We start from the raw sequence: 144179 nt of genomic DNA, 5'->3' as shown, positions 1-144179 counted from the left end.
CCCAGCCTAGTAGATACGTTTAATCTGACACACCTAGTCTTGCTTTCAAAGCTCTTGCAAAGAGGAGGCCCTTTCCCAGTAGTTCCTATAATCAGATTTTTATATGACTTTTTCATCCTGCTTAGTCTAATTCAGGCTCCAAGAATATTTATTCACATAGATAACTGCATATTTAATTTTTAACAATTTGAATAGAGCTCTTTTAGGAATTTTCACTTGTTAATTTGATATTATCATCCTGATGTATGAAGACATACACTGAGCAAATGGGCAGACACAAATAGAGTTAGACACAGAAACACAACTCATTGATGTTACTTATAATTTGCATTATTTTATATACTGTTTAGCATAATTTGGGGTCCCGAAATATATATTACTTATATAACTGCATATTTAACCTCAACAATTTGAGCAAATAGGCAGACATGAATAGGTTGACACAAACTTTAGTTACTTAAAACTTCCATTTTTTTACAAAATAAGTGTGACTGCAAAACATTTCAAAGACTCCTGAAACTTTTTCTTAATTTGCACTAGGACTGTGCAGTTTTACACTATGACCACGCAGTTTTACACAAGAATTTTGTTTCTTAACTAACGGATTGTAACCAAAATGTTCCCAATGTTTTAACACAATTCTTTTTGTTTCAGAACTTTATATTTTACCTTGAATTTAACAGAATTTTGGATAAGCAACAAGATCAATTCTATGAATATTTACTGGGGCTATTTGAAGCCTCAGGGAGACAGACTGGTTTTTATCTCATGAATTGCCACTCTTAGGAACACTGATAGTTAAAGCAGGAGACTTCCTTTATTACCCCCAGTCTTTGGAGATAATAAAACTCCAGTGGTCATATAACCCTAAGGGCTAAGAATTCCACCAGGCAGCAATTTAGTTTACACTTGGATTCATGAGAGAAAGCAGGGTTACTAATACAAGGACAGGAGACAGGCATGTCCCAGCTCTTTTCTGGACTGTAGGGGCAGAAGCTATTATGAAATAACCATAGGCAAAGGCAAGGGGTGAGGTTAGGCTTGAAGTAACCATAAATGAAGGAAAGGTTAGTTTAGAATTTACATTTACAATAATAGTTTCAGGCTAAATTCACCCAGTTATAATTTTAGTTATTATCTTTCTGCTGTTTTGTAATATAAATGCATATATAAATGATCTTAACTCTTAGTTACAGTTTTTATTAATGTTTTAACCTTAAGGTGAATTGGATACCTTTATTAATTAAGCTACAAGAATTTTATTAGTAACAATTCTGTGAAGTCCTGCCTTTTCTTAGTAATGGAACATATTCTCATCTGCAAGTTATGAATTTAATTCACCAGCAAGAGAGTATTGGCATTTAAAGATTCATTTTAAACTAAGTTTTTACCTTTTTACTGTGAATTCTTAGGCACCAGCAACTGACAAAAGTCAAACATAGATTTCAAAGTGGCATTTCATTCCTTTTTTTTCTTTTTCCTTGGTAGTCTCACAATCCTGAAGTTCCCAGCCAGACCACTGAAAAGGCTATCAAGTGATTAGAGGTTTATTGTTTCAAGCAATAGCCTCCTTTCTTCAGATGAGTTTACAGTTCTAAAACATTCCAAAGTATTTCTACAGTCTTATAGAGAGAGAGATTCGGAAAAGTAAAGAACCTGGACAGAACGCAAACATATTTTGGCCTTGACATCCTAGGGAGGGAACTCTACTGCATTTATTTTGATCCTGCTTTTCATCCCCTTCACCTTCCCCCTTCCAGGCAGTTGGGTGCACAACAATCAAATAGGAATACAGCTTATGAATAGAAGGTGTGGACTCACTGGAAGGGGGCAAGCTGTTCCACCCTTTCCAGCTCTCTGCCAAAATGAGCAGACAGAACTTATTCAAATTCGGTACCTCTGCTGAGGACCCAGCCACCCTGACTGGGGCGGCCCCATCAGACCTGGGTGCTTGGCACAAACACAAACGGCCTCCAAGCTCTGGCAAAGGTGCAGACTCAGACGAGACAGCAGAGCATGCATAAACATCCAGACTCTGCAAACATCCAGACTCCGCAGTTTTGCCCCATAATAAATTCATCCCCTTGCCAATGGCAAGGGAGGGTTCCAGCTCAACTAAATTCCACAACTTTACATAACCACACAACTCCAACACTAGCATTGAGCTGACACAGACAGAAGCACAAAAGTCACTAATCTGACCCACAAGTTCTTTATATATATCTATTTTTAGCATGGCTGCCCCCACAGCCATCACAAACCTTAGAGAGAACACTTAACATTAACATTTTGTATAAAGACAATTCATTTGCAATTCCGCACCATAACAAAAGATTCCAGCTAGACCTTTTTCACTGTTTAACTTTATACCCAGACCAAGCTTCTCTAGAAAAGCTGATCCATTGTCCTATAACCAAGTTTTTAAAAATCCAGACCAATTTCCAGGATGTTAGGACTCGAACCTATAAACAGCCCTTCCTATTATAATTAAGCCTCTACTCCTTCAGTGGATATAAGACCAGTACCAGATTCTAACATGCAGTTAGATGAACCCAAAACACCAGGCTTTTTCCTGGTTTTCTTCTTTTTCCAGACCTAGAGAGAACGGCTTCCCCCCAATTTTCTGGAGCTACTAGGGTTCTCTCGGGAGGTGATCAGCCTCCCTCCCTAGCAATTAAAGCTAGGGTTTTCCAGACTGTGCTCACCCAGGGAGTCTTACCTTCTTCCATGTTCGGAGTTCTTTTTCGTTCCCAGAATCTTTCTGTTCAGACCTCCTATTGCCCTCGATTTTCATCGGGAAGATTCCGGTGGAGCCCACATCTTTTCTGGATTAAATTTATCCAGGGGTGCCCCGGCTTCCTCGGGGATTTGCAAGGGGCAGCAAAATGCTACTGTCTCTGGCCTTCGGTTGCAATCCGGACGAGCCCCCAAAAATGTTGTAGAGTTTGCGAGAGGTTCAATTATTTGCGTATAGAAAGGCCAGGACTCAGGAATGATTTTGAGAAGGAAAAATGGTTTATTGATGACCGGCCAGACTCCGGAGCTTTCTGTTTCAAACCAGCGTCCCAAACATGATTTTTGAGTTTCTTTTATACAGAGAAGAAAGGCCAAATGGTTCTTTTGTTTCAGTTCTCAATAGGCTTGAATTAGCATATATCTTCCACATCCTAGGTAAGTTTTTAGTAGGGACTTCATACATTCTAGATAAGCTTTTAGTACATTTGGTTTGCATTTTCCCTGAATATTTAAAGTTTATAGACTTTGCATTGATAAACTGTTTCCTGGGACTGGATTCATTGCCATGGTTACCAAGGACAGGGCTGCAGCCTCTCACCATCCCACACCCACAAGTCAGGACAGACAGCTTAGGTTAAGGTTATCTCCGAAGAGACAAAAAGCCTCCCACCCATAGCCCACTAATAACTACCTTCAAGTTTTTGTAAAAAAAAAAAAAAAAAAAAAATTTCTGGTTATAATTCTGGAATCTCCAAGATATCAGGGATCCACTATTGTCCTCATTGTATTTTCTGTACCTGAAACACTAACTGACATGTCTGTTGAATGAATGATTACTGTACACCACTGAGTGTCATTTCTCCAAATAGTTTCTTTTGTCTATTCTTTGCACTGTCCCCAGCTCCTGACTGTTCACTCCACAGACTGAAAAGAATCTTACATTATACAAAGAGTATAAAAGATAAAGTGGCCATTTTAATGAGTGAAAATTATTGATACAACTCTCAAAAATCATTGATATGATTTTTCTATACTATATTATCTAATTCATCTTCCCCTTCTTTCAATTTCTTTTACTGTGAAATCATTTTAGACTTACAGAAAAATTGAAAAAATAGCACAGAGTTCCTAATGGTAATATCTTACATATCATAGTACAATTATCAAAACCAGGTAATTAACAGATACAATGCTATTAACTAATCTATGGATCTCATTCAATTTTGCCGATTTCCCTACTTTCCATGTTCTTTGGGTATAAGAAGAAAATAGTTGCTAGTTACAGTTTATGGAGTAATTATATGTGGAAAGATGCCAAAGGGCACACATACTCTCAGCCAGAGTACATCTGTTTGGGGAGAGGAGTTATTTGACCACGAAAAGATTAACAATAGAAGTAATAGGATGGTGATGATTAATGTGAACCAGGTTGAGCCAGACAGATTAAACAGAGACCATGGGAATCAGCTGAGTCTTGATAAGTGAAGAGGATTTGTATAGATAGAATAGAGGAAAAATGATATTCTAATTGGAAATGGAGCATCAGAAACTAACAACAAATGGATCAAGATGAGTATTATATTCAGGAAAAAGGAGTATATTCATCAGCTTGGACTAGAGGTTTGTGCTTACAAAAAGAGATTGTGGTCCAACTGTGGGAAGCCTTTGAATGCTGGGATAATGGTTCATTAAGTCATTCAACAAACATTTAATGGTGTTACCTACTATGTGCTGAGAACTCTTCTAGGTATTGAATTACGTTAGTAAACAAAAGATACAAAATTTTTTTCCTTTTATGGAGTTTACATTCCACTCTTTTTAAAGCAATAGGCAAACTAGTTAAGGCAATAGGGAAAGGCAACAGGAAACTAATTAAAGACTTTCAATTGATAAATAAGTAAAATAATTATATTCCAGGTTCCCATTTTAAGAAAATTAAGCAGCACCAGAGGCTAAGACTGACTTATGCATGAAAAGAGAGAAGGTTAGAAAATAAGTTAAATGTAGATGTTGAGATATGTTAGTATTTTGAATTATGGTGGGGATGACAGAAAAGCTAAATGAAAGAATCATTATTAAAATAAATTAAGATGATCTGATACTGGTTAGACTGTGAAGCCTGCATGGTTAAAAAATTATGCTTTTGACCAATGCTAATGAAAAAAGAGCTACTTCAGATGGAGATATATTACATCTGAGACTATGGTAGGACATTCTATTGATAGATATTCAAAGATACATTGGAATTGGAAGTTAGAGTTTAGGAACGAGACCAGAACTGCAGTTGCAGATTTTTTCCCTCATCCTCATAAAATGGTGTTTGAAGCCTTGACAGCAGAATTTGTTTTCAAGGAGACCAACATGATGGAAAACTGAGAGCTAAGGAACTAAACTTAAGTCACAGAAGGTAGAAGAAAACAGAGCAGAACTAAGAGAGATGAAACAAGAAATATACAGCATTATTAAATTAAAATAATAGCAAATACTTCATAATGCTTACATTGTATCAACCACTGGTATAAGTGTTTTATAAATATCAATTCATTTTATCCTTTCAGTCAATCCTATTAGTGTATTAGTCAGCCAAAGGGGTGCTGATGCAGAATACCAGAAATGGGATGGTTTTTATAAAGGGTATTAATTTGGAATAGGAGCTTACAGATATCAGGCCATAAAGCATAAGTTACTTCCCTCACCAAAGTCTATTTTTACATATTGGAGCATGATGGCTGGCAACATTTGCCAGGGTTCATCTCCTCTCAGGTCTTGCTTCTCTCTGGGCTCAGATCCTCTGTTTTCTCCACCAGGTCAGTTCTGTCTCTGTCCCTGGGGTGAATGGCTCTGTCTCTGTCCCTGGGGTTTCTGCTGTGTCTAAGGAGTTGTCTCTAATCCTCTGTGTTCTTTTCCTGGCTCAAGTCCTCTCTTTCCAGGTCTTGCTTCTCTTTTCTCTGTGTGCTTACTTCCCAAGGCTCCAGCTCAAGACTCCAGCATCAATTTCAAATCAAAACTCCAACATCAAAATGGCCTCAACTCTGTCCTTTGCAATGCCTTTTATTTGTGAATCCCCACCCACAAAGGGGTGGGGACTCAACACTAATGTCTAATCAAAGCCTTAATAATAACTTGATCATGCCAGGTACAGGCCAGATTACAAACATAATCTAATATCTATTTTTGGAATTCATAATCATATCAAACTGCTACATTTAGGTACTATTTTTATCCTCATTATAGAAATACAGAAATAAACTCAGGAAAAAAATGTTAATTAAATTGCCCAAGATCATAAAACTGGTAATCAAGATTGGAATCCATGCAGACTGGCCTTGGATGAAATTCATGCTCTCAACTAACACTTCCTCTCTCTCTCTCTTTCTCTTCCTCCCTTATTCACAAAAGAAAAGAGAGTTTAAGATAACAGGTAACTGTCCAATTCAGCATCAAATAAAAGTGGGGTAGGGGAAGGGATGGAGAGGAAGTCACTGGATTTAGTAATTTATGATTTATTGATCATTTTTAAAGAGGATATTTACAATGGAGTCAGTAATTAATGAAAAAGTAGAAGAAACAGGTACAAAAGCAATAGACAATAGAGGAAATGAAATAGGACACTAACTAATATAAAGTAAGAATTTATTTATGGAAGAAATCAGTAAATTTAAAAAAAAAAAATGTCCCTGTGGGTGTGGGGGCAGAAGTGCAGACAATAGGAATGTTGAGAGAACAAAGATGCTCTAAAGAAACAAAATGAGTATGGAAGCTAGGGATGGACATTTGCCACTCCTGGTTACCTTACAGCCTATTCTTCACATACTTTCTGTCATTGGGGAATGTCCTGCACTCATGAGCTCTGCCTTTCCAGAGCAGAAGGCAGAAGTTGCTTTCTCAGCCTCCTTTGCAGCTATAGTTATAAGCAGGTGCCTAAGGTTCTTCGAATGTGAAACATCTGTAATGATATTTAATTCAGAAGAGAAGATAGTAATGAAGCTGGTGCCATGAGGACTCTTTCTTTAGGAAAAGGGAAGTAAAGGTAGAGGTTCTGATATACCAGGCATCATGAATGGCAGCACATGTCAGTGCCCAGCAGCAGAGACAGCAAGTGGTCCTGATGGGTATTCCTGGCATGTGGACGTCTTCTAGCCTGACTCACTGGCCCTCTCAATGATTCTGTGAGCTACTTGATATATTCAATAAATTTCCTTTCCACTTAAACTAGGAGAACAATGACTAGATCAAAACAATTGCTTGGAGACATCAGGAATGAATGAAATCCTAGGCAAAAGGAATGTGTGAGGGTAGAAGGCAATGAAGAGATTCTGGATGTAGAGGCAAAGATGTTTTACAGTGGCAAAGGGGGTAGATGAGGGAACTCATGTTGAAAGAAATAGGATTCAGCACATCTAAAACTGAGTTCTTTGGAACACTAGCCCCACAAAATGCTACAATTTAATTCAGTAAAACCTGCTTATTACATTTCCTCCTTGGTGAGTCAAAATGCATATTAGCATTAAAGGTACCTATAAAGTTCTGCAATAAAGAAACTAGTTCCACTTTATTTAAGACAGATTTCCCAAACTTTTAAGCCACAGAATCAGTTTTTTACATAACCATTGTTAACATGCCCCAGATAATGTTCCAAAGAGCAGGGGACTAGAGACCCCCTAACCAGGTTCATTATCCCCAAGTCCCTGTCAAATGGCATCTCCTCTAAGATACCTTCATGAACACCTTCCCTCTCTCCCACAAAGAATAGCTTTCCATACTTTAAACTCTGGCATTTTATCCCTAACTTTCTTAAGGCTTATTTAATTATCTGACAAAGTATAGGGGTTTTATGAGTTACATATATATGTGTGTATCTTAAGCCCTCTACTAGACTGTAATTTCTTTAAAGACAGAGAAAGTCATATCCATTTTATCTTTTTTTTTTTTAAAGATAATAACTTAAACTCAGTAAGGGTCTCAATAAACATTTGTTAATGGAAAGAATGAAAGAATGAATTTCAGTAAAATCTAATGTGAAATCATCTACCTTGAGAAAGAAAATCTTCAATAATCAGTTAGAAACTGTGGCAGTTTGAGATTATTTTATGGATACCAAGAAGAGAAAGATCATGTTTGTAAACTAATCTAGTCCTCTGAGTGTGATTCCCTTTGATTGCATTAAATTGAGCTGAGGGGTCTTTGATTAGATTACTTGTTAAGTTTGCTGTAAGGGATTTTTATTGGACTAGTCAGTGAGGCAAGACTCAGGTTGAGTCTCCACCCCTTGCCAGATCTGATATAAACAGACACTCATTCAAACACGGGGAGAGAGAGTTCTGCCATTTTTGATCCTGTCATGTGATAAGGTTCAAACAGCTGAAGCCCCAGGGAGAGATAAGCAAGTTGCCTGATAGTTTACAACTGAAATTGGGAAGAGAACAGAACAGTGGAGACTGATAGAGGAGGCCTGGAAAGATATGAGCCCTATGCCAGGAGGAAGAGGACTTACAGAATCACTTAAGCATGAAGCCTCAAGAGGCTGGGCCAACAGTGCTTAAGAGGAAAGAGTAAGTCGGGAGGGGAGAGCTAAAACCTGTGCAGAGATTGGCAGCTATCTTGCTTTACCATGTGGCAACAGACCAGGATCTGCAGTAGCTGGCTTGGGTGAGAAAGCATGTCTGGTGGTGCCTCAGTTTGGATTTTCCATGGCCTTGGAACTGTAAGCCTCTACCCCAAATAAACCCCTTTATAAAAGCCAACAGTTTTCTTGTAATTTGCATTGGCAGCCCTTTGGCAAACTATGACAGAAGCCAAAATGTAGGAAAGATCCAACTGACTATAGCAACAAAAAATATAAACTACAAGAACTAAGGCTTCTATGAAAAAAAAGCTATAACGAGCGATTTGAATAAATGAACGCATATGTTCCTGGATGAGAATGATGTAAAGAAATGCAGTCTTTCAGAAAGACAAAAAAGGAAGAGTTAAATTTTCTAAGTGACAAAATAAAGAAACAAAATAAAGAAACAACAATAGACAATATAAACCAAATGAGGAAATAAATGACAACCTTTTAGAAGAGGTTTTAGTTTGAAATAATTTTGGAGAAAAGTTGCAAATATAGTGTGAAGAGTTCTCCCATACTCTTGTCCATATAGTAGCCAAAAGTTAACATTTTATAATGTTGTCTTTATCATTCTCTTTCCCTACTCCCCTTCAGTTGTTTGAGAGTAAATTGCACATTATGCACCTATAGCCCTAAATACTTCAATGTGTTTCCTAAAAAATAAGGCCATTCTCTTCCACAGCATAGTACAATTACCAAAATCAGAAAATTAATATTGATACAGTACCATTATTTAATATTTCACCAATTTATCTTCCTACATTATAGTAAAACTTTTTGTTGTTGTTGTTTTCCTGCTTGATCACATATTGCATTTAGTTTCTTGTAGTCTCCTATAATCTGGAACAGTTGCTCAGTTGGGGTGGCCAGCTCCTCCCAATTTGCCTGATTTCCCTGCTCTTAGCCTTAAAGTTCTACTTCCTGGGATGCATCTCAGTCCTGGGAAAACTAGGAATGTTGGTCACTTCATGACCTTGACATTTTCAAAGAGTTTTGCTCCTTTTTTTAAAGAATGTCAATATGATTAGTACCTGAAGATATCTTATAAATCAATAAGAAAAGAGAGGAATTTAGAAATGTAGAATAATGGGGGAAGGGAATATACCATTTCCATAGGAAGAAATAAAATTGGCCTGCAATATATTAAAAATATTAAACCAAATCAATAAATTAAGAAATGCAAATTAAAATAATAAGCTCCCATTTAAAAAAATAAACAAAAATAACAAAAGCTTAAAAAAATTTTAACATCCGTTATTGGTGAGAGTTGTAGAGTGATAAAGTTACCTTGCACCAGCTGTAGTAGTGTAAATAGTTGCAACTACAGGGAAATTGATCAATTTGAATCAGGAGTCTTAAAATGCTGTATTTTTGACACATGATTTTGATTCTAGAAATGTATCCTAAGAGGATAATTAGCAGATTTGACCATAAAAACATATGTACAGGTATGGTCATTGAAGTATTACTGAATTTCTAAATAAACAAATTATGGTATAATCATAGAATGGAATATTAGACAACTCTGAAAAATCATATTTAGAAGAATAATGCAAAAAATTCTTAAAATATTTTATGTGGAAAAAAGGAAAGAGAAATTATATACAATGTTATATATGTGTGTATAATATATTACATATTCTTGAATAGAGATTATAGGTGAAAGTACCAAAATATTGATAGTAACATAAAAATAATTTCTGGGTAGTAAAAGTAGTGATGATGATTTAAATTGTATCCTTTATTCTGTTTTATTTTTTCATTTTTATTTTTTTTACAATAAACACTATTTACATAAATTAGAAAAAGAACTAATAACAGTTTCAAGATTGAGGGAAATAGTTGAATTGGACTCCTGATGAGTATATGGATTGTTTGGAACATAGAGAATATGCCAGGAAAGAAGCAAAAAGACATGAATATGTGGAATAATATTTGTTTGTCTAGAGAAAGGCAGTTCCATAAATTGAGCTGGACTCCAGGACAACCAGGTAGGTAGTTAGATACATATCTACTCATGACAGAGAAAACACTCTACATATTAAATGTAATGTTGCAAGCTTAACTCTAAAAACCTTCCTATGATTTTTCTTCCATAACAAATTCAAGCAAGTTGGAGCCCTCTACTGGAATGGTCTTCTAGGAAGGGAAGAAACTGTATTTGAAATGATCAAATGACACTTTTACATGCCTCCATCCAGAGATGAATCTAAACCAGTGTTTTTCATACTTATTGTTCCCAAGACCAATTTTCTACTAACCTGTTAATAATTTCCTCAATTTCAAGTAGTCTATGTTAAAGATTATTATTTTACTATTGAATAAGGTAGGCAGAATGGAAATGGACTAAAGATAACTCAATATTAGGTGGAATATTTACATAGTAACTGGCAAATGTTTGTTTGAATGTCTGTGGGATATTATTTAAAAGATAACTGATGAGTGAGGGGACTGGGGTAAGAATGTAGTGGAAGAAAATCATGATTTTGAATTTCAAAGGAAGGGAGGATTAGATAAAGACATTTCCTTTAGGAAGCATATGAATAATGGTTACCACTTGGAAGTACTAGAGGGCCAAGTAAAATATATCGCTTTTCCCATGACTCCTTATATCTTTGGCTCTTTTATAATAAGTTTTATTTTCCCCAGCTGTGATATGCATTACAATTTTCTTACAGTTCATATCAGGTGTTTTAGTATATTTTACATGAATAATCATAAACTATGCTACAAATGTTAATAGAGTACCCAATTTATAGAAAGCAGTCAGATAAAGTCAGATAAAAACTGATTGTTGATAGTTATCTGCCTGTGGTGTCACACAAGAACTCCTACCAACTCACTATTCTTCAGTTAAAATTTCTCTCACCTTACTAAGTATATTAGAAAATTCAGTATGGAACATTTCTCTTTTGTCTTTTTCAGCAATTTCAAAGTGAATACAGTTAATGCAATTTAAAAAAAAATAAAAACAGACAAATGGCAAGTATTTTTTAAGGTATAGAAACAGAAGAAACTTTTCCAAATTTTGGAATAAAATTCTTGCAACAATAGTAGCAATATTATTTTAAAAATTATTTAAAAGTATTTATATTTCCATGGAAGAGGAGGAGAAGTTAATTTGCACCAGGTCAGTCCCAGAAAATTGTATGAATACAACGAAGTGCCTATAGATAATTTCATACAACTGCTAGTCTTGGCATACGTGAGAAAGGGGTTATCCATTTCTGCCAAAGTTAAATTTTTTTAAAGTGTATTTTTATTTATTTATTTATTTTTAATCCGCCCCCCCCAAGGTTTTTTGCATGCTGTCTGCTGTCTGTGTCCATTCACTGTGTGTTCTACTGTGTTTGTATTTTATTTATTTCCCCTCCCACTCTTGCTTCTTGCTTGCTGTCTGCTCTGTGTCTGTTTGTTGTGCTCTTCTGTGTTTTTTTTGCTTGACTCCCTTTTTGTTGTGTCACCTTGTTAAGTCGGCTCTTGGCGGCACTTTCAGGCCGGGCAGCTCTTGGCAGCATGTGGGCAAGCCTGCCTTCACAAGGAGGCCTCGGGTCGCAAACCCAGGGCCTCCCATATGGTAGGCAGGAGCCCAAGTGATTGAGCCACAGCTGCTTCCCTGCCAAAGTTAAATTTTAAGATAATTGATATCAAAATTTGATATTAGTCCCCATGAGTAGATAAAAATGCAATATGAGGGGACAACCAGCAGAATAAGGTGCTCCTAGAGTCAGTTCCTGCTACAGAACAGTTAGTAACCACCCAGAGCTTTATCAAGTACCTGTTTGGGGGCTCCAGGAGACCAGAAGAGCATCCTGCAACATCCTTGAAGGAATGGAAGACTTTCAGGAGACTGCCCATCTGTAGAGAAGATTCATGAGTAGAGCACTCCATGCCCCAGAGCCTGGTGCCCAACCTTTACTGGTGGCACAAGCTGCCTCGGGAGCTATTCCACAGCTGGAATTGGAAGCTCCACTTTCCAAAAACGGGGGAGGGAGAGACAGTTGGCACCAACTTCAGCTACTGATTATTAAATTAGGCAGGCTAAAGTATAGTCCTAAGAACAGGTAAAGTTTGAGCCTGTCCAAGTCAGAAAGAGGCCAGTAGCTGCCATTTTAACTCCACCCCTGGCACGAGAGGAAGCCCGCCTGACTGAAAATCATAGTGCTGGCAGGGACTGACTTCTTCCCATCTAGAACATATTGCAGCTCTAGCCTAAGCCCCAGCTCCACCTCCGACGGGGAGGAAATGGGGGGGATCTGCACCACCCTCTCAGGGAACATACGGGTCACACCATGGAGGTGGGTGATCATCTTACTTTGGCAGTACAAACTGCCCCAGGAGCTATTCTGTGGCTGGAATTGGAAACTCCATTTCCCAAAAACAGGGGAGGAAGAGACGATTGGCCACTGATTTCAGTTACTTATTAGTGAACTTGATTGGCTAAAGTATAAGCCGAAGAAAAACTAAAGTTTGAACCTGTCCAAGTTGGCAAGAGGCCAGTAGCCACCATTTTTGACACAGGCAGGCTGACTGAAAATCACAGTGATGGTAGAGATAGATTTCTTTCCTGCAGATTGGCCTGTAACCCTAGCCTAGGCTTCAGCCCCACCTCTAGCAGGGAGGAAGCTGGCAGGCTCTTGCACCAGCCACTCCAGGTAACTGCAGGTACATTCAACTACCACAAACTGAATAGCCAGAAGTCTACCAGGGCAACTGTGGTCATTTTGGACCCACATGACATAGACTGCTGCCAACACCTGCAGTTCCATTCCCACCACAGGCAGGGGAGGAAGGGGAATGAGGCTTCATCAGTCTCTCTGGGCAACTACAGTCTAGGTCAGCACTACTTGGATTATTATGCAAGGCTGTGGCTCTGTCCCTACCCCTGGCAAAGGTGAGAGTTGGAGAAGTTTTATCAGAACCTAGGGCAAGGAGGCAAGCTTGAGCCTCCACAGTTTACAGCATCAACTACATCCTTGGCTCCTACTAAACAAACAGCAAGGGAGAAAGGGCACGAAAGCACTAAACTGAAGAGAAAAACTGCACTCAGAATAAATACTCTGGTAAGGCAGATGCCAATACACCAACAAAAAATTACAATCTGCAACAAGAAACAGAAAGATATGACCCAGTTAAAGGAACAAGATAAGCCTCCAGATGACATAAAGGAGTTGAGACAACTAATCAAAGATGTTCAAACAAATCTCCTTAATAAATTCAATGAGTTGGCTAAAGAGATTAAGGACATTGGGAAGCAGTTGTGGCTCAAGTGATTTGGCTTCCATCTACCATATGGGAAGACCCAGGTTTAATCCCTGGGGCCTGCTGGTAAAGGTGTGCCCACACAGCAAGCCAGTCCCTGCATGGCAAGCCAGTACCCATGCGGTAAGCCACACAGCAAGATGATGATGCAACAAAAAGGGAGACAAAGGGAAAAGTCAAGGAACTGAAGTGGTGCAAGTGACAGGGAATGTCTGTCCACATCAGAGATCAAATCCTGGTGAATCCTAGAGGAGAAAATGAAAAGAGAAGGCAAAAAGAGAAATAGACACAGAACATCACACAGTGAATGGACCCAGACAGCAAAAACAGCAGAGTAGGGGGAAGCGGGGAGAAAAAAGTATATTAAGGAGACACTGGGTGAGCACAAAGAAAAATTTGAAAGGATTCATAGAAAAATAGCAGATCTTGTGGGAATGTAAGTCACTATAAAAGAAATTAAAAATACACTGGAATCATATAATAGCAGTTTTGAGGAGGCAGAAGAAAGGATTGGTGAGCTTGAAGAAATGGCCTCTGAAAGCAAACATACAAATGAACAGATGAAGAAAAGAATGGAAAAAATTGAAAGAGATCTCAGGGAACTAAATGACAGCAAGAGATGTGCAAACACATATGTCATGAATGTCTCAGAAGGAGAAGAGAAGGGAAAAGGGGCAGAAGAAATATTTGAAGAAATAATGGTAGAAAAATTCTCAACCCTATTAAGGACATAGATATCCATGTCCAAGAAGCACAATGTACTCCCATTTGAATAAATCAGAATAAATCAACTCCAAGAATACAAACTAATCAGAATGTCAAAGGCCACAGACAAAGAGAGAATTCTGAGAACAGCAAGAGAAGCGCAATGCTTAACATATAAGGGAGACCCAATAAGATTAAGTACTGATTTCTCACCAGAAACCATGGAGTCTGGAAACATGATATATTTAAGATTCTGCAAGATAAAAGCTTTCAGCCTAGAATCTTACATGCAGCAAGATTGTCTTTCAAAAATGAGGGTGAGAGAAGTGGATGTGGCTCAGGTGACTGGGCTCCTGCCTACCACATGAGAGGTCACTGGTTCGGATCCCACTTCCTCCTAAAGAAGACAGTGAGCTGACATGATGGGCAGGTGCAGCAAGCTGACACAACAAGAGACATAAGAATGAAAGAACATAATGGGATACACAACAAAGCAGGGAGCAGAGGTTTCTGGTGCCTCCTAAAGAAGACAGCAAGCTGACATGATGGAGAGGCGTGGCAAGCTGATGCAACAAGATGATGCTACAAGAGATGTGAGGAGGAAAAAACAGAATGAGAGACACAACAAAGCAGGAGCAGAGGTGGCTCAAGAGATTAGATACCTCTCTTCCACATCAGAGGTCTTAAGTTAGGCTCCTGGTGCCTCCTAAAGAAACATGGAAGATGAACAGATTCAGCAAGTGAAAAACAACACGGGGATGGGAATAAATAAATCTTTAAAAAAAGCTAGGGTGAGTTTACAATATTCTCAGATAAACAGAAACTGAGAGAGTTTGTAACCAAGAGACCAGCTTTGCAGAAACTACTAAAGGGTGTGCTACAGCCTGAAAAGAAAAGAGAGAGAGGCCCAGAAGAGAGTCTAGAAATGAAGATTATATCATTAAAAGTAAATAAAAGTGTCAAAAGAATGATGAAAATAAAATATGACAGCTAAAACTCAAATATTCAGGAATAAACTTAGCCAATGTTGTAAAGCATTTGTATTCAGAAAACTACAACTCAGTGTTAAAAGCAATTTTAAAACGACCTAAGTAATTGGAAGAACATTCCATGCTCACAACTGGAAGACTAAATATCATTAAGATGTCGATTCTACTCAAATTGACATACAATTCAATGCAATCCTGATAAAAATTCCACCAGCATTTAAAAAATAAGTGGAAAACATGATCATCAAGTTTACTTGGAAGGGTAAGTAATCCTGCATAGCCAGAAACATCTTAACAAGGAAATGTGAAGTTGGAGGACTATCATTTCTGGACTTTAAATCATATTACCTAGCTACAGTTGTAAAAATAGCATGGTACTGGCATAAAGACAGACACATAGACCAATGGAACCGAATTGATGGTTCAGAAACAGACCCTCATATCTATAGTCAAGGGATTTTTGACTAGCTTGTCAAACCCAACCAGCTCAGGCAGAACAGTCCATTCAACAAATATGGATATCCAGAAAACTGTATATCCATAGCCAAAAGAAGGAAAGAGGATCCCTATTTCACACCTATTACAAAAATTTCCTAAAATGGATCAAAAGCCTAAATATAAAAGCTAGAACCATACAACTTCTAGAAGAAAATATAGGAAAATATCTTCAAAACCTGGTGGTAGGTGGTGGACCCTTAAAGGATATAAGAAGAGGACTGAGATGGACTACTGATGTTCAATATAATTGGAAATTTTAATTAGCTTTACTGTGAAAGTGTGGAAATGTACAGAGTTGATGGTAACACATTAGAGTGAGTAACAGCTGGTTTATAAATGGGAATGTAGCTGAAAATGATAGTTTAGGGGTGTAAATGCCAACAGACAGAAAACTAGAGAATAATCTAGGGACTGAACAGTGCAGTAAACCCAGAAGTGGATGAGAATTGTGGTTGATGGTACAAATGCAAGAGTGTCCTTTGTGAGCTAGAACATGTGTATATCATTTTTGCTGGGTGGAAGGAATGTGGAGAAGCGTGGGAAAAATACAACTGGAGTGACCTATGGGCTATGCTTAACAGCAATTCTGTCATATTCGTGCATCTATATCAAAGTTATACTGTGTGGATAATGGGGCAGTATGGAAAATGTGTGCCAAATGTATGCTGTGGACCTGGTAATAATCTGATGATATTATCTCATAATCTGTAACAAATGTTCCACCATGGTGTGATGTGTTGATAGAGGGGCGTTGTTTGGGAATTCTGCACATGTGCATGATTGTTTTGTAAGTTTACAACTTCTTTCATAAAAATATATTTAAAAAATAATAGGGTGGGTTGGAGGAAAAATACACCAAGTGTAAGATAAGGACTGTAGTTAGTCATCAGATTTTGACAATATTCTTTTTGTTATAATTTGTAACAAATGTCTCACAATAATGCAAGGTATTGGTGGTGGGTTGGTGTGTAGGACCCCTGTATGATATTTTGCCTGTTTGCTTTGTAAGTTCATAACTTTTACTATACACTTAATGTTTATGTATGTTCATGTATAAATGATATAAAAATAATAATAATAGGGTGGGTTGGGGGAAATACTTTGGTTAGTAGTAATATTTTGAGGATGCTCTTTAATCACTAAAATTTTTTTACAACATTGAAGGTATTGGTGATAGGGTGATGTATGAGAGCCCTGTATGGTGTTATGTATGATTGTTTTGTAAGTTCACAACTATTACTACACACTTATTGTGTATGTATGTTTATGTATGAGTGATATACTTCAATAAACTTTTTTAAAAAGCAATATGAATATTTTAGGATATGTTCAAGTAGTCATTTTCAAAATTATTATGATGATGTCAAGATTGCTTACGTTCTGCACAGAGGAGATATAAGGAGGCAAGTTTTCAGTTAATCTGATTCCTGAAGTCAATTTGGGGAACAAGGTGAAGCTGGAGTCAGAAAACAGGAAAGGATGTTGTATTAGTCAGCCAAACGGGTGCTGATGCAAAATACCAGAAATTGGTTGGTGTTCATAAAGGGTATTTATTTGGGGTTGGAGCTTACAGATACCAGGCCATAAAGTCTATTTGGAGCAAGATGGCTGTCGACGTCTGCTAGGGTTCAGGCTTCCTGGGTTCCTGCGTGACTTGCTTTTCTCTGAGTTCAAGGTTCCTTTCTTCCAGGGGCTTGCTTCTTCTGTGTGCAGACTTCCCAGGGCTCCAGCTTAAGTCTTTAGCATCAAACTTCAAAATCGAAACTCCAACATTAAAAGCCCCAACTCTGTTCTTTCCCATACCTTTTATCTGTGAGTCCCCACCCACCAAGGGGTGGGGACTGGGTGGGAACTCAACGCCCTAATCATAATTCAATCATGCCCAGGTACAGATCAGATTACTAACATAATCCAATATTTCTTTTTGGAATTCATCAGTTATATCAAACTGCTACAGATGTGATATTATTGAGAACTTTCATGTAATAGGCAGAGTCTGGGTGCTTTATCTTATCTTATATAATCTTCTCACCCCTTCCCCATGAGAAAACATTTTTATATCCATTTTGTAAATAAGAAAACTGAGTCTGAGAGAGGTTAATGATTTTTCCAAGATCATAGAGCCAGGAAATCACAAAGCTGGAACCTTCAGAATCTGAAGCCCATGTTCTTTGGAATCCAATCATTCCCAAGCTTTCATGGAATATGAATCACATGAATTGCTTTTTACAAGTGCAAATTCCTGAGTCTTTTTTCTAGAGATTCTGATTGGGTCAGTGTGAAGTGGGGCTCAGGAATATGCATTTTTTTGAAAGTACCATAAGTAATTGTGATTCAGATAGAATAATGATCATCTTTTAGAAATAAAATGTGAAGCCATTCCTGCTTGGTTACTGAATATAATATTTATTGATTGCCTGTGAGGTCTCTTAATGTTTAAATACTCTTGTTCATATGTACCAGGGCAGAATAACTAGAGCTTAATTATAATTTCATGCCTACATATTTATGGAATAAGTGATTGAATAAATAAGTAAATAAAGATTTGCACACTTACTTCATGCTAGGCAACGGGCTAAGTCTTGTTCTCATGAAGATAGGTGACATGATTACTACTTTTAAGATGCTTATAGCCCAGTAAGGCTAGAATGTAGTAAGAAAAACTGGTATAGAAGACAGAAAAAAAACCCAAGGTGATATAAGACAGTTTGAACACAAAGGAGAGAGTTGACAATTCTATTGAGAGTGAGGGGGAGCACATAAAGCTCAAGTCTTTAAGAAGAAGTAGGAATTTGCTAAGTAAAGAAAAAAGGTCAAGCCAGTCTGGACAGAGGTGGCAGCATGGACAATATCGTGGAGATATAAAATGCCCTGGCACTATGATCAGGGATCTGCAGTTGGAATGGTTATAGTATAGAGATGAGTCTGGAAAGATGACAGAGGGTATTTCAGGTATGTGGGCTTTTCCTAATTTTCTTCTCTATTCATTAGACTAGAGCAACTTGAAAGATTCTTTTCTATACAGGCATACCTTGTATTATCATACTTCTCTTTATTGTGCTTCACAGTTATTGCGTTTTTAACCAATTGAAAGCTTGTGGCAACCTTGCATCAAGCAAGTCTATCAGTGCTATTTTTCCAATAGCAAGTGCCCAGTTCATGTCTCTGTGTCATAGCTTGGTAATTCTCACAATACTCCAAACATTTTCAATATTATTATATCTGTTATGATGTTCTGTGATCAGTGATCTTTGATTTTACTATTGTAATTGTTTTAGAATGCCACAAACCATGTCCATATAAGAGAGCAGACATAAGCAACAAATATATGTGTTCTGACTGCTCCACTGACCAGTCATTCCCCAGTCTCAGCACTTCTTCTTAAGCCTCCCTACTCCCCGAAACACAACAATATTGAGATAAGGCCAATTAGTAACCCTACAACAGCTTCTAAGTGTCCCAGTGAAAGGAAGAGTCACGTGTTTCCCACTTGAAATCAAAAGCTAGAAATGAGTAAGCTTACTGGGGAAGGCATGTGGAAAGCCATGACAGACCAAAAGCTAATGCTCTTGCATCAAACAGTTAGCCAAGTTGTGAATGCAAAAGAAAAGTTCTTGAAGGAAATGAAAAGTGCTACTCCAGTGAATAATACTAATGATAAGAAAACGGAACTGCCTGATTGTTCATATGGAGAAAATTTTAGTGGTCTTGATAAAACTTTCAAGTTTTACCTGGTTTGAACCAGCCACAACATTCCTTTAAGCAAAAGCCTAGTTCAGAGTAAGACTGTATATCTCTTTAATTCTGTGAAGACAGAGAGGTGAGGAAGCTGCAGAAGAAATGTTTGAAGCTAGCAGAGGTTGGTTCATAAGGCTTAAGGAAAGAAGGCATCTCCCTAACATAAAAGGGAAAGATGAAGCAGCAAAGGCTGATGTAGAAGCTGCAGCAAGTTATCCAGAAGATCTAGCTAAGATGATTGATGAAGGTGCCAACACTAAAGAACACGTTTTCAATGTAGATGCAATAGCCTTCTATTGGAAGAAGATACCACCTAGGACTTTCATAGCTCGATAGGAGAAGTCAAGGCCTGGCTTAAAAGCTTCAAAAAAGAGGCTAGCTCTCTTGTTAGGGGCTAAAGCAGCTAGTGAGTTTAAGTTGAAGTCAATACTCATTTCTCATTCCCAAAATCCCAGGGCCCTTATGAATTATACTAAATCTATTCTGTCTGTGCTCTTATAATGGAACAATAAAGCCTGGTTGACAACACATCTGTTTACATCATAGTTTACTAATTACATTAAGCCCACTATTGAGACCTACTGCTCAAAATAAAGATTCCTTTCAAAATATTACTGATCAGGGAAGCAGCTGTGGCTAAATCAGTTGGGCTCCCATCTACCATATGGGAGGCCCTGGGTTCCTGTCCCAGGGCCTCCTTGTGAAGGCAGACTCTCCCACATGCTGTGGAGTGCCACCTGGCCTGCAAGTGCTGTGGAGATCCAACTCAGCAAGGTGATGCAACAAAAAAGGGAGAAAAGTAAAAAAAACAAAAATAAAAACAGAATAGCGCACAGCAGGGACATAGAGAGCAGATAACAAGCAAGCCGCAAAGGGAAGGGGGGCATAAATGAAAAATAAATACAGACACACAGAAGAATGCACAGCAGATGGACACAGGGAGCAGACAGCAAGCAAGCCACAAAGCGGGGGCGGGGGGGGGGTGAATAATAAAAAAATTTACTGATCATTGACAATGCACTTGGTCACTCAAGATCTCTGATGGAAATGTACAAGATTACTGTTATTTTCATGTCTGCTAACAAAACTTTCATTCTCCATGGATCAAGGAGTCATTTCGTCTTTCAAATCTTATTGTTAAAGAAATACATTTTGTAAGGCTGCCATAGATAGTGATTCCTCTGATGGATCTGGGCAAAGTCAATTGAAAAACTTCTGGAAATGATTTACCATCCTAGATGCCCTTAAAAACAATTGTGATTTATAGGAGAAGGTCAAAATATCAACACTAATAGGAGTCTGGAAGAAGTTTCAACCCCTCTTGGGTGACTTTGAGATGTTAAAGACTTCAGTGGAGGAAGTGTTTGCAGATATGGTAGAAAAGCAAGAGAGCTAGAATTAGAAGTGGAGCCTGAAGATATGGTTTGATTGCTCCAATCTCGTGATAGAACTTGAATGGATGAGGAGATAATTCCTATGGGTGTGCAAAGAAAACTGTTGAGATGGACTCTACTCCTGGTGAAAATGCTGTTAACATTGTTGAAATGGCAACAAAGAATTTAGAATATTACATAATCTTAGTTGATAAAGGTAGGGTGTGAGAAGATTGACTCCAATTTTGAAAGAAGTTCTATTGTGGGTAAAATGCTATCAAACAGCAAGCATGCTACAGAGAAATCTTCTGTGAAAAGAAGAGTCAATAGATGCAATTTTTAAAGAAATTGCCACAACCAATCTAACCTTCAGCCACCATCACCCTGGTGGGTCAGCAGCCCTCAATATCAAGGTAAGACCCTCCCTCAGCAAAAAGATTCCAACTTGTTGAAGGCTCAGATGATGGTTAGCATTTTTCTAGCATAAAGTATTTTTTAATTAAGGTATATACATTGTTTTTTAGATATAGTGCTACTTTGTCTTAACAGACTACAGTATTGTATAAACATAATTTTTATATATTCTGGGAAACAAAAAATTCATGTGACTCATTTTATTGTAATATTAGCTTTATTGTAGTAGTCTGGAACTGAATATGCAATATCACTGCTTAATAGCAAATGGCCATGATTGTCCTGGAATATTATGAATCACTTGTGAGATATGTGCTTATATTTCACTCATTTCAAAATAGGGACCCTGGAAGTTAAGCTGTGCTTAGAAAGAAAGGAACCTCCATTAAAGACACAGACTTTATTAAAGCAGTAAGGTGTGCATACTCTGGCTGCTATAACAGGTAGGAGCCCATGCTAATAGCTGGAAGGATTCTTTAACTGGACAGTTTAAAAGGTGACAAAAAGATTCTTAAAAGTGACTTAATATTCACTTTGTGAAAAGAATTATATATATATATACATATATATATATATATTTTACATATTTCACTAAGGCACATTTATATACAGTGGATCGCAAATAATAAAATCTCTCAATTCTTCCACTAGGGAAACGTGAAATTTTTTTCAGTTCTGATCAATTTGGATTTCTTTTCTTTTATTACTCAAACCTTGTTGATCTTTAATTCCAACATTTCCTTCCTAAGCAATGGTGACTAATTCATGTGCCTGATAAAGACATGTTCAAATCTTAATCTGTGTTTCTGTTGAGAGTAAACCCATTTGTAAATAAATAGGTGCTTTGAAGATGTTATTACTAGTTAAGGTGGAGACTTATTTGTGAATAGCATCTTCAAAGATCCAATTTAGATGAGGCCAAATTAAATCAGGATGGGCCTTAATCCATATGGCATAGAGGAAATCTAGACAGAGACACATGACTGGGCAGGAGAAGTAGAAGCCAGAGGGGGAAGCCCTGTGACAGAGGCAGTGTTGCAAGCTAAAGAATCTCAAGGTTTGCAGTAAGCCAGTACTGGGAAGCTACAGACTCCAGGAAAAAACATGGCCTCTTGAGTTCTTGATTTTGGATTTATAGCCTCCAAATCTGCAACACAATAAATTCCTGTTGTTTAAGTCAATCCATTATGTGATATTTGCCATTTTAGCCCTGGCAAACCAAGACATCTAGCCTGTTTATGTGGGGATATTTCTTCCTTTGTTCTGTGCCTTTATTCTTAGCCTCAGTTTATGAATTTACTCAAATGTGCACCTAAAACAGTTGATAGACTGCTCTTCCTCTCTTGGTTTGTCTGGTCCTATAGTTAGTGAGCCCTGTTTAATGTAGTTTTCCATGTGGATGCCCCATGTCTTTGGACAACACAGGCCATGCAGTGCTGCAAGGGATATTTATTCAGTAACTTTTGGTGGGAACTCTAACACATTGGTTGGGACTAGAGCTGAAAACCAGTGCCTTCTTAGATGGAAACATGGATGCACTTGCCACACTTTGCATCATATTAAGATTCCACCATTCCAATCCATCCCAAACACATTCCCTCTGAGCAGAATGTCAAAGTTCTCTTGTTGATCATTTCACACATACTGAAGCTAAGAGATCCTGTTCAATCAAAACCTGAGATTGCCAAGATGAGCCCACCATCTATTAGTTACTTATTTTTGCCATCTGACTTACCTGCTTCTCATTCCTCATGTATAATATCACAGACCTAATCATTTAGCTCAGATTCCATCTTGTTTGGCAACTGAACTTAAATGGAAGTATTGATTGATTTGAGAGCAATTATCTTTCCTCTGGAAAGAGACCTCAATCAGCTTTATTTTTTGAACTATTTCATTTTTTTTATTACATTATATCTGGTAAAAATAAGTTTCAAAATTTGCAAGACTAAAGAAATGCAGTGTTGGTCCTCAAAGAACAATTTAGTTGGAGTTAAGACTGACAGATATGAGACTATTAGAAAAATACAAGACAGCACATAATAAATCCCAACTTGGGTGATTCTGATTATAAGTAGAATAGTGAGAGAGGTCAGTTTAGTTGAAGGAGCTGGGTCTTAGATGATGAAGGGAAACTTTTAGCCCAGGGAAACTTGAGCAAATAAAAATGGGTAGAGTCAGAAACATGTAGTGAAATAGAGAACAGTGGACTCAGGAGTCAAAAAGGCCTGGTTCCAGTCTCAACTCACTCACTAATGTAATGAGTGTTCTATAACTGCTTTCAAGCTCAGATTCTTCTAAAATGGAAATAAGAGTTCCCACCTTGTAAAATGGAAATAAGAGTACCCACCTTGATTTTTGTGAAAATTAAATAATGAATGTAATGTAAACACAGTATCTGAGACATACTAGGTGCTCAGCTAAATAGTGGCTAGTATAAACGCAGGTGAATGGGGGACCAAACTTACTAAAGTACATGGTATCTGTTCAGGAGAAGGGTCAAGATATTATTTGTTGTTAGGGTAAAAGCAAATTATGGAGGGTCATCTCATTCAGTCCTTGGGGGTCCTATATCATAAGTTTTATAAACAAATATCACCAGTGTACATTCTCTTATGTTCAAGAAAGACAGAGGTCTCACAGTTACAGGGTTTCTCTCTAGAATGGCGCCTCTGGTGCTTTGTCAAGACAGAATTCTGACTGAAGGCCTTCCCACAGTCATTACATTTATAGGGTCTTTCCCCAGCATGGATTCTCTGATGTCCGATAAGGCATGCCTTGCAAATGAAGCTTTTCCCATGGTTGGAACACTCATGAGGCTTCTCCCCAGTGTGGACCCTCTGGTGCTGAGCGAGGTCAGAATTCCACACGAAGCCTCTCCCACAGTCGTTACATTCATAACACTTCTCCCCCGTGTGGATTCTTTGGTGTTGAAGAAGGGCTGGGTTCCGAGTAAAGCTTTTTCCACATTTCTTACAAGTGTAAGTTTTCTCCCCAGTGTGGCTTCGCTGATGTTGTATAAGGCTTGTGTTCTGACTAAAGCCCTTCTCACATTCCTTACATTCAAAGGGTTTCTCTCCAGTATGTATTCTCTGATGCTGGATCAGGTTTGATTTCCAAACAAAGGCTTTAGCACGTTCTCTTTTTTTAAAAAAATATTTATTTATTTATTTATTTATCTCCCCTTCTCCCCGCCCCCCATCCCCCACCCTGGTTCTTTGTTCTCTGTGTCTATTTGCTGCGTCTTCTTTGTCCACTTTTCAGCACATTCTTGACATTCATAGGGTTTCACTCTAGTGTGAATTCTTTGATGTGCAATGCAATGTGATCTAAAACTGAAAGCCTTCCTACATTCTTTACATCTACACCTTCTCTCCATTATTAATTCTGTGATGTTGATCAAAGTCTTCATTTTGATCAGGACACTTGCTGGAGTCTTCATAAATACAAACTACTATCTTGCTTAGAATTTGTTGACACATAGCAAGGTGGGTATTGACAGTATTCTCTGAATTCTCATCTACTGAGATCATCTCATCCTTGACAATCACTTCTATAATATCATTTGTAGTGTTTTCTACATTTTCTCCATTGGAGTAGCCAAGCCATTTCCCTATCCTTAATTCCTCCTCTTCAAAGCTTTTTCCAAACCAGAATTCCTGGGAGTCATACTGCTGGGGTCCACTTAGTAGCACTATTTGGTCCTGTGCCTCTTCAAAAATGTCGAGTACAAAATAGGCTTGGACCCACTCCTTCCAGTTTCAGTTCAATGGCTCTTCAACCTGCTCAAGCTGGGAGATCCCAGCAGGCTTTAGAAATGGATATCCCAGGGAAGCCACAGCCCCATAGTTCTCCAGCATCACGAACCTGTACAGAGCCCTCTGGGCAGGAGCCAGGCCGGTCCGCTCGTTCTTAGAGAAGTAGACCGCCACATCCTCGAAAGTCACCGGCTGCGTCGGGGCGGCCACGCGCGCTGCCTCGAGGTGGGCCCAGCCCCCCAGGGCCGACACACCGGGCCTCCCTCCGGGCCGCGGGGCGCGCCGCGCGCCAGGGGCTGCGGGGCTGAGCTTCGGCCTGCGCCCCGCGCAGGGGCAGGGGCCAGGCTGCCTCAATCAGCTTTGGAGTTGTAGACAGGAGCCTAGAATAATCTGAGTCTAAACACCAAAAATAACAAACAAACAGGAACCATATCTATAGTAGATAGTCCTGGCTACTCTGATACAAGTGCAAGTATGTGTGAAGTTTATAAAAATAAAATTCGACCACGGGGATATTTGATGCAGTGAATATCATGCCTGTGTGGTTAAGTGTTACAGTGGAAATACTCATACCACTCAAGGTCACAATCGGTCAGTATTTCTATTTTAAATCCCTTCTGAATGAAGTCCAAAACCTACAGCATTACCGGAAAGACCATTAATTTCCAAATGAATATATACAGTTAAATTGAAACTGGTACTTTGGAGTTTGCTTTTGGAAATTTAGGGATTCCCCTCTACCCCCCAGCTCCTCCTTCCCATTAAAAAATAATTGCTACAAACAATGTGCAACTGATACCAGATGTTGTAGCAAATTAGAGACTCATTGTGGGAGAACGGCACTCTACAGATTTTTTTTTTCTAAATCTGTTAGTGTATCCCCACCCAAATTCCATTACAGAACTATTATTATAGAGCCGTTTTATGGGAATAATAGGCAAGGAATGAAGGGAAAATTTATACCTAGATTTACTTTTCCTGAATATCCTCTGGCAATTTCCTCATTTTTTATAGGACAAAATTCTATTCTAAAAGTTGTATAAGACAAGTTTAATGTTACATTTTATAATTAGAGTATGATACTGTACCAGATGTACATAAATAACATCATTTTTGAATGGTAGTTTGAAGATATGTTCAAATAGATGCATATGTTCAAACAGATAATTGAGGTCCTTAGAATCATATTAGCACACTAGATGTCTTCTTCTAAAAAATCAAGAAATGTATCATTGAAAGAGGGTACATTAGGTATGTATGTAAAGTTTAAAGAAGAATAAAATATCAGCGCCCTGTAAGGCCATGACTTCATCAATACCCTTGAAGCCTCTGTGTGTCCTTCCCTGGCCACATCTTCCAACATTTTTTGAAAAATTTAAAACAGGGTTTAGGCCACAACAATTTTGTACTTTATTGCATAAAAGATTGCTATTTAGTCAAAGATCATGACAGAGTGACAGAGTGTGGAAGGGGTTATATTTCTTTCCCCAAAGAAGATAAGGCCTTTGGTTTTTAGTTTCAGACATGTCTACATTTGTCTGGTCTGGTTGTCCATGACTCCTTCTCTAAGGCTCATCTGGGGCTTTGCTTGGAAAGTGCTCTCCCATTTCTGATCGCTCTGTGCCTGCCCAATCTATCTGCCACAGTTTCCCAGGGGACCTGAAAATAAGAAGGGTGTGCTTAATTGCAGGACTCGGTATAACCACACTTGCCTCCACTGGCTTTCATCCAATAAGGAAAATGCATCCAAATTATTATATTTGACCCTCTTGTGCCCTAAGATAAGATTTTCTTTATATGCATGCTTTTATTTATCCAAATACCTCAAATATTTACCACTGTCAAGAATTCCAAGATAAAATTTTCTAAAGTCATCCTTTGACTTGCACCTTTAAAAATTATTTTTCTCGATCTTCAATTCTTAGGCTTTAACATTTACCAGGACATAGCATATCTCCCATTGTTGTTCAAACACTGAAATGCATACTAACCATATGAACTAATCATATAGTCATTTCTCTGTTATTTTGTTTTGTTTTAGGGTTTGTATACAGATTATTAAATCAAGGTTCTTTTCCTGTGGACCCAATCATTAGTGTGTGTGTGTGCATGGTGTGTGTGTGTGTGTGTGTGTGTGTGGAGAGAGAGAGAGAGAGAGAGAGAGAGAGAGAGAAGACTCAAGAAATAATTCCTTTCACTTTCATTGCTGCTATTTATTTTAGGTGTGTCTAGTCAACTCATATTTTCACATTTTAATTTACAAAGTAAATGGTCTGAAAAGTTGGTTAACATACAAATCATATCTCTCCACAGAGGAAATTTTAGTTATGTTTAAAGTCTCTGTAACAATTCCTTATTAGCAGAATAGCCCATGTTAATATTGAATTAAATACACTAATAGAAATGCAAAAATACCTTGATGTTTAAACCATCCTGAACTTAGGATAATATCTGCCCACTGTAATCACTGGTCATTTTCTTCTCAAAGGGGGTTTTGTTTTTTAATTTTCCCATCATCACCATATCCAACACATAAAGCAATACATCTGTAGCTTAGGACCAGAAAAAAACATTTCGGGATGTATATTCAAGTGGAAAGTATTGATAATCCTATTCATGGCAGCCCCAAAAGTGTGGAGCATTACTTTGGTTAAAGAAATATTAAATATGAACAAAAATATTTAGGAAATGTAAGAAATGGAAATGAAGCAGGCTAGTAAGATACAGAATCAATAGATGGATCTGGAACCTGGGAGAGAGTCCATGTGGACATTAATACCCCCCAAGATGACTGCTGGAAGACCCTCCCCAAGATTCTGCCACTCAGAACAAAGACTTCTTCTGGAAGCCAGAAGAAGCCCTGGATATTCCCCAAGGACTTTATCACTGGACCCTCGTGGGGGATTGATGGGTGGGGTGATCAATCAAAACAGCAAACAGCTGGAACTCCTCCTTTGCCATTAGCAAAGGGGTGGAATAATTAATGGTTCAAAAAACCAGGAGCGAGTCCTGAATGCTCTCTTGTGCACTCTCTTGTCTGTGGATCCCTGTTCTGCCCTCTGTACCCTGCTCTCGCTGTTTTTTCTTTGCCATGTGGCCATGCAAGTAAAACCTAGGCATTTATGACCTATAATAGGGAATTGTAGTTTGTAAATCAGCCCTCTTTTTCACTTTTCAGCCCCTTCCTCTCCACCTGGTCCCCCTGATCTGTTATTGTCTCCCATTTCTCGTCCCTCCCTGCCTGAATAAATTCCTGGCCTAACTCACCCGACTTGCTCTAAAAATTCATTTCTGCAGCATAGTTAAGAACCTACACAACATCTGGTAACAGAAAGAATTAGAGTATATCTTCAAGGGTAACCAGATTCATTCTAGGAGAGATGGATGTCCTTTCTAAAGATCTTCAGTTAATACCAGGTTATTCTTAAAACCCAGTCTCTTCCCAAAGAGAATGTAAAATTCACTTATAGTCATTTAATTACCTCATCTTGCTTCCCTTTACTAGGGTTACTTATGTTTTTCATTCTATTACTTGCTAATAAAGGCTACATTTATTTTTGTAACAGTTTTAAAAAAAACTTTGGTTTGAATAAAATGCAAGAGAAACAATGTTAGACTACAGTAGCTAAGATGAATTTTTTCCTGATCAGTATGCTATCAAAGAAGGAAGGAAAAAGGAAAAAAATTTCAAACCTATTTATGAGATTGCAAAAAGGATTGTTTCTATTATACAAAAGTTAAGTAACCCCTGAATACCATGGATAGCTGTTTTGTATGGACTGCTTCTTTTAAATGCATGGTGATATTACACACATTTATGTAAATAATGGGTGATGATATTAGTATTACATGCATATCATCTCTGTTATGTGACATTTCTCCTGAAAAACTCTCCTAAACCCATTAATTTTGGCTCAAGAAATCAGTGAAATCATATAGGCATTTTAGGAAATCAATTAGAATGTAAATAATTCCTCTCCCAGTCTGAAGAAGAGAATCAATGCTCTGTTCAGACACCTACATTTCTGCAGGTAAGTAGATAGCATACAGTTGAAAAAGTTCATTCATGATGTACATGATGTGGTAGGGTGAACTTAGGCTGATATGGGATCAAATCCTAGCTTTGCTACTTAGAAGCCACGGGACTTCAGGTACATTATTTGATTTCTCTCAGTCTCAGTTTCCCTGTTTGCAAAATAAGAAAAATACTTCTGTGTTCATAGGGAAACACAAATGTTCATTAGGAATACAGGTCTTTCTAATAATAATAATAGTAATAATATCTTACAATTTCTGATACTTCTAAATAATGACTTGTGCTAGCTGATGGATATTTTACTCTATAACTTAAAGAACATACCTTTCTTTAAAATGTGTCAGTGATGAAGAAATCGATTCCATTCATTTTGTCATAATAAAGGAACAAAACAGACATTTATGGAATTGAAAATAATGAACAGCTAAACATTTCAGTTCCAAAGATTTTTCTTGCACATTAAATAATAAATCTTTTCTTCCATCTCCCCTGTCTCTAAAGATTTTGAAATGTGCTTATTTATGACTCTCATGAAGCTACATTGTAGGCAGTGAGCATACTCTCCTGTCACAGGAGGAAAAAGGCTCTCTTCCCTAGCTTTCATGGTCCAAGCCAGCCAGAAACAGCCCTATTTTAACTTGGATACAAGACGAAACAAATGATGTAATTACTTTAGCTATCCTACCGGTGTGAGATGCATCTGCCTTCAATCCTCTCCAAATAGTAACAATTACTGGCTTAATGTTGATGACTTTTCACTAATCAAGATCTTTATTTATAGCCTTATAAACGAATGTGTACTCACGTAGCAGTTTACATATGAAACAAACATTTCTAGGAACCCTGGAGTTTATGTTTGCTTCGGACTCAGACAGTTCACCAGGTATTATAAGTAGACAGAGTTCATGTCCATGCTATAAGAGACACATTTCAGTAACATAGACAATTGCTTAATAAGAGTAGTGTCTGAATCTAATATGGTCAGGAGGAAAAAATCTTTCATTTCTACCCTCCCCCTTTTTTTGGCTCAGTATTTTTGAAAACCTATGAAATATGTAACAATGTGGGTATAATATACCTTTACTGGAGGTGGACTTGGCCCAGTGGTTAGGGCGTCCATCTACCACATGGGAGGTCCCTGGTTCAAACCCTGGGCTTCCTTGACCTGTGTGGAGCTGACCCATGTGCAGTGCTGATGAGCGCAAGGAGTGCTCCTGCGAAGGGGAGCCCCATGAGCAAGGAGTGCTCCCCATAAGGAGAGCCGCCCAGCGTGAAAGAAGTGCAGCCTGCCCAGGAATGGTGCTGCACACATGGAGAGCTGACACAACAAGGTGACACAACCAAAAGAAACACAGATTCCCGTGCCGCTGACAACAACAGAAGAGGACAAAGAAGACGCAGCAAATAGACACCAAGAACAGACAACTGGGGGGGGGGGGCGGGGAGGGGAGATAAATAAATAAATCTTTGAAAAATAATATATATACCTTTACTTTCACAAATGAATCAATATTGACCCAAGAGGAGACTCTGGAAGGGCTAATGACAGAACTCTTTTTTCACACACATTCACATGCACAGACACAAGCTGTGGACACATGAAACCAGTATTAGTTCACAAAGAACAAGTCCTGACAAGTTTTTGTGGGGTGGGGTGGGGGGGCTGGTTGGCAAAGGAATGGATTTCAATACAGTGTATCTGGATCTTGGCAAGGCATTTGACTATATTTTTTATGATACTCTTTTGGAGAGAAGAAAATATGTTTTAGGTGATAACACAAGCCAATGAATATAAAATTACTCAAGCCATGTTTATTAATGAATGAATAGGAACCTGTCCAAATATTCTTCAGTACAACATAGAGTTCTTAATGTTGGCCCCTGATAAGTCAAAGAAGTTTTCAAGTACTTGGATGAGGAGTTAAAAGTTGTTCAAGGTTTCTGGAGCATGTATATGTAGACAAGGGCAGGTAGTTTAAGCATCAGGTCATTTAGGATTTCAGATGTCTTCAAATGCATTTATGGTTATCTTTTCATAACATGGAATTATTCAAGAATTTTAAACTGATAGTGTCAGGAGATTTAAATTTTAGGTGATTGACCTAAGAGAAAAATTGAAGGAGGAAAGTCTGAAGGAGGGTGACAATAAAGAGGCATTGATAATTATCAGTCAAGAAACAATATAGACCTTTGGTAGTGGAGCTGGGGAGGAAGAGAAATACATGATATGTATTTTTTAAATCAAAAAAGCTTTTATTGTTATAACTTATATACCACTCAAAATTTCCCATTTTAACCACTTTCAAGTATACAATTCAGTGGTAATAATAAATTCATAATGTACTATCATCACCAACATCCATTAGCCAAATTTTTCATCACTTCAAACAGAAACCCATCAAGCAATAACCCCTCATTCCCTTTCCTGAGCCCTAGTAACCTATAATCTACTTTCTGCCTCTATGAATTTGCTTAATTGAGATATAAGTGAGGTCATACAATATTTTTCTTTTTCTATCTAGCTTATGTCACTCAACATGAGGTCTTCAAGGGTTACTCATATTATAGTATATATCAGAACTTAATTCCTTTTATTGGCTGAATAATATCATTGCATGTAATACTATTAATACATTTCATTTATTCATCTGTTGGTGCATACTTAGGTTGCTTCCATCTTTTGGCTCTTGTGAATAATGCTGCTATGAACATTGGTGTATGAATATCTGTTTGAATCCCTGCTTTCACTTCTTTGGGATATATATATATCTAGAAGTGGGATTGCTAGGTCATATGTAATTCTATGTCCAGCTATCTGAGAAACCACCAAACTGATTTCCACAGTGGCTGCACTGTTTTACACCCCCACCAGCAATGTACAAGGATTCCAATTTCCCCACATTCCTTCCAACCCTTGTTATTTTTTGCTTTGTTTTTTTTTTTTTAAATAATAGCTATCCTAGAAGGTATGAAATAGTATCTCATTGTGGTTTTTATTTGTATTTCCCTGATGACTAATGATGGTGACCATTTTTTCATGTGTTCATTGGCCATTTGTACATCTTCTTTGGAGAAATGTCTATTCAAGTCCTTTGCCCAATTTTTAAAAATTGGGTTACTTGTCTTTTTGTTCTTCAGTTGTAGGAGTTCATATATAGTCTTATCATATACATGGTTAGCAATTATTTTCTCCCATTTCGTAGGTTGTCTTTTCACTTTCCTGGTAATATCTTTAGGCATACAAAGTTTTAAAATTTCGTTGAAGTTCGTTTATCATATTTTTTCTTTTGCTTGTGCTTTTGCTGTCTTATCCAAGAAATCCCTGTCAAACCCAAGGTTGTGAAAAATTTCCCCTATGTTTTATTCTAAGAGTTCTATTCTTTAGTGCTTACGTTTACATCCTGCATCAATTTAGAGTTTCTTACTGTAAATGGTGTAAGGTAGGGGCCCAACTAAATTCTTTTGCATGTAGATGGCCAATTTTTTTCAGCACCATTTGTTGAAGAGACTATTCTCTTCCCATTTAAGGTATTTGGTACCCTTGTTGAAAATCAGCCCTATGTGTAAGGGTCTATACATGAGATTTAAAAGGGTAATATCAAAAGGGCTGGATGACTGATAGGCTGTTTATGGGAGAAATCCAAGAAGGCCTCAGGGTCTCTGATGAAGGAGACTGGGTAGATGGTGGCAGCATACACCAAATTCAGGAGTTGAAGGAAAGGTTAAATCAATTAATCTGTTAGGCAGCCGGTAGGCATTTGAATGCATGGCCCTGAAGCTCAGCATTGAGGTCTGGGCTGGAAATATATTTATTATTCTGTAGGTAGACTCTGAAACTGTAGATTGTCCAGGGACATGAGTGAAATAAGTAGATTAATTTCTGAGGAACACAGTTTATGAGCTTGACAGAGGAAGAGGAGCCCAGAAAGAAGAGCAAGGAAGAATACCCAGGGGGTGAACTCCACAAGGACACAATTTCAGATCAATATAAGAACATTCTAAAAATTAGAGTTGTTCAAAAAATGGGGTAGGGGGAGATTGATTGTTGCAAGTTATGCTGACTGGTGATGTTAAATCAGAAGCAGAACAACCCTTTGTCTGGATGTCACAGAAGGGATTCACCCCCTTGTGAAGAGGTTTCCCTGCTAACGATATACTTTTTCTTTTCTCCCTCCTCTCCCCCACCCTGCTGTTTTTGCTGTCTGTGTCCATTTGGTGTGTGATCTTCTGTATCTATTTCTCTTTTTGTCTTCTCTTCTTGTCTTTCTCCTCTAGGATTCACCATGATTCAATCTTGGAGACCTCTTATGTGGAGAGAGGTTCCCTGTCAATTGTGCCACCTCGGTTCCTGGTTTCTGTTGCATCTTGCCTTGACTCTCCCCTTTGTCTCTCTTTTGTTGCATCATCATCTTACTGTGCGGCTCGCCGCTGTGGGCCCTGGCTCACCGTGCAGGCACACCTTCACCAGGAGGCCCTGGAGATTGAAGCTGGGCCCTCCCATATGGTAGACGGAAGCCCAATCACTTGAGCCACATCCGCTTGCCAACGATATACTTTCTAATCACTAGAAATACCTACCATTTCATCAGAAAATAATGTGAACTAACAAAACCCTGAGAGATCTTTACTTGTTCAATACTTGAGGTTTTCAGGACTGATTGCATTAAGGAGAAATATCTGAGCCTTTTTGGTCTTCCATGTTGAGGGGTAGGCAAATCCTACTCAGAAATTGCTGCAAATATGTCGGGAATATAAAGCCAAAATAATAGCCGGGATTCTCTTATAAATAATTCTCGTTGAAAGATTCAAACTTAATGACCAAAACACTTTGTTTCCAATAAGATGAGTAAAAGAACTGCCAGCACCTCAGAAGACAACTCCCCTGGTGTCAAAAGAAGGCTCTGTGTGTGTTACAGTTTTATTTATAGTTATTGCTAATATTCCGAAGATACGATAAGAACATAGACGAGAATCATTCCTGTTCTCTGTCCTAACTCACAGGGTTGACAGAATCATGGGGAAATGGAAAGCAACAAAGTAACCTCTCCAAAGAGCCACTTGATAGATATTCCATCTTCTGTCTGGGAGGAGAGAGCAACCTTTGCCTTTGGGTCCTTTATTTGGTTCTGTAACTAATAATGAGGCCCATCTGCCACTACATGCTGACTAAAGCACAGCTGCATTCCCTCAGACAAGGTCTGCTTCTCCCTAGGCTCAGCCAGACCTGGATGAAGTTCAGATCATCAGTTAATGTAATCCCATTGCAGGTCCCCAGAGAATGATAATCAGCTTTCCAAGCAAATGCTGATTGGCTGGGAATCATTTCTATTGTCTGCACATAGGCAAAGTTATTTGGCAACTAAGGCAATAAATCCTTGTCCCAAAGCCTAAATTATTCATTATTTGACATTTGCTACCTCCCACCCCTGCCTCTGAGAGGGTGAGGTTTCTATTAAAAATGTACCATTCTTTAGACATTATGTCTTCCATCACTGTGTAAGATCTGTTGCCTTGTATGTACAGTGACATTTTCAAATTTTTTTTTATTATTTAAAAATTTAAAAATATTTTTAAATTTTGTTTGTTATTTTTAAAACTATCATTATTATTTCATTTTCTTATTAGTTTTATTTCATTATTTTCTTGGTTTCATCTTTGGAGAAGTTTTGGATCACAGAAGGGTCACAGTTGTGGCAGGGGAGGATCATAGGTGCAGGGTGTTGGTGATGGGGGATGCATGGGAAAGGGTTCATCTGGGGCATGTCTCTAAGGCATATGAATGTGCTCAAGTGTTCATGGCATTGTCGCGGTGGGTGGAGATTCACACAATAACTGAAAGAATATTGAATTCCCATTCTGGAAAATTCTGCTACATTCTCTAATGGTACTGCAAGAATCCCCCAAGTGCCTAGTGCAGGAGGATGAACCATTGTACCAGGCCCTTAATATTGATGATTGTACTTAGGAAGCTTTTCTTTTGAAATTGCAACTCAGTCTAGCATTATAGGTTGCCTACAAGTTACCTCCTGAGGGCCTCCTTGTTGCTCAAATGTGTCCGCTTTCCAAGCCAAGCTCAGAATATAAATGCACTACTTCCCAACCCAACCCACCCTGGCATGGGACTTGACTCCCAGGGATGAGCCTCCCTGGTACTGAGGGATTATTACCAAGCACCAACTAGCAATGCAACCAGAAAAAGACCTTGACCATGACGGGGGAGTGGTAAATACAAATGAGTTTTAATGGCTAAGAAATTTCAAAGTGAGTCTGGAGGTCATTCCAGAGATTACACTTATGCATACCTCAGCAGAATCTTATTGACTGCCATAGTAAATAGTGCCTCAAATAGTGAGGCTCCTGAGAGCTCTAGAGACATCCAGACACTGTAGGCAGGGCAAACAGCTCAGGAGTTCTGCACCATGCCAATGGACCTTACCTTGGAATTTATGCTCCCCAGTGTCAGAATTGGACTCAGTTGTGGCTTCCCTGCACATAGCTCTTCTGCCCTTCTATTTGAACCTATAGTTTGTACTATAGTTGATAGATGTATGTCCAAGAGACTTAAATCATTGGTCTGCCCACATTTGTCTTATACTATGTACCCACACTGTTCTAAATTCTTTACATATTATCTGCCCATGGGCCAATTGGACCCTGAATCTCAGCAGAGTCACAACACTGATTTTCCAGTTCATTGGACTCACCCAGGACAACTAACAAGGTGATGATGATGGACAATGCCCATCCCAAGGAAAAGAGAGAGTCTGCAATTGCAAGAAGATAGTTCCATCCATCTGCCCCATGGGATCTAAGCCCCATGGGATCTAAGCCCCCTCTCAATTAGAGGCAGAGTGGGCATCACCATCCCTGAATCCTCAGGATTGGGGAATGAACAATGGACTAAAGTAGATTTACTACTATTCTACTATAGGCTATTGTTATTCTACCAATGGAAGAACTTTTAACATTGAAGTGGAGGTAGTAGCCACTGAAGGGAAAAATAGGTGTAATATAGGGGCATTTTTGGGACATTGGAATTGTCTTGCATGACATTGCAATGATGTATACAGGGCATAATATATTTTGTCATAATTTACAAAATTACACAGGACAGAGTGTAAACTATAATCCATGGTTAATGTCAATGCTTCAATATGTATTCATCAATTGTAACAAATGTACCATACTAATGAAGGATATTGTTAATGTGGGAAAGTGTAAGAAGGGAAGAAAGTAGGGTATATGGGAATCTCCTATATTTTTTACGTAACATTTATGTAATCAAAAGTTTCTTTTAAAAAAAAAACTGTACTATTCTTATATCCTTCTTTCAGAGTCAGTCAGTGAGGTTTTGAAACCTGCCTCTTTCATTTCTCAACTTTGTAACTTTGGATATACTAGCCTCTGATTCCTCATCCATCACAGGGGGTGGTTGTGAGACTTAAAATTTATAATATGTAAAAAATTTAGAGCAGTGTGGGCACATAGTATAAGACATATGTGGGTAGAATATGCAAGGTTTCTGATTTAGAAAACTCATCCTGAGCAAGCAAGGGGTGAAAACACAGGATGCCCAATAAATTAATATGTGGTTCAAAATTGAAGCAGGTGGCCTCACTTGTTGATGACTACTGGTCTGATTCACCTTTTCATACCTATTCTCCACAGACTGAGGTTTCTATTCTTTCTGATGAGGAGCTATTTATGATATGCTGATATCCCAAGAATCTTCAGGAAGCTGACCAGTGTGGGATGCTTGGAATTCTAGGTGTTGAGAAGCATTTGGAAGTAGGAAACTGCCAGTTGTTAAAAGCTGGTATCCTCCAACTCATTGACTCAACTTTTGAATTAAAGCACCTTTCTATTTAAGCTATTAAATCACAAAATTGTAGATATGGAAGAAACCTTTGATTATTATCAAATGCAACTCCTTCTTTTCACCTATAAATTAAGACATGGAGATATTAAATCATTTGTTCAAAATTTATGAGCAAATTAGTGGCAGAAGACAAATCTACCCTTCCTGTTCCAGTTCCCTCCCTCATATTTGTGAGGCAGGTTAGTACAGGGAACAAGGGATGGCAGCTTTTCAGAATAAAGCCATAACAGCAGGGACCCCCTGGTCAGAACCTAGCCAGAAGACCTCTCCTGGAAACCTTCTGAGGGGAGGCAGCTACCTGAGAACAAAGCCATAACCGTTACAGCCAAAACACCTGCCAAGACCCTGGTCACAAGGTCCTGTTTGAAACTTTCGGGCTCAATAGAAGCCCCAATAACTCCACACAGAAAGGCCTCCCTATAGTTCCCTGAAAGCTGACATGGAAAGTAGAAAGGCAACCAATCAGGACAGCAAATAGCTGAGGTCCCTCCTTAATACGGAAAAATGGGAGGAGGAAAGACCTTAAAATACTCCCCCAGGCTCCCACACTAGTGTCTCACCCTGCAGCATGCCCGCACCCATGTCTTAGGTATGTACTTTTTCTTTTCTCTCATTTCTTAATAAATTCTCATTGCCAGCCTTACTAAACTGGCACATCTCTGAATTCTGTCTTTTGATAAAGTCAAGAACCTAGAAACCCAGAACCCAGAGCATTCCACTAACATTTTCATCCAACAAATATTTCTTAGACTCTGATGATGTATAACACTTTGAGAGTAAGGAAATGAATAAAACATAGTCTCAACCCTCAAGAATCTTACAGCTTAGAGAATTCTACCAATGAACTGATCATTCTAAGACAATGTGGTAAGTGCTAAGTGTTACAATGTTGGGTGGAAAGATGTCAGAGAAGGTTATACTCTACTGATAATATCTGATCATCATGGATCCAATCATAAAATGTTAACACCATCCTAGGCTCTAGGGATACAGATATGTAGTGGTATAGACCCTGCCCTCCAAAGGTTGCAGAGACACAATAAAAGTAGCACACTCCATGTTACGTGGGTGTTGCAGTAGACCTCACCAAGGGATGTGACAATCAGAAAAGGAAATGGCAATCGTATTGTATTTTGAAGGAAATAAAAATCATAAGAGGCTATTTTGGGCTCAGAATTTATTCCCCAATGGCAGAAATGTGATTCTTCTGTCTCTTTGAAATCAACACAGTGGTTACAAGGAAGAATTAAAATGTGACCTAGAGCCTCCCTTCCTCTGCCAAATGTCTTGTTTCCACTATGCTTCCTCGTTTATCCTCTCAAGGATTTCTTTTTTATTTAAATGCATTTTCAAGATTATCCCCCACCCTCTTCTCAGCATCCAATTCTAGTTGTCTCTCAAGTCCTTTCCCAAATCCAGCCTCTTTCTTAAGAAAGATTCCAAAATAGGTTTCATTTTTCATATTAATTTTCTGACATTTTCCAATCATAACTCAATATGTGACTTCTAAGTAAAAAGTTTTCCAAACAACAAATTGTCACAATATGTCATCATTTAAATATTTTCCAACCATACTTATATGTGAATGTATGTATGTGGATTTTAAAAAGCATATTATAGTCTACTCAATGAATAAAACAGATTAATATTTAATATCTAGACATTATTATAAAAATTTGATGAATTGGTCCTTTTTTTCCCAAATCAGTGTGAAGTCATCAACTCAAGATTAGGAGAAAAATGAGATAACAAAATAAACTTTAAAGTAGCTATAGCATGTTTCATATTCTGGGAATCCTCAAATGTTTGCTTAAGGATGGCCAACACAATTGAAATAAGAGACAAAGTATCCAAACAAGTCTTTCAGTTTCTAAATATAGATAAATTTCCCCCATTCTCTACCTTACTTAGGAAAAACATAACTTCCCAGGAAGGAAACTTCACCTTACAAAACCACTCCAGTATTTCCCATGCTGGGAAATAAGCCAGATTCTTCCAACACGGAGAATTTTACTTGGGAAAAATTCAGAAATACAGGGAAATTTTAACTCTTTTTGTATTAACTACCATTGTGTAGTCCCCAAAAGTTTCCTTCTTCATGAAAGGTAATGAGAGAATAGTTAATGTCTTTTGAAAAAACTGGACAAACAAACAGAAAAAAAAACTGAAAACCTGGAGCAAGAGGTTGGGTGAGACCAGCACAATGCTCTGGAAAGACTCTAGACTGGGATCAAGATGCTTGGAACTGTCACTTACAAAGGAGAAGAGAGTAGATTCCATAGATAGGTAATTTTTTTATTTTTAAAGAAGCTTTAGGTTACATAAAGGTTACATAAAAAACATAGGGGATGCCCATATAGCACCTTTTCTCTCCCTCCTACGCTTTCCTCCATTAACAAACAACATCTTTCATTAGTGTGGTACATTTGTTATATTGATGAACACTTATTGAAGCATCGCTACTAACCATGGACTATAGTTTACATTATAGTTTACACTTGGCACCACACAATTTTATAGGTTTTGGAAAGATGTGTAATAGCCTGTATGCATCATTGCAATGTCATGCAAGACAATTCCAAAGTCCCCAAAAATGCCATGTTACACTTATTTTTCCTTCTCCCTCCTCTCAGAATCTCTGGTGGCCACTGTTTCTACATCAATGATACAAGTTCTTCCATTGCTAGAATAATCGTAAGTCTAATTAAGTCCTTAGTTGCATTCTCCCCTTACGTTTGTTCATTCCCCAATCTTGAGGATTTGGGGATGGTGATGCCCGCTCTGTTTCTGGTTGAGAGGGGGTTTAGATCCCTGGGCAGATGGATGAAACTGTCTTGCTTTCAGTTGTAGATACTCTGTTTTTTTGGGATGGGCACTGCCCATCTTTATCCTTTAGTTAGTTGCCCTGGATGAGTCCAGTGAATTGGAGAGTAGGTGTTGCAACTCCTGCTGAAATTCAGGGATCAACTGGCATATGAACAGACAGATTTAAGTCTCTGGGACATATATTTAATGAGTATAGTGCTAATTGTAGGTTCAAATAAAAGGGGCAGAAGAATCATGTGTAGGGAAATTGTAAATGAGTCTAACTCATTGAGGAGCTTATATTCCAAAGTAAGGTCCACTGGCAATCCTGAGATTATCTGCCCTGCCTATGGTGTCTAGATGTCTCTAGAATATAGACGGGTGTTTTTTTTAAAAAAAATTTCTTTCCCCTTCCCTCACCCCTAGTTGTCTGCTCTCTGTGTCCATTTGCTGCGTGTTCTTCTGTGTCTGCTTCTATTCTTGTCAGCGGCACGGGAATCTATGTCTCTTTTTGTTGTGTCATCTTGCCGCATCAGCTCTCTGTGTGTACGGAGCCACTCCTGGATAGATTTTTACATATTACATTTTATTTTATTTTATTTTTTTTTAAATATTTATTTATTATTATTATTTTTAAATTACATTAAAAAAAATATATGAGGTCCCATTCAACCCCACCGCCCCCGCCCCCCACTCCCCCCACAGCAACACTCTCTCCCATCATCGTGATACATCCATTGCACCTGGTAAGTTCATCTCTGAGCATCACTGCACCCCATAGTCAATGGTCCACATCATAGCCCAGACTCTCTCACGTTCCATCCAGTGGGCCCTGGGGGGATCTACAGTGTCCCGTAATTGTCCGTGAAGCAGTATCCAGGACAACTCCACGTCCCGAAAACGCCTCCACATCTCATCTCTTCCTCCCGTTCCCCACACCCAGCAGCCCCCATGGCTACCGTTCCCACACCCATTTCACATTTCCTCTGTGGACATTGGATTGGTTGTGTCCATTGCACACCTATGTCAAGTGAGGGCTTAGATTCCACATGGGTACTGGATGCACTCTTCCCGCTTCTAGTTGTAGACACTCTAGGCTCCATGTTGTGGTGGTTGACCTTCTTCAACTCCATGTTAGCTGAGTGGAGTAAGTCCAATAAGTCAAAGTGTAGGAGCTGAAGTCTGTTGAGGCTCTGGGCCTGGGTGTCATATTATCAGTCCAGAGATTCAAATCCCCTACATATATCTTAAACTCAGCTCCAACTACAATTCCAATAAAGTAGCATGCAAGTCTTGTGAAAAGAGATCCCCTCTGAGTCCATTTCCATCACGCAGAAACACCAGCTCCAAAGAAGGGCCATCTGTCATGGCAGTGAACCCCTTCTGCCATGACCATAGAACCCGTGGGTCTCTTTATCCCTCAAAAGAACCAATACCTGGGGTTGTATCTACCTTATCTGTCTCTTAGACTCTGTTCAGTTGTACATAGGGGTATTCCTTCTGACAACCTCCAGACTCTTTTTTAGAGACTCACAGCCTTATAATCTCATTTCTCCTTTCCATTTCCCCCTTACATTAGGTCAAACCGCTTCCTGAAGTCATGTTATTATATGTAGACAGGTATATTCTGCTGTTCCGCATTGAATCTTTAATTCAAGGTCATTTTCTAGTTGCTTCTTCAGCTGGTATGTGGTAGTGATCCCTCGGTACCAGGGAGGCTCATCCCCGGGTGTCATGTCCCACGCTGGGGGGAATGCATCGCATCTACACGCTGAGTTTGGCTGTGAGAGTGGCCACATTTGAGTAACATGAAGGCTGTCAGGAGGAAACCCCCAGGCACAATGCTACTCTAGGCCTTGTTCTTATTGCAGGTGCATAGGCTCAAAAGTGTAGCCATTAGTATCAAGAGCCCACTGTTGGGCCCTCCTTCCTTCCTGGTTCTTGCCGTTGCACCTGGAGGATTGCCGCTGCTCTCCCAGGGCCCACAACAGTGACCCCCCGGCCAGGAGCCCAGTACCCCCCCAGCTGTTGTTTTTAATTATTTCCACTATGAGTATATATAGACATTACCATATACCCTGGGCATATGCCCTGTATAACTCCCTGTCAACCATATATATCCTGTCAATAACATCCCATATCAGTATTCCTCCGTTGCCATTGTTGAACCACTCTGTGATCCAAAACTTCCCGTAAAGTGAATCCCAACATAATGTCAGCTTCAGAAGAGTCTTAGATCACCAAAATTCATATATACAATATACAGTATTTCCCCAGATCCACCATAAAACCTTTTCCCTTCCACAGCAATAATCTTTTAACTTATTCATATCATATTTCCTGAAACTGATGTACAGATTCCGAAACTATAGTTTTCAAACAAGGTAACATTTGTGCTTACTATGTGGTCCATACTTTAGGTTGTACAGTTTTCTAAATTTTTTAGTTATCCTATGTTTTGTCTTATGGTTTTCATTATTAGTCTGTCGTCCCCTATATGTTTTTGGTGTAATATTAGCTGTTTTATATTCATCCTCGTGTACTCTCACATAACTCCTCTTTTGCCCCCTTATTTACCTTTGTTCTATCCATTGCACGTCCATTTTCCCCTCCCCTTAGGGCCCACAACGCCTGCCAATCTAATGCCCTGGGAGCCGTCCTACATATTACATTTTAAAAGAGCCATTATTGATTTTGATATGTATATAATATATATATATATATAAACATCACCCCAAACAAGATGTGAAACATTTCTATCACTCTGAGTTTCCTCATGTCACTTTGCAACCAACCTCCTCCCTATCTCTTCCCCCACTTTTATTTCTAAGAGTGTAGATGAGTTTTTCCTCTTCTAGAATTTCATATAAATGGCGTCAGTATATGTATTCCCTTCTAACTTCTTTTAGATCAGTTGTTTTTGAGACTGATTCATGTTGGGTGCATTAATAGTTTTGTTTTTTTCTTTTTGCTGTGGAGTATATTTCATTGTATGAGTATACCACTATTTATTTATCCTTTGGCATTCACCTGTAGATGAACATTCAGATTGTTTTCGGTTTGGGTCTATGATAATTTAAGCTGCTATAGATGATCTATCATCTTGTTATTTGTTTTCCATTTGTCCCTTTAGAGTTCTTGTTTCTCTGTTTTGCATTTCCTGCCTTTATTTGGGTTAATCAAATGTGCTATTATTCCTTTTATTCCTCTATTGGCTTCTTAGTTATACCTCTGTAATACTCTTTTTTTAAATTTTTTTAAAATTTTTAATTCCCCCCACTCCCCCGGTTGTCTGTTCTCTGTGTCTATTTGCTGCGTCTTGTTTCTATGTCCACTTCTGTTGTAGTCAGCAGCATGGGAAGCGTGGGCAGCGCCATTCCTGGGCAGGCTGCACTTTCTTTCGTGCTGGGCGGCTCTCCTTATGGGTGCACTCCTTGCGCGTGGGGCTCCCCTAGGCGGGGGACACCCCTGCGTGGCACGGCACTCCTTGCGCGCATCAGCACTGCGCGTGGGCCAGCTCCACACGGGTCAAGGAGGCCCGGGGTTTGAGCCGCGGACCTCCCATGTGGTAGACGGACGCCCTAACCACTGGGCCAAGTCCGTTTCCCTGTAATACTCTTTTTAATTTGCTGCTCTAGGGCTGACAATATGCATGTTTAATTTATCAAAGACTATTTACAGTCCAATAATGTACCACTTTAGTCTTTATACTTGATACTTCAGTGTTTCCAATAAATACTTCCCATGTCACAAATGTAATAATCTTACAACACTGTAACTCCATTTACCTGTCCTCCCTTTGTGCTATTGCTTCCTGTTGTGTTTCTGTGTACTGACTCCTACGTAGCAATCATTCTCACATTAAAATGTTGTTATTTTGTTTTAAATAGTAAATGAGTTTTATATTTACCTATTTATTTCCCTTTTAGAGTGCTCTATAAGTTGGAGTTGCATCTGGTGTCTTTTCTCTTCAGCCTAAAGAATATCCTTTTAACATTTCTTAAAATGTGGTCTTCACTATAGGAGTTTTAGAAGGATATTTCCAAATACTGAAAAACTGGAATGACTTTTTTTTTTTTTACTTTCAACACTTTAAAGATATTCCATTGCTTTCTGGCTTCCATTGATTTTGATGAGAAGCCAGTCATATATGTATCATTGTTCTCCTGTATTTAATGTGCCTCTTTTTCTCTACTTCCCAGATTTTCTCTATTTTTGCTTTTCAACCATTTAATTATGACATGCTTATGTGGAATTTTTATTTATGTTAATACTGCCTGTTTCTTTGTTGTAAGTCAATGTTTTAAGTAAAATTAGGGAAAATTTCAGTCATTATGTCTTCAAATATATTTTCTTCTCCATTCTCACTCTTTTGACTTTCTTTCTCTCAAGAGTGCACTTTTAAGCTGCCTGTTTTCCAGTGCTTTGCTAACAGTTGCCTCGTATATATATTTTTTAATTTATTGAAATATATCACTCATACAGAAACATAAACAATAAGTGTATAATAGTTGTGAACTTACAAAACATATATAACATCAAACAAACATATATAACATCTCACCCTACCACCAATAACTTGCATTGTTTTTAAATCTTTTAAACTAATAATTAGAGCATTGTCAAAATATCACAACTGAACAACATATTTTTCCCCTAACCAATTCTGTTATTATCTTTATATCATTTATGTATGAACATACATAAACAATTAAGTGTATAATAGAAGTTGTGAACTTACAAAGCAAACATGCATAACATCATACAGGGGTCCCATATAGCAACCCTCCACCAACACCTTGCATTGTCATGAGATGTTTGTTACAAATTATGAAAGAATATTATCAAAATCTTACTACTAATCATAGTCTTTATCTTACATTTGGTGTGTTTTGCCCCAAACCCACTCTAGTATTATTATTTTTTAAATACATATTTTTTATGACAGAGGTTGTAAACTTATAAAACAATCATGCATATGTGTAGAATTCCCAAACCACATACCTCCATTAACCCACCACAGTGTGGTGTGTCATTTGCTACAGATAAAATAATATCATCTGATTGTTACCATGTCCATAGTGTTTTTTTGGCTCACATTTTCCATACTGCCTCAGTATCAACATAGTACATCTTTTGCATAGACACGAATACTATATTATTACTACTAACCACAGTCCATAGGTCACTTCAGCTATATTTTTCCCATGCTTCTCCACATTCCCAACATCCTGCAGTAGTGATATACATTTGTTCTAGCTCACAAAGGACACTCTTGCATCTGTACCATCAACCACAATTCTCATCCACCTCTTGATTTACTGTGCTATCCACTTCCTAGATTGATTATTTTCTAGCATTCTGTCAATTGGCATTTACATAACTAGATTACTATTTTCAGTCATATCCCCATTTATAAACTAGCTGTTACTCACTGTGTGTTATCATCCACTCTATACATTTCCATACCATTACAGTAAAGCTAATTAAAACTTCTACAAACATTAAACATCAGTAGTCCAGTCAGTCTTTCTTTTATCTCCTTTAAGAATCTACCACCTACCACCAAGTCTTGAAGATATTTTCCTACAATTTCTTCTAGAAGTTTTATGGTTCTTGCTTTTACTTTTAGTTTTTTGATCCATTTTGAGTTAATTTTTGGATAAGGTGTGAGATAGGGGTCCTCTTTCCTTCTTTCAGCTATGGATGTCCAATTCTTTCAGCACCTTTTGTTGAATGGATTTTTCTGCCCAAGCTGTGTGACTTCGACAGGCAAGTCAAATATCGCTTGACCGTATCTGTGAGGGTCTGTTTCTGAACCATAAACTTGGTTCCATTGGTCTATTGTGTCTGTCTTTAGGCTAGTACCATGTGTTTTTACCACTATAGGTAGGTATTATGATTTAAAGTCTGGAGATGAGGGTTCACTTTTCCTTTTTATGATGTTTCTGGCTATTCAGGACTTCTTACCATTCCAAATAAATTTAATAATCATGTTTTCAATATTTTTCTTTAATTCTGGTGGAATTTTTATTGGGATTGCATTGAATCTATGTATCAGTTTGAGTAGAATTGACATCTTGAATATATTTAGTCTTTCAATTGATGAGTATGGAAGGTTCTTCCAGTTATTTAGGCATTTTTTAATTTGTTTTAACATTGAATTGCAGTTTTCTGAACACAAGTGCTTTATATCATTGGTTAAGTTTATTCCTATTTGAGTTTTATGTCATATTTTATTTTCACCACTCTTTTGACACTTTTGGTTACTTTTATTGATATAATCTTCATTTCTAGACTCTCTTACAGGCCCCTCTCTCCTGTCCTTTCTTTTCAGGCTCTAGCACACCCTTTAGCATTTCCTGAAAATCTGACTGCTTGCTTAGAAATTCTCTGTTTCTGTTTGTCTGTGAATATTCTAATTTTACCCTCATTTTTGAAAGACAGTCTTGCTGGATATAAGATTCTTGGCTGGAAGTTTTTCTCTTGTAGTATCTTAAATATATCAGATCACTGTCTTCTTGCCTCCATGGTTTCTGGTGAGAAATCAGCATTTAATCTTATTGGATATTCCTTATAGTTATGCATTGCTTTTCTCTTGCTGCTGTCAGAATTCTCTCTTTGTATTTGGTCTTTGACATTCTGATGAGTATGTGTCTTAGAGTTGGTCTATTTGGATTTTTTTGGATGGGAGTATATTGTGCTTCTTGGACATGGATATCTATGTCCTTAATAGAGTTGGGAAATTTTCTACCACTATTTCTTCAAATATTCCTTCTGCCCCTTTTCCCTTCTCTTCTCCTCTGGGACACCCAGAGGTGTCATTTAGTTCCTTGGAACCTTGTTCAATTTTTTCCATTCTTTTCTTCATCTGTTCTTTTGTATGTTCTCTTTCAGAAGCCATTTCTTCAAGTTCAGCAACCCTTTCTTCTGTCTCCTCAAATCTGCTATTATATGATTCCAATGTTTTTTAAATTTCATTTATTACACCTTTCATTCCCATAAGATCTGCTATTTTTCTATGTATGCTTTCAAATTCTTCTTTGTGCTCATCCAATGTCTTTTTTTTTTTTAAAGATTTATTTATTTATTTAATCCCCCCCCTCCCCTTCCCCGGTTGTCTGTTCTCTGTGTCTATTTGCTGCGTCTTGTTTCTTTGTCCGCTTCTGTTGTAGTCAGCAGCATGGGAAGTGTGGGCGGCGCCATTCCTGGGCAGGCTGTACTTTCTTTCATGCTGGGCGGCTCTCCTTATGGGTGCACTCCTTGCGCGTGGGGCTCCCCTAGGCGGGGGACACCCCTGCGTGGCACGGCACTCCTTGCGCGCATCAGCACTGCGCATGGGCTAGCTCCACACAGGTCAAGGAGGCCCGGGGTTTGAACTGCAGACCTCCCATGTGGTAGACGGACGCCCTAACCACTGGGCCAAGTCCGTTTCCCGCCAATGTCTTCTTAATATCCTTAATCTCTTTAGCCATCTCATTGAATTTATTAAGGAGATTTGTTTGAACATCTGTAATTAATTGTCTCAACTCCTTTATGTCACCTGCAGGCTTATCTTGTTCCTTTAACTGGGCCATAGCTTCCTGTTTCTTGTTGTAGATTATTATTTTTTGTTGGTGTCTTGGCATCTGGCTTACTAGAGTATTTTTTCTGGATGCAGTTTTTCTCTTTAGTTTAGGGCTTCCTGCCCTTTCTCTCTCGCTGGTTGTGCAGTAGAGTAGAAGCCAAGCATGTAGTTGGTGCTGTAAGGTGTGGAGGCTCAAGCTGCCCTCATTGTGCCAGGGACCAATGAAGCTTCTTCCAACTTTCTTCTTTGTTAGGGGTAGGAACAGAGTCACAGCTATGTGGGATAATCCAAGGGCAGGCTTATACTGTAGTTGCCCAGAGAGACTGATGAAGCTTCACATTCCTTTCTCCCCTGCCTGTGGCCGTGATGGAACTGCAGGTGTGGGCAGCAATCCATGCAGTGCAGGTCCGAGATGACCGCAGTTGCCCTGGTTTTAGACTGATTTTCAGTCTATTCCAGCCAAAGTTACCTACAGTTATCTGTATAGGCTGGTGCAGGGCTCCTCAGCCTCCTCCCCGCCAGAGTCAGGGCTGAAGCCTAGACTATGGTTGCAGGTTGATCTGCGTGAAAGAAACTGTCAGCCTGGCTTCCCCTCAGGCTGGGGGCAGAGTCAAAATGGTGGCTACTGGCCTCTTTCTGACTTGGGCTGGTTCACACTCCAGCTGTTCCCAGGGTCATATCTTAGGCAGCTAAGTTTACCAATCAGCAGCCATAATTGGCAGCCAGCTGTCTCCTCCTCCCCCGTTTCTGGGAAATGGAGCTTCCAATTCCAGCCACAGAATAGCTTCTGGGGCGGTTCGTACTGCCAGAGTAGGATAATCACCAGCCTCCATAGTTTGGCTGGCAATTTCCTGGATAGGCTGGCACAGGTCCCCACAGCTTCCTCCCTGCTGGAGGAGGCACTGGGACCTAGGCTAGAGCTGCAATCTGATCTGGATGGAAAGAAGCCAGTCCCCACCAGCACTGGGATCCTCAGTCCACCCCACTTCCCCTCATGCCAGGTGTGGAATTAAGATGGTGTCTCCCAGCCTCTTTCTGACTTGGACAGGCTCTAACTTTAGCTATTCTCAGGATTATACTGTAGCCCACTGAATTTACTCATCAGTAGCTGAAATTGGTGCCCAACTGTCTCTTCCTTCCCCATTTTGGGGAAGTGGAGCTTTCAATTCCAGCCATGGAACAGCTCCTGAGGTGGCTTGTGCCTCCAGTGGAGGATGGGCACAGGCCTCCGTGGTGTGGTGCGCTCTACTTATAAGTCTTCTCTGCAGATGGACAGTCTCCTCCTTCCATTCCTTCAAGACTGTGGCAGGATGCTCTTCTGGTCTCCTGGGGCCACCAAACAGGTGCTTCAGCGAGCTCCAGAGAGCTCTGAGTGTTTGCTAACTGCCCTGTAGAAGGAGCTGACTCTAGGAGCGCCTTACTCCGCCGCCATGTTGCTGGTTCTTCCTCATATATTTTTTTACAGTTTTATGGTTATTTTTTGGGGAGGCTAGTCCTGTATCAGTTACTCAGTGTTACTTAGAAGCAGAAGTCTTTTCAAGGTGGAAAATGACCTTGATTTCCGGCTTGGATGACTAGATGGATAATGGTTTCACTAACTGTAATAGGAGATCTAAGATCAGGAGTAAGTTTGGGAGGAATGATAATGAGTTGGTGGTGTTGATGTTACATTTTAGGCAGAGAGAGACTGGCAGAGATAGTGATAGTTTTATTCATTTATTACATCTCCCACTTAACATTAAAAACCATTTATATAGGCACATGCCTTTCCTGCCTATCATGGTACCATGAAATACCCTCTGTAAATTAAAAAAAGTAAACATGAGTAGCATTGATTTTTTTACCTTTTCTTGAGGTATTTTGGAATTAGAACTTGTTTTAGTTTGCTAAGGGCTGCCAATGCAATATACCAGAAATAGGTTGGCTTTTATAATAGGAATTTATTAGGTTAAAAGTTTACAGTTCTGAAATTGTGAAAATGTCCAAATCAAGGCCTCACCAGAGATGCTGTCTCACTGAAGGTCAGCTGCTGGCAATCCCGGATACCTGCCACACGAAAGACTCAACGGCATCTCTCTGGTCTGGGTCTCTGCCGTCTGCTCCAGACCCACTTTCTCCCCAAGGTTAGTTGTGGGAAATCAAACACATGGTAGGGTCCACTTGTCTCTCCCCACTCCTCCAGGCCTTGTCGCTAGTTCTGCTTCAGGCGGTTCCATCTGTGACCTTTTTCTCTTCTGGGTTCCCAGCTGAGCTCCTTGGTTCCTTCTCTCCATCTCAGCTCCTCCATTTATAAAGGACTCCACTAAGAGAATTAGGACTTAACCCAGGTCCTGCAGTCTAATCAAAGGCCCTTAACTGAATCTAAACAAAACATCCTGTTACAGCAAAGCCAGGAGTTCTGAACTGTAGAAACTCACAACCGGCACTCCAGAACAGTTTTATTATGCACGGGCCCAGGGGAGAGTCAATCTCCAAATTCTGAGCCCTGTTTTTCAGTTTTCATAGGTTTATATAGGATTTCAGGTGGGATCAGCATAACTTGTTCATTGGCTAACGCGTTGCTAGGCGAAATTTTGCAAGCAGGGGGGTTAGAGAGGCAGAATGCAGCTGCAAGGTTGCAAGCTGATTTACAGAAGGGGGGTGAAGTCACTCATTTGATATCTTTCTACTAGGCCATGTTTTCACAGGCTGATTTACAGAAACAGGGGCAGGAGTTATTTATTTGATATTCTCCTGCAAGGCCATGCCCTCACAGGCTGATCCACAGAAGCGGGGGCAGGAGTGACTTGTTAGATATTTTGTAAGTTTATGCTTTTTATTCCACAACAGTCCCACATACAATAGATTTACATGCACGGGAATGGGTTAGCTTAAGAACATGATTTTTGGGGGCCCACAAAATGCTCAAACCAGCAAAGAACCAAAGCTATGAAAGTGGCTTATCAAAACCTGGTAGGATTTTGTTTCATGAGGGTAGGATAGGGTGTTTGAGCATCTAATTAATCTTGTGGTAAGACTGTTTGTAAACTGTAAGACAGATTGTAAACTGTTTTTAAAATCTATTTTACTCTTTTTTTTAAAATTCCTGCTGCCTAACTCAGCACCTAACTCATAGAAAGTATGCTTGACAAATCTTTGCTCTAGAATGAACACCTGAAAAAGACATCTGTTCCAGTTATTTTGGCACAGAGTACTCTAAAGAAAGGTAACGTTTTGATTCTCTAGCATCTTCAGTACAAAATGCCATATATACATGTTTCCTACCTTAGCATGGTAGGTATGACTATTTGACCTTCTCTTATCCAAAGAAATAGTTATTAAGCAACCTTGGATCTCGAATCCTGGCCTTTTACTTATTAATTACTTAGTGGTGTGGCCATGAAAAGTTACTTGTAGTATATGGGCTTTAATTTTCTCATTTGTAAATTGGGGGTGATAATGTTACTGACTTTGTAGGATTATTATAAGAATTAAAAGATTAATAGCATTTTGGACACAGTAAGTTCTCACTATATAATTATTATAATTATTATTGTTGTTTGTGAATACTTTTTCAGAAGATAAATTAAGAATGATCATATGTTTACAAATGCTAATTGGTAGCTTCATAAAAGCCAGCTAGAAACAATGAATACATGTTCTTGGATTATTAACCAAAAATCTGATAATAATCTGTTTTTATTCTAGAAAACAATCAATTAGACCTTAAATAAGTAAAAATTTTGAAGTATTACTACTCATAACCTATTTTCATGCTTGAAATATAGGAATATTTATATTCTTATAACTTATAGAAAAAGGGGAACATTTTTCCTCTATCTTTTAAGTTCATTGTGAAACAAATCTTTTAAAATATATTTAGTTGAGCTTGTTTAAAATACATGGTTTGTAGGCAGGAACTTCACACTTTATTTTCCTTTTAAACTTTTTTGGAGAGGAATGTTATTTATAAACTATGTAAAGACAACTACAGGAAGAGGTGTTTTAAACATGAGGATATGTTTAAGTAATGTTACTGATCTTTACAGAGTGTGAATTACATTCTAATACTATGAAAGTTCTTTATAATATTTTCCAGGAGACCAGGTTTTTGAACTCTATGTGTAGGAAACCATTACATGGAGGAAAATATTGCTTTATGGGTGTCTGGCTTGGGCTTATATAGAAGTGTTATGTATGAGAAAACATCAGAATTGGGGGAAGGGAGAGACATTACAGTAAAATGATTTTGTATTATGTTTCCAAACATCACATTCTGAGGAGCATTAATGAGCATCCTTCAAATTCATTCTTATTCAATTGCTTTCGTTTCAATTGCTTTCGTTTGCATTTCTGGAGGTGATTTGCATTTTAAATACATATTTCATTCGGAAGTAAAAATAAAATGTAAACACAAGGCCTTTTAACCAAAAGCAAACAGTGTTTTTGAGATACCACAGGTCTAGCTAGGGTAGAGGGCTCGAAATTAAGAACAAACTGAGGTCATGAGGTAGTAGGGCACATCCAGGGTTTGAGGTAGCCGGTAGCATGGGGAGAGGAAAGATTGAAGTTAGATCCAGATAGTTGTAGGACATTGGCCTATTCAGTTACATTTATTTTTCGTTTTAGTTTTTTCACCTATAAAATGAGAAAATAATTCTTACCTCATTGGTTTTTGAAAGAATTGTACTAATATATACAAAATTTATAGAATAATTTGTAGAATTAATGGGAGCATGACAAATCCTCTTCATTCTTTTTCCTCATTGAATCGTCTTTTTGAGTTTTTTTTCACCTTTAAAAATTGCATTATTTTAAAGATACATAGATCACAAAAAATGTTACATTAAAAAATATAAGAGGTAACCACATACCCTACACCCCTACACCCCCACTCCTCCCACATCAACAACTTCTTTCATCATTGTGGCACATTCATTGCATTTGGTGAATACATTTTGGAGCACTGCTGCACTGCATGGATTATAGTTTACATTGTAGTTTACACTCTCCCCCAGTACATTCAGTGGGTTATGGCAGGATATATAATATCCAGCATCTGTCCCTGCAATTACATTTCTGCCTTTACGTCCTAGAACTAGGGGGAGGCTGGATGAAATTCCAACATTATGTTCATGGAACGAAGTCATGGCACAATGACTGGGAAATTCCAGCATTCGCCTTAGCAGTGTGGAACTTGTTAGATTTCTCTTGGAAGAAGTGGAAGCTTTTTATCATCCAGGCAGTTCCCAGAATTGCCTGTTCAGGTGTAATTACATTCTATCCTAGCACTTGAGGGAGATTTCTGCTCCCTTTGCAATTCCAGACACAAATGGAAGCAATGAGTACTAGGACTGGATAAATCTCTCTAATATGTCTGTTCCTTGATTCCTTCAACTGTAAATCATCAGGTGGGAATAGATTTATCTCCAAAATCATTTGTGGAGATATGTCCACTATGATATAGACTTGGCAATCAGACAGCAATTGGCTTGAATCCTAGCTTTACTACTTAATTGCTGTTTGATCTTGAACAAGTAATTTAACCTCTCTGAGCCTTAGCTCAGAATAATACCTAATGGAAAGGGTTGGTGTGAGGATTCAATGAGAAAATATATTGGGAGCAGCTGGCACTAAACAGATGCTCAATAAACATTAGTTTCTATTCATTGCAACAGTGGTTCTCAAAGAGGCCAACTAACCCATTTTTTGCAAATAAAGTTGTATTGAAACACAGCTATGCCCATTTGTTTGCAGATTGTTTATGGCTGCTTTCAAATGACAATAGCAGAGTTGAGTAGTTGTGACAGAGATTGTACAGCCCACAGTGCCTAAAATATTTACTATCTGGCCCTTTACAGGTAAGTTAGCTGACCTGCTCTAGAGTATACTGCATCGTTTTTCCCAAGGATTTTAGGGGCTCTGTTATGGATTGAATTGTGTCTCCTGCAAAGACATGTTCAAGTCCTAAATCTTATTCCTGTGGCTGTGAACCCATTTATAAATAGGATCTTTGAAGATGCTATTAGCTAAGGAGAGGCCAAACTGAATCAAGGTGAGCCTTCATCCCAATGTGAATGGAGTCCTTAGAAGCAGAGGAAATTTGGACTTAGTCTTAGTTGGTAGGAGAGAGCTGGAGAGACACAGCATGGGGTAGAGCAGAGACTGAGTTATGGATTGGCAGCAAGCCACCACCAGAAAGCTACACACTTCAAAGAAAGAATCGCTTCACTGATACCTTGACTTTGGACTTCTAACCTCCCAAACCACAAGGCAATAAATTCCTGTTGCTTAAGCCAGCCTGTCTGTGGTATTTTTTATAGCAGCCCTGGCAAACTAAGATTAGCTCTGACAGTGTTTTAAAAATCTTTCTATGAGGAGGGCTAGATAATTTCCCAACTATTAGAAAACATGATCTCTGTAATTGACCGAGTCCCAGAGAGACATAATGGTGTTCTCTCATTACATAGTGGTTGAGAGGCCTTTTCGGTTTGAACCCCAGCTCTACCGCTTAGGGGCCTTGGAGAAGTTAATTTCTCATATTGATGTGGGCTATGGGTGGCAGGCTCTTTGTCTCTTCTGAGATAACCTGACTTGTGGGTGTGGGATGATGAAAGTTTGCAGTCCTGCCCTTGGTGAGCAGGAGACAGTTTAACAATGTAAGGTCTATAAACTTCAAGTATTCAGGGGAAATGCAAAGCAAATATGCTAAAAGCTTATCGAATGCCTGAGGTCCATGCTAAAAGCTTACTAAGATGTGGAAATATATGCTAATTCAAGCCTATTGAGAACTGAAACAAAAGGACCATTTGGCCCTTCCTCTCTGTATAAAAGGGACTAAAAAATCTTGTTCGGGGCTTGGGATTCAAACAGAAAGTTCCCGAGTCCGGCCGTCCGTCAATAAACCATTTTTCCTTCTCAAAATCATTCCTGAGTCCTGGCCTCTCTGTACTCAAGTAATTGAACGTCTCTCAAATTCTACAACAATATGTTCAATAGATATTAGTAACTATCACATAGGATAATTGTCAGGATTAAAAGGGTTAATACATTAAAAACACTTAGAAAAGTCCCTGGCCTATAGAAAGCCCTCAATTGGTGTTGGTTTCACCACCATCATTACTATTATTACTAAGAAAAAAAAGTAGAACCTTAAGGGTAGCTCTGGTCTCAGACCTTATTTTCCCTTCCCAAGTTTCTTAAGTTCTTAATTTGTACATGAGATCATTAAATGTATATATTGTGTGTTTATGAAAACAGCCACTTACTCTAGTTTAAAATATTTGATTACAAATCTTGCTATCTCTTATGATTATCAAAAGCAGACACAGAATTGCAACTTTATGGAGGTGATTCATTAAAATTAATGGCAAAATTAGTAGGACCTTACCCACATCCTTGCTTTTCTAGCAGTCCTTTGTGGAGCCATAAAGGCTTTTCTGATGTGGGAAGGAGATCAAAGGTTGTTTAAATCAGAAAATCCAGTGTATCATACTGAGGAATCTCTGTGGTCAAGCTTAAATTTCTATCTTGAGCTGTTTGTTCTGAGCCTGAGGTGCTCCAGAAAAGTCCTGGGAAATGATAGTTTCGTTTTGTTCAGTCTTAGTGCTGTTTTGCTCATAGAATTTGCCTTCTAATAATATTTGAACTTCAGGCATGGCCACACAAATGATAAGATATAGCAGGCTCACTTGGTGACATGAACACAGTATCAGCCAATTCCACTCTCTCTTTTCCATCTCATCCAGATGCCCACAATCTCACTCATTCCATGTTCTATCATCACTCTTTTCTTATACCTCCTAAAAGCATCTCAGGCCAATCTAGATACAAGTGCTGGTTTTCCTTCTTAGAATTTGTGCAACTAAATAAGCAAGATACCTTGAGCCTCCATTTGTTCTTCTCTAAAATGGGATAAGAGAATAACACAGGTATTATGAACATTAAATATAAGAACATATGAAAAGTGCCTTGCAGATTTCCTGATGCATGGTTAAGGCTCCATAAATATTATTGCTTTGCCTTCCATCCCTACCAGGCCTGCCATTTTTTAAACTATATAATGATAATCTGTAAAGTAATCTGTCTTTATTTAGTCCTTTAACTAATATGAATCTAGGTCTTTAAGAAGAGTTATAGTCCTCTGGGAAAACAGTCATCAGTGAAATAAATAAAAGCAGCTGTGGGCAGGCCTGGCCTTTTCTTAAAAAAGCAGTTCAGCCTTTATTAAGGAGAATTGCAGAGTGCCAGAAGGCCAGAGAAATCACTTAGGCCAGGATAAATTAAGTTAATTGCTGCTTGGGGAGCTTTGTATACTGTGGGAGAGGCCTTGTGATATTAATGAAGCAATTAACACTTAGGTTAAAAATAGTAGCTAAATTCAAGTTGAAGCAGATGGAGTTGAAAGCAGTGACAAAGGCCTGGGGTAGTTATATGGAACTAAGGTGAACAAAGAGGTATTTAAAGAAGAACTGTTAAATTAGTGAGGGCTCATATGAGATTTTTAAAAGAAGTACCTTCTATTATATAGGTGATAGAATTTAGCAGATAGATATAGTATAAAATTATTTTGATCAAAAGACATGGGTGGATGGAAAGTTTATTTCTTCATCTGTATACTACTCTCCACTCTAGAATTCAGTTAAACTATGTTACCAATATAGTCACAATTCTGTATTTCCTGGGAACAGCTTTGGAATTGCAGGAGAAACCTCTATAGATTCTTCCATTGTTGTGATGGATCCTCAGTTGCAGTGTTGTGGAAGCAGAGAGATTCAATGATCGCATATGGAAGGCCAGGATTCAGGAATATTCTTGAGAAAGAAAAATTTATTATGACCAGCCAGGCCTGGGGACTCCTGTCCAAAAAGCTGAGCTGTGAATAGAATTTCTGGGTCACTTTTATCCAGAAGATGTAGGAGTTAAACGGTGCTTTTATGAAAAAAAAGGACTTTTCTTTGTTAGTTTCTTAGAGTTTTAAGTGTTTGTCTGAGTACCAGATAGGTTTTTTTTTAAGATTTATTTATTTATTTCTCTCCCCTCCTCCCCCACCCCAGTTGTCTATTCTCTGTGTATATTTGCTGCATCTTCTTCTTTGTCCGTTTCTGTTGTTGTCAGCGGTATGGGAATCTGTGTATCTTTTTGTTGCTTCATCTTGCTGCGTCAGCTCTCTGTGTGGGCGGTGCCATTCTTAGGCAGGCTGCACTTTCTTTTGCGCTGGGTGGCTCTCCTTATGGGGTGCACTCCTTGCGCGTGGGGCTCCTCTACGTGGGGGACACCTCTGCGTGGCATGGCACTCCTTGTGCACATCAGCACTGTGCATGGGCCAGCTCCACATGGGTCAAGGAGGCCCAGGGTTTGAACCGCAGACCTCCCAGGGTTTGAACCGCAGACCTCCCATGTGGTAGATGGACGCCCTAATCACCGGGCCCACTCTGCTTCCCCAGATAGGTTTTGAATTAACATATTGCCCACATTCGGTCTGGATGTAACTTTGAATACACATTCAGTCTACATCCTTTCTGACTATTTAAAGCCTATAGGGCCTATATTATTTAATTGGCTTTCTAGAAATTAGGAACACTTGGATATGGAATTAGATAATTTTGAATTCATGCATAGGCTATATTATATTCCCCCCTTTGAGGCCAAGCTTAAGTTTATTGAATTTTGGCATCACTATTTCCGGAGTTATGAGGTGGGTTACTGTCTGTGTTTTTACTGCATTATTTATTAAAGCATGTACTCTAGTTATTATTAAGGGGAGGAAGCAGGGAAGTATGATGAGAGCATGGGAGGAGTTTCGGCTGTTTGCTGTTTTGATTAATTACCCCACCTATCAATCCTCCAGTGAAGGCCCAATGATAAAATCCTTGGAGAATATCTGGGGCTTTTCCTTGCTCTCAGAAGAAGTCTTTGTTCTGGATAGCAGAACTTTCTGCCAGGTTCCAGATCTGTCTATCTTACTAGCCTGCTTTATTCCCCTCTCAGAGAGTTTGCACCTTTAATCTTAAAGGGTGCTGAAGTGAAATGATCTTTCTTCTGCAGCTACTTCCTGCTGGTTATGGGCTGTAGTCCCTCCCTAACAAGGTGTAAAAAACCTTATCCTTCTGTTTCGATTGGAGGAAGACGGATCTGGCATCCTGCATGAAGCTGGATGAAGTTTTCACATGGCCAACAAGGTGCCCATTCTGGAAGAAACAAACTCAATTAGAATTTTGAGAATATATGGTTCCTCTAAGAGAACACTGGACCACAGTAGTAGAAAAAGTCAGGTGCCTGCAAAGGTGACACCTTCCCAAGTTGGTGAGGAATAGTATATATTATATATATATATATATTTGTTGTTTTTGTTTTTTTAAGTTATTTTATATTGTTGGTCAACTTCAGAGAGACATTGCAATAGACAATGGGGTCAGCTTTTACAGTAGAGGAGAGGAATGAGAAAAGGCATTTTTCTCTTCGGTTAAGCCAAAGGAGATGAAAAGAGGCAAGGTTTTTAAAGGGAAGTCTAGTTTACCTTTTTTTTTTTAGCACATAGACTGGTTAATTTACCTTAGATTACAATTGGCAACTGATGGATTTTACTTTACGCATTTAGGAGAGGGAAGATTTACATTTCTTCTACTCAATTTCATTAAACATGAACCTACAGCCTTTATCATTTTAAAGATCTAATACATATAACATTAACCTATTAACCTGGTATCCCACAAACCAAAGAGATAACACCCAAGCCAAATAAGTTGAAACTGTTATTGTTTAAACAAAGAATTTTTTTTTTTCCTTTTCTTTACAGGGGTTAAAACCTCTTGTCTTTGATAAAATTCTAAAACTGTGAATAATCTTAAAAGCATACTGACTTATAGGCTCTGGAATATAATATAATTATTTGCTTTAATTATAATTTAGTAAGAATTTTTTTCATAGCTTTTAAGGACTTTTCCTTTACTTACTGAAATTTGGTAATAGGATTAGTAATTACCCTTATTTAAGACTGTTAAAAGGTTTAAAGTAGGAAACTACAGGAAAAACCAACTTCATTCCCCAGTTTAGAAGACAGAGTTTTAATCTGCCAAACCTGGCCCCTCTCTCAGAGTTCTTGCAAAAAGAAGGCCCTGGGGGCTACACAGGTCAAAGAGCTCAGAAAAAGTATTTTTTTTCCCCAGTAGTTTTTATATTCAGACTTCTATGTGATCTTTCCATACCACGTAGCCTAATTTGGGTTCTAGGTATATTTATTACATATATAATGGCATATTTATTAAAGAATTATTTGTTAATTTGATGTTATCATCCTGATATATGAAGACATATGCTGAGCAAATAGGCAGACATGAATAGTTTGACATGGAGACACAACTTAGTTACTTAAAACTTTTCTTTTTCTTTTTATAAACAAGTTTAACTATAAAACAACACTTGAAAGATTTCCCTGAAGGCTTTTCTTTGCTGGCTTCTCCAGACTAGGGATTCGGGGTTTCTCCCCTTTGTGACTTTCTTAATTAATGGCTTATAACCAAAATGTTTCTAATGCTATGATATATTTTTCTTTGCTTTAGAACCATAAGCAGAGGCAAGAGGTGGGCCCAGATTTGTAGTAACCATAAGCAAAGGCAAACTCAGTTTATAATTACCATCACAATAGTCGAAGTCTAGGGGTGGTGAAGTTAGTTATGAAATAACCATAATTAAAGGTAAGTTTAAGTTATAATTACCATTACTTTAGTAAGCACTAGATAGACTCAAAGTAGCCATAAACAAAGGTAAATTAGTTTAAGATTATCATTGCAATAGCTGAAATCTAGGCTACATCTACTCTGCTGTAATAATTTCAGTTATTAATTTTTTTTACTGTTTTATTTATAAAGGTACTTTTACAATGATTTCAACTCTTAGTTTCTAGAAAGTGTTTACTTAAAATTAATTTGGGCACCTTTACTTATTAACTATGGAATTGAAACAATTTTATTAGTAACACCTCTGCAGTTCTTCTGCCTTTCCAGCAATCAAATAAATTTCACTCGTGAGTTATGCATTAAATCCACTAGCAAGACAGTATTGGCATTTAAAGATTCATTTTTAAGTTACATTTTACTGTTATCCAACTTGTAACAGGTAAACTCCAAATCTGAATTCCTAGGCACAAGCAAACTGACAAAGTTAAACACAGATTTCAAAGTTGAACACAAGGTTATGCACAGATTAAAACAGAAGAATTTCATATATTTAGTATTTCTAGGAATTCTTTGATCTTAATTGATAACACTTGAGGTTTTGTTTTATTTGTTTTTATTTATTTTTTTGATCACTGTTCACATATTTTATAGGCATGACTGAGTTTAAACTGAGAAGTTTGAGGTTTATTTCCTCATTTTTAAGGAGACGCGACATGAGGTTTCTAGGTTTCAGGTCTATTCGCACCCACCCCCGTTTTTTTCACACTGGTTTAACTGGAGTTCATGGTTACACAGAGGCTGCTCTGTGGCCATGTGGGTCAGCAGCAGGCAGAACTTCCCGATTCCTGAGGAGACTCCCATGCGGAGCCTGCTGACATGCCGGAAGCCGTGTTTATCATTCTAAAAGAATGAAGAGACACCCTTTTAGTTGACCAACCTGGTATTTCAGTTCCAACCTAATCAAAGTTCACCATTTCACACAATTCAATACCACCATTCGGAGGCATGAAAGCATACACTGGCATCGAATCAACTGACAAACGCTAAAGAGCCATGGCACATGGACAGAAACACAAAGCCCGTCAATTTGGCTCATAATTTCCATTTCTCCAGTATAGCCATTTTTGAGCTACAGCTTGCTAATTATTGCAATCTTATTGAGGGGAACTTCTAACAGGACATTTTGCCTACCCTTGCTGTTTACAAAACAAGCTCACTTGCAATCCAGCACCAAAACAAAGGCCTATTTCTGGCCAAACCTTTCCACTGCTCAACTCATATTCAGACCAGGCTTCATAACAAAAACCAATCTTTTTTTTTTGTAGCCAAGATCTTCCAAATCTAGACCAATTTTTCAGGATGCATCCCAGTGGAAAGCACTGGGATACTGATGCCTCACTTCCTACGACAGCAGAAAAAGAGAGGAAGAGAGAGAGCAGCCAAAATAAAGGCACAAGAGGCAGCAGGGTTTGTTTTTTTTAAAAGGTGAGATAGTGAGCTGGACTTAAACCCATCAATGCCTCTCCCACCATAACCAAACCTCCACCAACTTAGTGAAGGCAAAACCAGATGCCAACCCACAGTTAGCAAAAACCAAACATCAGGCTTTTTTTCTTTTCTTTTCAGACCTGAGGAAGACAGCTTCCCCCTGAGCTTTTGGAGGTGCTAGAGTCCTCTTTGGGAGCTGATCAGGCCCCCTTCTAACATTTAAAGTTAGGTTTTTCTGACACTATGCCCTCCAGGGGGGTTTAACCTGTCTGGCGTGCGGAGATTCTTTTTTTGTTCTCAGGATTTCCATTTAAACCCTTTGGTGTGTCCCATTTTTTTCCTGGGAGGGTTCTGGTGGAGCCCACAAACTCTGGACTAAAAGAAGTCCAGGGGTGCCCTGGATTGGGGATTTGCCTGCCCTCTCGGCTTCCTCGGGGGTGTCCAAAAGGGGCAGCAAAATGCTGCCATCTCTGGCCTTTGTTGTGATCCCAGACAAGCCCCCAGGAAGTGTTGTGGAAGCAGAGAAATTCAGTGATCATGTGTTGAAGGCCAGGACTCAGGAATATTCTTGAGAAGGAAAAATTTATTACGACCAGCCAGGCCCGGCAGACTCCTGTCCAAAAAGCCAAGCCCTGAATAGGATTTCTGGGTCCCTTTTATACAGAGGCTATAGGAGTTAAGTGGTGCTTTTATGAAGAAAAAAAAAAGGACATTTCTTTGTTAGTTTCTTAGAGTTTTAAGTATTTGTCTGAATACCAGATTGGTTTTGAATTAACATATTGCCCACATTCGGTCTGGATGTAACTTTGAATACACATTCAGTCTACATCCTTTCTGAATATTTAAAGCCTACAGGGCCTATATTATTTGATTGGCTTTCTAGAAACTAGGCACACGTGGATACAGAATTAGATAATTTAGAATTCAAGCACAGGCTACATTAGCATAACAAAACCATAATCTGCGTCTTTCTCTTGAGTCAAAACCAAATTCTGCATCTTAGACTTTGAAGGTAACTAACTCCCTGCAATTATTCAACCTTCATATCCCTCTAGTTCTCTGCTTTCAACCAGTAAAACTTTTTTCCGTCCGCTAGCAGTGGCACTCTATTTCTTGGCCCTGGTTATGGATGTTACCAAATTCTCATTGGCCTCATCTGTTCATCTCAAACCCTGCTGCCCCCTCCCCCAGTACACTGGGAGAACAGTGGGGCTTAGCCTGAGTTTCAGTGTTCCTGCTCATCAGGCTAGGTGGGAGGTAACCTGCAGAAGTCTTAGACAGCATAAAAGATTTGTTATGTGTTACATGATAATCTGGCCTGTTACAACTGACTTGTTGATTTTAAAAAGTAAAATGTGAAGTAACCATTTTTCTTCCAAACTATGAAGTTTTAAAATTGAGGGCATAAATATTTTGAATTAAATATGAATTTTTAGCATGTATTTAAATGCAATTATATATAATAGATAGTGTCTTTCAAAGTTTCCTGTAGCCTGGAAACAAATAACCAGATCCTCTTACAGGAACTGGAGAGCTAAAATTAAGAAATAAAAGGTTCAAATATACTTTGTCTGTTTGAGAACATGTTACTATGTTACTTATAAAAATGCATCTGGTTTCAAACAAATCATTCCTAATTTATTCTAAACCCTTTTTTCCTGGAAAGGGTTTAAGTCCACATGGCCATGAACAATCATCAATGGGACTAACAGTAAATAAGTGAACATATTTACTGTTTAGATATTGTAGAGACATTTGTAAAATATGAATAACAACAAAAAAATAGTTAAGTATTTATCTAACCTCCTTAGGAACTGATTTATGGTTTCAGAGGCCAGCTGGTGCTGGTGCTGGTGTTGTCACCCCACAGCAAGGGAAGAAGGCACTGAGAGGCCAGTCATGAACAGGGCTGTTGGAGAAATACCTTTTCTTCCACTGCAGTGTCTGACTTGGCTATTAATTTGTAGAAGTCACCTTCTATCTTAGAAGATTAAATAATTGATGTCTAATTTCTCAAAAGAACTGGTTCAGTGACAGAGGAGAACTTACCAAGAGGATCAGACAATTACATAATGATCTTAGAACAATGTGTAAAAAAGCACTCTGACAACTACAATGATGTTTTTGTTTTATGCTGGAGCTCCTTGATGCTGCTGTTGGAAATCACAAACAGCTGTTTGAGATCAATGGTCATTTGGAACATTCCCCACAGTTCATCAGTAGTGAAGTGCAATCAATCAGTTCTGCAATTTTCAACATCCTTCAAGGACCAGATAAGATACGCTTTCTTAAGACAAAACAGTTTCAATTCTGCAGCCAGCAGTATTTTACACTAGTCATATATCTTTCTCTTTCCTACAAATAGGTTTTTTTCCCTTGCCTTCAGCACCCATGACTAATAACACCATGTGCCTAATTTCAGGCTGTGCCCTTGTCCTCATCTCAACTTTATTAGTTCACCCAAATCCTGTTGCCTTGACTGAACATCACAGATGGCATCTTTTGTAATTATCTCTTTGGTCATACAGATTGTCTAGTGGATGGTAAGATAGAACTTTTGTTGAGTGACCCAAGTCCACTCCCTTCTCTTTCATTCACTCTGAGACCCTCACTAATCTAAATGTTATCTTTCTATTATTAAAGAAGCTGAGAAATATTTGCAATCATGCATATACGTGAGTAGGTTACCTGAGGGGAAAATTGACTATGTAAATCCATAATATCAGTACTTACATAATGCAGTAAAGTTAAAATGTTCTGAGAAACTCCTTTCGTTTTCCTTTTTAAAAAAATGATTTTAATTAATAATATGTGGTTTAGATGAGGGATTCTTAACCTTTTAGTTCCACGGACCCCTTTGCCAGTCAGGTGAAAACCACAGACGCCTTACTAAGTCCACACTATACTGTGTATTATTTAATAAATATATTACACTTGCACCAACACATCCCCACAAGAATAAGGTTTTTTTTTGAATTTCAATTCAAGCTCATGGACCCCTGATTAAGAACCCCTGGTTTAGATAGTAAAATGCCTACTAAGAATTTGTTTATCAATTGCCATTTAAATTACAGTGAGTCTAATTCCTTTTAACACCAGGTAAATTAAAAAAAATTTTTTTTAACTATTTTAGGTATGAATTCTCCCAGATACTGGTTAATATGGCACTATATGGATAATTTAGTCTGTTACAGAAATTAATGAAATTCCAAATAAATTTATGATATATGAACTTGGCAATAGAGAAGGAATAAGGATGAGACTGATAAAAATTAGCAAAAATTAAGTCACAAAGGAAAACAACTGAGATGAGTTAAAAAGCAATCTTCTGGCAGTGAAGAAATCACATGGAAACTATATTTCTAATGAGCTTTAGATTGACTCCTTGTGTAGAGCTTTGAAGGGTGAGGAATACTGACATCGATGCTGGAGAGCTCAGAATGACCAAACTGGCCAGTGTCACATATTTCATGGGAAAATAATATTTGTTAGCTATTAGTGGTGATATGGTGGTCATAATATCTATGAGACTATTCTAAACCAGAATATATTCTAAGCCAGATTATAAAGTAGTGCATGGCGTCTCACCAAATCCATGCCACATTTAGATTTGCTTTTACCTGATATTCTTGAACCAGTCATCAGAGAGGTCTTCCTCTAAATTCAAACTTCCCTTCCCACTAATTGGGTTCTTATTTTGGCTCCCAAATGGCTCTATCTCCTGATCAAGTTTGGGTGTCAGAGTCTAGCTTTCTTTTTTCATGCTAGTCTTTACCCGATTGCCCTGCCTGAAAGAATTTTATTCTCTCCTCTACATCCTTGTACTTAAATGAAAAAAGATTTATTGTTTTAATTGCTCAATCCACATGTTTTAATTGGTTCCTCTGATTGCTAGTGAGTAAAGATAGTCTTGAAATTAGCTATAGGGGAGTTTGAGGCAACAAGTCGATTCTGAGATAGGCTTCTGCCATTGCAACATTGATAGGAATGAAAAGAAAGCATGAAAATAAAGGCTAAGATATCATTAAAATACAGAGGATTCTAGGGGAAAAATTCAATCCCTCTCCTTTTTTATGTAGGATTTCCTTCAAGGATCTTTTTAGACTAGGAATCAAGACCATTTGCCTGGGTACAAAGGCCCTAAGGCAAAGGGCACGGTGGACTTCCCATTCTAGAACAGCATACTGGCAAATGCCGAGCTTTGATATTGTTATGCAACACATGTGTCATGTGTTACATAGGCCCTGAGGGCTCCAGTGTTTTTAGTAATGGACTTCTTGTTCCTGAATGTCAGCATCTGCTGCCCCAGTGTCAGGATCTTCATCAGATGATTTTCATACCCATTTGGATGAAAATCTTGCTCTTGACCTGGGTTTAGACCTTATGTTTTTCCACTCCAACCCTTCAGATACCGCCCTCACCCATCAAACCACAAAATCCCTGGAATGACTGATGGACCCTCCTCTGACACTGTTGACCTACCTGGGCTCCCATTCCAGGCGTCCGCTCTTAGTCTGAGATTTCCTGCTGCTGCTTGGCCTCTCACCATAGTCATGGAAACATACCAAGCTCTGTAACACCTCAGGCAAAATTCCTGCTTCAGAACTGATTTGGCCATGCTCATTATCTTACCAAGTGATAATGAGCCTTGGTGGCTTCTGTCTCTAAGGAAAAGCATATCCCCTCTTTTAGTCAAAGCTAAAAGCATCAATGAAATAAAAAGTTTGGACTAGACAATTTCTAAGATCTCTTCCAGATCTAAATTCTGGGCTCTGTATTTTAGAGATGAGAAGACTGAGATTCAGAGAAAAAGAAGTTCCTTATTGGTAAAGGTAGATGTCCCCCCAGTGTTATGCTGGTAAGTGTTTTTTGTTTTTTTTTAAAGATTTATTTTATTTATTTATTTTTCTCCCCACCTCATTTGCTCTCTGCTCTCTGTGTCCATTCATTATGTGTTCATCTTCTTTTTAGGAGGCACTAGGAAATGAACCCAGGACGTCCAATGTGGGAAGGAGATGTCCATTTGCTTGAGCCACCTCTGCTCCCTGCTTGTTGTATCTCTCATTGTGTTTCCTCTTTGAGTCTTTTTGTTGTATTATCTTGTGGCATCAGCTTGCCATGCCAGCCCACTGCATTATCTTGCTGTCTTGCTCATCTTCTTTAGAAGGCACTGGGAACCGAACCTAGGACCTCCCATGTGGTAGGCAGGTGCCCAACTACTTGAGCTACATCCACTTCCCAGTAAATGTTTAATAACCAGATCTTGGGGGTGAAAAAGTCCTTATCTGTAGCATTTTCCAATTTCTGTGGTGTAAATATTCCCAACATAGCCGATTTCAAACTACCAATTCAACCAGCTCACAAATTCCTTATATTCTAACAATTGGCTCTTGGGAGTGGTACCAGTTAGCTTCAGCACATGCCCAATGAACTTCTGTTTTATAGTAATAATGGAATGATCACCTACTTGGTCCCACTGCCCTGCATTTTTCTTACTTTTACAGGCAAGTTCACTTAACCCAAATATGTAGCCATGGCACCATTCCAGATTCTGGGACCAATCCTGCTCCTAGGCTTGGGAAGCATAAGATCACCTAATGTAGTGATTCACTGACTCAGCACTGAGTCCTCCAGGCTCCTCACACCTCTGTCCACTGCTTGTTCTTTAGCTGTACTGTGAGAACATGCAGTCTCCTCAGGGACTGGCTTGTTGCCAAAGAAAACCAAATCTCCTTAAAACTTGGATATCCAGAGATGGTAATTAAAATCCAGTCCAAGACGCACTTTTCATTTTTTAAAACTTCTCATTACTATTTTATCCATTTGTGCAGGTGAGAACTGAAATACCAAGAATGGCAGCCGCAGCTGAATTGGGGAAAGTAGGAGTGGGGGTAGTCTGAGAAATGCTCATGATGAATAAGCTTCCAGTTCTATAGCCATCATAGAAATGTGTTTTTCTAAAGACATTGAACTCCATCTTCTTTCATTCCTGACTTATAAAAGACCTCAAATACATAAAAGTCTTCGATACTGAATCAAAGCAACATCTGATAGAGTGGTGTACTTCCTCTTAAACAAAAGACATTATATTCTGATGTCATAGAAAATATGCTGAATTTAAAAAGTAGCCCAGGAAACTCTTCATGAATAGTTATGATTTTGAAACCAGAATTTAAAAATTACTGACTCTGGCACAAAAATGGATTAATAGCCACACACAGTCATGATCACAATCATGGTTCCCTGAACAACTTAATAATTATGAGAGAACAAGTCTATCCAATGGTAGAGAAAGAGATAAATTATAATGCTTCCAGTAAATGAATGATTGTGGAAAACTTTAAAATTATAGTTATAAAGATCAAGTAGCCACATGAAAAATGCTTATGATTTGTTAAGTAAAAAGATTTAAAATTGTGCATTACTATGAGTATAATATTTTAAAATGTGGATAGGAAAAAAATCCTAGAAGGAACAATCCCAAGTGACCATTCCGGTTATATTATCATGGTAGAATTATCATTTTTTCTCTACTTTCCAAAGTTTCTACAGTTTAGTTACATTCTTCTTGAACTGCAAGCATATCTAAGTTAAAGGTAAGTAATAATAAACATTTTCAAACATGATGGGTCTCTCACCAGGACTCTGACCGCTGTTCTGAGCAAAGAGAAAAAGGCCCCTTGTTTTCCTCTTGCAAGCCTTGTGGTGGCCCTGATCACCTTTCTGAAATCAGAAACACTACTACAAATACCAAAAAGATTTGTGGTAAAGGCAGGACATTCAAGACAAGTTGCTGTCATTCTCAGGCTCTTAGTCAAAATCCAGGCTCCCCACCCCTCATTCTTGACCAACTCTTCTCTTTTGCTATGGCCTCTGGATCCTTTATTCCAAAGCTAACTTCCTTTTACCTTCAATCTCTTCAAATCCCTGGGCCAAGAAAAGGCCCTGACCTTCTCTTGCCTTCTCTTAGTTGCTTCCATACCATTGATCTTCCCATTCTAGCAGAAGTTTATTCTTCTTGATGCTCATTTTATTCCCGTGCCAAATTCTATCCCTCCTTGACAATGTCATTTACCATCTCCTGGCCACTTCCTCTCTATCATGAAGATTTTGACATGTAGCTCACTATTTCCTGCTTCACCTCCACCAGCAAAACCCAAATATGGATCAGTTCTGTATCTACAATCTCTATCCTTATGCCTGGATGACTAAAAACTGCTGAAAAAGCAGATGCTAAAAATTCACTACTTCTAAACTTAATTGCCTCCTCAGTCTTACGTCATTAATCTTTACCAAAGATAGAAAAGTCGTTAGTAAATCAAGTGACAAGGTGCATGATGTCTGTGTCAGCTATCAATTTATTGAGTTTCAGCTCCAAATTCACCTTTCAGTGTATGATCTGTGAGACTGGATGGAATTCCTTTAAGCACTTCTCCTGTAAAGTGAGGATGATACTAAGCCTTCACAGTAGAGGGCCTGGGTGGGACATTGCAGGAGGAAGGGGCCCTTCCATCATTTGGTACATCAGCAAATGAACAAAAGGCAGAAACTATGGGAATTAGCCTACATTTTCTTTCCCTCTTGTACTTTCCAGATCCATCGGTCACAAAATTCTATTGATTCTCCCTCTTAAATAGCTTTTGAATCTCCCCACTTCTTTCCATTTCTATGGCCAATTCATAGGAGGAGGATGAAATCTGAATCAATAATTAGAAACGCACAAAGTGGACACCATCGGGCAGTGCATGCTAGGTGGTGCTTACAGCTTGTAAAATGGTACTGAGACATGGAGTGGCGTGATCTATTTGAGTCCATGTTGTTCTTTGCTGTACCTGCAAAATCACTGCCCTTGGTCTGCTTGGCTAGACTTCTGCTCTTTGATGGCTGATCCCATAGATACCTAATATCTTAGAGTTTCAGACTCTGCATCTAAATATTTCCACATTCAGCTAAGATCTTTTTTTTTTTCCATATTCCATGTGTGGAGACATGTGGTATTTGTGGTGGGGACTGTACTTTTTCACAGTTGGAAATATGTTATGTTGAAATGTTTGGCTATGAGAGAAGAAAAAAAAATGTGTCAGGAGAAAAACAGTTTTAGTTATAAGTCAATAAGTTGGCCTGACAGTTTCAGCAAAGATTAGTGAGTAATTTCTCCTTTGAGTAGAAAAGGAAATAATTGACTAGTACAGAATATAGGAAAGAGAAGTCAAGTGCTAAATTCCATTTTTGGCTACCATCTCAATTTTCTTTAATTAATCAAAGAGAAGGAAGGAGACAGAGGGAAATACCTTCTTGATAGCACATTTCATTTAATTTTTAGTGTTGAGAAGTAGTAGAAAGAAAAGGCCTTGTCAAGTTAGCATCTGTAGCAGGCAGGAGAACTCATTTATATAGGCCATAGATCTGATGATGTGAAAGGGGTTAAACATTCTTGAATCAAATTAACCTTGAGAGATTATCTTGATTAATTCAGTGATCAATATTTCTGCAAATATAAAAATGACTTTCTCTATAATCAAGTCTCCATTTTGAGATGTTATTTCCTATTTATACTGAGGGAGCATTTCAAAGTAGATGTATACTATTTCTTTAAGGAAAACTCAGCAGAACCAGTGATCTTCAGAAATAGTGCTGTAACTCCTGCTAGTCCCAGTTCCTGCATGGAACTAAGAGGACTGATTCATTTGTTCATTTATTCAAACAGATATTTTAAGGACTTTTTTTTTTTTTTTTTTTTTTTACCTCACTATAAGGGAAGAGATGAAGGAGAAATTCTTTTAAAAGATTTTCAGTTTTTGGTAGAGATACATCCTTTTTTAATTAAGCAAGTGGACTAAAATATTTTAAAAAACCAACAACTTCAAGTTGAGTCTAGTAATACATGACTTAAGATTTTTAGCTTCTTAATGGTTCCTTGCACTTAGAAGGTACATAAAATAACTATGGAATGCATTACCTATAATGTAATCCAATTATCAATTGGATTGCATTTTTAATTCACAAAGAAAGTTTAAGGAAGCTGCGATAGTGTAAGGATAGATAACTGAAATTTTGGGGTGATATTAAAAGCATTACTAACCCTGTCTCAAAAAAGACCTTCCAAATTCAGTTCTCTTATCTGAAGTTTTCAGTAAAATGTGATTTGACCTTTTTTAAAGATCATAATTTACCAGGCAACCAAGTTTGTAGGTCCTTTGCTGGTCTTTATGACAAATTTTAGTGATATATGATTATAAGAGTCAGAATCTACACAAACGCCAGGAATTTTTCTGGTTTCTATTGTGGAAAGTTCCATTTCTTAGTCTCATCTGAGCATTACCACCATCACACCACCATTTTAATGTTATAAACATTCTGGAAAGGCACAAAGGAGTTTGTTAACTAAGGTTCCAAGCACTTTCTTAGCACTCAAATATTTTGTTAAGTTACAAGAATTAATGTGCTTCATGTGGTAGTAGTGATTCTAAAATGGTTTTAGTAGGGTCAGGATATCATAACCCTAAACTGAAATGCATTTACCATAATATGCTTATTTCAAGACCCCGTTCCTGGGATCTGATTATACTCTAGACAAAGGCATAAATGCCTCCTCCCTCAGTTTTATATATATATGTGTGTGTATATATTATATATATATATATAATTTTTATTAGAGAAACTATAGGTTTACAGAAAATTCATGCGGAAAATATAGAATTCCCGTATGCCATCCCCACCCTCCTTATAACACTTTGCATTAGTGTGGTACCTTTGTTAAATTGATGAAAGAATATTATTGTAATTATATTATTAATTATATCCCATAGTTTACATTAGGATTTACTTTTTTTATGTTGTATAGTCCTATGGATTTTTAAAAAAATTTCATTCTAATAATACATATACAATCTAAAATTTCCCCCTTTTAATCATGTTCAATATATAATACAGTAGTGTTAATTACATCCACAGTGTTGTGCTAACATCACCATCATCCATTACTAAAACTTTTCCATTACCTCAAGTGGAAATTCTATACAAATTAAACATTAACTCCCCATTCCCTATCCCCAACTCAGCCCCTGGTAACCTGTATTATTCTAGTTTTTTATTTTATGAATTTGCTTATTCTAATTATTTCATATTAGTGAGATCATACAATATTTGTCCTTTTGTGTCTGGCTTATTTCACTCAACATAATGTCTTCAAGGTTCATCCATGTTCTGACATGTATCAGAACTTCATTTTCTTCCTCCCCCTCTGAGATGGCTCCCTCATCTGTTGGCTCATTGTTTTTGTTTTTGCTTGTTGTTGTTTTGCTTGTTGTATGCTTGTTGTTTTTGCTAGCTGTCTGCTCATTGTTTTTTGCTCGTTGTCTGTCTTCTTTAGGAGGCACCGGAACCAAACCCAGGACCTCTCATGTGGGAGGCAGGTGCTCAACTGCTTAAGCCATATCTGTTCCCAGAATTTCATTCTTGATCTGGGCTTGTGCTCTCTGATGGTTTTAGGAATTACTGGTTTACAGGAATTCAAATGCCTAGCCCCTGTGAAATAGACTTCCTCCCCCTCCTGGGTATTCTATTGTATGACTTACAGCAGGTAACTTTTGACCTGGGCTGCTTTCACTTAATTGTTTCTTATACTGCTTTAGCCTGCCGCAAATTTCTTCTACTTGCAAGGCATTTCTAGGAGGGTGAGCCCTAGATGAGTTCCCTAGTTTAGTGTTTCATACTGTCACAGGATAGGCTGGCACGTACAGATAACCCTGCGTGCCCTTAGAGGCTACTCTGCTCCTGCTGGAAAGGGTCAGGGACCCACATTGGAAGTGCAGGCTGGCACCACACTGCACAAATGAAGATGGGGGGAGGAGCCAGCAAGGGCACCATGACCTTCTCCTACCACTTTTAAAGCTACATTTTTTTGATATGACACTTGCTCAGTTACTGCAACCATTTATCTCTTCTCTGGAGCATTGAGGAAGATGACTGTGCCAGTTTTGCTAATTGTTCAAAGATTCTGTGGGAGAACAGCACCCCAGAAAGTATTATTCCACCATTTTGGTCAACCAGAAGCCTTCTGCCTCAGTTTTGATACCTGTTCAAAGTAAATAATATTGTGAGAGATGAAAAAAAAAAAAAAAAAAAGACACAGACTTAGTTATTATTATCAACATAGCAAATACTTTCATTTAATTACATAATACATATTAAGTCCTAAAAATAGTGTCTGGCACATAGTAGACACTTGAATGTTTGATAAAAGATATTTATTAAACAAGCATGTGATCATTTTTATGTGTTAGAGAAAACCTTCTGGGATTCTTTCATTATTTTGCAGTTGGTCACCTCTTGCACAAAAATTGTATTCCAGTTTGGTTCCAGTTCAAATAATTGTCCAATATTTGAGGTCCAGCCATGCATTGGTTTTGCATTAGTTATGCATTAACAAGGGATTGTTTGGTAGTGTCGTAAATTCTGGACCCTGAAAGAATTTATATGGAATCACTGTATCATCTGCTGAATTAAAAATGCTACAGATAGATTTGTAGCAGAGAGACTCTCTCTTTTTATGACTCATCCATCCCCAGAAACAAGGGAACTGTAGGGGTAGGAGTTGCTTCTTGGTGGCAACTGAAGCCTTGCCAGTAGTCTGTCTTAGGGGTGGATGCTGTGAGAACTAGTCATCATCCCGCTTCGGGAAAGGGTGGTGGTGGTGCTAGGAGTCTTTCAGCTTGGCCGGTGTCCCAGGAGGAGGAGGATACTGGAAGTGGAAGGAGTATGAAGGGTGAGAATGAAGCAAACGAACATGTCGCTGTGCCTCTCAGGCTCCTAACAGTTTGGACTTTTTTCAAATGTCACCAAAGGAGACACCAAAGTTAGCCTGGCTGTCATGGTCTTCCTCTACACAGCAGTGACTGCTCCAGAAAGCATCTGACCCACAGATGGGGTTTACAATCCCAGAGTTAAGGATTTATAAAGGTAGGAGGGCAGTCCATATAAACACCTCATACTTCTAGCTGCTTTGTATCTGGTAACGGCAACACGTAAGGGCACTTCTTATCAGTCCTCACTGCCCAACACAAATACCACACTTGTTGACAAGCTCTAAGAGGACTCTCAGCTCAGATCCCTGAGGACTCCAAGACATAATGACAATTTCTACACATGCACCCCGTCCCCCCCCACACACACATAATACACATTCCTCCGTCAGATTTTTTAGCTTGAGGTCATATATTTCAATAAAAAGCCTGCATTTTCTGGAAAAAAAAACAGGAATCTGACTTGACCAATGTTTCCTGGAGAGTTAGAGAAGAAAATAAAATAGTCATTACTGGTAAAGGTACTTCAGGCAGAGACCAATACTGGTAACTCAATGACAGTCCCCCTCACCATATCCTTGGGCCAACGGTGGCACCATTACAGAATGATGTTAGTGTATGTCTCACATTCCTAAAACCAGAGAAAGGCTAAAAGGGATCTGGAATCACTGGGTCCAGTTCCTATATTACTCACGAGGAATCTGCCAGCATATAATCTTGATTTAGACAAACATGGGATTAGAATCTGTTTCCAGATGCTCCAGGATTCTCCCACTAGACTTTGATACAACACTGGTGCTTCCAGGTGCTAGAAAATGTTAAAAGTCACTTTTATTTATTTATTTATCTATCTATCTATCTATTTATTTATTTATTTTAGGAGACACCGGTGATTGAACCCAGGACCTTGTACATGGGAAGCAGGTGCTCAACCAATGAGCTACATCTGCTACCCTCATTTACTTTTTTTTTTTTTAGTATATTTTCCATTATTTTTAAAATGATACTTAGATTACACAAATGCCACATGAGAAATATAGAGGACTCCCATATGCTCAGCTCCCCATACCTCCCACATTTACCCACATTAACAGCATCCTTCATTGGTATGGTACATTCATTGCAATTGATGAACCCATTTTGCAGCATTGCCACTAAGCATGGATTATAGTTTATGTTGTAGTTTACACTCTCTCCCACCAATTCTGTAGGTTACAGCAGGATCTATAGTGGCCTGTATCTGTCATTGCAATGTTGTTCAGGACAATTCCTCAGTCCTGAAAATGCCCCCATATTACACCTGTTTTGCCCTCGCCCTCCCCTCAAAACCTCCAGTGGCCACTGCCTCCACATCAACGACATAATTTCTTCCACTGCTAGAATCACAATAAGTCTATATTAGAACACCATTCAATTTTTTCAAGCTAAGAAACCTGTCCCTATTCCAGCAGGGTATCTGTTTTAGTTTGCCAAATGGCTGTTTCTGCAAAGTACCTGAAATGGGTTGGCTTTTATAAAGAGGATTTATTTAGGGTAAAGGTTTACAGTTCTGAGGCTGTGAGAGATCTAAATCAAGTCACCATCAGAGGTTCTTTCTCACCAAAGTCATTGGCTGTTGATTCTGTTGTCCAGCTATGCGGTGAATCAAGATGGCTCTGTTGTCCAGCTATGCGGTGAATCAAGATGGCTGCTGATCTCTACCTTCCCCTCCAGAACCTGCTGTCTTCTAGAGCTCAGCTGTGGGCAAATAGATATAGGGCTTGTCTCTTTGCCGGCCTACTTTGTCAGTCTTGACTACTTTGCTTTCTTCCTGAGTTCAGCTTCAGGTTTTCAGACATATGGCTCATCTCTCACTGGGTGTCAGCTCTTTGAGCCTCTTAGGGGTTTCTTTCCTTATAGCTCAGCTCTGGGCAAAACTGGTGTCCTTTCTCTCACATGGCAGGATCAGATACGGAGGCTCCCTTTTCCTGCGTCTCTCTTTGTGTTTCCCTTTATATCAGATCCAGCAAGAGGGCAGAGACTTGAGTCATGCCTCACTGACATAGTCCACTCAAAAGCCCTAAAGCAATCTTATCAAGTAATCTAATCAAAGGTCTCTCAACCCAATTTAATACAATCAAAGGATACCTCACTCTGCAAGAATAGATTAGTTTAAGAATATAATCGCTTTCTTTCTGGGATTCATAAAATAACCAGACTGTCATAGTATCCAAAGCCATTTTCCAACCGTTCCCACCCTGCATTTCCACACTATCTCTCAGTTTTACTTTCCTATATCCTATGCTCTTCTCCCATTCTACTTCATGCTGTTTCCTAAACATTCCATTCATGTTCACACATCTGTGGACTCAGAACTTCTCCACTGCCTAAACTCACAAGCTCCTGCTTATCCTCAAAGCCCAGCTCAAAACAGTCTTCTCTGAGACACCTTCTTCCAAACATTATGCTCATTGGCAGTTAATTTTTACCTGTAGTGTGGCATTTATCTTGATGTATTGTGATTCTCTAATTCCAAAGAAATGAATATCCTTATTACATATATTGATATAAGTACCAGTGTCACTCTGTCACTTCTGTGCTCCAATTATTTTCATTTGACATTGGGGCACTTTCCAATAGCCTGGAGACCTAAGAGGGCCCAAGTAGAGTCTGAAGGAGGGGAAGCAGAAGGATGATCTCTTGGGATTTACTCTGGGCTTAAAACAGAGACAAGTTATGGGAACCCTAGGTTTCTATTTATTAATAGATTATTTTCCTGGGTCAATAGACTTGGCAAAGAGGCTGTAGTTGAGTGGAGAAACCTAGATATGACTGCTGCATTCTTGAACTGTCCTTAGAGTTGAACTGGAATTTGCATGAGAATAAAAAACATCAACTCTGCCAGACAGTTGGCATTTAATAAATTGAACTGAAGAAAATACTTTGACAGTATATATATTTAAGTTATTTGTCCAGACCTGGTTTTAAATATAGCTTGCTTATGACAACTCCCAAAGCTCTTTTAGCTCAGCTCGATTCAATTCTTTGGGCTAAATCCCTGAGGATTTAGGCTATTACCAACCATTACCTGCCTGACCTTAATTAACTAACTGGCTAGTTAGTTAGCTCGCACCAGGGGAATAATGAAAGCGAAATTCAGATGCCTGGGGAATAGATGTGAAAATGCCTGAAAACTGGGGCATTGGCTGGGGAATGCAGATCTATAGGAAATATTCTGAGAAGCACTAATGACAAAATTCTGCAATGTACACCAGTAAAAGAAAGGTATTAGGAGTCTGGAGTTAAGTTAAAAGGAGGTAAGAATGAAAGGCAAAAAAAAGAGAAAACTAAGGATGCACCAAGATTGACTTTGCTTGGCTTCTCCAATTTTCTCTAGATATGTCCCTGCTCTCCACCAAACTATGCCACCTAAAACACTGGCCACCAGTCAGAGAAAAGGGCACATGACTTAGAAAAGCCTGAGTAAGTCTACTATCATCTGAATCTTCTTGAAGCCTATTAGGGATCACAGAACCACAGGTACTTAGAGCTGCCTGGGGTATGAGCTGCTATCTGGTCCCATTCTTTTGGGGAAAGATGAAAAAGTCAGGTTTTAAAGAACTTAAAGGATTTAATATCATCCTAGGGCTGTACACCATGCTGTCTTTCAATATTTTTAGAGAAAACCCAAGAAGTTTGTAAAGAAATTATTTTTCTATAAGTTATCATATTTTCAAAGGTAATATTCTTCCTCTCTTTATAGGTCCTAACACCCCTTTGCCCCCAACAAACCACCTTAGCCTGAAATACGCTGTAAAAGGTGTTTTGCTGGCCCTATCTGTGAGTTTTACAATGGGTTTTAGGATATGTGTCAGTGAATTCACATGCAGCATAACATGGTGATGTGAGTCAAACTTCTCTGAATCTCACTTACCTCTTCTGTGATATGGTGGTAATGATAGTTACCTCATGTTTTTTTGGTGAAAATTACACATGAAATGCATAGAGATCATTTAGTATAGCACCAGGCATTAATCCCTATTACTGCTAATATCATTCACATGGCCTTTCTTTTGCTTATGCTGCTCAAGTTTTCACATTTTATACTAGGTATAGATACTTAGTTTCCACCCATTCATAGCAGCCTTGCCTGGCTTGCTTTGAATCTGTCATTCAAGTCAGCCATAATCGATGAAGGCCTACTGTGTGTCTGCACAGCTCCAAGCAAAGGGGATGCAGTAACAAAGCAGACACAGCTCTGTAGTCTCCAATCTTGTTTTGGATACCTGTTCACAGATGGGGGTTCACTGACCACTCTGCTGCAACAATCTACTTTCAACAAGAATGGTCCACATCAAAACAAAGAAGGATTTCTGACACTCTTTTATTTGGGTGATTATTAGGGCTGCTTTAACAAAACCAAAATAACAGTAGCTTAAACAAAAATGTTTCCCTCTCATGTGCTCACCTAAACTGTCAGGTGGTTTGGAGGTCTGACTCTGCTCTGCAGTGTGGTCTAAGGGCCCTCTATTTTATTGTTTTCCCCCCCTAGGGTGTGGCCTTCATCACATGTTCAAAGCTGACTCTCAAGACCATATCCTTTCCCAGAGGAAGTAGAGGGCAAGCAGCGCCTTTTAGAAATCTTGGTGTGGGAATTGTACATTTCCCTTCCACTCCCATCCCATGGACTATGAACTTAATCAGATATTCACAGTTACTATAAGAAGGGCTGGGAAATGTAGTTGCCCTTGCCCAGCTAAAACTCAAAGGGAAAGTAAGTACTGGAGGTCAGCTCTTGATGACTGCTGCAGACAGAGAAGTGGCTCTACCATAAAGGAAACTAGCCAACCAGCTAGAACGTCATGGAATATGGGAGCCTTGGTAGACCATGGATGAGAATGACACTACTGTTGCAATGAACATGTTCCTGCATCATTCATATAATTGTTCTTCGTGTAAGTCATGGTATATAGGGCATGCATTTTCAAAATCAATTAAGGGAGAGTTATTTATGTTTTGAGGACATTTTATCAGCAAAATATACTGGTCATTGCCAGACATTTATTTAGAACAAAAAAGGCTATTACAGATACATAAAATCTATGTATCTGCACAACATTACTTGATTGCAAAGAGCAATCACAGCAACCTGTGTTCTTGTCAAGGGGCATGACTGATAGACTCTGTGGCCATTGGACCACAAGTAATTTCCACCAATAACATCTCAGACACACAGCGAGTTGTTGGTTCACTCCGTCTCTCAGAAAAAACCATAGTAATAGATGAGGTAGCATTTTATGTGAGCAGCATATATATTCACAGATAAAATGAATTAGTTAATCACTAATTAGTGAAATAAGATAGCAGCCTTTACAAAAATACCTCTCAATGGAGAGATGATCATTTCAAACAACTTATATAAAACACAAAATCAGATAACTTTGGACAAATACAATATGGCTACATATGTACAGTTTCTTAGGGTTTTGGTAGCCTCAAGTTTGCCTCATTCTGGATGGTACTATTTAACTATAAACTTGAATATGAAACTCTATAGATGCCCCAGAAACGCTAAGTTTCTTATCATGGCCCCATGACATAATCACTAATTAACATTTATGTGCTCTTATTATTCTAAACACTTTACATAGATCACTTTATTGAATTCGTAAAATAGTCCCCATGAGCTATGTGCCATTATCCTATTTTATAGGTGATGTGCAGGCATGTAAGGTAACTTGCCCTGAGTCACACAGCTAAAAAGTGTCAGCATCTGGCTTCATAGCCCATGCTCTTAGCTACCACACAATACTGCTGTTCCGACCCCCAACACAAAGTCCAGGATGCCTATGTACTCCCATTGTACCTCTTCCTACCCTTATTGTAACCTCATTATACCGTGTGAGTTTTCCCCTTTATTTATTTGTATGTTCCCTGGGACAATGAGATTCTTGAGTGCAAGGATTCCGTCAGATGGCTTTGTGTTCCCTCTGCCCAGCATTGTGGCTGGCGATATAGGAAAGGATGGAGTGGGGACCTGACACTTAAAGGCGATGATTCTCACACTCCAGCAAATAGTTTTTATTTTCCCCAAAAAGATTGCACTAGAGGAAAATAAATTTCATAAGGGCAGGGGTATTTGTCAGTTTTATTCATTGACACATCCCATACCCTAGAATAGTGCCTGTCTATAGAAAGAACTCAATAAATATTTGTTAAATAACATAATAAAACAAAACACAAAACCCATAGATATCTTTGCTATTGATGTCATTTAGCTGGGAAAATTAAAAAGGATTTTTACATCACCATTCCTCTGGAGTTTTCCAATACCCAGCCTTTTATTGGAGATAAATTTATTTGTAATATAACTTAATTGAAGTATAGCATTTATACATGAACATACATAAACAATAAATGTATAGTGAAAGCTGTGAACTTAGAAAACAAAATCACATGTCATCATACAAGGCTTCCATACATCTCCCCACCACTACCACCTTGCACTGTGTGAAACATTTGTTACAAACTATGAAAGGTCATCATCAAAATATTATTACTAACTATAGCCCATATCTTACATTTGGTGTATTTTCCCCCCAATTATTAATACCCTGTATTAGTAATATATACTGGTTATTTTTCAGGGAAAAAAGTCTTATATTTGTCCTATTAACCTTAGTCCATCTTCTACCACTGGATTCATGTGCTATAGAGTCCCATGCTTTGTATAATCCATTCAAAGTGCACACTCAGTGGCTTTCATTTTCATCACCAAATTGTGCTGCCATTACCTCAGTCAATTTTAGAATGTTTGCATTACTATTGCTATTACTGATTTAATTTTTATTGTGATTTATAAAGACAAATGTATGCAGATAAATTTTGCAATATTCATGTTTTTTATATCTTTGAAGAACTTCTTGGATACACTGTGTTATTTATAATTTTTATTCAAAGTAATACATGCAGATAGGAAGAGGTGGGCAATAAAAACCATGTATAATCTTACCAGAGCAATAACCACTTCTAACATTTGGTATCCTTCATGTCCTCACATTATTTTCATTTTCTCTCTCTATCTCCTCACATACGTTTGAAATATGTATATGGGTGTATACTCACATATATGCATGGATTATATATAGTTTTATAAATCTACTGTTTTATAAATTGCTTTATTCACTTATTTATTATGAACCCATTTCTGTGTCAGTAAACATTTTTTCACATTTCATTTAATCTATTTTATGGCTTATAAGCAATTTGATATTTCTGGTTCAATGTTTATTCCAATTGAAATCTAGCATTAATAGCCCACAGCCAATACCTGTTGAATGGATAAGTGTTATATTTAAATCTCCAAGCATATCTTGGGTGATTTCCACTGGATATGTCTTTTCCAGGGTTAACATTTCAGTGAGGGATCATTTGCCTCTGAATGCTACCTGAAGCACAGAGGGAGAGTAACAACAAGGAACAAGGTTAAGGAACAAGGTTTAGGAACCACATGTAGCTGGTGCTCATGACGGACTGGAAACAGGAAGCCCAACTGTCAGACTCCATTGATATCCTCTGCTTGCGCTTCTGTGTGCCCCTGCTTTATTCTTACCTTTTACTGCAGTTTCCTCTGCTCTGTGGACAAGCTGAGCTACGAGAGAATGGGACTCTCAGATCATACCTTTTTGTTCAAGTAATAAGCAGAGTACAATTAATACTTCTTATTCCTATCTCCATTTTCCTAGGAGAGAGAATCTGATCTGCCCAGTTTGGGTCAGTGGTTCGCACTGTGTACAGTCTGCTCTTAGCAGGGAGATGGGACAGGTAGTGAAAGAAAGGACAGGTATCAGAGAAGAGGGATCATGAGCCAGTTAAGTTAGAAGCAATTCAATATAATTAACCCTAGGTATGTGTCCTGGAAGAAGTAGAAACGAATGGAAGAGGAGATGCTACTAGAATTGAGGCATACAATAATTTTCCACGAGTTCTTCCTCCTCTCCATAGGCACGAAACAAGTCATGTTTGTCATCTGTGCTAGGTTCAATTTCAGGGTCCTTCTCCCTCTGCTCATTTAGCCCCCTTTCTCTCTATTGCTCTGAACCCCAAACTGTTGTCTCCACCCACTGGAATTTTCTCTCCAACTCTCATGGAACTATGTTCTGTTGTCTGAGAACTCTGTTCTTTTTTCTGCAAAGCCAATGAACAGTTTTTACTAAGTTAGCAACAGTCATGACTTGTTCATATGTATTTCTCATTCCAGAAAGGATTAAGGGCAGTTTATGACAATACCTAAAATAAAGTAGGAAAGAAAAACAATAGTAGGAACATAAAATGAAGTCAGGGATAAAGTTAATTTTTTAAATGCTTCTTTCTACTCATAAAGGTTTATGAGTTTGCTTGATTAAGTTATTAATTTGGCTCAGTGTTTTAGCAATAAACACAAAATGGGAAATCTGATCATTTTTCCAATGCATAGTGTTTGAAAGATAAAAACAGACAATTCACTCAGAAGTAATTTCTACAATTAAGACTAAAATGGAATTGCATTCATATTCTAATAAGAGGACACTGCTTAATATCATTTAAAAATGTCTTCACAAAATTTATTCAGGCCTCTGTGTAGCTGATATCACACCTAGAGCTGAAATAAGGGACCAGCCTGCTGGGCATTTTCCAGGGTACTAGTTTATAAGGAACATTAAAACATTGCCTTTGATAAATTGAAAATCAGTTCCAGTTGCTTCACCCAGAAGAATCTAGTCCAGTGGAAATAAAAGAGATGCTCACACATTTCTATTATGCAACTATTTCCCTATATCCATTTATTTACAAGTCCTGAAGTCTAGATAGAATGTAATTTTTGCCCATGATCAAATATTACAAACCTTGTAAGGAAGGATAGTTGTCTTTTTGGAAAGTGCTCTGACTTCTTGGAAGAAAGACCAAATGTTATATTTTCAAATTTAAGGTGATATAAATTATTCAGAAAACTAGTTTCATGTCCTCACTAATAAAATTCTGCTAATAGGGAAGTGTGAACTGTTTTTGGAATAGGAATAACTTCCTGAAAGTTTCAAGACAATTTAACCACCTTGTTTTAGTTTGTACATAAAGGAGTACAAATAAATACATTTTAGAGAAGTATCTGGGATGAAATAACTGAATCTTCATCCCTGAAAGAATTTTAAGGCCTTTCAAATCTTTTAAAAAGTGCTACTACTCTCCTGAGAATTGCTACCTGCAATAGCATGCTCTCTTTTCATACACTATATGCTGAGAAGAAAAATAAAAACACATGTGTCTGGGATTTTAAGAAAAGAAAACCATATTTAAGGTTTCCTGTCCAGATGTATCAGTGAGACACATCTTGCTTGTCTGCCTCTATAACATCCGGTCATGGTGCTCAATTTTATGTGAACTGGCAGATTTTACCACATAAGGAGGGAACTTAGCTCCTGAAATAGGAGTTAATTTATGCCACAAAGTATATAAAGGTAGGTTTAGGACAATGATTTTCAAACTCCCATTTAAATCTTTTAATTTAATTTAATTTTAAACTCATCAAAGTTGTTGTTTGGATAACAGGCAGAAACAAATGTGGCACTTTGGGCCCAAATCTGAGAGCTAGTCTTGGCTGTCTCAGATCACTTAAGCAAATAAGTAGAAAGTGTCTTTGCTCTTTCCTTCCCTTTCAAAATTGTCAGTATGAACTAATAACTAAGACTGTCCCTCCAGGGTGCTTAGTTCCTAGGCTGTGAAGATTAAAAGTGGAATACAGCATAGCTTAGTGTTTTAAACCATAGGTTTTGGTGTCAAATGGACCTAAGTCAACTTCTGCTTATTGGCTGTGTGACTGTGGTCAAGCTGCTGAATCTCACTAAACTTAAATTCCTCAAATGTAAAATGAGATTAATAATATTACCTATCTCATAAGGTGGTTGTAAAGACCATAGTAAGAATTTAAGATACGTTAGCTTAAAAATAAAAAGCTACCAAATATAAGACATTTTTCCCTGTCATAGTAGACTAGGTAACTTGGCACAACCCTTCTATGATTAATAATAACTAAAAGGGAGGGACAAAACATACTTTAAAAAATTGCTTGATTACATCAGAGAGTAAAGAATTATGGGGACAATATCTGAAAGAAGAAGGAAAATTCAGAGAGCTGAGCTTGGCTTTTGGGCGTTTGTCCCCCAAGGGATGACTTCCAATTCTGAAAGAGGTAGCTTAGAACCTAAAAAGCTGATCAAAGTTTTTTGTCAGCCTCCTGAGATTAAGGGGACAAAAAATGAAGTCCAGGTACTTCTAAAGAGTGGGGGTGGAGAGGGTTTTGGGTTAGAAACTAGGAGTAAGGGTTAACTTGAAAGAGGCCCTTACAGCAATAGAACCGGTGTTTCAAATCACCCAATTACAAGTCTGAATTAAGGTGAACTGGCATTGCTAGCTCCCTAGCTGCCTGCAACAAAGCAAACACTCCCTTGGGGAACAGAATATCATTCTGCACCTCAAAGTTTTCTCTAATATTTCAGAAATTAACTAGATCTTCCTTTCTTAGAAGGTAGGACCTAACAAGGTAGGTACTTGTGAGGGGAGAAGGGCATTGGGTTAGCACTGGTGATGGAGGCTGAGCAGGGTGAGCAGGGCATCTGTCAAAGGGGGTGATGAAGATAATGGGAGACTGGTTACGTACAGAAGGAACTTATTCAATAAGTAAATGTATTGAAATGATAGTAGCCAGGTTTCTACTCTAAGAGAAAGGAGTTACAAATATGGAAAGAAAGAAAATTAGAATAAATCCTGTGATGCTGGATTAGAAGGGGGTTATCATTAGAATTATTAGATATGTGAAAGGACACAGGAAGTATATTAATTTTCTATTGCTGCAGAACAGATCACCACAAACTTAGAGGCTTAAAAGAAAACATATTTATTATCTCACAGTTTCTGTTGTCCAAAAATCCAGGCACAGTTTTCTCTAATTTCTCTGTTCAAGGTGTCACAAGGCTGCAATTAAGATGTCATCTGGGCTATGTTCTCATCTGTAGACTTGACTTGGGAAATATCTACTTCCAGTCTTCCCTTGGGGGTCAGAAGAGTTCATTTCCTTATAGCTGCAAGACTGAAATTTTGGTTTCTTGCTAGTGGCTGCCCTCACTCTCCAGAGTCCCCCATAGTTCTTCCCATGTAGCTCACTTCATGGCAGCTTAATGCTGCAGGGCCAGCAGGACATGAGAGCAGTCTTCTTGGAGTCTTATGTACATGTATCATATTGAAACCTTGGGAGTGACATCTCCTCACCTTTGCCATACAGGGAAACGTAATCCTAGGGGAGATATCCTGCCACCTTTGCCATATTATATTTATTAGAAACAACTCACAGTTCCCACCCACTCTCAAAGGAAAGGGATTATGCAAAGGTGTGAACAGTAAAGATGAGAATTGTTAGGGGTCACCCTTGGGTCTGTCTGCCACAGATGCATTTCCTGCTAGACATGCTGGTCCAAAATGAGCATAAAAATAAAACACAGTAGTGATTTAAAACCCACTGAATAAAATAGGAATTAATGAGTTCATACTGACATAAACCAACTAATAAGGAGAAAAAGAAAACTTCTTTACAGTAGAATGCCACCTAATAAATAAATGTAGGAAAAATGATGGAATTAGAAAATCATTTTATTAATAATTGACTCAGCCAAGAAGAATGGTAAAATTAGTGGATAAAAGTTTGGTGACGAATGTGATCTTTACGTAGGCTCAAAGAACCTCCCCCCATAAAATATTTAATAATTACAAAGGGAAAAATAATAACTTTATAGTGCAGAAACCTTGCCAATACTACCTCAATTACATGATCAAAGTTAACACCATCAGCCAATGGAACAAATTATAATCAAACATCTGACAGGATGCAATGAAGACACAGCTCTTCCATGATATTCCTACTAAAAATGAATAGAGCTTGTGTCTAGTCAGGAAGAAATGCAAGATAGACCAAATTCAACTATCAGTTGAAGACATTTTTCAAAATAACTTGTCTAACTCTACAAAAAGTGTCAGGGTCATGAAAGTCAAGGAAAGAATAAAGAACTGTTACAGACTAAGGAGACTAAAGTCACTCATGACAACCAAAAGAGATATGTGATTCTGGACTGGATCTTTTTGCTATAAAGGACAGTATTAGATCAATTAGTGAAACTTTAATAGGGTCTGAGGTTTAGGTACTATTAAGGTTCCAATGTTAATTCTCTGATTTTGTTGACTGTATTGTAGGTATGTAGGAGAATGCCCTTTATAAAAAAAAAAACACAGGCAAAAGACGTTTTTGTCATAGAATCTGGCTAATTGATACTATCACTGCTTCTACCATCAATAACTTTAACTTTTATATTTTTGGATGACATAATTTTCTTCCTAATTGGCACTACCTAATTCTTGGTAAACAAAGTATAACCTATGAGACCTAGAGAAATTTGAAAGCAGATCTACCAAATATAAATGTCCTGGAAAATAGGCTAGGGAAATGGTGCAGTCAAACTTGGGTTTTTATTATCAGGTGGATCAATTCATTCCTGTTTAAGCTTGGGGAATAGCACAACTTTTTGGAGCTGAGAATGATATTTACCTTCTTCGGGCTAAAGGGATGACAGCGAAATTACATTCTGAAATGTAATAATTTTGAGGAAAGATTATAGAGATATTTATAATGCAACCTCTGCATACCTTTTATCCACATTCGCTATCAGTTGAATACCCTTTGAAATCCCTTATCCATTCCTTCAAAGTTGAACCCATGGGGTGATACCAATATCCTCAAGCTGTAAGCTTCTATATTTCTTTTTCAGGTACTTCATTTCCCCAAATCTGCCTCCCTGTCAGATCTCCCAGGTGACAGCAATGATTCTCTTCAACAAACATACTGACCATCTTCTGTATTCCAGCAACCTGGCTTCACCCACTTTGAGAAGGCTGTGTCCCGTTCATAGGCACAGATACCAGACTTTCTTCCATAGGAGTTTCCTGGTGACTGCATTGCCAAAGCTTATTTTGGGACTTTGCCTCTCTTTACGGTGAACTCTAGAATGAGTGTTTTCACTTAAGAATACAAACAAATTGAAACAGGGCTGTATTCTCCATGTACGCTTTTTGACTTTCATCTCTCACAAAGGGGGTTGGAGGCACAGGGTCAATGGGAAACATGAGAAACAAAAGTTGAAAGAGTATGGCTTTTGGACAGTTTAGTCAGTAAAGTATATAATTGAAACCACACAATGAATGCATCGAGTTACGCAAACTAGGCATCTGCCATTGCACCATAGTATGTGTATAAAATGGCACAAAAGAAATAGCTGCCCAATTTAACATGATTAGGGCTAATTGGACTGGATACCTGTTCACATACATAACCTCCTTTATGGCATGAAAATACTTTTGGAATTTTCTAGATACTGTAAGTAATGGATGTTAAACGGAAACAGGAAAACAAATATGTTTGATTTCTTTAGGAAACTATTTTAGCATAATTAAAAGTGTATAATTTTGGAAGCACTGAATAATGTATGCCAGGGACTACACCATTTTTATAATTTGACAGAAGTATGAATTCCGACAATTATAAAACAACCTTGCAAATATCCAGATGTGACCTAACCAGTACAAGTGGTCAGATTAAAGTTTTTGAATGCAAAGTCACATGAGACTAATGGTCCCCAACAACACAAACTAAATAGTAAAATGCCACCACTACCTGCTACAGCCTGATGGCAGAAATAGCTTTTCCATTTCATTTCCTGATCTAACAATCCTGAGTTATATAACATGTTTAAAATGAATGAATTTGTCTTCTTGATGAGTTTCCCAGTCATCAGTTTTAAAGAGGAAATGGAAAAGACTGTGGTTCCCGCATGAAAAAAAAAAGCATTTATATGTGTAAGCTTCTCACATGCCTCACTTTTATTCAATCCAAAATAAACTTTGACCCTCTCATACTGTAGGTGGCTCCTTGGGGAAGGACTGCTGGTTCAAAACAGAAGGTAACTGTGGCATGTAAATGAACCCTTTGGACAGACCCTTTCAAAACCACAGAATCCTTACACCTTCCCCTGATGCAGGTCAAAAATACCTGTCTGAAGAAATGGCATCCTTCCAATTTGTTTGGCTTTCTTAATTAGGGAAATCTATTCAAAATAACTTATCCAGACCCTACTATTCATAAACACTTAGTAATTGATTTTAGGAACGCCTACACTATTTTGACAATTCAGTTATACAGTCCAAAAATGATTTCGGAGGAAAATTAATTCAGACACTTTTCCATTTAGCTTTGTCTCACGCTGCCTTCTATCAGGGTATATTTATATGCATGGGGCTTATTAAGCTTCGTGTCCCATAGATGTTAGTGAGTTGTGTTAAATGCCAATCATCAGGACTGTTGTTCAGCATTTTGTGTTTAAGGCAGGACATGTCCTGGGGTATTTTGAAGCAGAGTTTAAAAAAAAAAAAAAAAATGGGAGAGTGACAGAAAAGAACTGCTCCTGGCATTCTCATGAAATCATTGCCCCCAGTTAGCCAGTTGACGGTCTAGCTCAGCATCCACAACTGTAGAGAAGTACTCATTTTCCTTTGCAAAGAAAATATACAACATGGTGTCTGACACACCATTAGAGATGACATAGTGTCTTTACAGGAAATTAGCCCAACTGAACAAAGCTGATATTAATTTTCTTTTTCTTTCTCTTTCTCTTTTCTCACTGTTACTCCCCTTTTCTTCCCTGAATTCCTCAAAAGCAGTGCTTTCTGGATTATTGGCTCCAGGCTTGACTCTTAGTGTTCTCCAAAAAGCTAGGAGAACCACCAAAGTAGTCAGAGTTGCTTAAGGTTTTATTTTGTTTGTTTTAGGATGATTGCAATGATAATAATAGTAATAATTATAGCTAATATTATTTACTATGTGTGAAATAGATATTAATATTATTTATTATAGGAAACAGAAGCAAGTTGCTCAAAGTGGATTCTTAACCATCACGTTTTTGTCATCTCACATATTCCTTTATTCTTCTTACTTTTAATTGTATTTCTTGCCTTGTTCTAAAAAGAAGATTTGAGGTAGAGAGGTTATTTTCAGTGGTAAGCTAATTAATTAAAATAGTATTTTCCTCAATCAATTCCTCATAAACACATTTAAGACTATTATTATTGGTTTTAGATTACCATTATCAGATTACTGGATTTGAATAAATTTAGCAGAAAAGATATTACAGAAGTTGTCAAGACCTTAGTTCTAGTACTGCACTGTCACTTCTTTTCTCACCGTCTGATCTTGGGAGAGCCTTTTGGCCTATCTGAGCCTCAATTTTGTTATCAGTAAAATGAATATAATAGCACCTATTCTGACCCCATCACAAGGGCTAGTAATTATAAGAATATTTCACAAATGCTAAGTATAACACAGGCGTCGGGTGGAATTATTACTACCTATAGGACCCTAACTACTGGGAGACTCCAGTAGGTGTGGCTCCTGCTGTGGAAGGGCTAGCAGTTCATTGTGGAGGACTGGACAAAAAGTATAGTCTAAGTCGCAGGTGCACAGGCTTAGGGTGGGGAGTGTGGTTCCCCTCGGTGAACTGGTCCTTTCTCAACTCCACATCTGAGGGGTAGGGTAGCATCCCCTGGGAGCAGGGATGATTCTTTGCTCACCTTGTATCCCTGGCACCTGGCAATGGGCTTAGCATATATAGTAAGTGCTTGGTCATAATTAGCTAATTTGACCATATAGACAAACAAAATCTGACCATTGATCAATAAGAGGAGGAAATAAGCTTTTTTCCCAAACTCTTGATGGGAGGCCTGCTCAGTCACTTCTTGCACATGTTAAATTTGGCTGATTAGCATAGTTTTGAAGATTTGGGATTTTATTCCTGATCCCTCAGTTGCCCTACTCTCCAATCTAATTTGGGCCAGCTCCATGCCAGAACAAGTCTGATATTTTAGCCTAAGCAAATATCAAAAATAGCAAAAGCTATTTTCCTAATGAATGTAACAGGCAGAAAGGAGAGCAGAGCCACACTGTGGAAGCAAAAGAAAAAGTGATTGTGAGAAATCCTGGGAAACTGTCAAACCCACAGCTTTTCGGGAGAGCCAGAATTCTCCTTGCAAAAATAAGGTCCATCGACACCTAAGCTGCGTTTTTGCAGCTGTCGATGGAAATGGCATTTGTGCCTAAGAGCATGGGGGCTGGAACCACAGGCAGGCAGCTCAGGAGGCAGCAGGACGGAAGGTCGTGGAAGGCCACCACGGACGCTGAGGCATGGGTTAATATTGGTGATTCTGGGTGGGAATGCCTTGGTCCACAGTTTCCTGATGATCCCGTCAGGTGAAGAAGCTCTGTGGTTTGAGAAATTCATCTCAGTGCCCTAGGCAGCCTCTGAATGGATTCAGGCAATGTTTCAGACCAGGCGATCTGGAGCAGCCCTCTGGGCCGCCGGGACTAGCTCGCCTTTGTGCAGCTCAGGTTCTCCGTCCACACCGGAACTTGGGTTAGTCGGTGGGGTGGCATGAGGTGGGAGGGGTGGGGGGGAGAGGTGGGAGACCATCCGTGGCTGATAAAGTATTTATCTCATGTTGACCTTTGGTTAGACGCCAGAACTTCTTCTCCAGGAGAAGGGTTAACGGGCTCCAAATGTCCTTATGTTCTCTCTGCCGAGGACATGCCCCCATGTCAACATCTCTGAGAAACAGGGAAGCGGAAATGAAAAAGCAGAGAAGCACAAAAGCAGAGGGAACACAAACATCCATTCTCTTTCTGGAACACAGTGATTCCACAGCATTTTTAGCCTAGTAACAGCTCCTTATTTAGTTCAACATGCATGCATGCTACACACAGGAACCTGATCTATATTTGTTTCTAGCCATAGCTATTTCTAAGCCTAAAATCATTTTAATAGAGTCATTTCCTTCATGTACAAATACTAATGTGAATATGTTTTGTACTTTCTTACTGATAGAGGGCCTAAATCACCTCCTTTGCCACTTTCTTCTACCCTATGAGGTAGGCCCTATTTTCATTTCATTTTTAAAGATGAAGAAACTGAGGCTGAGCAAGCTTAAAGAGCATGAGGACGGGATTTGAACTTGGATTTCCAAAGCACACTCTCCTAACCACTCTACGGTATTGTTGTTGAAGCTTGAGAGACCTGACGTACAGGCATTTTACAAATGTGGAAACTGAGACTCATGACTTTGCCAACCAGAATCAGAAGGACCAGGGTTCAAACCGATGTCTTTCTGACTCCTGAACGTATGATCTCTCCACTGCATTACTCAGAATTGTCAAGCTTCAGGGTGGAAATAGTAACAGTTCTAACTTCTGGAACTACCTTAGAACTGCCCATATATTTTAAGTAGACGTTCGCGAATTAAGCATTACTGTTATGGAAATTTTCTCCAGTGGTCTTAACAATTTCATACACACCTGGTCGTTGCTCTTGAGAAAATCCTGGTTAAAAGCAATGCAGTGAAACAGAATGGCTGTTCTTAGTTCTTCAAGAGTCAAACATTCCCCAGAGCCGAGGTGAGTGATGGAGCTCTGGGAATAGCCACACTTAAGAGCTTACTAGTCTTTTTTTGACAGTCCAAAAAACTACATGGCAATTTCTCTTTCTTCTCTCTTTCTAATAACCTCAGAGTCATAGTCAGCTGGCTGGTATGTGAAAAGTGAATGGTTTCCATCACGAGAGACATGACCTTGGCAAACAGATCAGACAGGCAGATAAAATAAGGCAGACAGCATCTCATTTCCGTTGTCGAAGACTCACTCAGAATCGCACTTTTTCATCTCACAGCCTGAGTCCTTGGAGGTGATAGCAAGCGTTAAGCCCAGGTGAATGGTCAGTACTGCTCCATAAACATCAATAGGGGGTTTCCTTAATCAAGAAAAGCTTTGCACTGTCACCAGTGGGTCACGTCTCTTTTCCACTTCAGTGAAAAGATGGGTCAGTTGGGAGGGAAAAGAGAAGCAGGAAGCTCAGCAGTGAGAATGAGGAATGTTTCATTCAGTTGCATGTCTCCACCCAGTAGTAGATCTTTACTAGAGAATGAGGTTCCATTGCAGAGAAAATAGTTTCTTCCTCTTATTTCTGGCATGATTAATGTGGTTGCCCCACGGGGGCCTTTGGGTTCAGTCAGAGGCAATGGATTCAGCCCATCAGTATGGTGGTTTCCCAAAGCTCTAGCTCCATCTTAATGAAGTACAGCCAGGGTTCTACCTGTGGTAGGAGCCCTGGGGTGTCAGTACACAGAGGAGGGGGGCTTACAGAGCTGGGGCATCCCCGGGCTTCCACAGGGTTCCCCCCACTCCTTGCCCCTCCTCGCAGGACCCCAGGAAATCACAGTTTCATATGCATTAGTTCCACTATTCAGTTTACTAAACTGCTCCCTATCACAGGTGAAATTCTAAAACTATCAATTCTAGGCTGCCTGCCAGATTCTTTATTCCAATTACTAATACTTAATCTTGGAACTATCAGTAACAAGCACTACAAAGGGCTAGAAAGCCCCACTCTGGCTTTTAAAAGACAGTGTTGCATGTGTTTATGATCATGCTAGACTTAACTAAAAATTTCAAGGAACAAGGGGAGGGGATTTATACTGTAGGCATGTAAAAGACCTTAACTAGAATAGTTTCCATCGTGGCAGTTCACTGGCTTTTCCTGTTACTAGGTACTCTGAAGTTCAGAGTCAACCTGAAAACCCCTCCAGTTGACAAGGAGCATGAACCCAAGAAGAGATGTAAAGTATTTGGGGTTAATGCAGGCCTCAGTTACTAGGAGAAAAATATGCTGCCTCTCTTTTTCTTAGATTACTGTTAATATTAGTTACAGGACCTACATAGAGCACAGAATGTTGCCCTGAATTTTCTTAATCTCAGACTCTGAGCTCCTGACAGGCTAGTTTTTTGTTTTGTTTTTGTTTTTACCATTGCAGATGGCTTTAATTTGAGTTCAAACTTAAGCAAATTCAAATGCTGAACAAGCTCTAATCAGTAATTTTACTAACTCTCAAATTATCAACCACTAATTCATTAGAGTTTTCTGATCCTCACTTGCTAAAGCCAATTTTTAATTTTTATTTTTTGGCAAGGTCCCTTGGGGATAGTTGACCCAGTAGTGAAATGTTTAACACTAAGCCACGCATTTTATGGCATCATAAAAATTCATCTTTCATACTCCATTGACCTCAATTTTCCATTTAAAGCCAGTTCATTTAGATAAGCACCCTGAAGCTTACACTCATATACAGAAATGGGGCATTAAGATTTTTTTTTCTTTCCAATATTTGAAAGGCTTTTTATTAATAGGCTTTTTATTGATAAGGAATCTTCATTTCCCCAAACTATTACTGTTTAAATTCTCTGTTTCCTTTATTTGTCTGCAATAAACTGGTGTGTTTCTTTGTTGTAGCTTCTGCATTAATGTGTATATTGTTGATTATTTAATTCAACAGACTATATGTCAGGTACTGAGATAGATGATATGAAGATAACAGCGAATAAGTCAGAGAAGTTCCTGGGGTTTATACGATTTACAGGCCAAGGCAAATTGTTGCAAACTGTGATAAGCAAATCCAAATGTAATGGTAAACCACTAGCAGTGGTTCTCAATCTTGGGTAAATTTTAGAATCACCTCAGAAGCTTAAAAAAAAATAAAGCCAGTGCCAGGACTTCTGGTATCAGACATAACAGAGTAGCTTGACTTGGAGTAATTGTTCCATTGAAAATAACTATAAAGCTAAACAAAGTACACAACACAACTGTTGGAAGGCATTGGTGAGCAACTAACACTAGTAGAACATGAGGGGCTATGTGCCTGAGTGAGAGGAAGCACACTTACGGGAGCTCCATATTCACCCTGACTTTTTTTTTTTTTGGTTGAAAGGCAAAATCCTTGAGAAAAGGAGCTGCAGGAAAGTGTGTAATTCTCCCTCAAAGCTGTTGGTTGACTGCTAAGCTGCATATGCACAGGGTAAGGTCCCAAGACATTCAGCAGAAAATAGCAGCTGAAGTCTAAACTGCTGAGCAGAGACTTCAGCAGCCATATAGTGCTGGGGAGATGGAAGGTGGAGTTTCATGCCCACCGACTCCTAGGTAATTAAATACCTTGGGCTTTCAATTGAGGCCTGTGATGGTTAGGCTATTGTGCCAACTTGGCCAGGTAATTGTGCCCAGTTGTTTGGTCAAGCAAGCACGGGGCTCACTGTAATACAAGGGTATTTATGGATTGTAGTCACCATTGACTTTACTGCAGTGGTAAATCATAGATAGCTGGTTATAATTAATTCAGTCAGGGAGATTGCCATCATCAATGAGTGATGCTTAACCCAATCAGTTGGATCCCTTAAAGGAGAAATGATTCCAGCATTGAGAAAGAATTTCTCAGCTCATCTTTGGACAGCCAATATCTCCCAGAACTCATCAAGAACCTTCACTGGACCTTCACTGCAGCTCCTGGTTGCTGCCTGCCTGCAGAATCTGGACTTGTGCATCCCCACAGCTGCATGAGAGACTCTTATAGAATCACATACTGTTGACAAATATCTTTTGTTGATTCTGTTTCTCTAGAGAACTCTGACTAATACAAGGCCCCAGAAGAACCATAGTCAGAGTATGGGTGAAATGGAAATAGACCAACCCTAACAAAGCCAAAATCAACCCTTGACAGGATTGCTATGACCTCTCAGCCAGAAGATTAGAAGGTTGGTTGACTATCTTTGGTTGAAGATAATGTTTTTTCCTACCAAATGTCTTGCATTTAATTTTAAAAATGCAATCAAATAATTAAAAACTAGAAGAAAATAAAAAGACTTATAGGTGAGTCAGATATTTTAAAGTGCCTACCTAATAACTCCAATATCTATGATTAATATCTTCAAGGAAATAAAAATATAGAGAATAATCAAATAGGAATTCTGCAACTGAAAGATACTATAACAAATTCAACAGGTGGATTTAATAGCAAATTAGACACAGTTGAATAGAGGATTAATGAACTAAAAGACAGATGAGTGGAAAATAATAAGATTGAAACTCAGAGAAACATCCTGATGCTCATGCTGCACTCAAGACCAATTATAGAAATTTTGGGGATTGGGGACTTGGCATCAATATTTTTTAAAGCTTCCACTATGATTCACATGTGCACCCTAAGCCAAGAACTTCTGCACTGGAGGGTTTTTAGCAGGGAAGTGATGTGCTTTGGATTTGTTTTTGAAAGATTACTGCCTCCTGTGTGGAGAATGAATTAAAGGAGATTAAGTATAGGAGCTAAGCAATCAGGTAGGATGGTTTAGCAATCTCCTGCTATGGTCCAGGCAAGAGTTGATGGTGGCTTGTAGTGGGGGAGGACATATTTCATGGTACAAAATAAGATCCAGGGTAAACAGGAGGCAGATAATGTAGGAGTTGCTAAGTGATAATGTGAGAGAGCAGGGGGGAGGGAATGAAAGATTTCTTATTTAACCCAGTGACTCCCATCCAGAGGTATTTTGCCTCTAAGTGGACACTTGGCAAAATATGGAGACAAGTTGCTAAATGTTCTTCAATGCACCATACAGACCCACACAACAAGGTTGCATGGCCCAAAATGTCAATAGTGATGCTGTTGACAAGCCCTAGTTTAATCCCTTAAAAAGCTATTCCTTGTTCTTATAAATTAGCTTTTCTTCTATGTATATATGAATTTTCAAGAAAACTGTAAAATTCTAGAGAGCAGAGACCATATCTTTTACTTAATCTTTGTGTGTACCACATTGTGCATTTTTATACAAAAAACAGATCTCTATAATCAAATACTTAGTAAATTAATCAAGGGACATGACAATAAAATGAGGAGGGACCTACCAATTATTGAACATATATTATGTACTATGTACAATATGCATTGTTAGCCAAATCATGTATAAATATATTTAAATGTAGATGTAATTTTTTTTTTTTTACTAGGGCTGGGGATCAAAACCAGGACCTCATATGTGGGAAGTCAGAGCTTAACCACTGGGTCACATTGGCTCCCCTCAATTGTTTTTTTCATTTGTTGGCTTGTTGTGTTGTTTTTTTAGTAGGAACCAGGTACTGAACCCAGGACTTCCCTCCCATGTGGGAAGCAGGCACTCAACTATTTGAGCTATATCTGCTCCCCTATATGTAATATTAATGGTAGTCATTTTGATAACTGTGAGTTGGATATTATCATCTCAGATCTTAAAGATGAGGAAATTTAGGCTCAAAACTTATTTGCACAAAGTCACATAGCTATTAAGTGAAGTTTGGATGCAACATCAGGGACCATATTCATATAATTACACCAAATTCCCCTCTTTTTCTTTTTTTCTCATCTGAAGACTGGTATTGCCTAATTTTCCTGTTTTAAAATGTCTTCACCTGCTTCTGGCACACCATCCCAAGGAGTAAGCAGCTCATGTGTCCTTTTCCAGCCTCTTCTGCCAAACCCATCGCTGGAGGTCCATGTGGTTCCAGTCCACGCCAACTGGCTACCCCACCCCTGATACTTTTAAGCCAGGCTAACATACCCCCACAAACCCATAAAATTAAGCGGCAAATGCTAGCAGATGTTCATCTGTCTCTCTGCTCCCACTTTCACTTCCCCTTTATCCCTGGCCTAATTATGCTCACTCTTACCAATCTAGTTCTGAATCTTGACTTTCCCCCTACCCATTCCCACTCCGGACTGGGACTCTTACTGGCTTTTCTTTAGTCATTTTACTCTGGGTTCCCCTGTATGTTTTTCTGGTTTAGTTAGAATCTTCCACTGTGTTTACGTGTCAGGGAAAGATATCTTTATTTCCTCCAAGCTCTAGATCTAATCTGAAATTTCAGCCCAGGTTGAGTCTTGACCCTCAAAATGATATGTATGTTAAAACTGGGTGGGGCTGACCTATCGGATGAAATGTGGGAGAGCAATGGAAGACCTGCTCTAGACCAGAAATAGTTCATAAACATTCTCTCTGCCCTCAGCCTCAGAAGCCTCAGGAGAATGAACTATCATTAACCACATGGTGGAATTTAGAAACAGCCCCCACATAACACCAAGGCTCTAATTTAAACATACTGCATGGGTAGTTCCATATTCCCACCCACCTCTCTTCTCTGCTTATGCATGTATTGCTCTTCATCTAAATTATAAATCCCTATGGGAGCAAGAATAATTTTCACTCCCAAACATGGTTTCCTTTCTCTAAAATTCCAAGATCTCTGTAAATCTTTTGAACTCCTATAAAGTGCATTTGGAAATTCTTTAAAGCATTGTTCTGTTTCTTTTAAATGTCATCAAAAACCACAATTCTTTGCCTCTCTCTCCAATATCATTTCACTGTAAATGGATTCACCAGCATCATTGAAAGGACTTTTGAATGCAGGCATACCTCAGAGATATTGCAGGTTTGGTTGCAGACCACCACAATAAAGTGACTATCATAATAAAACAAGTCACATGCATTTTTTGGTTTCTCAGTACATATAAAAGTTATGTTTACACTATATTGTACTCCATTAAGTGTGCAATTATATTATGTCTGAAACACAATGTACATACTTTAATTAAAAAATACTTTATTGCTAAAAAATGCTAACCATCATCTTAATCTTCAGTGAGTTATAATCTTTTTGCTGATGGAGGGTCTTGCCTTGGTGTTGATGGCTGCTCATCGATCAGGGTGCAGCAACTGTTGCTATTTCTTAAAATAAGATAATAGTGAAATTTGCTGCATCGATTGACTCTTCCTTTCATGAAAGATTTCTCTATAGCGTGCGATGTTGTTTGATAACATTCTTCCCACAATTTCAAAATTGGAATCAACCCTCTCAAACCCTGGTCCTGCTTTATCAACAATTTTTATGTAATATTCTAAATCCTTTGTTGTGATTTGAACAAATTCTAGTAACTCATAAGCTTGGGGGAAAATGCAATAGGAGAAACTAGAAGCAGAAGTTTCTGTTTAGTGAAATAAAATGTTTGGGAGTGAAAATTCTGTCAGTTGGGCTGCTGAAGAAAAACAAACCCAGAGCTAGGAAGGAGCATGTTTTCTTAAATATATTGCTAAATATTACACAAAAGTGTATAGAAAATAATATCTAATTTTCAAATGATGCTCTGGCCAAAAACCTTGCAGTAATCCTTGAGTCCTTTTTCTCTTACACCCACATTCAATCACTACATCAACAAATCTAGTTAGACTGTGCCATGAAGATTCAAGCCACTATCAATACCTGCCCGAAGAGAAGATCTCCCTGGTTCACCCTTGCTACAATCTATTCTCAGCACAATGTAAAGAATGATCCTTTTCAAGGCCAAGTCAGAATCTGCCACACTTCTGCTTAAAATCTTCAATGTCTCCCCAATTTGCTTAGCAGGGGGGATAACAAATTATGGCCAAATCCACAGGCTGTTTTTTAAAATAAAGTTTTATTGGCACACAACCACATCCATTCGTTGCACATTGTGTATGATTGCTCTTATGTTCGAGAGCAGAATTAGGTAGTTGTTACTGAGATACATACTATGTAGTCCTTTACCCCTGATCTAGTGTGTAATGGCCGACAAGGTCCTATAGCACCTCCACATATCTGACCGTGTTTCTTATTCTGTTCCAGCTCCAGTGTCCTCCTCATTGTTCCCCGAAGACACGAGGCACACTCCCATCTTAAGACCATAGTGCTGGAAATTTCTGTGCTTGGACTGTTATTCTTTCAGATATCCATTTGGCTCACTCTCATATCCCCTTCGAGTCTTGGCTCAAATGTCACCTTCTCAATGAAGCCTGTTCTTATCATTCCATATAAGTCGGCTACCTGTACACCCAGTCTGATAAAACTTAATCTCCTTGACTTTTCCCATGGATCCTATCATCTCCAAACACAATAATAATTTATTACATTCTTATTTTCCTTTTGTCTTTCCTTTTAGAATAAATGCTCCACGAGGGCAGGAATCTTTGTTTTATCTTTGTACCTCAAGTATTTGTAGCAGTGTCTGGCACGTAGTAGGTATTCAGTAAATATTGGTTAAATATAACAATACTGAAGAATTAGAGTTCTGTTTTCCCTTTGAATCCCCCTATAAATGCCGAGGCATTTATAGGGGGATTCAAAGGGAAAACCCTCTACCTACAAAGGTAGGGAAAACCCCCTACCTACAAAGGCAAAACTCCCTATCTACTCTCCTCCCTGTAAATACTATTCTGTATTTTTTTGTTAGTCATGTCTTTGCTTTTCTTTATAGTAGAACAAAGGTTATATATACCTACAAAATGTATGTTTAGTTTAGCCAGCTATTTATTGTTATATAAATATAACAATACGTGTATATATCCTCCTGAGACTTCCTTTTTCTCAATATAGTTTATAAGATTCATCCATATTGATGCATATAATTACAGTACATTCATAGTCACTGCTAGATGGGGTTCTAGTTTATGACTATGCTACAGTTAAATTCACCTATCACTTCTACAGCACATACACATTTAGATCATTTTCAGTTTTTGTTATAACATATGCTGTCAGGACCAGTCTTATTTTATATACATCTTCTACACATGTGTAAGATTTCTCCTAGGTACACACCTAGGACTGGAAGTATTAGGTTTTAAGGATGTATATATTCAACTTTATTGGGTAATTGTTTTTCCATAGGGTTATGCATATTTATACTTCTACTAATGTAAATGTATTCTTACAACTCCAAATATTCAATAACAGTTTTGTCAGACTTCTTATGGTGGTGATATAGAGTGGTAAATCATTGTGGTTTTACTTTGCATTTCTCTGATTACAATGAGATTGGGCATTTTTTTCATAGTATGATCCCTTTGCTATTCCTTTTCTGTGAAACACCTGCTCGTTTTTAAAGAAATTTCTATTGGGTCGCTTTGCTTTTCCTTACTGAGTTGTGAGGAGTTTTTTCCCTCAAAAAAGGCTAATCTCTTAAAACACAGAGTGTAGGCCCAACTGCACTGTACAACTTCACAGACTCTGAGGGCACAACTGTCTTGAAACTTAACATAATCATTAATGTTCCTAACTCAGCAATAAAAATGTACGTAATTGTTGGCATACTTGTTGACTAAGTAAATAAAGTGATAACTATTCAGCAAAATCTGTTAAAAGTGTGGTCCCAGTTTAAGTTAGGCAGATAAATAGTATTTTTGAGGAAGATTTTAAATAATATAGATAATTTTAAACCAGAATAAAAGTGTTGGCGTGAAGTTATAAATGTCAATTACGTAAAAAAATTTTTGTGGAACTGATATTTCCTAAAAGTGTCCTATAAAGGAAGTTGGTCTCGTAGAACAATTGACATGAAAAGCATAATTAGAATATATGCTAGAGGTACTAATCTTTAACTTTAGTCTTTTTCATTATGTTAGAACGTCTTTTTCCTTTTACAGTTCCACAGAGAAACAATGATGAATAATTGGCACTAATAAATGGTTTGTAAAGTAAATATCAACATTTTCCCAAGGGTTATGTTAATGCACACCCCAGTCAAATGCATTTACAACAATTCCAAAATGCAAATCTAGTCATTCCTTAGAGTGAATGATGGCTATTCACTGCTAAAATGGTAGATTGTATCAAGGAACTAAGAAATAAATGCCATGACGCTTGGTTACTGGACATACTGTTCTCACTTGGGAAGCATTTAATCTGCACATTAATGTCCTCCATTTTGTTCAGTGGGAAAGGGATATCCTGCCTCTATATGGGTTTTAACCTAAACCTAAGGAATTTTTTTTTAATCCTCCACACCCAATGAAGATCTTATCTTTCTTGCTCAATTTATTTTTTTAAATTTATTTTTTAATGTTACATTAAAAAAATATGAGGTCCCCATATAACCCCCACCCCCCTCACCCCACTCCTCCACATCAACAACCTCTTTCATCATCATGGAACATTCATTGCATTTGGTGAATACATTTTGGAGCACTGTTGCACCACATGGATAGTGGTTTACGTTGTAGTTTATACTCTCACCCAGTCCACCCAGTGGGCCATGGCAGGACATACAATGTTCAGCAACTGTCCCTGCAGTACCACCCAGGACAACTCCAAGTCCTGAAAATGCCTGCACATCACATCTCTTCTTCCCTCTCCCTACCCTCAGCAGCTATCATGGCCACTTTCTCCACATTAATGCTACATTTTCTTCCATTACTAATCACAGCAGTTCCAGAATAGAATATCAGTAAATCCACTTTAATCCATACCCTATTTCTCCATATGTTCACTCCACCTCTATATCAAGAGGGGGTTTAGATTCCACATGGATGATGGATGCAATTCTCCTGCTTGCGGTTGTAGGCACTCTTGGCTCCCTGATGTGGTGGTTGACTATCTTCACCTCCCTGTTAGCTGGCTGGAGTAAGTTCATTTATAACAGTTTAAAGAAACTTATCAAGAAAAACTAAATGTCTCAGTATTTATTGAGAAATACCTTTTTTATTCCCCTAAATCCGGTGTTGTCATCCATTAAAATATGTTGTCAAGCAGTGATTTTAATGAAAAATAAAACATAACTGACTCCTCTCAATTGAAAGGTGTAATGGGCATTGCCATCCCAGTGTCCTCAGGATGGAGGAGGAGTAAAATATGGATTAGAGTGGATTTACGGGTGTTCTACTACAGAATTATTGTGACTCTAGCAATGGAAGAAATTGTATCATCGATGTGGAGACACTGGCCATGGGAGTTGCTGAAGGCAGGGAGAGGGAAGAAAAGGTGTGAAATGGGGTATTTTTGGGACTTGGAGTTGTCCTGAATGATACTGCAGGGACAGATGCTGGACATTATATATCCTGCCATAACCCACTGAATGGACTGGGAGAGAGTGTAAATTACAATGTAAACTATAATCCATGCTGTGTAACAGTGCTCCAAAATGTATTCCTCAAATGCAATGAATGTACCACACTACTGAAAGAAGTTGTTGATGTGTGAAAAGTGGAGGGTGTGGGGAGTGGGGCATATGGGAATCGCTTATATTTTTTAATGTAACATTTTGTGTGATCTATGTATCTTTTAAAAATAAATATGTTTTTTAAAACATCTGAAAATGACTTAACTTGTGACTTTAGAACATATTAGAAAATATAAAGAAAATTACTTCAATTGTTTTAGAATGAAAGGATGACTTCACTTTGGGAGGCTCACTGAGATCCAGCACAATAAATGAAAAGAGACCTACATCAAAACATACCATTTTGAAATTGAAAACATGAGAGTTAAGAGAAGATTCTAAAAGGTTCTAGTGGTTAAAACATAAAACGAAGCAAAAGAAATAGTCTACCTTAAGTATTGAAAATCAGAATAGCACTTCACTGAATAACCATACTGGAAACCAGAAGACAAAAAGGTAATGCTTTAAAATCTGGGAAAAATTTATCTCTGACCTAGAATTCTACACCAAGTCAAGACATCAATCAAATCTGATGGCAGAGTAGAGACAGTTCAGACTTTCAAGTTCTCAAAAAGAAAAAAAAAAGCAAACAAAAAAACTACTCCTTTTAGAAAACACTACTGGAAAATGTGAGTAAAATGAGAGAGTAAAACAAGTGAAAGAAAAACCCAGAATCCAGGAAACTGAGGATTCATTACCAGAATGAGGGGAAGAGAATCTCAGGATGGTGGTCCAGGGAGATAGATGCTAGGAATTCAAGTGCATGGCAGAACTAGAGAGCAGCTAGTTCAGTGTGGAACAAAATAGAGGGCTCTGAGAGAAATGTTTGTCATGAATGGGGAGTTACTTAATGTGCTCAAATGTAGTGAAAGGAGATTTCACATTTGGTGAAGATTTTGAGATGAATTAGTGATATTATAGAGAAATCTAAGCAAACAATAAAGTCATGAAATTATTAACTTCAAGGAAACAAAAGAATTATACAAGAAAAGAAATACAATCATATGTGATTATATTCATTATATGACTCTGTGAGTAATAATGTAAAATACAAATACTTAACCAAAAAGTGTAACACAGTTTATGGGAAGAATGGATGAGAGGATGGAAGAGGAGAGGGGTATGTGAGTGTGCATGTGTATGACAGGAAAGTTAAATCCTTCTTCCCCATAGCAGGAAGTCATTAGAAAATTAAAATTTTTTAAAATTCAAGAAATGCAGTATGAGGATGTTATTTAGAAATATGAAGACAAATTCCAAAAAGAGTATTGAAAGTACTTGACTAAAATTGTGGTGAAGAATAGAGAAGGGGACTTACCTTTTCCACTGTTAGACTCATAATATTAATGGTCTTTTAAACTTACACATGCTCAACTTAAATAAAAATAAAAATTAAATTATTCAATAACATCATCAGCTAAAATAAAAGAAATATTATATAATGGCAAGTACAAGAGTTACTGGGGACTGGAAAGATGTAAGTCCAGGCTTGAAGATAAATAATGGATGAGCAGTGTAAGAGGTTTTGCCTGAGGTTAAATTACTCCCTGGAGACAAAGACATGACTTCTAGCTAAGGGGTGTGAATAAATATTCACCCATAGAATTTTAAATAATTAATTCATTTATTTACCTCCCCCTCTTGCAGCTTGTTTGCTGTCTACTCTCTGTGTCCATTCACTGCATGTTCTTCTGTGTTTTTGCTTGTCTCCCCTTTTGTTGCGTCACCTTGCTGAGTCAGCTGTCCGTGGCGCTTGCAGGCCAGTGGCTCTCCACAGCATGTGGGCGAGCCTGCCTTCACAAGTAGGCCCCAGGACATGAACCCAGGTCCTCCCATATGGTAGATGGGAGCCCAACTGATTGAGCCACAGCCGCTTCCCTCACACATAGAATTTTATTACTCCTGATTGGTACTAGATAAACATTAATAAGAAAGGAGCTTATGGTCTCAGAAGGACCATTTCTTGAATACCTACTATAGATATTTACTTAGTGTACATTAGCTATATTTTCCCAACAACCTGATGAAGTGGTAGTCATCCCCATTTTATAGATTAGGAAAATGAGCTTTCAAGGGATAGATTACCTTGCTCAAGGAGACATACATAATAAGTAAGCATCTGGAACCAGAATCCAGATATGTCTACTGCCAAAGCTTAAGTCCTCTCAGCTTCTTTTCTGTACGTGACTATAAAGGGGCATGGAGATTGCAATAATTAGGAATCATGTGTTTGATATTATAAATGGGTCCGGTAGCAGGTATGGCACTATCTGATCTAGACTGGTGGTGGATGGTAAGGGTGCCTTGTGTATACCTTTATCATAGGATTTATCACGTTTTATCAGTTACCCATTTATACATCTCTCTCTCCAGTCCGAAGAGCTTTACCAGGACAGGCAGAGCATCCCATTCTTCTTTGCAGTTTCAGCACTCATCACAGTCTTACCATAGAATAAGTGTTCAATAAGTATATAGTGGATTAGCCTTTGTCAGTCTCAGGCTGAGACTTTAGAGGTATTTCCTGTTCTTTCTAGACAAACTTAATAAAATAATATTCCTTATTTTCTATCCTTTGCCAATAAAGTCAGTTGATGGTTTAATTAGAAGGCACTGGAGGGACATTATTGATCAAGCATCAATGTTTATAAATCCTTTCTCTGAAATACTCACTTTCATAATTTTAGTGCATAAAAATCAGCTTCTTTTATTTTTACCTGAAGCCAGTAGTTTCACCGACAACCAGTCTGCTCTACCTCCTCAATTTCATGTTATCCAAGCAAAAACCTGGAGCTTAATCTTAATTCCATTTTCTCCTTTCCCTCCACATGCACTCAGACTCAAAGCCTCATCAATTTTACCTCCTAAGGCATCTTTAATATCTCTCCTTTCTGCAATGCAGCCTTAGCTCAGGAGCTCATATTTTACCTGGATGGATGAAATGTCTTCTTTCTTAATCTCCCTTTCTCCTAGTTATCTCCATTCTATTGTTAAAAAAAAAAAAAGTGTAATGAGAGACTGGAGGAGACCAATTAGTCCAAACTGGGGGTGATTTATATTAGAGGATCCAACATAAATTTAGTATATACTGGGTTTCCTAAAAGCTGCTTGAGAATTTTGTTTGTTTTGGCATGGGAGTCAGGGAGTTAATTTGGAGAAGGTGAAGCAAACTTGAAAGATAAAATCCCTTTGCTTAAGATGTTTATTTTGTATTCTTTGATAAAACAGGTGCCATTTGCCAAAGGTTGAATTTTATTTCTTGATAAAATGAAATATATAACCCCTCACAAAACTGAACTGCCATGGCCTAATACTGTATCACTTATAACAAGTATGCTGTAATCGTCTACAGAACAAAATTTTTCACATTCATAACAGTCATAAACCATGAAGCAAGGATGTGTTTCAAAAGCAAAGTGACAACCTACAATTTAAAGGAAGTGGCATTCAGTTTAAGGGAGTGGAAGAAAGTGAACGGTTCCGAAAAAAGTTTCAGTGTGGGAGGTTGCCGTTTGTCCACACTCCTTTCCTGTTGCTCTGGCATAAACATCAAATCTTCATTTGGTCATTCATCTCCTCTTCCTGAATACAAATGTTCTTTCTGTCCTCTAAATAGTTCTCATGGTGTCCTGAGTAACCCTGGGAACAGACAGACATTGAAACCAAAACTTCTTTCTGATTATAATAAGGGAATTGAAAGGGAGTTCTTTCTCATTCTCATTCATCTTCCCACAAAAATGATCACATAAGGGCTCATGTACCGGGAAGGCTAAAAGAAGCATTCAAACCATAGATGGGGAGTGAGGCAGTTGAGAAAGGAAAGTTGAGATTATGAGCCAGAGAAAATACAAAAATGCATGTTGCTGCGAAGGGAGTGGCATTTCTACGACCTGGGAGTGCCCCTGAGTTGAGGAGCTGTCAGCCAGCCTTGAACTGGGGCTAGATTACCCACTCTTTCTGCATGTCTCTACAGCTGCATATCCATGCTCCTGACTTCCTAGAACATGAAGTATCATCATCAGTACAATTATATCAATAGTAGCCGTTGTAGTAATAATTAACATTTGTTGAGTGCCCACTATGTGCCAAACTTGGTGGCTATGTCCTTAAATGCTTTAATTCTTACAATAATTCTACCAAGTATGTACAATTATTATCATTTTTCAGATGGGGAAATTGAGTCTCAGAAGGGCCAGGATCGCAGAACAATCTGTAACAGAACTAGAAGCTGAATCCTTAGGATATTCATTCCCCCGGTCCCTAAGAGTAAAAAGAACGGAATCACTGAACATTGAACTTGGAAGATTGTTGCCCCTGTCCCTGAGCACCTGACTAGAATCTCTGGAAAAAAAATTTAATATGGCTTTAAAAAAATGCCACTGGCATTCTCTAGTCATCTAAAAGCAGGCATGGTTGAGTGGAATAACGCTCATGCCGACGGGGAAGGACTAAACAGAGGTAGGCTCTAGGAGAATGGTTAGGTTGGGAATCAGCAGTACTTAACTAGATGTTTTGCTAGAAGTGTGACATCAGGAAAGGTTCCAAGATAGTTTTGAGAACCAGAGAGGGCTCATGTGGTAGGAAACTAAAAAGAAAATACAAAAGTCAGGGCACCAAGGCTGAGTGAAGAAACAGAAGTATGTATCTCTAAAAAATAGAGGAATTTTAACTTTAAAGCAGTGGTTCTCTTTGGGCTCACAATGCAATCACATTTATAGCTCACCCACCTGGGGACTTATAAAAAATACAGAGGCTTGGGTCCAGTAAGCTGGAGCCAGCTTACCCTGGTTTACGGGCCTAATGTTAGCAACTCTTCCCAACTGCATGTACTGCCATCTCGTTTGTCACTTGAAATGGAGTGTTTACACCATGGAAATCAGCAGAAGCGACAGATCAGTTTGTCCCACTCCCCACCTTAGGGAGGGTTAGTGTTAAACATTTACCAGCATATCGTCATCCGTGTCCCACTCATATATTCTGATTTAATCTGTCTGGGATGCAGCCTCGTCATCAGGATGTTTTTAAAAATTGAGATGACAACATAAACTAACCATTTTAACATGAGTACTTCAGTGGCATTTAGTACATTCACAATGTTGTGTAACCACCACTTCTATCTAATTCCAAAGTATTTCATCACTCCAAAAGGAAACTCTACAGTCTTTAAGGAGTTGCTCCCAATTACCCATCCCTCCATACCTCCTCCCAGCCCTTAATTTCTATATTATGTCTCCATGTATTTACTTATTCTATATATTTCATATCAGTGGAATCATATAATAGACGATATTTTGCATCTGGTTTCTTTCACTTAGCATAATGTTCTTGAGATTCAGCCATAGTGTAGTATGTATCCATACTTTCTTGTTTTTATGGCTGAAAAATATTCTATTGTATGTGTATATTAGGATTTATTCGTCCATTCATCCACAGATGGACTTTTGAACTGTTTCCTCCTTTTGGCTATTGTAAATAGTATTGCTACTAACATGCAGGTTCATATATTTTCAATTCTTTGCACTGTATCCCTAGGAGTAGAATGGCTAGGTTATACAGTAATTTTATGTTTAAGTTTTTGAGGAACTGTCAAACTGTTTTCCCCAGCAGCTGCATCATTTTACATTCCTACCAGCAATGCACAGGGTTTCAATTCCTCTATGTCTTCACCAATACATGTTATTTTCTGTTTATGATGATTATTATTATAGCCATCCAAGTGGGATATGAAGTGGTACCTCATTGTAGTTTTGATTGGCATATCCCTAATGCCTAATGATGTTAAATTTTTTTTTAATATGCTTGATGGCCATTTGTATTTCCTCTTTGGAAAATGTTTATTCAAGTCCTTGGCCCATTTTTAAATTGGGTTGCTTATTTTTGCAGTTATTGAGTTGTAAGAATTCTTTGTATATTCTGGATACTAGACATTTATCAGATATATAATTTGTAAATATTTTCTTCCTTTTTTCAGGTTGTCTTCTCACTTTCTTGACAGTGTCTTTTGTTGCACAAAAGCTTGAAATTTTAATTAAAATTCCAATGTATCTTGTTTTCTCTTTTATAGCTTGTGCTCTTGGTGTCATATCTAAGAATCCACTGCTAAACTCAAGGTCATGAAGATTTACCCCTATATTTACTACTTAGAGTTTTATGGCTTTATTTCAGGAAGTTGAAAGTATCCTTCATTGGGAAAAGATTGTGTGATTGGATCAGCATTTCTAGTGGCTACTTATTTAAATAATTGGATTGTATCAGGTTAGCAAAAGAAAAAAATCACTTTTAAAATAGTGGAATGAATTCATGAAGCAATAATGACTCAGGTTATTTCAATAGAAACATTTTTAGGCGGTTGGCCAAGTGTGGCAACTCTGACCTCTTAATCTATATTCTGGCATTTTCAGATTGGAAAGTATAAATCAGCTTGTCTGACATTTTTGTCCTAAAGCAAATTCTACTCAGCATAAGACAGCTTTCAGGACCAGAGGTACATGAGAGGCAAGAATCCATTCTGTGAGCGGGCTCTTCTGCCAGGCAGGATTAGAAGCAAAAGGGAGAACCAACCAAAACACAAGCAGGTTTTCATTTCCAAGGTGGAAAAATAAATAACATTCTGGTTTGTCACTGCAGTCCTTTCAGATGAGTGATATCAGAATTTTAGCAGCTTTCCACATGAATGCTATATTGAAAACATTGCATTGATTTGTACCATCAGCAGTGCTGTTAAACTTGAGAAAATGCCCTTAAAACTTAAAAACAGATCAGCCCTCTAAGACTATTCTATTTATTTACTTTCTATAAAGTCCATAATTGTTTCCTCCTTATAGTGACCTCAACCTTGTGTCTTGGGACACTTAAGAAGGAAAACTGTGAGATCCCTTTGTTAAAAATTGGAGTCAGCACTCTTGAGTAGACAGAAAGGAGTGGGCCAACTCTTTCTTCTTATTTGCAGAGTCCATTCAACTAAAACAGCAACAACAAAACTCAAGGTTTTTTCCATATGTAACCTCAGACATGACTGTGGATTCCCAAACTGTTTATAACAAAATGTGAATTGGTCTGCAAGCCTGTCCAAATGCACATGGCCTGGATCATGTCAAATCATATTCTTTCCGCCACGCAGCAGAAGCTCTAACTTGGCCTGAAGTTTGGCTTGGCAGGCACAGGGGACTTGTTGCTCCAGCTTTGTCTGATAAGAAGATGACAAGATAAAACTTTTGCTTCACTTGAGTCCTTCACTAATTAGCAAAGTGTAGGAAATCAAAGGGCTCCTTGAACTTGGCCCTGTATCTATGGAATCTTGATTTAAGGCAACAAAGAGAAATTTAAGCAAATTTGTGAAGTAATCTTGTAATTTTTCTTGTGTATAACCCTTATTAGTTGTAAACATGTTGAATACCAAAGTGTCTCAAAGTCCTTGAAAGTGTCTTCTAGAAATCTGGAATACTAACCTTTTTTTACCCCGCTTAACCAGTATTAATACAAACAGAAATAGTAAAAAATGAGATTAATTCACTGAAAATGCATTATTAATACCACATACTATTTTTCATTGAGCTTCACTTTTTGTATCTATTACTTCTCTTAATTTTCACAAACGTGTGAGGCATGAGGCAGTTAAGACATATATTGTGGATTTGTTTGAATCCTGGGCATGGCACTTGCCAGCTTAGTGACATGAGGCAAGTTCCTTAGCATGCCAAAGGATCGGTTTCCTTCTTTATGAAATGTGGGTTAATAAAACTTACCTCATAGGAATTCTCTGAAAAGTAAATGAGATAGTCTTTGTAAACTGTCTGTGAGTATTAAAGGAAATAATTAAAGCTCTTAACACACTGGCTATCATCCGGCACATGTTCATTAAATGGCCATTCTAACTATTACTAGGATGGGCAGAGTAGACAACTAGCATCAAAGGGGTTAAATGTCTATTCAAAGCTACGTAATCAATTATACTAAGTACAGATTAGAACCCAGACCTTCTGTTTCCTAGGCTTCCTGTATATTTCATCTGTACACACAGAGTTTGTCTCCATGTCAGTGGCATTATTCTAGATACAGCAAGAGATGAGAAAATATGTTAAAAAATGTAGTCCAGACTTCCACTTCTGGTAAAGATGGAGTAACAAGAAACAGATTTACTCTCATGCCTAAACAACCAAAACAAACAAACAAACAAACAAACAAAACAAAACAAAAACATATGGAATGTTTGAAACATCAATTTTCAAGACACTAGAAATCAGGCAATGAAGAACCGTGGTCTCTGAGTTTTGGAAAATGAACAGGTCAGCCCCACTATCCCACTATTACCCCAACTCACTATCTTCAGAGTTTCCAGAGTAAGGTATAGTAAGCCAGGTGGTGCCCAAAAGATATCCGGAGTTGAGGAGTTGAGGAGATGCAGAGGTCAGGGAAGCCAAGGAGTGAAAGTCCATAGGACAGAGTCCCAGAGGGGAGAGAACTGCCCAGAAAGAGATACTGGGGAATGTGCAGAATGTTCCCCTTGGGAGCCCTTATCCATTGCTGGTGGGAATGCAGAATGATGCAACCATTGTGGAGGACAGTCTAGTGGTTCTTCAGGAAGCTAACTATAGAACTGCCATGTGATCCAGCAATCCCACTACTGGGTATATCCCAAGAAGAATTGAAAGCAGGGACACAAACAGATATATGTTCACCAATGTTCATAAGCAGTGTTATTCACTATTGCCAAAAGTTGGAAACAAGCCATCAACAGATGAATGGATATGCGAACTCTGGTATAACCTACAATGGAATATTACACAGCTGTTAGAAGAAATGCAGTGTTAACACACAGGATAACATGGATGAAACTGCAAGGCCTTATGTTGACTGAAACAAGCCAGGCACTGAAGGACAAATATTACATGACCTCACTGAAATGAATTAAGCAAATTTAACAGACTTACAGAGCTAGAGTCTGGAAGATAGGTTTACAGGAGATAGAAAGGGAATAGAAGGTTGTGAGCCAAGCCCGTATGGGCAAAATCTTTGATAAGGTGGAAGGACATAGTTGTGCAGTGGATGGGCATGACAGTGGTGCAGTGATGCTATTGGGTTGGGTGGTGCTGGCCTGTGAGTGGGTGGGAAGGGTTGCACTGTCCATGGGCCTAGGGGAAGGGTCAGGGGAGGGAGCAGATGAACTCTGAGAATTTGCAGGTATTTATGGTTGAAACTATTTTGGGAAGGTGTTTTGTTTTGTTTTTGGCAAATACAGCAGGGGAGGGTTACTGGTTTAGGGTGTTGGATGTAGGGGGCATCTGGGACAGGGCTCACCTGGGGCAGGCTCCCAGGGAGTATGTGAGTGTTCATCTTGTCATAGTATATTGTATCAGTGGGTGGTACCCCATCCTGGGGGGCCCTGCTATGCTCTCAAATAGAGGGGAGGGAGTCTCTTGAGAGCACAGGCAGCGCCTAATAGGGGAGGACAGGTCCATATGTCAAGCCTTCAATGTTGCTGCAAGTAACTATGAATCTTGTTCTTTAAGGAAAGAAGCCTCATATTTGCCATGAGTCCTGAGTGGAGGGGCAGGGAGGAATAGAATAGATGGAACGTGGGGCATTTTTGGGGTGTTGGAATTATTCCACATGATCTTGCAATAATGGATACAGGGCATGTTAAATTTTATCAAAATTTATAAAAGTGTATGGTCAAAAATGTAAACCATAATGTAAATCATTGACCATGGTCAGCAGCAATGCCTCAATATTTGTACATCAATTATAACAAATGTACTACCCACATATAAAATGTTATTAATAAGGAAAAAGGGAAAAGGGGGAGGTTAGGCGGTAAATGGGAATCCCCAATATTCTATACCTGACTTCTCTGTAACCTAAAGCTTCTTTGAAGATAAAATGGAAAAAAAAAAAGATAGTGGGGAATTAAATTGAAGAAAATGTCACTGAACCTATAAGAAAACAGATCTTACAGTGATGAAAGACATAATGCCAAATTTTTAAAAATTTTATTTTTTATTATCTCAAATTCTTTTTATTTTTGTATTAATAATGTATTTGTCATTTTTAAAACCATCATTATTATTTCACTTTCTTATTAATTTCCTTCAGTGTGATTTTATCAGCCTCATTTTTGAAAAAATTTTGGATCACCAAAGTATTACAACTGTGAGAGGGGAAGATCATTGGTGTGGGATGTCAGTGATGGGGGATGCATGGGAGGAGGTTCACCTGGGGCCTACCTATAAGGGATATAAGTGTGTTCAAGTGTTCATGGGGCATTGTCACAGTGGGTAGAGATCTACACAATCACCAAAAGAATATCCAATTCCCATCCTGGGGAGTTCTGCCACATTCTCTAATGAGACAGTAAGAATCCCCCAAGCACAGGGGCAGTGATTATGGAAGGAAGATGGACCACTGATGGGCCCTTGATATTGATGACTGTACTTATGAAGCTTTTCTTTTGAAATTGAAATTTAGCCTAGTAAGTTTGTCCAACATTTGAACCTCCTTGTTGTTCAAATGTGTCCTCTATCTAAGCCAAACTCAGCATTAAATGCATTACCTTCCCCCTGGCATGGGACATGACTCCTGGGGATGAGCCTCCCTGGCACCAAGGGATTACTACCAAGCACCAACTAGCAATGCAACTGGAAAAAAGACCTAGACCTAAAGGGGGAAAGGGTAAAGACAAATGAGTTTATATGGCTAAGAGACTTCAAAGTGAGTCTGGAGGTCATTCCAGAGGTTATGCCTATGCATGTCCCAGCAGAATCTTATTGACTGCCATAGTAAATAGTGCCTCAAATAGTGAGGCTCCTGAGGGCTCTGGAGACATCCAGACACCATAGGCAGAGCAGAAAGCTCAGAAGTTTGGTGCCAGTCAGTGGACCCTACTTTGGAATTTGTGCTCCCCATTGTGACAAAGCTGACTCAGTTGTGGTCGTCCTACATGTGGCTCTTCTGCCCCTTGTATTAGAACCTAGAACTAGTACCAGAGTTGATAGGTTTATGTCCAAGGGACTGGCCTGACTAGGACATGGAACTATCTCACTTGCACCTACAACTGCAAGCAAGATAGTCCCACCCATCTGCTCCATGGGCTCTAAGCCCCCTCTCAATTAGACATGGAGTGGGCATCACCATCCCTGAATCCTCAGGATTGGGGAATGAACAATGGACTAGAATAGACTTACTGACATTCTACTATAGACTTATTGTTATTCTAGCAATGGAAGAAGTTTTATCATTGATGTGGAGGCAGTGGCCATTGGAGGTTCTGAGGAGAGGAAGAGGGGAAAAATAGGTGTAACATGGGGGCATTTTTGGGACTTTGGAATTATCCTGAATGACATTGCAATGACAGTTACTGGCTCTTATATATCTTGTCATAACTTACAAAATTGTGCAGGAGACAGTTTAAACTATAAAGTAAACTATAATCCGTACTTAGTAACAATGTTCCAATACGTGTTCATCAGTTTTAACAAATGTACCACCCTAATGAAGGATGTTGTTAATGTGGGAAAGTGTGAGAGGGGTACGGAATGGGATATATGGGAATCCCCTACATTTTTAATGTATCACTTATGTAATCTAAGAATCTTTAAAAAATAAAAATAAAAATTTAAAAATATCCCTTTTGAGTATTCAGCTGAGCACTGGTCAGAGCTTGCATTAAATTAATAACAGCATAGCATCTGGAAAATCCCTGAATGTTTGGAAACTAAATTCTATACTTTGAAATAACCTACAGGTTAAAGAAGAACTCAAAAAAAGAAGTTAGAAAGTATTTTGAACTGAATAAAAATGGAAATGCAACCTGTTAAAATTTAGGCTGTTGTTAAAGCAGTACTGAAGGAGAAATTTATACCACTAAATGCCTTTATTAAAAAAGAAGAGAGGTCTCAAATCAATAACTGAAGCTCTCATTTAAATGAACTAGATAAAGAAGATAAATTTAAACATAAAATAGAGAAAAGAATATAATATAAAGATCAGTTTAGAAATCAATAAAATAGAAAATAAAAAAACAATAGTAAAATTCAGTTAAATCCAGTGGTTTCTTTGATAAGATCAATAAAATTGATAAACCTTTAGCAAGATTGATGAGGGTAAAAAAAAAAGAGAGAAGACACAATTATTCACATCAAGAAGGAGATAAGGTGAGAGGCGACATCATTACAGATTATGGAGATATTGAAAGTCAAATAAGGGAATGTTATGAACAATTTTATGTCAATAAATTCAACAACTTAGATGAAATGAATTCTTTCAAAGACAAACTACCAAAATTTACTCAAGAAAAAATAGATAACCTGGATAGCTGTATATTTATTAAATAAATAAATTTTGTAATTAAAACCTTCCCACTAGATAAACACTAGGTCTGGGTATTGTCACTGGTGAATTCTACCAAATACTTATGGAAAAAATAATGCCAATTCTGCACAAATCCTTCTAGAAAATTGAAAAGGAGGCAATACATGTCAACACATTCTATGAGGTAAGCATTAACCGAATATAAAAAGGAGACATTACATGAAAGATATTACATGAAAACAAATATCAGCTTTTGCATAGTGGCAGTATTGTAGCCAATAAGGTTTACCCAAGGCGCAATTATTACTAATTGAAAACTTTTCCCAAAACAAATATCAGATCAATAGGCCTCATGAAAAACTAATTTAGCAAACTGAAACCAACAATATTTAAAATGATAATACATAAAACTCAAAAATACAAGATCAGTTAACATTCAAAACTTGATCAATATAATTCACCATATTAACAAACTGAAAAAGAAAACTCCGTGTTAATCTTAATAGACTCAGAAAAAGCATTTCACAAAATCCAACATATATTACTGATAACAACTCTCAGAAATCAAGAAATACAGGGAACCTCCTCAACTGGATAAAGGACATCTATGAAATACACTGCTTTAGATAAAAGTCTATATAAATAGATAAAAGCAGAACTGCTTTGACTAGGGAAAGTTCAGCCACTCCTCATCACCTGTTCCTTCATGGTGGAGACTTAGATGTTACCTCTAACTATCCTGGGGAACCATGTTCTGAAAATCAACTTTAAGGGCCATGGGCAAACATGCCAGCAATAAGTAGTTATTGAGCCCCCATAATGTGTGGCAGTTGTGGTACACAGATGACCAACTATCAGTCTCAAGTTGGTGGTGTCATAACTCCTGGGGCCAAGACTAGAGTCTGGCCAATGCCTGGCATATAATGTATATTCTATCAATGCTGGCTGGATTACAGTAAATTGCTCTATGAAGGGTAAAATCCTAGAGTGATGACTTCTGCATCTCAAACTAAGGAACATTATTCTGCAGCAGGGGTTCATGAAGCCATTGCATAAACATTCTTAAGTTTGAAAGTTGAATAAACTTTCCTGAGTTTCAGTTTGACTTGAAGACTGGGGCAGGAATTATTTTGCTGTATAAACAAGTAGATATGTTATAGAAGATAATGCAAATATACCTATAACTTTAAGATAAAAATATAAGATTTAAAAGAAAATTTAGGCTTGCAGCAAGCGGTCTTGAGCTCTAGGGAGTAGGTACTCACTGTTTTCTGTCAGGAAGTTTTCCTAAATGAAGAGGTTTAAAAAGCACTAAATGAGTCACACATCTTTACTTTGCAGACAGGAAACACAGACTCAAATTGTTTATGAGACTTGTTTGAGATCAGAGCTAGCGAGTGGATAGGTCTTTATGAGGTAGCCTAGAGCCTACCCCTTTAGAAGTGTCTGGAAAAATTATGACTTGTTCAAGGAGTAAAAACAGATTAAAAAACTATCCATAGACAAACTAAGCAAAGGAGGGAAGGACCAAGGGGGGACCAATGCAACCAGTTGATGTATTTACATCTTCAATTTAGTTAGGAGGATTATACATGCACATATAAAAACCTACAATCAAGATCACATGAAGTAAGTGCCAAATAAATATTAAATACACTGAGTACAGAGGAGTACAGTGAAGAGAGAGAAATACAGCAGTTACAACTGAAATGGAAACTTGCAGTTTGGTAGACTTCCAGTAAACAGAAGAAGGGGAGCAATTTACATTTTTCTACCTTAAAACATGCAGAGATGATTTGAAACACTTCAACTATCTAGAGGCACACTGTCTCTATTTACTTAGGCTGGAGATATTCTATCCAGGTAGAACAGGGTTGCCATGGTGAGGGCTGGAATACATGCCCTCCCTATCCCTTTCAATTCCTAACAGTGACTGATTCTACAATGACACAAAATTCTGTGTCTGCTATGTGACAGCGATTTAGAAAATGCTTTTGCTTAATGTTTGCCTTGTGAGATGGTAGAATTTAATTTCAAATGAGACCTTCATTACCTAGTTTAAACTCTGAGAGGCGATATACCTGCCCCTACACCTGCATATGAATGTAAACGATGACAAAATGCACAATAGCTCACAGAGGAACAGAGGCACAGTGGAGGTGGCAGGTAGGACTTGACATCACTTGCAATACTGCAATAGGAACTGAAAGGCAACCCCTTTTAGAATCCCCACACCAAGAAGTTCTTGGGTTACCTTTCATGGAAGAGAGCCACTGGCCATATTGCTGACCTTATCAACACTGAAATGAACTTTTTGTTCCCCCTGACTTATTTTTAAATGGCTCAAAATCACTTTCAATTAATAGAGTTTCCCTGAAGGTTTCCACTGGGCATCTTGTTCAGTCTTCTGTCATGCAGATGTTCACTTGGTTAGCACTCAAGAAAGAAGCAGACATATTCATTAAGAGACAGGCAGACACACAAATTCCTCTTTGGAAAATTCACCACAAAAATTTTTAAGTGCTTTCCTTTTATGATTACTGTCATAGATAGTTCGCTTTAGATTGAGGCCATGCTGCTTTCATTTTGAACGCTAAGGAGGGACTCCAACATATTCCATCATCTGCCAGGCTTCCACAGGCAAAGCGCTGGGTAGGGCAGGGTTGAAGAGCAGCAGGGAGGATAGGTATTCTGGAGCCTGATGCCTTGTTCTTACACTATATCCCATTCCCCCTGGCATGGCTCCACTTACTCATGAGTTGTCATTAATTCCTTCCAGCTTCTACTCAAGCAAATCCTACCTCCCTGATCACATTCTGGGATTTGTTTGCTGGGCCAGCTCCTAGCTTGGTTACACATGTGTAGCTACTATTGAAACCCAATATTGCACAGTAGAATGTTGGATGGTGAGTTGGCTTTTTCTTCCGTAGTCTGATTAGGCAAGGAAGACAATGGCTGACTCTCAACTAAAGGCTTATGTTTTCTATTATTAGATGAAAGCCTTCTCTACAGAACCTAAAACCTGAAGGAGGAAAATAAGAACAGTTAAGCCCACTGACTTTCCCAAACATCAGTACATTCTCCCCCAGAGTCAGCAGACCTCTGCTTTATAGTTTCTTAAAACTCTCTTTGAATATAGTCATATTCTGTGTGGCCTCGGGAATCCACATAACCTGTGGGCTTCTAGGGAGATGGGAGTTGATAGGAGAGAGAACAGGGCCACCTGCAAGCAACATAACAAGGAAGTCCGGCAGTCTGATTTAGGCTGGTGATGATGTCCCAGGTTTCTCTAGGCAGATGTGGGGCTCATACTCAGGTGGATGGCAGGGTCTTGGCACCAAGTGGTGTGTCCATATAGAAGCAAGAAGCTTCAGCAAACTCCTGGGAGAAGGGGGCTAGAAGAAGTGGGGAGGGTAAGAGATTGAATCCAAAGCAGGAAGCTGAGAAGGAACATGAATCCAGGAATACTTGGATTATGAAGGACAGCCCAGCACACTCCCAGGCACTCAAGGACACATACCATAATAATTCTAGAATCCTTCTCCAGGTCTAGAAGGAGCATTTTATAACCTGTTGGACTTGTTCACAGGATACAGATTTTCTGTCCTACCATGGGGTTGGACTTGGGCAGGCAGGATCTGACAGCTATTTTTAAATTTTTTCAGTTTACAAGGAGCCATTTTTCCAGAACATAATCTAGGTCTGTGATTTTTAAACTTTTTTAAGTAACCTTGGTTGGCAACCTTTCTTAGATGTTTTCCTTGGCAAAAATGTGATATTTGGAGGGCTTCCTGAAAAACTAGGCCCACAACCTGTAGACATGTTTGCACCGTATTTATCTTGCCACATGTCTGGCACTGGTCGTCAAGTTATTATGCTTTAAGAAGTATCAGAACCGTCCTCCTTTATTCAACTTCAAAAAGAAGCCCTTGATGGAAATTAGTTTCATCAGTAATTCTTTTTACTCTTTTTTCTTTTTTTTAAAAGATACTTAGATTATATATAAATGTCACATAAAAAATATAGGGGATTCCCATTTGTCCCGCTCCCCACACCTCCCACATTTTCCCACATTAACAACATCCGTCATTAGTGGGGTATATTCGTTGGAATTGATGAACACATTTTGGAGCATTACCACTAAGTGCGGATTAAAGTTTACCTTGTAGTTTACATTTTCTCCCACCCAATGCTGTAGGTTATGACAGGATATATAATGGCCTGTATCTGTCATTGCAATGTCATTCAGTAGCTCTTTTTTTTTTTTTTTAGATTTATTTTATTTATTTCTCTCCCCTTCCCCACCCCCTCCTGCCCCAGTTGTCTGCTCTCTGTGTCCATTTGCTGCGTATTCTTCTTTGTCCACTTCTGTTGTCAGCAGCACAGGAATCTGTTTCTTTTTGTTGCATCATCTTGCTGCATCAGGTCTCCGTGTGTGTGGTGCCATTCCTGGGCAGGCTGAACTTTCTTTTGCACTGGGCGGCTCTCCTTATGGGGCACACTCCTTGCGAGTGGGGCTCCCCTATGTGGGGGACACCCCTGCATGGCAGAGTACTCCTTGCAAGCATCAGCACTGCACATGCGCCAGCTCCACACGGGTCAAGGAGGCCCGGGGTTTGAACCACAGACCTCCCGGGTGGTAGGTGGTTGCCCTATCCATTGGGCCAAGTCCACTTCCCTCAGAGGCTCTTAAAAGATCCTCAGAACAACAGAAAAGGAAACATAGGTTTCCTCTAAAAGTTTGTATACTGAGGGGCAAGGAGGCTCTCTTATTTTTTTAATCTGTTTGAATGTATATAGAATGTTTAATAAGGTCAATTGTAAATATGTGGAAATGGATAGAGTTGATGGCAATACATTGTAATGAGTATAACTAACACTTCTGATTAATATAATATGATATAATATATAGTATAACCAACACTGCTGAAAGGGGTAGTCTAGGGAGATTACTGTTCAGGTGTTTGACAGGGGGCATCTGGCACAGGGTTCACCTGGGGCAGAATTCTGGGAGTATGTAGTGCTCATCTTGTCATAGTGTGTTATATCAGTGGGTAGAGACCCATACAATGAGCGGGAAGGTGTTACACCTCCATCCTGGGGAGGCTTGATGTTCTCAAACAGAGAGGAGGGTGTCTCTCAAGAGCATGTGTAGCTCCCAATAGAGGAGGACAGACTAGTGTGTCAAGCCCTCAGCATTGTAGCAAGTATCTATGAACTTTGTCCTTCAAGCAGTGAAGCTTAGTTGGCACGGTGGGCCCTGAGGGGAGGGGGAAAGAGGAACAGAATAGGTGGAAAGGGGGTAACTGGGGGGCAATGGAAGCATTCTGCATGATCCTGCAATGATAGATACAGGCCATGTTAAATTTCACCAAAAATTTATAAGAGTGTATAGTCTAAAATGTAAACCATAAGGTAACCAAAAATTTATAAAAGTGTGCAGTTTAAAATATAAACCATAATGGAACCATAGTTAGTAGCTATGTTTCTTTTTTTTTTTTTAATATTTATTTATTTATTTATTTCTCTCCCTGTCCTCCCCACCCATCGCCTGTTCTCTGTGTCTATTTGCTGCGTCTTCTTTGTCCACTTCTGTTGTTGTCAGCAGCATGGGAATCTGTGTTTCTTTTTGTTGCGTCATCTTGTTATTTCAGCTCATGTGTCCGGCACCATTCCTGGGCAGGCTGCACTTTGTTTCGCGCTGGGTGGCTCTCCTTACGGGGCGCACTCCTTGAGCATGGGGCTCCCCTACGCGGGGACAACCCTGTGTGGCAGGGCACTCCTTGTGTGCATCAGCACTGCACATGGACCAGCTCCACATGGATCAAGGAGGCCCGGGGTTTGAGCTGTGGACCTCCCATGTGGTAGGCGGACGCCCTAACCACTGGGCCAAGTTCACTTCCCAATAGCTATGCTTCAATATCTGTGCATCAGTTGCAGCAAATGTAACATCCACATGTAAAAAGATCATTTCTAGGAAAGGAGGAAAAGGGTTTGATGTTGGGTATATGGGAGTCCCCTATATTCTATATGTGACTTTACTATGACCTAAAACTTTTTTGAAGACATAATTAAAAAAAAAAAGAATGGCAGACACTGAGGTAGAAATGGAAGAGATCGCCTTGCTACTGTACATACAGGGCAACACCTATTACAGTGACAAAAGGCAAAATGTAAAAAAAATTTTTTTATGATATTTTTCATTTTTTAATACCCCAATTTATTTTTTACTTTATTTTAGTTTTTCTAAATTATTATTATTCTATTTCTAATCTTTAAACCTATCATTACTATTTCATTTTCCTATTAATTGAATTTAACTATATATTAGACTTCGTTTTTGAAGAAGTTTTGGATCACAGAAGGGTTCAACTATGGCAGGGGAGGAGCACTGATGAGGGGTGTCATTGATGGGTGATGCATGGATTGGAGGGAGTTCTCCAGGGCATGCATATAGGGTATATAGATGTGTTTGGATGTTCATTGGGTATTGACATAGTGGATAGAGTTTCACATGACAACTGAGGGAGTGCTGAGTTTTCATTCCAGGGAACTCTGTTGCACTCCCCAATGGTGCAGTAACAATCCCCCAAGAGCAAGGGCAAAGACCAGTGAAGAAGGATGGTCCAATGATGGGTCCTTGATACTGATGACTCTGCTTATGAGCCTGTATGCCTGAAATTTCAACTAGGCCTAGAGCTGCATGGTGCCTAAGAGTTACCTCCTGAGAGCCTCCATGTTGCTCAAACGTGGCCACTTTCTAAGCCAAACTCAGGATGTAAATGCATTCCCTTCCCCCTGGTTTAGGACATGACTCCCAGGGATGAGCCTCCCTGGCGCTGACGGATTACTACCAAGCACCAGCTGGTGATGCAACTAGAAAAAGACCTAGATGCAATGGACACAACCAATCCAATGTCCACATAGAAGAGGTGGCATTGGATTGGGAAAAGTGGACATAATGGACAAAGGGTATGGGGAAAGGCAGGAAGAGATGAGAGGTGGAGGCGTCTTCGGGACATGGAGCTGCCCTGGATGGTGCTTCAGAGGTAATCACCGGACATTGTAAATCCTCACAGGGCCCACTTGATGGAATAGAGGAGAGTATGGGCCATGATATGAACCAATGTATATGAGGTGCAGAGGTGCCCAAAGATGTACTTACCAAATCCAATGGATGTGTCATGATGATGGGAACGAGTGTTGTTGGGGGGGGGGGAGAGGGGGGGTGGGGGGGTGGGGTTGAATGGGACCTCACATATATATTTTTAATGTAATATTATTACAAAGTCAATAAAAAATAAAAAAATTTAATTAAAAAAAAAAAAAAAAGAAAAAGACCTAGAATAAAAGGGGAAATGGTAAAGACAAATGAGTTTATATGGCTAAGAGACTTTGAAATGAGTTGGGCAGTCATCAGAGGGGTTGTGCTTATGCATGTCTCAGCAGGATCTCAGAAGACAGCCAAAGTAGATACAACCCCAGGTAGTGGTACTCCTGAGGACTACAGAGACACACAGGTCCTATGGTCATGACAGATGTCTCTGGAGTTCAGTATCTTGCCAGTGGGCCCTCCTTTGGAATTTGTGCTCCTGAGTGTGATGGAGTTGGATTCAGATGTGACCTCTCTACACATGCCTCTTCTGTCACTTTCACTGAACCTGTGGTTGGCACTGGGGTTGATGTATGCTCAGGAGACTTGAATCTCTGAACTGTCTATGTGCCAGCTGGGCCCTGAGCCTCAGCAGCATTGTAACATCTACTCTTTGGTTCATTGGACTTACCTATGTTAGCTAACAGGAAGGTGAGGATGGTCAACCACCACACCAGGGAATTGAGAGAATCTACAACCACAAGCAGAGAATTGCATCCATCAGCCATGTGGGATCTAAGCCCCCTCTCAATTTAGAGGTGGAGTGGACATCACCATTCCAGGGTCCTCAGGATGGAAGAGTAAAATATGGATTAAAGTGGACTTACTGGTATTCTACTATAGAATTATTGTGACTCTAGCAATGGAAGAAACTGCATCATTGATGTGGAGACAGTGGCCATGGGAGTTGCTGAGGGCAGGGAGAAGGAAGAAGAGGTATGATATGGGGGTATTTTTGGTACTTGGAGTTGCCCTGAATGATATTGCAGGGACAGATGCAGGACATTATATATCCTGCCATAACCCACTGAATAGACTGGGAGAGAGTGTAAACTACAATGTAAATGATAATCCATGCTGTGTAGCAGCGCTCCAAAATATGCTCATCAAGTGCAATACCACACTGATGAAAAAGGTTGTTGATGTGGGAGGAGAAGGGGAGGAGGATATATGGAAACCTCTTATATTTTTTAATGTAACATTTTGTGTGATCTAGGTATCTTTAAAAAAGATAATAAAAAAAGGGGTAAAAAGACAGCTGGAGGATAATTTAGGAACTGCATAACAGTAATTTGGGCGATAGGTGAAGATTGTGGTTAATAATATAAGTACAAGAATGTTCATCCATTACAAGGTGATAAGAATATTGTGATAATGGGGAAAACACAACTAATGTAACTTATAGACTATAGTTAACAGTAATAATGTAATATTTTTATAGCAAAGGCAAAGAAGGTACTTTATGCTAAAGAAAAAAAAAATGTGGGATTAATTTCATGAGATAGTAATATGACCAAGCATTTTTTCTTCATTTACTTCATTAATAAGGAAACCTTGGACATTTCATTTAACCAATCTGTGCTCATTTATGTATCTTTCTAAACTCTGGAAAAACAACTAAGTTTGTTTTTAGAATTAAATGTACCTGGACATAATTTTTTCAGTAATGCTTCCATAGTTTGTTAAGCTGCCTTTTGTCTATTATTTTATTTTTTGAAGTTGAATTAAATTTGAATTTTTTTAAAAAGCACAAAGAAATTTAACACAGATTTAGTCATTATTACTAGGGGTATGAGCACACAATCACAAGTGTTAGCAAAAGTTACAAACTAGCATTTTAAAGTTTGCTTTAAAAAATGGTCCATCAATGGAAATAAACATTTCCCCACTGAAAAAATGAAAAAGCCAACTGTCCCAATATGATACAAATGAATTTTTACAGCTCAGGATAACATTCCAGTTGCAGCATAGACAGGTTCTCAAGGCCTTGATTTCAAACACCACAGCATAAAGGAAGGGAATTTTCTTGAAAACCATGTTAGAGGATTCAGAAAGTGGCTAAAGGCTAAGGCTTTGTGAAATGTGAATGGAAAAAATATTTAAAAAAGAAATAATATCAATACTTCACAAACTCTCAGAAAATAGAGTAGAAGAAAATACTTCCCAATTCATTCAAGAGGCTACTATTACTTTTACACTAAAGTCAAAGACATTCCAAGAAAAGAAAACTGCAGATCAATGTCCCCTATCAACATGGACATAAAATTTATCAAATTGAATCCCACAACATATAAAAAGGATTATTCACCATGACCAAATGAGATAATTCAAGGAATGCAAGGTTGGTTTAATAGATGAAAATCAGTTAATATAATGCACCATATTGACTGAATAAAGGATGAAAACAGAAGAGTAGTCTCCAAATATGCAGGAAACGCATTTTAGAACCTCAATATCCTTTCATGATAAAAACAACAGCAACAAAAACAAAAACTCTCAACAAACTCAGAATAGAAGAGAACATTCTTGACCTGATAAAGGGCATCTACAAAATATCAATAGCTAACATCAAACTTAATTGTGGAAGAATGCATCAAAATTTTAAAATTTTTCACTTCAAAAGACCCCATTAAGAAAATGAAATGACACAGACTGAGAGAAAATATTCGCAAGTCATTTATTTGTTAAAGGACATGGATACAGCATTATAAGGAACCCTTACAAATCAGTAATACAAAGTAAAACAACCTAATTTAAAAATAGACAAAGGTGTTGAACAGACATTTTTCCACCAAAGAGGATATGCAAGTGTCCAATAAGCACATGAAGAGATGTGCAACATCATTAGCCACCAGGGAACAAATCAAAATCACAACGAAGTACTACTTCACACCACAAGGAGGGCTATTATTAAAAACAACACAGAAAATAACAAGTGTTAGAGATGACACAGAAAAATTGGAACCCTTCTGTATTGTTGGTGGGAATGTAAAATGGTGCTGACACTACGGAAAGTGGAATATAGCAGTTCCTCACAAAGTTGAACATAAAATTACCATATGATCTAGCAATTCCATTCCTAGGTATATACTCAAAGAAATTTAAAACAAGGACTCAAACAGATACTTGTATAACAGTGATCAAATCAGCATTATTCATAGTAACCAGAAGCTGGGGACAACCCAAGTGTCAATTACAGATAAATGGAGAAATAAAAATTGTGGTTGGTACATATACACAATGGAATAATATTCGACTGCAAGAAGGAAATGAAGTTCTGAGACATGTGGCAAATTGGATGAAACTTGATGACATTATTCTGGATGGCATAAGCAAGGTACACAAGGACAAATCCTATTATTTCATGTACGTGGAATATCTAGAAATAGCAAACTCTTAGGGACAGAAATTAGATTAGAGATTACCAGGGGATAGAGGTAAACAGGAGTTGTTGCTTGGTGGGAATACAGTAGGAGCAAATTTTGGAAATTTTAAAATAAAATTAATTTTTAAAAAAAGACATTACTGGGAAAGAGTAAGCCATTGGAGTGGTTTATACAAGGCAGTTTGGATAAAATCACAGAGAAAAATGATACCTAATATGAGAAATAGGCCGAGGAGAGAGCACTTGGAGGAAAATTAACATGAAAGGAATGAGGAGAGAAAGAAGAGGGTGTAGAGAGGATGGGAATTAATTGCCAGAGAAATAGGAGAAATATGAGTATCAAAATCAAAGAAAAGAAAGGGAAAAAGGAGCAAGTGGCCAATAGTATTAACTACATTTGAGTAGGCAGAAAAGAACCAAGCTGGGAAGTGGTGATTTGGTGGAGCTATCTTGGCAGGGCATTGTCAGAACCAGATCAGCAAGTTTGAGGAGGAAGTGGGAGATAAGAATCCATTAAAAAGTCATGAAATATTTAAATAAATATGGCCACTTTTTGTCCCATTCATTTTCAGCTTCTACCACACCCACTGACACCCAGATGAACATGTAAACAAGCATGTGCGCACGCACACACAAACAAGATTGGCAAAAGATTTAGAAAGATATTTCACCAGTGAAGATATACAGACTACTCATAAGAACATGAAAAGATGCCCTACATCATTAGTTATAAGGGAAATGCAAATTAAAATCACAATGAATACCACTGCACATCCACTAAAATGGTTATAATGAAAAAGACAGTCAATGCCAAGTGTTGGTGAGGACAAGAAAATCTGGAATCCTCGTACATTGCTGGTGGGAATGTAAAGTGGTAAAACCACCTGGAAAACAGTTTGGCAGTTTATTAAAAAGTTAAATATAAATTTACTTTATCACTAGCAATTCTGCTCTGAAAATCTACTCAAAGGGATTGAAAACATATATCCACACAAAAACATGAGTATGAAAGTTCATAAAAGCATTGTTTATACTAGGCAAAAATACTGGAAAGAATTAAAAAATCTATCAACTTGTAAATGAATGCACAAAATGTGATCTGTCCATACAATGCAATTCTATTCAGCAGTAAAAAGAAATGAGGTATTGATGCATGTTACAAATGGATAAATCTTTAAAATTATACTATGCAAAAGAACCCACATGCACATAACTATATAGTATATGATTCCATATATATACATGGTGCATGATTCCAGAAAAGGAAAATTTATAGGCACAGAAATCAGACTGATAGCTGGGTGGGGCTGGGGATGGGAGAGGAGACCAACTGTAAATAGCATGAGGGAACTTTTTGGGATGATGGAAGTGTTCTAAAACTGGATCTGAATTAGTGATAGTTTCACAACTTCTACCAAAAATCCTTACATCATACACTTACATTGGGTGAATTTTATGGGATGCAAATTTCACCTTAATAAAATTGTTAAAAGGAAAAAATAAAGGATAAATAATTCTATAGTTCTTGGCTCTAACAAAGCTGAAATTTGCAGGGTTTCTTCCTATTTATTTTTCTCTAGCATTAGGTGCTGTGTTAAGAACTTTATGAAAACAGTTTTATTTAATTATCATGGTAACTTTCTAAGGTAGTGCTTTAGTTTCTCAGCTGCTAAAACCAATAACATACAATGGGTTGACTTAACAACAGGAATATGTTGGCTCATGGTTTCATAGTTAGAAGGCTTGCTTCTTTCAGTAGTTATCTTCTGGCTGGTGGGCAACTTTTAGGGTTTCTTGGCTTTTTCTTCATATGGTAATGCACAAGGAGGCATCTTCTTCTCTCTTTCCTGATTCCATTAGACTTTTAGCTTCTGGTTGCTCCCCGTGGCTCTTTTTCTGTGTCCAATTTCCTTTGCTTATAAGGACTGGACTCCAGTGGTATTGGATTAAGGCCACCCTTAATCAGATTAGGCACACCCTAACTACTAATATCTTCAAAGGTCCTCTTTCCAAATGGGCTCACACCCACAGGTCGTGCCTATAGGATTCATGCCCATAGGAGCAGGGTTGGACCCTAATATGCCTTTTTTGGGGGACCTGATTCAACCCCTGATAGGTAGGAACTATTATCCCATTTTATATATGAGGAAACAGCTACAGAGAAAAGAACCAAAAATCTAGGGTCACCCAGCTAGTAAGTAATCTGTAGTGAAGGGATTTGTCTGATGGCAAGACCCAGGTCCTTGCATCCTAGTGTCTGTCTGAATAACTGTAAACAGATTAAATTCTAGCTTTGTTGAATATGTGAGATAGACTACCTAACTTCCCACAATTCCTTCCTTTACCATCTTTGTAGACATATTGAGTTTATTTTCCTTTTTCCTGCCAGGGTCATCTACTTTCCTGTCAATTACTGTATTTGGTGTTTTTAAATTTTCACCTGTATTTCAGCTGGGTCTTAGCTGTAATTTCATTTGCATTGGTAACTACAGCAGCACTTGATGTCTTGGATCAACAAAGCAGAGTACTCCCAGCTAATGGAGAAGTTCCTTTTTAGTATTTGGAAAGGCAAGCTTTCCAAAGCTAAAATTCTGCATGTTAAGTAGGCCTGCTGAGTCCACTTAATATGGCAATTTTAAAAGAAATATAAATTGATCACAAAGTGCATATTATAGAAACTCATTTGTCTCTAAATGGGTCCATATGAAACATAGATTACTTTTAATTAACTTTTTAAATTAAGTCCTTCTCTAAAGTCAAAACACTAAGAAGAACCAGGTTTCATAAATGAATAATGGATTTTTTTTCATGAATAACAGAAACAGCATAAAGTTGAAAGGTCCACAGAGCAGATCTGAAATGTGGGAACAATTCATAATTGAGGGCCTAGTGTTCCAATAAGAGAGAAAAAAAAAAAACTCTTTGAGGTATCATCAGACAAACTTAAAAATCTTCCACCACTGGACATTTCCAAGTAAAGATGCCAGTTTGACCACATATTTTAAACATGTGTCTGGAGAATTTTATGTAGCTCCTTTTACAAACTTAAAGAGAAATATATTCTCTGCTACCAAAGAAAATTGGTCAATTGGAAGGTTTTAGAAATGGAAAAAATGTAGAAAATAATCCACAAGTAAATCCTGGAGCAGTTTCTATGTATAGCTATGTCTGCACTGGTTATAAGTTAGGCTCTTTTGAAGACTACACACATGTTATGCATAAATGCATTCTGAAAGAAAGGTAAAAAGAAAGAAACCATTATCAAAGGGCATTGTAATAAGAACTCTGTGCCATTTCACTGAGCATCTCTGCTAAAGCATATCTTCAGCTAAGACTATCATGTGCTGAACCATGTCCCATAAAAGACTATTCGATGACCACTCAGTGGGACAATAAACCAAATTGGTGCTGTTGTAACACGATTGTAACCAGAGACTTAGATCTTCCATATTCAGGCAGAAGAGGTACATGCTCATTTTTGCTTGAATTATCACATAATCCCTTTGTTTCCATTTATGTCTCTGTTTCAACTTTTTTTTTAGATTTATTTTTTATTTGTTTCTCTCCCATTCCCCGCCCACCCCCCCCCCCCACCTCAGTTGTCTGTTCTCTGTTCTCTGTGTCCATTTGCTGCATGTCTTCTTTTGTCCGCTTCTGTTGTTGTCAGCGGTACAGGAATCTGTGTTTCTTTTTGTTGCATCATCTTAAGTGTCAGCTCTCCGTGTGTGTGGCACCATTCCTGGGCAGGCTGCACTTTCTTTTGTGCTGGGTGGCTCTCCTTCCAGGGCACACTCCTTGAGCGTGGGGCTCTCCTACGTGGGGGACACCCCTGCGTGGCAGGGCACTCCTTACATGCATAAGCACTGCTCATGGGCCAGCTCCACATGGGTCAAGGAGGCCTGGGGTTTGAACCGTGGACCTCCCATGTGGTAGACGGATGCCCTAACCACTGGGCCAAGTCCCCTTCCCTCTGTTTCAACTTTTGAACTCACATATTTGTGTGTCTGAACTGGAAATTCAAAATGAGTTGACTTGACGGCAGTTGGAAAATAAAATAACCACTGAGATTATGGACCAGAGTTTCAGGGGTTGGTCCATGACTGACAAGACCACAGTTTGTCAATGGCAAAGGGTGACATGCTCATAATAGTTCTGATCCTGGCATAGGAAGGGTGGAACTGAGGCAGTGACATATTTGGTTTTCCGGTCCATCCTATGCAAGGCTCTCCATGCTGCCTGGTCCATCTGGAGGCAGGGGTGGTGGGCACAGAGCAATGGCTGTGGCTAGAATTATGCTAGTGTCCACGCTGCAGGATAAGTCTTTCCTAATCTAGCTCAGTGAAAGCAGTTAGGCAGGGCCCAGAGAAAGCAGTCACATTGTGGGCTCCAGGACAAATGCATTCTGTCTTCAGCAGCACCCCAGGGTCTCAGCATCTAGAGGGGCTGGGCCTGGGTCTCTCTTTCTAGTGCAGAAATCTGAAGCTATATTGTATACTTTTCAGTGTGTTTTCCTCAGCATCGCCTGTAAGTGGGTATAATTGTTTTTATTTGTATTTGCAAATGATCCCTCTGAGTCTCAGAGAGGGTGAGGGCCCTGCCACAGAGCAGTGCCTTAGTGATGGAGCCAGGTTTGCACCCTGTCTCCTGACTTCCACTCTGCAGTTCCCACCATCAAACCACACTAACTCTGAAATCAACGCTTGAAGAGAGGAATTCTATTTATTCTTTTTAATGTAGTCATGGGAGACTGGATTCTCATTAAGATAACAGGAAAGACCCTGTTGTACCTGAGCATATAAAACCCAACTCTGAACAGATGGTTTTAGCATTTCCCCTCGTATTCCTTGCCTGTTCTTTTTCTTGGTAGGTATCCCGCCGTATGTAGCCTTGGAGACCAAGGTAGAACTGCCAATTGCCACTCTGGCTATGGGGCGCCATGGTTTCCATTTAGAGGTAGGGGTTATAATTCTACATTTAAAATTTGGTTTGGATTGAAATTTGGGCCACAATTCTCATATTCAAAAGGAAAAAATTTTCTTTTCCACAAAGACTTTCTTATTTTAAGTTTTCAAGTTTCAAGTAGAAAGAGGAAAAAAGTTGCAAGTCTAAATAATTATAAATTATTATTTTTGGTGCTGATGATAAGTATCTTTTAAAAAAAAGATCATTGTTCTGAACAGCATAGGCCATGACTATTGGACCAGCATCAGGAACTGCTGTGCTGGAAACTGCTGAAAATGTGACACAGACAAAAGAGGAGCTCACATTTCAAGAGCATCTGTGTTTGTTAAGTACTTTTCCAAAACATCTTCTGCACACAAACCTGTCCTCCATCAACATCTTTCAGAGGGATTTTGTATACAAAGGCTCTTGGGAACACAAACAATGATAGTTAGCCAAAAGGGATTTTAAGTATTATCATTTGTGTGATGTTTTACAATTTTAAAAATGTTTTGTATATATTGCTGGATTTAAGTCTCTTATGTGTTTTTTGTTATCTCTGTCATAGAAGGAACTGAGGCTCGGTGAAGCAAAGTAACATGCTAAGTCACTCACGTAGCTTTTTAGGAGTATGACTGAGTCAAAAACACATGGTGTATTTATGATTCCTCAAAAAGCTCCTCACAAATAATTCCTTAGAGAAAGTAGAAACCCTCTCATTAATTAGATGCTTCAGCATATGAATATGCAGGACTATGTGAAACTAAAGCTTTTGAAATTGCCCAATGCTGGATTTGGTACCATCTGAAAGATGGCATACAGATATTTCCCCTCATGCATGAGCAGCTGGGATTGGCTGTTACTGCCAACTACCATGGACTAAAATTCAACGGGTGAAACTATTGCGTTTTACTTAAACATCTACTCATCTAATCTTTGACATGCCCAAGGCTGCTATTCAGATGAGAAATGATTTTGAAATCAGGGGCCAAAATTGTTTGCCACCTGCTTCCCTGAGCCTAGTGTTAGAGGCAGTTAGAGGCTCCGTTTCCTGTATTGCCTGATCACTTTATTCAAAAGTTTTCTCATAGCATAGGCCACATTCTATTACAATTATTTGTTTACAATATAATCCCCCACAAATTTGTGACCCCTTCCAGGGCAGGAACTGTTTATCATCCAAACAACAGCACAGCACCCAGCACAGAGTATAGGCTTAATGAATATTTATTGAAAGAATGGGTATAATTCATATGGAGATTTTCCATATGAATAAACTCAGAGACTCATGGAACTTTTGTACTAAAGTATCCCTACATGGCAGGGATCTGTCAGATTGGAGAGGCATGATGGCTAAATCAATTGCCTAGTCCATTTTTGGCCAGGAGAAAATGTTTTAGTGCTGTAAAAATAATATTCCTCTTCATTTAAACGTCTTTTTCATGTGACAAGAAATCTTTGTTTATAGATAGGATGTTACCTTCCCATTATCAGAGGGCAGATGTTTTTTGATAGTGGGTGTATTAGTCAGACAAACGGGTGCTGATGCAAAGTACCACATATCTATTGGCTTTTTTAAAGAGTATTTATTTGGGGTAAAGGCTTACAGTCCCAAGGTTATGGAAAGTCCAACTCAAGGTAGCAAAAGAGGTACTTTCTCACCAAAGTCAGCTGCCATGCATTGAAGCAAGATGGCGGGCGATCCCTGACTGATCCCTCAGGACTTTCTCTATCAGTCTTTTAGCTGTTCAGCTGCCCTGTTCTCTTCCAGTGCAAACTATCAGGCAAATGGGAACTCTCTTCCAGGAGCTTTAGCTCTTTTAACCTTCTTTCTCTCACATGACAAGACCGAAATGACCAAGTTCTCGTCTCTTCTGACTCCCGAGCCCATCACTTCTATCACATTTGCTGTTTCAAAACACTTCCACACACATTTTCTTAATTAAGCCTCACGGAGGAAGCTGGTAATAGTTCAGTGTTAAGACTTTGAGTCAGATTGACCTGGGTTAGAAGCCTGGCTGCCATGTACTTGATATGTGAACTTGGGCAAGGCTGAACTTTTCTGAGCCCCAGTTTCCATCAGTAATGATGAGATAATAATAGTACCTACCTCATGAATTAAGATTAATTAAAATAATGTACATAATGTATCTGGCCAAGTGCCTGGTATATAATAAATATTTAATAAAAATCAGCTTTAAATGATGCAAATAATATTCTTATCTTTTAGACAATACCTTTCTTCTATCTCCATCCCCAGATAACTATGCTGATAGTTAAACAAAGGAAAGCCTCTTGGATTAAAGGCTACCTCTTCACCAGGTCTCAAGTATTTTGGCCCAGAGCCTTGACTATCTCAAGTCATGGTTCCTACTGATTTGAGTCAACCTCCTATATATGTCAGGACTAAGCCTGCAGCTTCCACCCATGGCATGAGCATGTCTCTTTCTTCTCTGTACGTTCTCATATCTCATACTGCTTGGCCCGAGCCCCTGGCAAGACCTGATACAGGTCATTGGAATAAGATGTTTAATGAAGTGGACCAGGAAGACAGCTTTTCTTAGAGAGACTTTTTTAGGAAAAGAAATTCCTCCTTTCAAGTAAAATAACACTGACGGAAATCACTGGGCTATGCCAGCAACATCAGGGCATCATTAAAAGAAAACCCTTGACTAAGCAATGTTTATAATTTGAGAGTTGTTTGGAGTTTACGGTATAATTTATGCCATGTGTTCTATCATTAACAGTTTGAGAGCAACCCATTTTGCATTCAACTGAGCACAAAACACTCACTTATGACATGGCATCTTCTAGAGTAAGGAAAACACACTTTACTCTTTCTTTCATCAAACTGGGAGCTTTCCAAAAGAAACTAATTATTTGTTGGTTAGTATAGCCCTACAACTGGCTGGAGATGATAAAAACAACTTGAAGAATTCAATTTCAGGGTCTACTTGCCCAGAATCGGTATTGCAGGCTGTTTGTTGTATGAGAGTCTGACTTGGAGTCGTCCTTGACTTATGTGTAAGAACCTGTAACATTCCCAGGGATGAGTGAAGTCTTAGAACAGGGGTTCTTAACCCTTTTGTTCCTTGGACCCCTGTGCCAGTCAGGTGAAAACCATGGACCTCTTACTAAATCCACACTATACTGTGTACTATTTAATAAATATATCACACCCACACCAACACGTTCCCACAAGAATAATGTTTTTTTGAATTTCAATTCAAGCTCACTACCCCTGGTTAAGAACCCCTGCCTTAGAAGTATCTTTCAAGAAAACCTTCAGGTGCAACAAGTTAGTGTTGCTTTACGTAGAGTAGAATGAAGGCCACAGCTGTGAGGAGTTCACTTCTGATTCCTATCCATGGGGCTGCCCAAAGTACATTGTTGAGCACACTACAATGCAGACCCTTGAAAGAGCTCAGTTCCTTCTCACAGGTCTGAAAGTATGAAATATGGGGTGTGTAGAATGAGTAAGTCACAAAGAATGATGAAATTGAACATGAAATGCAGCTTTATAAAACCTACCCTGAAAACCCTTTGATAATAAAACAAATCAACATGCGCACACATAAAAAACTCAACCGCCTGCCTTGGTTTCACTGGAGAGGAATAAGACTTGAAGTGCTACTTCTGCCCCATCAGTGACACAAGATGCAATTATGATGGAAGAGGAAGTTATTTATTCCTGATTTACTCCCATGTTAGCACTTCATATGCATGATGGCACATAATCTTGGTAACTACCAACAGTTCAGACACTTACGTGTTCTGTCTTTCGGGCTTTCCTAGCTCACTGAGGAACTGCAGCAATGAGTAACTTGGCTTTGGAAATCCCATGCACAAACATTGGAGTTGGGAATATGGGAAGGATGCAAGAGAACAGACATTTAAACCACATTTCCATCTTTGAGTCATCATCAGTGCCTCCCTCTTGTATGCCACCAGCCCATTGGTCACTAAATTTGACCTGCCTTCTGGGCATCCTTTAAATTCCATTCATCCTACCTCTGGTAGTTTGATAGCATTTGTGAATTCCAAAAAGAGATAATTTATATGTTTGCAAATTGGTCTGTTCCTCTGGTGTGATACTTTTTGACTGATTTAAATACAAAGGCTTTATACTTGCTTGATTAAATCAAGATTAGGGCTTTGATTTGACCAACTCATTAGGACCTGCAAGGTTGAGTCCCCATTCCTTTGGTGAGCTATGTAAATGGACACTCACACAGAGAACACACAGGAATAGAGAGAGCTCCACAGACATGGCAGAAGAGAGGACTTGATCCTGCGGCACTGGAGAGAGAGGATCAATTCACTTGGCAGTTTACAGCTGACCTTGTGAAGAGATCAGAGCAGCTGAGTGTGGAAAGAAATGAGCCCCGGGAAGAGAGGCGAACTCTTTGCCAGCCTACAACAGAGATGGGAAGAAGTTGGGCCCACGGAGCCTTGAGAGGAAAGAGGAAGCCTGAACCTTCACAGTCATCACCCGCCATCCTTGCTTCAACACGTGGCAACAGTGTTTGGAAGGAAGTAACCTTGAATTGGACTCTTTAGGGCCTTGAGAGTGTAAGTTTTTACCCCAAATAAATATCGTTTATAAAAGCCAGTAGATTTCTGGTACTTTGCCTGAGCACCCCTTTGGCTGACTAATACACTACTCTATTCAGTGCCACAGCCAAGGTTTCCTGCTAGGAGTGTTTTAACAGACTCCTCACTGATTTTCCTGATGTCCCCCTTTTTGTCCTAGTCCACTCCATTCTTTATACTTCCCCTGTAATGACCTTTCTAAAGCATAAATCAACTCTTATCATTCACTTGCTTAACAATCTCCGAAGACCTGTCATTGCTCACAGGATAGAGTTCAAAATCCTCCCAAGAGCCATTCATTTTCTGGCTTCTGTCATTGTTGACCAATGTTTGCCCTTAATCTCCCTGAACCTCCTCCTCCTCATCCATAAAAAGGGTATAATAATAGTGGGGATCTCAGAACTGTCATGAGAGTTCAGTGAGATAAGGTAAGTCTTAGCATAATGTCAGGCACAAAGAAGTGCTAAATGAATGCTGTTATTATTGTGCTTACTATGTAGCCTTTACATTAAATGACCTACATTTTCTGAAACAGGTCATGATGTTGCATATCTCATCAACTTTGTACTTGCTGTTTTTATTAATATATTCATTGATTAATTACTCATTAATTCATCAGATATTTATTAAATACTGATACATGCCAGTGACTACTTCAGTACCAACAATTTATTGAGTTCTGAAGACATGGCAATAAAGAAGATAGGGAAAGTATTCACTCTCATGTTTCTAGAAGTCAAAATCTTGGCAATAAAATTAATTATTTAGCAAATAACTGAATATATTTAATATTTGATACCAAAGAAATTAATATTTCTTGGAGACAATACATTGGGGTAATGTGGTAGGATGGCAGGCTGAACTAATCTTCTTTTTTTAAAAGGATTTATTTATTTATCCCCCCTCTCCCCCCGCCTTGAGGTTTGTTTTGCTCTCTGTTCTCTGTCTGTGTCCTTTTTTCTGTGCCTGCTTGTCTCCCATTGTTGCATCATCTTGTTGCATGAGCTCTCCGAGTTCTCCGTGGTGCACGGGCCAGCCTGCCTTTACAAGGAGGCCCCAGGACCCAGTACCTCCCATATGGTAGATGGGAGCCCAACTGATTAAGCCACAGCCACTTCCCTGAGCTATTCTTTCTATTGGAGGTCAGGGTAGGTCTCTTGAAATAGTGACAAGGAGACTGCTGTGAGAAATTCCAGAGAAACAATAGGTCTTGAGTACTGAGGACACTATAGTCCAAGAAACAATGCTTAGTCAAAGCAAATGCCAAATTTTATATATGTGTGTGTGTATATACATATAAATTCTCAGATTATATCTATTTTGACCAATATAGTTTGCTAATTCATTTGAGAGATTGTTCCCTTTATATAAAATGCTCATGGTGCTATTCTCAGATAAATTGTAATAATCATTTCTATCAACATAATTTTAGAAATCAATTGCATTTAGTGTTTTTATTTTTCATAACATTTTATTGAAATATATCATTCATACATGAACATACATAAACTATAAGTATATATTAAAATTTGTGAATTTACAAAACGAACATGCATCTCATCATACAAGGCTCCCATATATCTCCCCACCACCACCATCTTGCATTGTTTGTGAAATATTTGTTACAAACTATGAAAGAACATTGTCAAAATATTACTGCTAACTGTAGTCCATACCTTACATTTGACGTATTTCCCCCAATCTACCTAATTATTAACACCATATATTAGTATTATATATTTGTTATCATTCATGAGAAAACGTTCTCATATTTGTCCTGCTTACCACAGCCCATTATCCAACACTGAATGCCCTGTGTTATACAGTTCCATGTTTTGTATAATCCAATTCAAAGTATACACTCAGTGGCTCTCATTTTCATTGCAGAGTTTTGCTGTCATCACCTCAGTCAATTTTAGAACGTTTTTATTACTCTAAAAGGAAAAATACCATACCCCTTTATACCCCCCATTGTGCCTTAGAATTGAAAAAATATCTTCTTGCCAATGATACAAAATATTGCAATATTACTGTTAACTATCATCCATAAGTTACATTAGTTGTAATTTTCCCATGTATCACCATAATCTTGGCACTTTGTAAAAGAATAGCATTCTTACATTCATAGTATTAACCACAATCTTCCTCCACAACCAAAATCAGTTATCCATTGCCTGGATTATTCTCTAGTTTCCTTACAACTAACATTTATGTCCACAGACTACCCCTTTCAGCCACAATCACATTTATAAATTAGCAGTGTTAGTTATACTCACTATACTGTGTTATTCTCAACTCCATTCATTTCCACACCTTTACAATTAACGTATATGTTAAGCGTCAGCTCCCATTCTCAACACACATTCTATCTCCTAGTAACCTATACTCTAGAGTTTACTTCTGTAAGTTTACTTATCATATTTAATTCACTTTAGTGAGACCATACGATATTTGTCCTTTTGTGTCTGACATTTCACTCAACATAATATCCTCTAGGGTCATCCATGTCATATGCGTCCCAACTTCATTTTTTTTAGAACTGAGTTAAGTGCCCCACCGTATTTATATGACACATTTTATCCGTTCCTCAGTTGATGAACACACGTGCTGGTTCCATATTTTAGCAATTGTGAATAATGCTACTTTGCACATTGGTGTGCAAATGTCAGGTCATGTCCTTGCTGTCAGTTCTTCTGAATATATTTCTAGTATCTGGATTAGTGGATCATATGGCAGTTCTGTATTTGGCTTCTTGAGGTATTGCCAAACTGTCTTCCACAGAGGCTGCACCATTCTACATTCCCACCAGCAGTGAAAGAGTGTTGCTGTTTTCCCATAGCTTTTCCAGCACTTGTAGTTGTTGTTGTTGTTGTTTTTTAAATAATGGCTATTCTATAAAGTGTGAAATGGTATCTTATAGTTTTGATCTGCATTTCCCTAATAGCTAGTGATGTTGAGCATTTTTTTATGTGCTTTTTGACCATTTGTATTTCCTCTTTGGAGAAATGTCTATTCAAGTCTTTCGCCCATTTTTAAATTGGGTTGCTAGTCTTTTTATTGTTGAGTTGCATGACCTTTTTATATAACATAGATATCAAGCCCTTATCGGATATGTGGTTTCCAAATATTTTCTTCTATTGAGTAGGCTGCCTTTTTACTTTCTTGACAAAGTCTTTTGAAAAACAACATGTTTAATTTTGAGGAGGTCTTATTTCTCTATTTTTTCTTTTGTTGCTAGTGCTTTGGGGGTATAAGATTTAAGAAACTACTGCCTACCACAAGGTCTTGAAGATGTTTTCCAACATTTTCTTCAAGGAGTTTTATGGTTGTACCTTTATATTTAGGTCCTTGATCCATTTTGAGTTAATTTTTATATGAGGTGTGAGATAAAGGGTCTTCTTTCTTTTGGATATTATATTCATTTCTCCCAGCACCATTTTTTAAATAGACTGTTCTGGCCTACCTGGGTGGGTTTGACAGTCTTGTCAGAAATCACTTGACCATAGATATGAGGGTATATTTCTGAGTCCCAATTTGTTTCCATTGGTCAATATACCTATCTTTATTGCATCCAAAACAGCATCCAGGACCATGCTGTTTTTTTCTTTTTTTCTTTTTCCACCACTGTAGCTAAGAAATATGATTTAAAGTTAGGAAGTGAGAGTCCTTCAATTTTGTTCTTCTTTTTTAAGACATTTTTGGCTATTCAGGGCTTTATACTCTTCCAAATAAATATGATAATTGGCTTTTCCATTTCTGCAAAATAGGCTGCTGGGATTTTTATTGGGATTGCATTGAATCTGTGAATCAGTTTGATATATTAATTATATTTAGTCTTCTTGTCCATGAACACAAAACGTCTTTCCATTTATTTAAATCTTTTTCCATTTCTTTTAGCAAGGTTTTGTAGTTTTCTGAATATAGGTTCTTTATGTCCTTGCTTAAGTTTATTCCTAATATGTGATTCTTGTAGTCACTATTATAAATGGAAATTTTTTCCAGAGTTCCTCCCCAGATTGCTTATCAGTAGTATATAGAAATGCTACTGATTTTTGTATATTAATCTTGTATCCCACTGCTTTGCTGAACTCATCTATCACTTCTAGTAGTTTTGTTGTGGACTTTTTTAGGGTTTTCTAGATATAGGATCATATCATCAGCAAATAGCCAAAGTTTTACTTCTTCCTTTCCTATTTGGGTACCCTTTATTAGTTTTTCTCTAGCCTAATTGCGCTAGCCAGAACTTTTAGCACAATATTGAATAACAATGGTGACAGTGGGCATTCTTGTCTTCTTTCTATCTCAGTGGGAAAGCTTTCAGTCTTTCACAGTTGAGTACAATGCTAGCTGTAGGTTTTTCATCTATGCACTTCGCCACATTGAGAAAGCTTCCTTCTATTCATATCGTTGGAGTGTTTCTATCAAGAAAAGGTGCTGTATTTTCTCAAATGCTTTTTCTGCATCAGTCAAGAGGATCATGTGATTTTTCTTCTTCAATTTATTAATGTGGTTTATTACACTGACTGATTTTATTGAAAAATCTTGCATATTTGGTATAAAACCCATTTGATCATGATGTGTAATTCTTTTAATGTGTTTTTGGATTCGGTTTGCAAGTATTTTGTTGAGGATTTTTGCATATGTATTTATTAGAGATATTGGTCTGTAATTTCCTTTTTTCATAGTATCTTTATCTGGCTTGGTATTAGGGTGATGTTGGCTTTGTAGAATGAGTTCGGTAGCATTCATCCGTTCCATTTTTTGGAAGAGCTTAAGCAAGAATGGTATTCAGTCTTCTTTGAATGATTGGTGGAATTCATCTGTGAAGTTTTTGATAACTGTTTCAATCTCTTGTGACTCATTTGCTGACGACTTCTATTTCTCCTAGGGTCAGTGTGGGTTGTTTGTGTATTTCTAGGAATTTGTCCATTTTGTCTGCATTCTATTTGTGTGTGTGTGTACAGTTATTCATAGTATCCTCTTATGATTTTTCTTATTTCCATGGGATCAATGGTGATATACCCCTCTCATTTCTGATTTTATTTATTTGTATCTTCTCTCTTTTTTCCTTTGTCAGTCTAGCTAAGGGCTTGTCAATTTTGTTGGTCTTCCTGAAAAACCAACTTTTGTTTTTGTTGATTCTATTTTTTGTTGTTGTTGTTGTTCTCAATTTCATTTATTTCTGTTCTGAAATATTTCATTTTTTTCCTTTCAGCTTGGTTTGGGATTAGTTTACTGTTTTGATTTGTTTTTTTCTAGTCCTTCCAGGTATGCAGTTAGGTTTTCAATTTTAGCTCTTTCTTCTCTTTTATTGTAAGTAGTTAGGGCTACTCTCAGCACTGCCTTTGACATGTCCCTATATTTGTGAATTTTCCCTTTTTCTGTCCATTAGTGATTTCCAGCTTCCATTATGATTAGAGAGTGTTTTGTATAATTTCAATTTTTAAAAATTTATTGAGACCTGTCTTGTGCCCCAACATATGGTCTACCTTGGAGAAGGATCCTTAAGCACTTGAAAAAAATGTTTATCTGCTATTTGGGGGTATAATGCTCTATAAATGTCTGTTAGGTCTAGTTCATTTATAATAGTATTCAAGTTCTCTGTTTCTTTATTTATACTCTGTTCAGATAATGCTGAGAGTGGGGTATTGAAATCTCCAACTATTATTGTAGAGACATCTATTTCACTCTTCAGTTTTGCCAGTGTGTGCCTCATTTATCTTGGGGCACCCAGTGCATAAATATTTATTATAAATATTTCTTTTTGAAATACCTTTTATTAATATATAATGACCTTCTTCATCCCTTATAGCAGTTTTGCATTTAAAACTTATTTTTTTCTGATATTAGTATCACTACTCTAGATGTTTTTGGTTGCTATTTTGATGGACTATCTTTTTCCACCTTTCACTTTCAACATGGTTGTGTCCTTACATCTGAGTTGAGTCTCCTGTAGACAGCAAATAGATGGCTCATAATTTTTAATCCATTCTATCAGTCTATGTCTTTTGATTGGGAAGTTCAAGTCATTAACAATCAATGTTATTACTGTAAAGGCATTACTTACTTCATCCATTTTATCCTTTGGCTTTCGGTTGTCATATCTTACTATTGTCTTTTTACCCTTTAATTTACCCTTCCCAGTAATCTTCATTTCTACACTCTTCTCCAAGTCTTCTTGCCTTGTTTGTTCCTTTCAGGCTGCAGCACCCTCTTTAGTACCTTTTATAGTTCTGGTCATTTGGTAACATACTTTCTCAGTTTTTTGTTCACCTGTGAAGACTTTAAACTCACTCTCATTTGTGAAGGACAGTTTTGCTGTACACAGAATTCTTGGCTGATAGTCTTTCTCTTTCCATACCTTAAACACATCATACGACTTTCTACTCATCTCCATGGATGAGAGGTCGGCATTTAATCTTATTGAAGTTCCCTTGTATGTGATGCTTTGCTTTTCTATTGCTGCTTTCTGAATGCTTTATATCTCTGATATTTGTCATTCAATAGTAGGTATCTAGGAGTAGGTCTATTTGGATTTATTCTGTTTGGGTGTATTGTCATTCTTGGGTATTGATATTTATGTCTTTCATAAGGGTTGGGAAGTTTTCAGTCATTGTTTCCTCAAATATTCTTTCTGCCCCTTTCCTGTTTCCTTCTCTTCTGAGATACTGATAATGCATGTTTGTGTATTTCACATCATCATTCAGCTCCTTAAAACCCTGTTCCATTTTTCCTCCCATTCCTTTCTTTTTCTGTCCTCCTGTCTTTTCAAGTTCAGATGTTATGGAAATGTAAAATTGTGCAGCTACTTTGGAAAACAATTTGGCAATTCCTCATAAAGTTAAATAGACATTTCCCATATGACCCAGCAATTCCACCCCAAAGAAAGGAAAAGCCTCTGTCCACACAAAGACTTGTACATGTTCATAACAGTTTTATTAATAAGAGCACAAAACTGGGAAACAATTATTGTCAACAAGTAAATATGTAACTTGGGGTATTTATCTATAATGTAATACCACTCAGTCATACAAAAGAATGAAGCTCTGATGAATGCAACAACATGGGTTAATCTAAAAAAAAGCTGAGCCACAGAAGACAGGCATAAATGAATACATACTATTTGATTCCATATATAAGAAATTCTAGAACAGGCAAGACTAATTTGTGTGTAGGGGATGGGGGAAGGAATGACTGGAAAGAGCAAACTATGTGGAGCAACAGAAATGTTCTATATTTTTACTGGGGGGATGGGTGTGTATATTTGTAGACTTAAGATGAGTATATTTTATTGGATATAAATTATACTTAACAGCCATCCTCACTTGTTCAGCTTATTTGCTCTTCAATCAACTTGATTAAAAAGTATTATCAATTATATAATGCCTAAGGAAAACTACTGACAAAGAAATTCATTACCAATTGAAAAGTTAAATCAGCCAATTCATAATTAAAATTATAATTATCAACTTAAAAATGACTTTTACTTCAAGTGGGTTTTGGAGTGTTTCAACTTAAATTTAATATACCCCAGCTAGTTTGGAACATTGTCTAGAATTCCTATATTCTAAGGTTATTAAATGATTTCTTCTGTGACAGAAGAAAACAATGATAAAAGATAGGCTATTGGGTAAGGCAGATAAGAAAAAAAGACAGTTATGATATAAATGTTTTAATAGTTGTACACAAAGTGCTATGGGGCACAAAGGAAAGGCTATTAGATTTTGGCTTGGGCAACTGGATGGAAGAGGAATGGGTTTGTCGAAGATAAGTTCCATTTTGAACATATAAATTTGAGGTGCCTGCAAAATATCAAGTGGAGATGTTGCACAAGGCCTTGGATTTAAAGAGTTGGAGTTCTTTTGTTGCAAAAGATGCAGATTTTTGAATTATCAGCGTGTATGTCATAGTTGAAGTCAAGGAAACAGTAGTGGATTGTTAAGAGGTAGAATGTAGAATGAGGAGAGAGCTAAGGGCAGAACATTTAAAGGTCAATAGGAGGAGAAGAAACCTTACAAGGAGTCTGGGAAGGAGTAGCCAGTGCTGTCATGGAAACCAAGATAGAAAGAGTTTCAAATTGGAGGGAGTATCTCCTATGTCAACTGCTGCAGAAAGATCAGAAAAGATAAGGATTTGGCAACTAGTCAGAGACCAGCCTGGACAGTGGAGGTGGGAGAAGAGGCTAGACTTAATGGTGAGGAAATGGAAACAGTGAGTGCTGGAAACTGTGGAAGGCAGAAAGAGCAAGAGTCAGAGAGGACCATGGGGCAAGGAGTTTTAATAAATCCCAGAAAGATGAATGGCTGACATTTCTGATAGACTTGATTGTAGAATCGACCAAATATACAGATTTCACCCCTATCTGTGAGAATTCAGTTAGCAAAATTAATTCTATTCTTAAATGGAAAATCTTAGCTTGGCACCAGGTCTAGAGACCCGCCTCTACAGCTGCCCTTTTCTCTGATAATATAATGGCCACCATTATTGAGCATCTCTGTGTGCCTGGCACTGGACTCATGCCTTTCAAATATTGGTCTCTGTGCCACACCTGCCTCTGGCTACCATGGTAATTTCTTTGAAGTGAACAAAAAGCCAAAATCAGAGGCCAAACACTAATTAGGATAATGCTGTTCTTGGAAGGCATGTTAATATGAATTATTTTCATACAGAAACCAGCTCCTTTATAGTGCTGCCCATGCATATGAGATATCACACTAGGCCAGCAGTTTCCAGGGCCAAACCAACAGCTGCATGGAATTACCCCTTGCTAGCACTTAATTGTCATGGAGCTTTGCCTTCCTTCTGAAAGTAGCATCTGTGGCTGCTGCTGTTTCCCTTTGGTGGCACAACATGCAACAGCAGAGAATAAGCATCAACCTGGAAAATGAAATGGGTCCCAGTTCCATTGCACTTTGGATCCTAAATAGCAGATAAATTTTCTACATGCTCTGCTATCTAGACCCTAATTCCAATATTTATCATGCCTGCCAGTTCTCAACCAACTACCAAATAAAAGAGCATTTAGTATCACCCTACATTTATATACAAGTGTTTTCAGTGCTTACCGTACATACTATCAAAATTCTATTTATACTTCTTAATTGCATGTGCTGCTCCATGTAATTTATATGTAGTGTTTGTTTACTGTGAAAAAAGAGAGCTGATAATTTTGTTTGACTAAATCATGCAGTATAGAACAATTTCCAAGTCAGTTATCCAATGTACTTTTAATTTAATTTAATGTTAGTCATCTTAATTCAAATTTGTCCTTTCAATGTAGTCCAGCTAAAAATACAACAAAACTTCTATCCAGGCTATCTTTGATGTAAGGTCTTAATGTCTCCATGAAAGAAAAAAGAAAAAAAAATGAAATGTCAACAACAACACATTAAACATTTAAACCAAAAGGTTATAGGAAGGAAGGAGGGAGGGAGAAAATCTCATATTCTGTTTAAGTGAGATAAAGAGAGAGTCCTGTTCTAATTTGTATAAATGCAGACTCATCCCTAAACAAAAAGTTTCTGTTGTTTTATGGCTAGACTTCTATCATTAAATAATGCTGCTTGACAGAATTTTTATGAACTGATGTTCTTATAGGATAAAAGAATTTCATCTTACAACGGAATATGAAAAAATATATACTCATTTTTTTTAAAAGATGGTTATGGATATGCTTTTTATTTCTTTATTTCAAAAGAATCTATAGTAGGACCTATTCACCAATTGGACAGAGGAAAAGTAAGGAAAATTAGAAGTTAATTTATAAGAAAACTCAAGAAAGAATAATTGATACCCTGCATTATCAAGTGAACTGCAGAAAATAACTCAGCCTTTAGCCACTAGGTACACAGCTAGTTAAATTTAGTGGCAGGACCTTAACTGAATAAAACTCGGTGTCCTTGCAAAATACCATGTGACCTCACAAGATGAAACCGTCTTTATCTGTTACGGTAGATTTTTTTTTTATCATACACCTAAGCTACTATTTAAAAGAAGACAGACCTGAAATGTGAGTATCAATTAAACATAGGAAAAGAGGTTGACCTCGGCACATATCCTGTGACCCTACTTTTGCTCCTTGGAGTAATGCATTGAAGAGAACCTCAAGAACATGTTGCCAACTCCTGGAGAATGGGTCTGAGTCTATGCTTACAGCTCCAGGAACCAAACAGGTTCACTTCATTTTCTTTTGAAAGAGGTGAGCACAAAAGGACCGGTCAGAGGGATAGCTTTCCCTGGCTTAAAACCCAAGACAGACTACAGTTGCTATGCTTAGAGAACACTAAAATACTAGTAAATTCTCTTGGATAGGCACATCTGCTCACTATCAGTTCAATGTTATTAATAAGAAACACACTTCAAAGGATGTGACAATGAAAGGGTGAAGATAAGCGATTTTTAAATATGTTCTAGAAAAACCCACATAAAAAGAAAACAGCCATAATAGTAATATTAACCTAAAGAGAATTCAGGCCAAAAGCATTAAATAGAAGAAGGAGGGATATGCTGGAATGATAAAAGGTACAATTCACAAACAGATATAATATAGTATTTTGTGCCAAGTAATATAGCACCAAATCTAAAGAGAAAATCTTTTAGAAAGTAAGGACAACTTTAGAAACCTCATAATATATGCATATATCTGATAGACCTATAGAAATTTGTATCTTAAAAATTAAAAAATACATATTCCTTTAATTATGATATGTAATTGTGTATTTTGCTACAAATAACCTTAATACATTCCTGAAAGCAGAAGTTTTTCCAGGCTATATTTTCTGATATAATCCAATAAAGCCAGAAATCAACAATAAAAAGAGGAGTGGAGGCTTTACTAGAATTAAGAAACACTCCACATGACCCTAGACCAAAATAAAAACAAACTAGAAAGTAACAAAAATGAGAACATTTCATATTAAAATATATGAGTTATAACTAAGGTTAAATTTAGAGAAAAATTTAGAGACTTTCATGATGAAATTAAAGATTCAAATTGAAATATTAGAAAAAGAGTAACAAAGTAAACCAAAAGAAAGTAGGAGACATGCATTAATAAAGGTAAAAGATTAAAATAATAAAACAAATAGAAATTAACCCCCCAAAAAAGTTTAAAAAAATTAAAAACAGAGAAGACCCAGTGAGTCTAATTAAAAAGAAAGGAACGCAAAAATATGTGAGATTAACAATGAGAAAGGTACCATAGACACAGAATGGATTAAAATAATATAAAATATTATATGATTATATGGTAATCAATTGGGAAATCTGGATGAAATACATGATTTCTTACGAAAATATGATGTGCCAAAGTTGATCAAAGAAGAGGTTAAAAAAAAAAACAACCTGAAAATACCCATAACTATAGATTAGATTGGAACGATATTAAAGAGTTGATGCTAAAAAAAAAAAAAAAAAAGAGTCATAAACCATGTACCAAAACCAGATGGTTTTATAATTGGGTTCTATTAAACTTTTAGAAACAGGAAATACCTATATTATTTGTGTTATTCCAGGCCATAGAAAAAGATGGTAA

The 144179-nt window shown here is 38.2% G+C and overlaps 1 protein-coding gene and 1 pseudogene across 1 annotated transcript; one reads left to right on the top strand and one right to left on the bottom strand.

The window, feature by feature from the left end:
* Positions 1-23908: 23908 nt before the first annotated feature.
* On the bottom strand, positions 23909-128050 carry ZNF662 (zinc finger protein 662). Its single transcript, XM_071217164.1, is given in 4 exon segments — positions 23909-24467; positions 24584-24691; positions 24693-25429; positions 127961-128050. Coding segments are annotated over 4 exon segments (1494 nt in total).
* Positions 112824-112951, top strand: LOC111761251 (U4 spliceosomal RNA; annotated as a pseudogene).
* Positions 128051-144179: the final 16129 nt, after the last annotated feature.

Source organism: Dasypus novemcinctus, chromosome 9 (genome assembly GCF_030445035.2).
Source record: "Dasypus novemcinctus isolate mDasNov1 chromosome 9, mDasNov1.1.hap2, whole genome shotgun sequence".
NCBI lineage: Eukaryota > Metazoa > Chordata > Mammalia > Cingulata > Dasypodidae > Dasypus > Dasypus novemcinctus.
Note: the sequence above shows the minus strand (reverse complement) of the source record. Positions and strands in the feature narration are given on the sequence as shown.